Raw genomic sequence first — 104814 nt, 5'->3', positions numbered from 1 at the left:
CGGCTTTTTAAGAAATAACTTAAGTCTTTAAGAGAGAATTGATTGTGAATGGTGATGCTTCTTTTTAATGTAAACTTGGCAAATGCACACTGAAACCATACGATGGTCTTATAGAAGATGTGCTGCTCAGCTTACCCATTGAACACAACAGACAACTGTTTACAAAGAAAGTAAGCAATGACTTTCCAGTTGTTGGGTGGGTGTGTAGAAATAAACAGATTAATAAACGCAGCATTTTCCTGAGAAACGTGTCACTCGTGGTTGAATATAATATAGGGTGGATAAGAAGCACAGTTTGAAATGGGAACAGCATACACATAGACTTATAAATCAAAATCCACATTTGGAGAAGACAAAGCTTCACTGATAATAAAGATTTGGATTTTCCTTGAGGGCTTAATTAAACCCTTAGAATCAAAATGCTATTATCAGTCCCCAACCCTGCACTGCAATTGACAGCATGGCCACTTGTCTTATGAGTCACCAACCATTAGGGCCCTCTGATATTTGTTAGGTAACAATATATCAACATCGCTGCAACGTTGATGAGACATAAACGTGTTTCTCTGAGGGGCTATATGGCATGATACTCACCCAGTAGTTATGTCTAGCCTATATAGGGAATAGGGTGCCATTTGGGACGTAATATATGATTTAAAGTAGGTGGTTTACACACCAGTGCTCAGTCTGAAAGAAAAGGATCATGCTTCTGGACACTAGACAGAGTCAGACAGTGACCCATGCGGGTGATTCTTCCCACATAATGACATCTTTTGAGAATGCAGACTTCTAAATGATAAAAACAGGTGCTGAGCAGGTAGTTGCTATGCAACAATCGGGTGCGAAGCTTGCAGCAGCAGCCAGGTGGGCTTCAGCAGAAAGGAGTGAGCACACACAGAGGTGGTTATTAGAGACCTCGGAACACTGTGGGGAACTCTAAAAGGCTGCTGGAACCACAGGTAGGACGGAGACTTTTCCAGTTTAATAGGCAACCTGCAGCTTGGGCTTGTCTGGTGAAAGAGTGTCGAGCATAGTGGTTCTCTAAATTGTTTCAAATTCAGAGTTGTAGACTTGAGTCCAGAGCGCTATTGTAATGCACAATACTGTATTGATTGCTTCTTTTCACATCCATTGTGTCAAAGAATGAACATTCTGTCTGTCCAGGCAAAAAGAAAAATACACATTTTCTTATTGTAAAACATAAATATAAAGGAAAGAATGAGGCACAAAGATTAAATAGATTGGAGTTGATTGAACTGTTTCATGACAAATTGATGCTATTTGAGCATGCTGTTATAAATACATTTGAAAGTGAGATTGCCATCTATGACACCGGTTTATCTCTGAAATAATTCTATCCACAGATAATAAGAGCATATTCTCTCTTCGGTATTTGGAGTTGAGATTGGTTGAGCAAAGAGGGGAACAGTGGGCTGAAACAAATCTACCTCCCTCACCACCACAGTGGAGGCTGGTAAGGGAGGATGGAATGTAATGAATGGTACCCTTACCACCACCTTCCCTTAATCACCACCACTCCCTCCTCTCTATCCCCAATCCCTGGAGTTTAATTAGGCTCTCTAAGCTCTGTCTGAATAATGCAACACCTGAGCACACCTGAATGTCTCTGCTCAAACAGACAGAACGAGAGAAAGAGAGAGAGAGAAAGAAAGAGGGACAAAGAGAGAGGGGGTGGAGGGGGAGAGATGATTTGCATTTTGCGCAGTACTTCCTGGTAAGCCTGCCCTCCAAAGCTATGGCCTAGAAGAAAATAACATAGATATTTGTCCACAGATGGGAACATTATAGATTATGTCTACAATAATTTACATTCAATAACTGGGTTTAAGTCTTTTTTTCTTAAGTTTTATGACCATTTGAAATGTGCTTGAAATGCAATGACAAATACTTTACAAGACTACCATCTAGTGGTGTTTTTACCCGGTTTCGTAATATGCCACTACACGAGTTTGTATGCGTTATTTGTGGGCAACCTTGTTATTTACGAAGTTTTTGGATCAGTCTCCTGTTGGAACGTTCCAAAAATTATACCTACCAACATTGGAACATGTGCTGTGTGGGCAGTATGATAGGGAAGGAGAGAGACTGAGAATATGGGAGAATGGGATCCAGTAATTGAGTTTAAGTAGCATACTGAGTTGAACACAGGTAGATCAAATATATGACAACATATTTGTGATTGTAAGAGAAACGTAGCTGGCAGATAGGATTCAGTTCCTCCCAGTACAGTGGGTGGCACTAATGCACCATAACGTTGAATGCCAACTGCCGATAAACGCCAAAGAAGAAGAACAGCAGTACCGCGGATAAACCGAACAGAAGAGCGTCAGCTGTATTGACCACGTGACATTTGAAGATGGCTGCCTGCGTGGAGAAAAAAATAAATTCAGGTACGTGTCACTATCTCTGGATAACGCAAATAATTAACCCATATGACTCTATAAGAAGTATATATGAACGCAATTTCCTATTTAAGAAATACATAATTTAATACACGTTAACCCTTCAATATTGCTAAAGAAGTAGCCAGCTGTTCAACTTGTTAGCTAGTTGAGCTAGCTATACCTAACGTTACCTGTAAAATGCAATTCTGACAACTTATTTTTCCGGATTTACTCATACGGTATAATGACTTTCGTACAAATAAAGTAGCTAAGTAATGTGTATAATGTTTTGGAGTCAGTTATTCACAATGTGATATTGTGCTTGTACTCATTGGGGCCGATTCAGACTTAAGAACTTCAGCCACAAAATACAATATAATGCAAAAAATATATATAATCCTATGTGTAGCTCCTTTAAAAATAGTCTGATTTTGTAGATTATTTAGATTTAGTAAGTAACGTTATTTATGAATCAAAAGTTCTACAACCCATGTTGGAATATTCGCGTACATAGAATTATAATGGTGAGAAAAGTGTACAATAGTAGGCGATACCCTCATTTATTGCCGGCAGTAACCATGGAACTGTGTGATGACGGGCAAAGTATTGTGCCATGAGTCAGTCGGGTTCTGTTACGGTTTGGTCTGCGTTCCGCTCCATAACGATTTAAAAAGCCTACATGTCTTTCAAAAACATATATTATCAACTGTTACTAATCCCCAGCAACAACCACACGGCCGTGACGGTGTTTACAGAGGAAGCAAATTAAGGTAAACGAAACAATGTAATTAAATTGAATGATAATTTAGGTTATACCAACTGAAGGGAACTAAAAGTAAATTGACAGTTGAATGTGTGGTTATTAGGCCTACTGACGGTCGATACTGATAGTGGCTAATATTTAACATGATAGAAATGGTAAACCGCTAAGTCTGGGTAGCCTGAAATTAAGACATTCTAGGGTGCCCACCCTGCTAGTTAAAAGGCGGTACAATTTAAATTCTGCATAATGGTACAGCATTTCAAACTGTACTATGGTAAAGTTGATATGCTTCAGTTAGCCATATGACTGGTTTCACATTTGTCTCCAGCGATTTACAAGGTAAAATACATTTACATTTAAGTCATTTAGCAGACGCTCTTATCCAGAGCGACTTACAAATTGGATCTAAAACAAGTGTCATTTATATTTATTATTCCCTTATCCAGATGGATTACTTATTTAACTAGCTCTTATCAATAGCTCTTATCAAGTTGCACATTTAAAGTGCATGGAGAATGGTGGTGTTTTTATTGGGGGAAAATAAAGTAGATGCTTTATCCACTTGGAACCGGCAGGTTCGCTAGACCTTATTCGTGTTTTCTTTGCGCATAAATGTGGAATTATTAGGGAATTAAGTCAAGGTCAGAATACAGTGTATCTGTAGACACCACACCTTCATATATTCTATCTCCACCCCAAACGAATAGCAGGTGAATAGCATGCTGTTCTCATGCTTAAGTTCAAGATCTATATGCATAGAGGTGCATACAAAGTGAATTACATTCCATTTACGCGCACTTTTCTTTTTTTTTGTCATATTGCTTAGTTTTAATGCTCCATTTTTGAGAAGGGGTGAGAATCATATCAAGCGATGTTTAATAAGAGCATGTTTCACTCTCCCCTCAGATGAACAGGAGTGGATACTGGAGCCTCTGTGTTTCCCTGAGCAGCCTGCTACAGACATCGGCACCAACTCATCCTCTCATCATGACATGGAGGTGGTGACCTGTGTGCTCTGCTCTCACTCCGCCCCTTTGTCAGAGAAGGACCGCCTCCTAAAGCACCTAGTACTGGTGCACAAGCTGGTCATCGCTGATGTCAAACTCATCGCTGACTTTCCTAAGTATGTATCAGAGATGCTATATTTGAGTATACAAAACCATTATTTTCATGACAGACTGACCGGGTGAAAGCTATGATCCCTTATTGATGTAACTTGTTAAATCCACTTCAATCAGTGTAGATGAAGGGGCGGAGACAGGTTAAAGAAGGATTTTTAAGCCTTTAGACATTGAGCCATGGATTGTGTATGTGCCATTCAGAGGGTGAATGGGCAAGACAAAATATTTTAGTGCCTTTCAACTGGGTATGGTAGTAGGTTCCAGGTGTACCGATTTGTGTCAAGAACTGCAACGCTGCTTGGCTTTTCATACGCTCAACCGTTTCCCCATGTGTATCAAGAATGGTCCACCACCCATAGGACATCCAGCCAACCTTGCACAACTGTGGGAAATATTGGAGTCAACATGGGCCTGCATCCCTGTGGAACGCTTTCGGCAGCCATCGGTGCGCCTTGGAGGGCATAGCCATGTGTGGGCCTTGGAGGGCACTGGGGAGTCAGGTCCAGCCAATTAGAATTATTTTTTTCTCAAGAGAGCTTTATTAGACAGAAATCCCCCCCCCAGGTGATCCCGTTGGTGAAGAAGCCAAATGTGGAGGTCGTGGGCTGGTGTGGTTACAAGTGGTCTGCGGTTTTCTAAAATAACGTTGGAGGCGGATTATGGTAGAGAAATGAACATTCAATTATTTGTCAACAGCTCTGGTTGACATTCCTGCAGTCATTATGCCTATTGCATGATCCTTCAATTTGAGACATCTGTGGCATTGTGTTGTGACACAACTGCACATTTTAAAGTGGCCTTCTATTGTCCACAGCACAAGGTACACCTATGTAATGACCATGCTGTTTAATCAGCTTCTTGATATGCCACACCTGTCAGGTGGATGGATTATCTTGGCAAAGGATAAATGCTCACTAACAGGGATGTAAACAAATTTGTGCACAAAATGAGAGAAAATCTGGGACATTTCTGGGATTTTTTTATTTCAGCTCATGAAACATGGGATCAACACTATGTTGCGTTTTGTATTTTCAGTCCTGACCACAACTAGAATGCATCTATTTCTATGGTCCTAATTATCAAGTTCCCTATCACAATTGCGGCACAGGTTTGATGATGTTTGATCTATACAAACAGTTATAAAACAGTAATAGCTGTCATGAAAACTGGGATAAATCACATGGAGAGATTGTCAATCGTGGCTGGCTACTTTTTGTGTACAGTTCCCTCCCTCTTCTCCAGAGGAAATGTATCACATACATATCATCAAAATATTAATTGTGTTCTACTGTGTCCATTTCTTTCAGATACATGGAATACTGGAAGAACAGAATCTCTGAGCAACTCATCACAGATTTCTGCAGTGTGATCAAGACTAACTCGCAGGGCCCTGTTGGTAAGTAGTATTAATTTACTATAGATAGCCTTGAGGTTCACAATATCGCTGCTTCTACTTTACCCTGTTCTTGCATTATATTATTTAATATACCCTCTATGTGCTTTTCAGAAAAACAGGAGCACTACTTCCTTCTGTGCGATGTCCTGCCAGAGGACAGGGTCCTCAGAGAACATCTCCAACAGAAACGACTGGTGAGTTACATTTTAGTCATTTAGCAGAGGAAGTTACAGCATCAATTAGGGTTAAGTGCCTTGCTTGACAGATTTTTCACCTAGTCGGTGCTGGGGTTTGAACCAGCGACCTTTCAGTTACTGGCCCAACGATCTTAACCGCTATGTTATCTTTTCAGAACAAGCTCTATTTTATGTATACAATATACTGTATGTCCCTAGGCTAATATTCACAAAGCATCTTAGAGTAGGAGCTCTGAGCTTGGATCAGGTCTTCCCTGTCCGTAGAAACATTCTTATTATAATTTAAAAGACAAAACTGATCCTAAATCAGCACTTCTACCCTGAGACACTGACTTCCCACTGGGACTGCATAGTTTAATTTATGCTACTAACTCACACTGTGTTGGTCTACAGGAGGAGATCCTGGAGCAGCAGCAAAGGGAGAGGGATGACAACAGCTTCCATCGCATCTGCATGTTCTGCAATGACGAGTTCAATGGGAACAGGTCGTCACTGCTCAACCACATGGCCAGGGAGCACTCGTTCAGCGTGGGACTGCCTGACAACATAGTGTACTGCGTAGAGTTCCTTGACCACCTGCAGAGCAAACTGGATAAGTAAGTTAGTTTTTGGAATGGATATCCTTTTTATGTTAATGTTTGTTTATGCTATTTTTATCATTTGAAAATAAAATTGGTATCTGTAGCCATCTGTAATTCAATAATTGGTAACACTGTAGTAAAGTTTTCCAGTACTTTAGTTTTCACTGTGAATGAGTGCTGGTTGGTGTCATACATTAGCATTACTCAACCAAACACTGTTTCACAGAGCTTTGAGTGTTTCATTGTTTTTTTTGTTCCCAGTCTGCAGTGCCTGTATTGTGAGAGAACATTCAGAGACAAGACGACACTGAAGGATCACATGAGAAAGAAACAGCACCGCAGAATCAATGGCAACAACAGCGAGTATGACTGCTTCTACATTATCAACTACCTGGTACGCTCAGTGTTGTGTGAGAGTATAATTAATATAAATGCATATTGCCATATTTGACCTGAAAGTATATTATTTTCACATTTAATTAAGGGTCATCAAATAATGATAAAGTGATGAAGACTGGTCTATTTTCCCTGCGACAGGAGCTGGGGAAAACATGGGAAGAGGTCCAATCTGAGGATGATCGGGAGATGGAGGATGAAGATGAGTAAGGATTGTCCTAGTGACACAGTCATTGTTGTTTGAGATGGTCAAACAGTAGGTTAGATTTGTAATCAGTGTTCTCTAGGATTGAATGGTATGCACTTTTGCAGTGTTGTATTTAACATTGAGGAAATGTCTCTGTCTGTCCTCTCTTCAGTGATTGGTCAGACTGGCAGGCTCACCCAGTGTGTGCTGTGTGCCTGTTCTGTGAGCAGCAGTCAGAGAGCATGGAGAAGATCTACACACACATGGAGGTAACAGTCCCCTTATGCAGTTGTTGACAAATTCGGCCCATGGTTTGCCGGTTTGGGAGCAGCTACTTCAATATGGTTCATGGATCTGTTTTTCTTCACCATGCATTTCCAGGAAACCCACGGATTTGATCTGCACAAGTTGAAGACCGAACTCGGTAAGTAATATTGCACAACTGCTATGCTTTGTTGTACAAAACCCACCATTAAAAACAAACGCATGCACCCATCCAAATTAATGGGCATACCAGTCTTTCCCATACTAGGGCTACATTTACAGGCAGCTGACTTAAATCTTTCCACAAATTGGTCTTTAGACCAATCGGATCAGCTCCTTTGCCAATAATTAGGCAAATGACCAGAATTTGGTTGTGTGTGTATAAATGCAGCCTAAGTGGCCTGATAAGCATGTCTTCTCCCAGATCTGCGGTTCTACCAGCAGGTCAAACTGGTAAACTACATCAGACGAGAGATCCACCATTGCCGTTGCTATGGTTGCCAGGAAAAGTTTGGGTCCAAACCTGAGGTTATACGTCATGTAATGGAGGCAGGTCACGTGATGCAGCTACCAGAGACGTCAACCTGGGACCAACCACAGTAAGTTTGGAGCTCTCGTAAGTGATGTGCATGGAAAATGTATTGTTTACTGGTAATATTGTTAACTAAAACCATATTAGTAACACTACTATTGTTTTACTACAGTTTAAAAGTGATGTGTTATTGGCGTGCTGAATTTTACATTTACATTTAAGTCATTTAGCAGACGCTCTTATCCAGAGCGACTTACAAATTGGTACCACTGAATGAATGGTATTGTCAATTGCTCAGCTCTCCATCTGGTGGCTATTGTGACTGTTTCTGATGTCTAAATGCCAGTCATTACAGCTCATTCTCCAATCCAGGTATTACTTCCCCACCTATGAGAACGACGCCCTCCTCTGTGCCTTGTCGGACAGTGACAGTGAATCAGAACACACAGGCCCTTGGAGAGACGTCCCTGTCATAGCTGAGGACATCTCTAACCTGAAAGTCCTGAAGCAGACCAGCGTCCTCAGCCACCTTCTGAAGAACACAGACAGCTCTTGTTAAAAAGCTGGATGGATGGACCAATGATGTTATAAACTCAGTGGAGGAAGGCTCATAGAGGGACACAGTGCAACAACTTCTCGCTTCGCTGTATCTCCAACAAGAAGGCGATGCCCATCAGACACTGTGCACTTAGCAGACCAGCACACATGTGCAGAAATGAACATGGCCTGTTTCACAAGAATTGAGCCTGGACTACATTTATGTATTATGTTTATGTATTATGTCATCATACTTGGTACAAATCACAATGTACAACATACCTGCAGGTGGATTTGTTTCATATAGTATGACTGCTGACAAACGTGACCTCACTGCAGAGATGTGACAATTGCTAAATGTAAATAAACATTATGAATATACTATAACTGATGATTCCCTCTCGTTTAACTTGCTTATACAATAGTTGAAAGAATGGCAGGTAGCCTAGTGGTTAGTGTTGGACTAGTAACCGAAAGGTTGCAAGATCGAATCACCGAGCTGACATGGTAAAAATCCGTTCTGCCCCTGAACAAGGCAGTTAACCCACTGTTCCTAGGCAGTCATTGAAAATATGAATTTGTTCTGAACTTACTTGCCTAGTTAAATAAATAAAACACAACACTACATTTTCTAAAAACCCTGAGCTGCAGTAAAGTAAAAAACAGTAGATTTAAATTGGAATCTGTCTGTTACTTAATAGAGGGGATGGACTTCCATTTTCAAGTGCTTTTTGTCAACCTTGGTGGTCTTAACATGAATAATGTGTTGTGTGGCTTTGTCCAGAACCACCTGCCGTACAGTCGACCCCCAAACTGCAAAGTACTCAGTGTCTCCACCACGTCGTTCACATCAGGACTCTCATTCAAACACGTCACTGAAACAGACAAACGCAGAAGTAACACATTTTGGATAAGTAATACATTCAGTTAAAATCACATCAATCATAAGCAATTCATCCTGTCAAGACGTTTCAATATTCATATTTTGGAAATGTGGGTGTCAAATTATTTTCAGTATTTTAGAGGAAAACATTACCTTAGCATCTCTACTGATACATGGCTGAAGCAGGTGTGTAAGTTGAGTTTAAATGTCACATGCAGCGTGTTACATTTCAGGGCACTGAACCTAAGCACAGAGAATACCTTCTGTAAGTCATGGTCCTCTCAAATGCACAAAAAAATGTAAAACAATTGTCAAGAGTTCCAGAAGGCATGCCTAATCAAGCCAAGCTCAATGATTTTAAAGAAAAGATCTGCCCCCATCTCCTCACATCAGTGTGAGAGCTACCTGTCCCAGGGACGTCAAGGATTTGTTGATGTTTGGCTTCTGTCTTGGCGATGAGCTCGGACCCCGCCAAGTCACACAGGGTCAGGGTATTGTGAGACGACACACTGTACCCTCCAGTCAGCGTGAGCAACGGGTGGCCCGAGAGTTGAAGAGGGAGAGGCTCTTCCTAGCAATGGGTTCACAACCATACTGGTATTGACATGACTTGGTAGGCCTACCTTTTTTTTTGGTTGAGCCAATCTATTCTTTTCTCCATTTCCATCAAGTTCAGAATGCCGTCCCCGGTCTTCAACTCGACATGGGTCAGCCCAGACACAGAGATGGACTTCCCCTAGGTCCATATCTCTAATGAACTGGTGGGACTTTGACAGGAGATCATTTAGGTAAGGGTTTCCCAAATCCGGTCCTGGGGCCCCTCGGTACAGGTTTTGTTAATTGTTCTAGCGCTACACAGCTGATTTAAATAATCAAAGCTTGATTATGAGTTGGTTATTTGAATCACCTGTGTAGTGCTAGTGCAAAATCCTAAATGTGCACCCAGGGTGGGCCCCAGGACCGAGTTAGGGAATCGCTGATATAGGCTGTCATTATTGATTTCCAACATGTGTGTAAGTCGTCCTAGAGCTTGTCTGACCATAGGCTAGAATGCAGACTACTGTATATCCATCCGCACAAGACCTTACTTTGGCCAGGGTCCCTTCAAATACTTCCTCCTGCATGGAGAGACAAATTGAGAGAGCACACCGGCACAAAATCTAATGCCATAACAAAAACAAATGTTCCAATTACAAAAGGTTGGTGGCTCCTTAATTGGGGAAGGGCTCGTGGTAATGGCTGGAATGGTATCAAACATAAAAAAACATGGTTTAAATGTGTTTGCCATTCCATTTGCTCCGTTCCAGACATTATGAGCTGTCCTCCCCTCAGCAGCCTCCTGTGGTCCTAATCCATTGGGTTCTGTGTTTCAATTAAATTCACCTACCTGTGAGGTGCTGAAGGGTTAGACTTTATCAAAGAGGAACTTGTTCTTGGTTCCCTTGATGTTGACCAGATGCTCCTGGTCTGAGTATCCCCCTGGAGCTTCAGCAGCTTCTTGTCGAGGGCCTCCTTGTAGAGCAGGGATGGGTTGTGGGGGCCACAAAAAAAAATCTGAACTCATCATGGGGGGGGGGGACAAAACATTTTTAGCGCCCCCCTTTTAACTGTATGCTTAGGGTCATTGTCCTGCTGGAAGACTGAAACAAGTTTCCCTCAAGAATTTCCCTGTATTTAGCACCATCCATCAATTCTGAAGTTTCCCAGTCCCTGCTGATAAAAAACATCCCCACAGCATGATGCTGCCACCACCATGCTTCACTGTGGGGATTAGGTTCACTGGGTAATGAGAGGTGTTGGGTTTGCACCAGACATAGCATTTTCCTTGATGGCCAAAAAGCTCGATTTTATTCTCATCTGACCAGAATACCTTCTTCCATATGTTTGGGGAGTCTCCCTCATGCCCGTTGGCAAACACCAAAAGTGTTTGCTCATATTTTTCTTTAAGCAATGGCTTTTTTCTGGCCACTCTTCCGTAGAGCCCAGCTCTGGGGAGTGTATGGCTTAAAGTGACCCCATGGACAGATACTCCGATCTACGCTGTGGAGTTTTGCAAGTCCTTCAGGGTTAGTTTTGGTGGGTGGCCCTCTCTTGGCAGGTTTGCTGTGGTGCCATATTCTTTCCATTTATTCATAATGGATTTAATGGTGCTCCGTGGGAATTTCAAAATTTCAGATATTTTTTTTATAACCAAACCCCTGATCTGTACTTCTCCACAACTTTGTCCCTGACCTGAGAGCTCCTTGGTCTTTATGGTGCCCCTTGCTTAGTGGTGTTGCAGACTCTGGGGCATTTCAGAACAGGTGTACAGTCGTGGTCAAAGGTTTTGAGAATGACACAAATATTAATTTTCAAAGTTTGCTGCGTCAGTGTCTTTAGATATTTTTGTCAGATGTTGCTATGGAATAGTGACGTATAATTACAAGCGTTTCATAAGTGTCAAAGGCTTTTATTGACAATTACATGAAGTTGATGCACAGAGTCAATATTTGCAGTGTTGACCCTTTTTCAAGACTTCTGCAATCTGCCCTGGCATGCTGTCAATTAACTTCTGGGCCACATCCTGACTGATGGCAGCCCATTCTTGCATAATCAATGCTTGGAGTTTGTCAGAATGTGGGTTTTTGTTTTGTCCACCCGCCTCTTGAGGATTGACCACACGTTCTCAATGGGATTAAGGTCTGGGGAGTTTCCTGGCCATGGACCCAAAATATAGATGTTTTGTTCCCCGAACCACTTAGTTATCACTTTTGCCTTATGGGCAAGTTGCTCCATCATGCTGGAAAATACATTGTTCGTCACCAAACTGTTCTTGGACGGTTGGGAGATGTTGCTCTCGGGATGTGTTGGTACCATTCTTTATTCATGGCTGTGTTCTTAGGCAGAATTGTGAGTGAGCCCTCTCCCTTAGCTGTATATCCTTATGTACATATTCTTTATCCCCTTACACTGTGTATAAGACAGTAGTTTTGGAATTGTTAGTTAGATTACTTGTTGGTTATCACTGCATTGTCGGAACTAGAAGCACAAGCATTTCGCTACACTCACATTAACATCTGCTAACCATGTGTATGTGACAAATACAATTTGATTTGATTAGCTGAGAAGCAACCCCACGCATGAATGGTCTCAGGATGCTTTATTGTTGGCATGACACAGGACTGATGGTAGCGCTCACCTTGTCTTCTTCGGGACAAGCCTTTTTCTGGATGCCCCAAACAACCGGAAAGGAGATTCATCAGAAAAAAATGACTTTACCCCAGTCCTCAGCAGTCCAATCCCTGTACCTTTTGCAGAATATCAGTCTGTCCCTGATGTTTTTCCTGGAGAGAAGTGGCTTCTTTGCTGCCCTTCTTGACACCAGGCCGTCCTCCAAAAGTCTTCCCGTCACTGTGCGTGCAGATGCACTCACACCTGCCTACTGCCATTCCTGAGCAAGCTCTGTACTGGTGGGGCCCCGATCCAGCAGCTGAATCTTGCTGGACTTTCTTGGGCGTCCTGAAGCCTTCTTCACAACAATTGAACCGCTCTCCTTGAAGTTCTTGATGATCCGATAAATGGTTGATTTAGGTGCAATCTTACTGGCAGCAATATCCTTGCCTGTGAAGTCCTTTTTGTGCAAAGCAATGATGACATGTGTTTCCTTGTAGGTAACCATGGTTGACAGAGGAAGAACAATGATTCCAAGCACCACCCTCCTTTTGAAGCTTCCAGTCTGTTATTCGAACTCAATCAGCATGACAGAGTGATCTCCAGCCTTGTCCTCGTCAACACTCACACCTGTGTTAACGAGAGAATCAGCGACATGTCAGCTGGTCCTTTTGTGGCAGGGCTAAAATGCAGTGGAAATGTTTTTGGGGGATTCAGTTCATTTGCATGGCAAATAGGGACTTTGCAATTAATTGCAATTCATCTGATCACTCTTCATAACATTCTGGAGTATATGCAAAAAGAAACTGAGGCAGCAGGCTAAAAATAATTTTTGCGTCATTCTCAACTTTTGGCCACAACTGTATATACTGAGATCATGTAACAGATTAGGTGACAATTTGATTGCACACAGGTGGACTTTAACTAATTGTGACTTCTGAAGGTAATTGGTTGCACCGGATCTTATTTAGGGGCTTCCCAGCAAAGGGGGTGAATACATATGCGTGCACCACTCCTTTTTTTTATTTATTTTTAAACAAGTTATTTTTTTCACTTCACCAATTTGGACTATTTTGTGTATGTCCATTACATGAAATCCAAATAATATAAATTTAAACTACAGGTTGTAATGCAAGAAAATAGGAAAAACACCAAGGGGATGAACACTTTTGCAAGACACTGTATGTGAGGCCCCAGGACTAGGGGGTCCTGATTTGAAAAACACTGCATTAACATTAAGTTTGTTCCAAATCTGTAAACTCCGTCAATATCTAGCCTAATGTTCTTTGATAGCCTGAAAGGAGGTGGTTGGCAGCATTAGACTAATTTACACTTAATGACCTTATGAAGAGATTACAGCTAATTGGAATAGACAGGCACACCAGCAGAGCGCATAATTTGTCCATATATCAATTAAAAACACAAATCTCCATTTTTATTGCATAGTTGAGAATTCTGTCAATGCTTAAGATTAAAACATTTCCATTCACACAGTTGATTAGGCTAAGCTTGCATATCTAAATCACTGTATATGATAAACCCAGAATACAATCACGCATAAATGCAAGATCACATCCTACATTGGGTCCATATTCCTCCAGGTAGTGCAATCAGTATAGGTACAGTAACAACCCTCAGACTCCCTGAGGTAATTATGGTAGATACCAGACGTCCCAAAAGCAGTACAAACAAAGTTATTCATACAAAATAAATGAATAGCAGATGTGAAACAGCAGTGATGGGGAAAGGGGGATACCTAGTCAGTTGTACAACTGAATGCATTCAACTGAAATGTTTCTTCCGCATTTAACCCAACCCCTCTCAATCCGAGAGGTTTGGAGTGCTGCCTTAATCGACATCCACGTCTTCGGCGCCCGGGTAACAGTGGGTTAACTGCCTTGCTCAGTGGCAGAACGACAGATTTTTACCTTGTCAGCTCTGGGATTCGATCCAGCAACCTTTCAATACTTTTCAAAGCTTTGACATAAAGTAGTTAATTAAAAGCTGAATATACAAATAGGCCTAGATGTATGGAAACGCATGGATAGCAATCAAATATGAAAGTATGGAATTATAAATCTACATTCCACTCTTGAAAATAAATGAAATAACTATTATCGTAATACAATATCTTAGTAACCTGATATACTTTTTTGAACAGGGACAAAAGGCCATGTGAAAAATATCAGATTTACAAAGCTGGATGGGGACATGCATTGGTCATAATAGATGAATGGTGCAATCAGTGTAACCACTGCAACTTTTTGTTGTTTGAAAATCCAATCTGGGAGTGTGACAATATGATACTACTTCACTACAGCAGCAGGGCTTCTCAGCCTGAAATTGTGATAAACAGGGAAAAAGAGGTATACATTTCAATTAGAATTTTTTAGAGAGATTGAATTAAGAGAAAAGTTGTTTTTTTAAAGGTGGGAATAAGCCGGTACAACTGGAGTTCAGAGAACGGTACAACTACCCCAATAAACCCACCAAAAGACTAGAAATTAAATGATTTCAAACAAAACTCTAATCAAATAACCACCACTAATGAATCTATAGAATGACTTAAGGAATAGCCAAACAATAATTTGGGAAAGAAATATGTAGTACATATAAAGTACTACATCAAAATACCATAGTACATCAAAATCAGGAACCTCATATCAGTAACTTAGTACTTCAGCACACATAAGTAAAACATATAGCTCACACACACTATCTGTAACTGTCTAGTTAGTCATTAAAGGGAAACCTTGGGATTTCAGCATGCTAGCAGATACCCATAGACATCCACTCATTGTGCTAATGCCACTGACCTCTAACTTCCTTCATACTTGACACAGAGACATGATATCTACTAGTTCATCTGACTCTGGGGAAGTGGATAAAGAGCCTCATTGCCAAACTCCCGAAGTATCCTTTTAAGATGTCACAATCAACAGCTGCCTTCACTGAGGATCCTAAAAACTCAGCGATCAATATCACGCAACCAATCAATCAATTACAAAAACTGATTTAGAAAACATTTCTGTACGGTGAAAAACATGTAAATACAAAGTGAAGAAGCCTTAGACAGTATGATTCTTACAGAGGTGAATTTCTAAGATTTGACCAACTTGAATCCTTGGCCAGTGTCTAGTATGGCTGGGGGAAACCAGTTGAGTTTGACCCTTTTGAGGCACCGTAGGCAGACACTGCATAGCCAAAGCACGTTCAGCCCCCCACACCAGAGCGCTAACTGGACCACGGGGTAGGTCATCCTGGGGAAGTACATCCTCCAGTGTTGAGTGACATCACTTTCTGTGGGCAGGTGCAGTGTGTAATCACTCCAGTGCTTAGAGATGCCGTAGGCAGCGGTGACAGTCCTTCCCCTCTCTGACCACTGGACAGTGCTGTCTGCATTGCAGTTGTACTCCACCCACTGAGAGGTGAAGTCCCCAAGCTGGGGGGTGTCCTGGAGCTCAATATCCGTGGCTCGGGCTAGCTGGGCCCCCTGCACTGCCACATAAAGCCCCCCCACCTTCCTTACCTCCTTCACCCAGGGTAGGGAGTTCTCACTGTCCAAGACCAGGATGAGGCGGGAGCAGGAGTCATTGTTCTTTTCCCTCCACCATTCCAGGATCTTGTCCAGTTGAAGGGTGCCCCCTCCTGACAGACAACCACAGCACAGGGCAGAGTTAGAGAGAGAGCAGTGGAATGCTGTGGTGGACAGTACTTTATTTTGTGGTTTCAGTACCATAAAATAATGTGCTACAGAGAGTGAGTTAAAGTAACTGAGCTTCACAGAATGACAAAACTTCTAAGTGATTGGTACCTGCTAGTGCCCACTCCCCGCTGCGGTGGGTATGCCCACTGTAGAACACCACATAGGTGTCGTGGCGAGGCCCATCGGCTGTGCAGAGCTCCATGAAGGCTTTGAGCTTCACCTGTAGGGCTTCCAGAGTCACCCCGCTGGTGGAGTAGTCGCAGCCGAACGTCTCGATCATGTGGTGAGAGAAGAAATTCTGTATACTGTTCAACATGCCCGTGGAATGCATGTTCAACATATGTACCTGGTCCGGAGGTAACAGAGTGGGCTGCCCATCAGGACTGCAAGGGAGAGAGGAGGAGTGAGGATGATTGCAGTAAGGGTAAGTTATATTAAAGACTGTACAAAAGTATGTGCCCATGTGTTGAGTAAGTATAGTATAGTTTGTACTCTACAGTGCCTTCAGAAAGTATTCATACCCCTTGACTTGTTACACATTTTGTTGTGTTACAGCCTGAATTCAAAATGGATTAAATATTATTTTCCCCTTACCCATCTACACACAATACCCCATGACAAAGTGAAAAAAAATGTTTTTAAAGATTTTTGGGGAAAAAAAAGTATTGACAATTAAATACAATAGTATTTAGTATCTCATTTATATAAGTATTGACACACTTGAGTCAATACATGTTAGAATCACCTTTGGCAGTGATTACAGCTGTGAGTTTTTCTGGGTAAGTCTCTAAGAGCTTTGCACACCTGGATTCTACATTATTATTTTTTAAATTCTTCCAAGCTCTGTCAAGTTGGCTGTTGATCATTGCTAGAAAGCCATTTTCAATACGATTTAAGTCAAAACTGTAACTAGGTCACTCGGGAACATTTGATGTCGTCTTTGTAAAGCATCTCCAGCGTATATTTGGCCTTGTGTTTTAGGTTATTGTCTTGCTGAAAGGTGAATTGGTCTCTCCGTGTCTCATTGGAAAGCAGACTGAGCCAGGTTTTCCTCTAGAATTTTGCCTGTGCTTAGCTCTATTACGTTTATTTTTTATCCTGAAAAACTCCCCAGTCCTTAATGATTACAAGCATACCCATAACCAATGTGCCCTCTAATATGTGGTGTTCAATGCAGGCCTACATTGCATGAGACTTTTAGAAAACATTTTTAGATTATGATGGGCTTGATATGAATAAATTATATTTTACTAGATCTGTAACACCATGGGCCAAATAGGTGACTGTAAATTGCATTGTATTGTGAGATGCAAGAAACCACTTTACAAAATATAATGAATTATTATTACCATACAGAGAATTAGAACATGTAGTCTACCCCTCTACCTATTTGCATAATCAGGCCTGTCTCAAAATACAACACTGCCCTTGAATTAAAACATAAGCTTTTTTTTTCTCTCACCTGACTGGCTTTACAACAACAGCTTGAAATGTAGCCTACCCATTTTGTGCTCTTGTAGGAAACAGTAACTCCCCATTGCTGACCTATACTTATCTATAACTGGGCTAATAACTCACACCTAGCAAAGAATATCAACAAATGTGCACATGCGCAGCTCTGCACTCTGATCTGACGTGAATAGCGCATTCACTCGCTGATTAAAAGACCGCTTGTGGGCTACACCTGACGATAGAAGAATTCTCTGCCTCTGCCTACAACAAATTTGCAGACTTAATCCTGGAGGAAGTGTGCGGCTGCGCACACGCACAGTTTAGAGGGAATATATCCCAAAACATGATGCAGCCACTACTATGCTTGAAAATATTGAGTGGTACTCAGTAACATGTTGTATTGGATTTGCCCCAAACATAACACTTTGTATTCAGAACATAAAGTTAATTTATTTGCCACATTTCTTGCAGTATTACTTTAGTGCTTTGTTGCAAACAGGATGCATGTTTTGGAATATTTTTAATTCTGTACTGGCTTCCTTCTTTTCACTCTGTCATATAGGTTAGTATTGTGGAGTAACTACAATGTTGTTGATCCATCCTCAGTTCTCCTATCAGAGCCATTAAACTCTGTAACTGTAAGCTGAGTTAGGAAAGACACATGTATCTTCGTAGTGACTGGGTGTATTGATACACCAATTAATTACTTCACCATGCTCAAAAGGATATTCAATGTCTGCTTTTTCTTTTACCCATCTACCAATAGGTGTCCTTCTTTGCAAGGCATTGGAAAACCTCCCTGGTCTTTGTGGTTGAAATTCACTGCTCGACAGAGGGACCTTACAATTATGTGTTGGGTACATATATTGGGTAGTCAATTCAAAAGTAATGTTAAATACTATTATTGCACACAGAGTAAGTCCATGCAATTTATTATGTGATTTGTTAACAAATGTTTAACTCCTGGGCTTAAGGCTTGTCATAACAAAGGGGTTGAATACTTATTGACTCAAGACATTTCAGCTTTTCGTTTGTAATTAATATGTAAATATTTCAAATAAAACTTTGACATTATGACGGTATTGTGTACAGGCCAGTGACATAAAATCTCAATTTAATCCATTTTAAAGTCAGGCTGTAACATGAAAATGTGGAAAAGGTCAAGGGGTGTGAATACTTTCTGAAGGCACTGTATATATTTGGGTGTCCACTATCCATACATTCCTACCTGCAATAGTTGGTGGGGATGACCACTGCATAGCCCACACATGTGCCGCCTAGGCAGTTCCCCAGCTCATAGAAGAGGCCGTGGAACAGAGACTCCAGAGCCAGGACCAGCAGGAGCATACTCATAAAGACACTGCTGGAGGACTGAGACGCAGACAGACACAATGGGTCACATTCACACACTAACCAAATAAGGAGGACTATGAGGTTGAGAAGATGGCTCTGAATATCAATGACCTCAAAAACTATGGGAAAGTGTCCAATCTCAATTTATTTTACGCCAGTTAACATAGCTTATCAATAAAACAGACTAAGTTATATGAGCCATTAATGTATAACATTGCTGGTCTGGACTGAATAACAGTGCTATATCAATGACTGGAGACATACCTGCCATGATAAAGCAGCCAAGATGACAGTGGACACCAGACTGAAGAGCACCAGGCGTTCAGAGATGAGACAGAAGTGTCTGACTCCTTTAGAGGCCATAACCTTGTCTATGCAGCTGCTCCCGGCTCCCTGGGCCAGACACACCCTCTGGCAGTCACTAAGCTTGGTGTGGAAGCCCCACAGAGTGATGATGAACACCACGTGACAGATGGCCCAGAACACCCCACTCAGCACGAAGCCCGGGATCATCAGGTACCACCGGTCCAGGTCCACCAGCTTCAGGGCTGCCAGGATCCAGAAGCCCACCTGGGAACAAGGACCACAATGCAAGTAAGTCTCCTGTTGACTATGTGTTTTTATCCTCAATTATTTTTCGTGTGCATCATTGTACTCACATGGCTGGGGAAAATCTATATGCATTTTAAATGTGTCAAATAAAATGAATTCAAATCACCTCCGCCAGCAGCAAAGGCAGGAGGGACAACCTGCGCCACAGCCCCCTCCAGGCAAGGTAGGGCAGCCAGCGCTCGGTCACCGACAGCCCACTGAAGTACACGTCCAGCAAGGGGTCGCAGATCAGCTGGCTGAAGAAACATGCCAGGGCGAAGGGGTTGGTGGTGATGCCCAGAGCCTTGAAGAACAGCACCGCAGTGATGATGGAGAAGCAGACCAAGTTGGGCAGGGCCAGGAGAGCCTTCATGCGCAGGGCCACCATCAGAGTAGCCAGGGCCACCACCAGCACCACTACACTCATGGACTTCTGGATGAATAAGACAGTACTGGCGATGGCAAAGCCTGCCAGCTCCAGGGCCTCTGCTGAGGTGAGGAAGGCAGGGCGGTACCTGGTGCAGCCACACATCCTCTCCAGCAGAGCCCACAGCGTCCTCAAGACAACACTGGCCAGCAGGAGGTAGTTGGTAGCTTGCTCTTTGATGTTGCTCTCCAGAGTGGGGTTGTTGAGGAAACACAGGAGGCCAAGCAGGAAGCCAAACCACAGGTGGAGGAGGCTCAGGCTGACTTTTTCCATGCTGAAGTAATAGTACAGTATGCTTGCTATACCGAGGACAAACAGGGCCAGAACAAATATGATGAGGATCATGGGTTCCTCAGTCTTCTCCCATCGCACATAGAGCCCCAGGCAGAGTGCCACCAACAGGTTCAGACCAGACAGGTAGCCCAGACATCTGACAGAGGACCACATGTTGACCTCTCCGTTGACCTCCTCCAGTCTGGTCATCGCTGCATGCAGACAGTGACTGACACAGTACCGTAAGCGAAACATTTTGATATGGAAGAGCAGTTAACAGTTTGTTACAGCTGGTAACGTTATTAGTTAAGAGTTGAGGCAATTAAAACCTTTCCATGAAGCAAATTTAGCTAGCTAGATTGCAAGACCATGGCGAAAAATTTTTCACTCACTAGCTAGCCACCTTGAACTAAAAGAGCAGCAAACGTTGAGCTAGTGATAGGTCGTCTAAGCTAGCTACCGTTAGCTAGAAGTTACTAGCTAGTTAGCTAGTTTTTGGTAGTTAGATAGCTACATGGTTTTTGCTAGTTAGCTAGCTACATGATTTGCCGGTAGCTAGCTTGCAGTTGTACGACTGGCAGATGGTACGCTTGATTACATGGTCCGTTTGCTGTCTCTTCTTTCGTATGTAAATAGATACGTCTCATACAAACCTAGCTAGCCCAAATTAACTTATTTCACTTGAAGAAGCAGGAGACAAAAATACTTATTTTCCACTTCGAAAACTTTTCGGTCAAATGACTGCCGCCATCAAACTAGAACGTCCTCTCTACGTCACTACGGCAAGTCAGTAGTACAAACAGAGTGGCGGAAAGTCGAAGTTTGGAAATTCATAAAGTGTGATGACTAATCAATCAATCTAGACGTACTGTAAATGAGGCTCTTCCACTGAATATTACAAATACTTTATCAATATAGGTCAAAATATACTACACATTGATATACTTATGCCCTAACTAACATGATCAACACCTAGTAAGCAGATTGTAACGGGCTAATGTGATGCTCAATTAGCCGTTACAAGACAGGTAGTTTGGCGTTGCAGAGTTTGAGACCAACCTTGGCTATACTATCTTCTTTAGAGTCACCCAAACATGTATCTTCTAGAATGTTGGTGTCCAGTTGCAGGTGGTTCCCTTGAATTTAGAAAATGTACCATTATTAAAATAAATACAAATGTTATAATCCAACAATGCACTATCTTGTCGACTTCATATCTTCTCTCATTGATTGAGACAGTTGAGTACACCCGAAACTGCCGCTCGTCATGACACTCACTCACTGGTCTCGATCAATGAGAGAAGATTGGAAATAGAAACAATCGTAGCGTACCCATCATTGGATTACTTCATGAAGCAAAAACATTTTAATAACAGAGGGTTTTCTAAATTGAAACGAACCACCTGAAACTGGACATTTTAGAAGCACATGTTTGGCCGAATCGAGAACGAAGATGGTATCGCCAAATTAAGGTTGGTCGAAAAGTCTGCTACGCCAAACAGTACCTATCCTGTAGTGGCTAATGAAAGCATTACATTAGCCCGTTACAATCTACTAGCTCATCAATACCATGACTCAATTAGTTTACTTCAGTCCTATAGGGAAACAGTGAATGGAAGAGGACACAATAATCACACATGAACACTGCATTTCCATTCATTTATAAAAGAGAGAAGAAAAAAAATGCACACTGTCGAATTCCTTAATACTGAAAATGAAGCTATTCATGCAAGTAATGGACTTAAACTCTTGGAAGACAGATGAGATGTATCCCTAAATGCTAACTGGTACAATTGACAACGCTCAAGAAAATGAACTACAATGAGAAATGTATTTTGTATTTTCTGTTAAAGAGAAATAGTTTAAAGTACACCAAACATGAACTGACCAGAAAGTTAACAGATTTAGAGCATGTTGAACGCAAAGTAATTATTAATGAAAAATGACAAATTTAAACAAAATATATTGTTCTTAGGGTAAAAAAATTGAGCCAATGATACTTTGCAGTGGTAGATGGTAGTAGGTAGATCATTTGGGCAGTTGCACATGACAAACATTTGGCAAAAGAAGCCCGTTGTATGCCGCCAAGTGAAGTGTGAGTTTTCCAACACAGTATGGCATGAGAATCAGGATTGCAAAAACATTACTGGGGATAAGTAAGAAGGCACCTTTAGGATTACAGGTATCCTGACGTACATCATACTGTTTATACTAATAAGACTATGGTTGTTTGTGCAGCATCCCAAATGGCACCCTATTCCCCATATAGTGCACTAGTTTTGAGCAAGGCCCATAAAGAATAGGATGCCATTTGGGAGACCTAATCCTAAATCCCCCATGACAGGAATCACATGACTCATGGCAGCTGAGAGATTCATCTACTATTTATGAAGTAAAGTGCCACAAACAAGTACATTACAAACACATCCACACTAAGGCGAACATAAATACCATTTCCCATAAGATACAGTACTTTCAGGATACACCTGGCTATTGCTAAAATGCACTTTGATGGGATCAGAAGTTGCATGACCAATGATGAGACAGCAGGGTATTAGTGCAAAACCTCATTGAGGTGAATCATTTGGAATTGCTTGAGCGCTCATAACAAGATCATTTTAAATTGTTTGGAGTTCAAACTTAAGCAGAGTACACATTTAGTACTTTCATGTGTAAAGTGATAGTCAAAATGTACTTCCTGATGCAATGAATGACTCAGTATTTGTTGATACACCTATACTAGCAACCCATGAATGAAAAAATACAAAATCATAAAAACAAATAATATTTTTAATTCAGAAATGACGAATGCTAGTCCCATGTAGGATTACATGGTAGAGAGTGGCACTTGTAGCGCCAGGGTTATGGGTTTGATTCCCACGGGGGACCAGTATGAAAAAAGTATTAAAATGTATGAACTTACTACTACTGTAATGACAAAAATTTAAAAATGCTTAAGGCAAATGTTGCTGTCCTCAGATACGACGTAGAGTAAAGGAAGAGAGATGAACAGCAACTGACAGCTAGAGCTTTAGTCTCTTGGTCGACCTGTTTCACATCAGTGAACATAAGATGTTTTATCGCTACATACACCGGATAGGTGCAGGGAAACGTGTTGTTTTAAAAGGGTAAGCCATAATAGTACGGTGCCCCTGGAGTAAATTAGGGTTAAGTGCCTTGCTCAAAGACACGTCGACAGAGTGTAGGCAGTCTTTTTTGGAATATGTTACCAGTCCCCAAAGAGAAGCTACCAGCTACCTATAAAGAAGCAAATACATAAATACAGACATATTATTGATCTGATAATGTAGCCTAAGTATTGTTACAGAAAAGTGATTACAAACAAGGATGTAATGATAAAATGCTAAATCTTCTGGGTTACAACACTGAAGGTAAATTAACATGGATTAAAACCAGTTTCTTCACACCAGCACAGAAAAGAGAGCAATGACTATTTCACAACTCGTACCATGTTACACAATGAGAAAAACACAGTTAACAGTTTCACATTAGTAAAAGTAGTTACGTACACCTATCTTAAAGTTCTGAAAATGCTACAAATCTATTGTAAGAGTCATGAAATCAGCCAAACAAAATGCTGAATTAAAACGCCATTTTCACACACTTTTGGCTGAGAGTACAATGTATTTCTCTTCTTTTTCTTTTTTTAGAAAATGTAAATGCACACCAAGAATTAGAGAAATTCTAGCCTCACCTGACTAACATCTCAATCGCTCCACTCCAACCAAACTTGACAAACCTCTGTGGTATCAATCCATTTAAGAGGGATTTAAAGTCAGCGGCTTGCTGGCACTGAAGCACATTCACTGTCTAACTACTAAGAAAAAGCCTTTGAAGGAGTAAAGATTGCTTTTCTTCTGTTAGTAGAGTGAGATCAAAGATGTTTTTTTAAATCCAAGGGCAGACTTAATCTCAGTCTACCCTGAGGGTATTCAACGACCAAGTTTTTATTTTTAAAAACTACCTTATTTACTGACGTGTGTATTGTGTTGAGTGACTAACCATCAAAGATATTGAAAAAAATTAACTGACTTCTGTAAACATCTTTTTCTTTCACTCTGTGCAAACTGCATTGTTTAGTTAAGGAAGAGGAGGAGTGTGAGAAGAATGCAGCAGGTTCATTTGGTAGCGCAGCAGTTGTGTACAGACAGACTGTATCCCTCCCCCCTTGGGCCTAACCACTCGATGTTGCATGTCTGAAGGCTCTGGATAGGTATAAGTAGTGTGGCGTTAAAGAGTCACCCATATTGCTTCCACATTACAGATCTGCAAACATTGAAGGGTTATGGCCAAGAGGAGTGGTAGGGATCGAATTGGAACTGGTAAAAGAGAAGAGAGTAGCTAGTAGGGTTTTAGCTGGTCTAGCTCAGCTCTGCAGTAGAATGGGGTCCTCCAGCTCGTGTAGGAAGGGCACAGAGCTGCTCTGGCTCTCTCCGCTATCCGAGTCATATGGCGTGTCGGGCAGCTCCATGAAGCCCCACGCCAGCTGGTCGTCCTCGATGTCAGAGCGCACCTGAACTGGCACGTCGGTGTAGTCCTCCTCCTCGGGGGATTGGAAGTCCTGAGGAATGTAGAGCATCTCAGGGTAGTTACGGCTGACCAGGTCGCTGGTGGTGGCCAGGGACACCTTGCGGAAGGCGATGAGGTGCATGTGGGAGAACTTGATGTACTTGCAGCGCCTGAAGCCAAGCGACTCCACCGCCACGCGCCAGCTGCGCATCATGAGGGTGTGGCGGTTCTGGTGGGAGGAGTCTGGGGTGATGATGAGCAGCAGGCCATGCAGTTCCAGCAGCTCGTGGGCCTTCTTGCAGCAGATCCAGCGCTGGTAAGGCGAGGGGAAGTAGGACAGGAGCAGAGAGAAGACTACTACGTGGAAGAGCTGGGCGGGCAGGGAGTCGATGGGGCTACGCAGCTGTCTCAGGAAGGCTTCCACTGTGTCGCCAGCCAGTTGCAGAGGCTGCTGGAGCTGGAGGTTGAGGAAGTCACACTTGTATACACTCTGAGGGGAAAGGGTAGAAACAGATACTTTAGAGCAACACAAGCTGTTCTCATCATTCAGTGGCATTTTAGACCCATATCTAAGACGCACTGTTCTTAATCCATTTAGTTATTTAAATCACTGTCCCGGTAGCAAGTTAGTGAGTAAGACAGTAAGAGTCAGGACCTTCTAGCTGGGACCGAGGGAGTGATCACGGAGAGTAATAGTACATACCTCGACCGCAGGGACTATGTCAATACCGACTGTGAGGAACTCGTCAAACTTCAGGAAGGGGTTAAAACAGCTGCCAACGTCCAGCAGCCGCATTTTACCAAGCTGGGGGATGGATCTTCAACCAGAAGCTTTAAGTTAGCGTTAAGTATGACAGAGTAAGAATGCTTCATGAGAGCAGTAGCTAATATAGGTAAGATGTGTCAATATGAACACACAACAGAGTATGCTGAAACAGAACAAAATAGTCAGATAAAAATTGACATGTTTGATTTAACACTGTCACAATACAGTACCTGGGGATAGAGGAGCTATAGGGCTGATCACTCAGAGCTGTGGCCGACATGGCCATGGCAAGCCTGGCACTCTTCTCATCCTTCTCCAACATTCTTTTCATCCCACCATCCTGAAAATACTCCTGGCAAACACTGGAAAAATAGTCCCGAAACATCACACAATCGTATTAATGCCTTACTGTTAAAACAGTGATATGCTAAGAAATAAAATGGGGCAAATCCTAACTTTCCATTGGAATAAATGCATGACTAAGTGAAAATTCAATAAGCAGAAGTTAGGATTTACCCCACAGTGTTTATCGAAAGGGCTGGATGAGTCATCGGAGTAAGCATAGAGCAGTGGAGTTCTGAGCTAGTACAACACAGCCAGAGGGTTATTTACAAGGAATCCTTTTGTGGGGGACTATTTTACCTGCGACACCACTCGATGCGTCCCTCTCCCTCGCAGGTCTTGGCCCAGTGGTTGTCAGCCAGGTTCCTCATGGCCAGGGCGTATTCACTCAGAGTCTGTTCATCTTCACAGTGCTCTCGCCAGATTTTCTCAAAATCCCCCACTGTGGAAAGATAACAGGCAGCAGGAGGTTGAAACATAGTTAACAAAGGCAACCAAAATCACCTCACACCATACAGTATGACATACTGTATGACTACTAAGCACTGTAGGCTACATGAAAGTGGGCCAAACACTGATGCTTTGTTTTCCCATATCATCACATTGAAATTCTTCATTATAAAATGGCAGGAATTGAAATTGAAAGTTTGTCCTGTCAGTTTTGTTTCTAAAAATAACGCGCAACCGTAGTACGTACGTAGTGCACAATAAGCCAACATGAATGTACCTACTTATAAAGTGTGGCCATTCATTCAAGAGGAATCACAATCGTTCAGCCCTTCAGATGAAAACATCACAGGCTAACACCGCTGCTTCAACATTTTCAAAACAGTTACTCGTCATTATGTCTGGCATATCTGAAAACTGGATTTTCAATAGATGTCTTCACTTCTGTTCCTAGATCTAGATCTTCACAAATTTCCTGCAACTGGTCTTCCCAGACGCACAGCAGAATGTGTGTTTCGTGAGCAAACACGCTGATAAGGAAGAAATCCCATGACCACATGGGGAAAAAACCTATATCAGATTTGCAGAAATGAAACGACAACAAGACGGGCTGGAATAAACAGCAGTAGTACAAAACATGATTACTGTGGTAGCAATGCCAAGCAGACCAGATCATGCTTTACTTATTAACCAATCATGGTGTCAGCTGACAGGGTCTTTTCAAGAGCATCAGCTAGCCAGTCCTTCTGCTGAAGTGGAAAAGGACCTGTTGAATGCTACTTTTTTTACTTTGTGTAATTGCAATATATACCTACATACCAGTTGAAGTCTGAGGTTTACATACACCTTAGCCAATTACATTTCAACTCCATTTCACAATGACATTTAATCCTAGTAAAATGTCCCCTTTTTAGGTCAGTTAGGATCACCACTTTATTTTAAGAATGTCATGTCAGAATAATAGTAGAGAATGACTTATTTCAGCTTTAGTTCTTTCATCACATTTCCAGTGGGTCAGAAGTTCATACACTCAGTATTTGGTAGCATTGCATTTCATTTGTTCATTGTTTAACTTGGGTCAAAGGTGTCGGGTAGCCTTCCACAAGCTTCCCACAATAATTTGGGTGAATCTTTTTGCCCATTCCTCCTGACAGAGCTGGTGTAACAGTCAGGTTTATAGGCCTCCTTGCTTGCACACGCTTTTTCAGTTCTGCCCACAAATGTTCAATAGGATTGAGGTAAGGGCTTTGTGATGGCCACTCCAATACCATGACTTTGTTGTCCTTAAGCCATTTTGCCACAACTTTGGAAGAATGCTTGCGGTCATTGTCCATTTGGAAGACCCATTTGCGACCAAGCTTTAACTTCCTGACTGATGCCTTGAGTTGTTTCTTCAATATATCCACGTAATTTTCCTCCCTCATGACATGCCATCTATTTTGTGAAATGCACCAGTCCCTCCTGCAGCAAAGCACAACATGATGCTGCCACCCCTGTGCGTCACGGTTGAGATGGTGTTCTTCGGCTTGCAAGCCTCCCCCATTTTTCCTCCAAAACATAACGATGGTCATTATGGCCAAATGGTTCTATTTTTGTTTCATCAGACCAGAGGACATTTCTCCAAAAAGTACAATATTTGTCATCATGTGCAGTTGCAAACTGTAGTCTGGCTTTTTGTTTATTAATGACGAGTTTGGAGCAGTGGCTTCTTCCTTGCTGAGCGGCCTTCAGGTTGTGTCGATATAGGACTCATTTTACTGTGGATATAGATACTTTTGTACCCATTTCCTCCAGGATCTTCACAAGGTCCTTTACTGTTGTTCTGGGATTGATTTGCACTTTTCGCACCAAAGTACATTCATCTCTAGGAGACAGAACGAGTCACCTTCCTGAGCGGTATGACGGCTGCGTGGTTCCATGATGTTTATACTTACGTACTATTGTTTGTACAGATGAACGTGGTACCTTCAGGCGTTTGGAAATTGCGCCCAAGGATGAACTAGACTTGTGGAGGTTTACAATTGCTTTCTGATGTCTTGGCTGAGTTCTTTTGATTTTCCCATGATGTCAAGCAAAGAGGCATGGAGTTTGAAGGTAGGCCTTGAAATAAGTCCACAGGTACAGCTCCAATGGACTCAAATTATGTCAATTAACCTATCAGAAGCTTCTAAAGCCATGATATAATTTTCTGGAATTTTCCAAGCTGTTTAAAAGGCACAGTCAATTTAGTGTATGTAAACTTCTGACCTACTGGAATTGTGATAGTTCTAAGTGAAATAATCGGTTGAAACAATTGTTGGAAAAATGACTTCTGTCATGCACAAAGTAACAGACTTGCCAAAACAATAGTTTAACAAATTGTGGAGTGGTAGAAAAATGAGTTTTAAAATGACTCCGACCTTAGTCAGAAGTTTACATACACTTCAACTGTATACACATACATACCATTCAGCAATTTTTTTTTAGCTGCCCGGCATCTGAAAAAAACAGGCTGTAGAGCAAAAATACTAATAGGGCTGGATTCAAGCCGTAGCTCTGAAGTTCGATGTTACAGCGCAATTGAATTTTAAAAAGGTCATTTCCGATTGAGCCGACATATGCAGCGTTTACCTTTAATGCAGTCTCTGCTAACACGGGAACATTGCCTTTACATTTGATATCGCGTTGGTGCTTGCCTACGGAGCTGTGAGGGGAACGGCACCTCAGTACCTCCAGGCTCTGATCAGGCCCTACACCCAAACAAGGGCACTGCGTTCATCCACCTCTGGCCTGCTCGCCTCCCTACCACTGAGGAAGTACAGTTCCCGCTCAGCCCAGTCAAAACTGTTCGCTGCTCTGGCCCCCCAATGGTGGAACAAACTCCCTCACGACGCCAGGACAGCGGAGTCAATCACCACCTTCCGGAGACACCTGAAACCCCACCTCTTTAAGGAAAACCTAGGATAGGATAAGTAATCCTTCTCACCCCCCTAAAAGATTTAGATGCACTATTGTAAAGTGGCTGTTCCACTGGATGTCATAAGGTGAATGCACCAATTTGTAAGTCGCTCTGGATAAGAGCGTCTGCTAAATGACTTAAATGTAATGTAAATGTAATGTTCAGCGCTACAGACTGAATTTTGCCCTAGACGCTGCCCAGTTTGATAATCACAACATAAGAGCACAGGGCAATAACTTCACACAATCTAGACTTAAACTGTGGCACTGGATACTCTTTCAGTAAGATTAGCTAATTTGGGATCATGCATTGCTGCAACGCAACCAAAATATCTGCAGTTGAGAAGACTTGCCTCATGATAAACAGTCTGTTAGAAATGAGTGATGGGGGAGGGGACGATAAGTTACATGTCAGGATTTTTAAAATAAAATAATGTATGTACCTATTAAACAATATTAAACAGTATCCTATTAAACAATATGTTTCCTTCATAGCTTGTACTCTTTAAATAGAGAGCCAATTTGTTTTCAGCACTTTAATTTCCATGACTGATTAAAACTAGTTGCATGCTCTCTCGTCCCTCTGCAGCAGACAGTGCCTTCAGAAAGTGCTCACACCCCTCGACTTTTTCCACATTGTTGTGTTATAGCTGGAATTTAAAATTGATTAAATTAAGATTGTATGTGTCACTGGCTCACACACACAATATCCCATGATGTCAAAGTGGAATTATGTTTTTCAAAAATGTGAAGATGCTGGAGGAAACAGGTACAAAAGTATCTATATACACAGTAAAACGAGTCCTATATCGATATAACCTGAAAGGCCGCTCAGCAAGGAAGAAGCCACTGCTCCAAAACCGCCATGAAAAAGCCAGACTATGGTTTGCAACTGCACCTGGGGACAAAGACCGTACTTTTTGGAGAAATGTCCTCTGGTCTGGTGAAACAAAAATAGAACTGTTTGGCCATAATGACCATCGTTATGTTTTGGAGGAAAAAGGGTGATGCTTGCAAGCCGAAGAACACCATCTCAAACGTGACGCACAGGGCTGACAGCATCATGTTTTGGAAGGTGCTTTGCTGCAGGAGGGACTGGTGCACTTTACAAAATAGATGGCATCATGAGGCTGGAAAATTATGTGAATATATTCAAGCAACATCAAGACATCAGTCAGGAAGTTAAAGCTTGGTCACAAATGGGTCTTCCAAATGGTTAATGACCCCAAGCATACTTCCAAAGTTGTGGCAAAATGGCTTAAGAACAGCAAAGTCGAGGTATTGGAGTGGCCATCACAAAGCCCTGACTTCAATCCCATAGAAAATAGGTGGGTAGAACTGAAAAGGCATGTGCGTGCAAGGAGGCCTACAAAGGAGGCATACAAACCTGACTTAGTTACACCAGCTCTGTCAGGAGGAATGGGCCAAAATTCACCCAACTTATTGTGGGAAGCTTGTGGAAGGCTACCAAAAACATTTGACCCAAGTTAAACAATTTAAAGACAATGCTACCAAATACTAATTGAGTGTATGTAAACTTCTGACCTACTGGGAATGTGAAGAAAGAAAGAAATGGTGAAATAAATGTTAAAAAAAAAAAAAAAAAATTTAAACTACACTAATATTCTGACATTTCACATTCTTAAATTAGTGGTAATCCTATAAAACAGGGACTTATTACTAGTATTAAATGTCAGGAATAGTGAAAAACTGAGTTTAAATGTATTTGGCTAAGGTGTATGTACACTTCCGACTTCAACTGTAATTTTATGGTCCGTCAGTCAAGCAGTGAATTTCAAACATATTCAAACATGGAGGTTTTCCATTCCCTCGCAAAGGGCTCCTATTGGTAAAAATAAAAAAGCAGACATTGAATATCCTTTTTTAGCATGGTGGTTATTACATTTTGGATGGCGTATCAATATACCCAGACACTATAAAAATACAGGTGTCCTTCCTAACTCAGTTGCTGGAGAGGAAGGAAATTGCTCAGGGATTTCCCCACAATGCCAATGGTGACTTTAAATTAGTTACAGTTTAATGGCTGTGAAAGGAGAACTGAGGATGGATCAACAACATTGTAGTTACTCCACAATACTAACCTAATTTTTTAAAAAGAGTGAAAGGAAGCCTGTACAGATTAAAATATTCAAAAACATGCATCCTGTTTGCAACAAGGCACAAAAGTAATAATGCAAAGAAATGTGGCAAAGCAACTTTTTTTGTCCTGAATACAAAGTTATGTTTGGGGAAAATCTAATACAACACATTAGAGTACCTCTCCATATTTGCAAGCATAGTGGTGGCTGAATGTTATAGTTATGATAGTAATCGTTTTAAGGACTGGAGTTTTTCCAGGATAATTTTTTTTTTTAACGGAATGGAGCTAAGCACAGGCAAAATCCTAGAGGAGAACCTGGTTCAGTCTGCTTTCCACCAGACACCGGGAGATGAATTCACCTTTCAGCAGGACAAGTGTGGCCAAGTTACAGTTTTGACTTATATCTACAGCAAGACCTGAAATGGTTGTCTAGTAATTATCAACAACCAATTTGACAGAACTTGAAGAATTTTGAAAATGGGCAAATGCAAAAATCCCAGTGTGGAAACCTCTTAAGAGACTTACCCAGAAAGAGACACACAGCTGTAGTTGCTGCCAAAGGTGATTCTAGCATGCATTGACTCAGGGGGTTGAATACTTATCCAAATCAAGATGGTGGATTTTTTTTATACAGAATGTCAGAATTTTTCTTCCACTTTGATATAGTATTTTGTGTAGATCATTGACAAATAAAAGGACAATCAAATCAATTTTAAAATCGCCTTTTGTAACAAAATGTGGAAAAAGGTGAAAGAGTATGAATACTTTCTGAAGGCACTGTATGATGGTGAGCAATATTTTTGGAACATCCAATCGCAATAAAATCACAATACATATCGTATCAGCACCTAAATATCGTGATAATATCAAGTCGTACAGTTCCTGGCAATTCCCAGCCCCATTAGGAATACGTTTACTGGCAGATTCCTCCATTGGTTACGTCTGTACCGCCTGCCCTACATCTGAATGGAAGACAAATTCCTGCAAAGGCCAATAAAGTGAACTGAACCAGAAATGCCCATTCTTCTGACCTCTTTATGGTGTTTGGTTTGTGAACAATGATCTGTGAAGGGTCCAATAGTGAAAAGCATACCTTTGTTTTCGATGAAAGGACCTACATATTAGAGTTAATAACAAGGAGATAGGATTATGTCTCAATACTAGGCCTCAGACCTTTCAGAGTCCACTTTTTAAAAATGTAACTAGGCAAGTCAGTTAAGAACAAATTCTTATTTACAATGACAGCACACCCAGGCCAAACCCGGACGACGACTGCACTTTGAAGGACATGTTAGAAAATGTTTGTTCAAAACAGACAAGAATCTCAATTCAACAACTCTGGATGATATGTGCTCATACTATTGGCATAACATCACATAATGGATGCGCCTGAACTTGAGTTTACTTGTAGGGTCTTGTTCTTTTCAGTTTCAGAACAGGGGTGTATTCATTAGCTGGATTCCATTGCAAAACGTTTGCAAAATAAACTATAGGAACCAAACGGAGAGGGACCTGAATTTGTCCAACAGAAACTCGTTTTTGTTTCAAAACGTTTTCCGATTGGAGTAACCGGTTTCCGTTGCTAAACATTTTACAATAGATAAAACATTTTGCAACAGAGTCTGACTAATGAATATACCCCATGACGTCAAACAAAATGCCATACAACCCATGTTGATCTCTTTGCCAGTTCCCGTGATCCAGTATGTTACAATTGAACAACATTACCAAATCACTGGATGGCTGGCTATAAGAGACGCGATTATTATTATTTTTAAAATTCATGTCTGCCAAATCTAATGAGGGACAAACATTGCAAACAGCCTAGTTTAAAGTGCATACTGCAGATTGAAATGTTCACAGGCGGCCTTGATCGCCTTGATCTAGCTATAGTTTAATCGTATTTAAATTAAGTGAATGTAACGTTAGGCACATGTCCCATGATTGCATGACAATGTTTTTTTTTTGACAGTAGAGCAGCGAGACCCTGACATGTTGCCAGTCACTTGCAGTTTGTGCAAGGCCCCAAAAATAGGAAATAACGTTAGCTACCTAATCCGGGCCTTGTTTTCGATCAATTTAAATAGCCCGTTTGATGAGAGACGCCGTACTCCTGAATTGGGCAAAGCTAGCGTACCTTCTCTGTATTTTCTTCGCAGTTTTCTATGGACGTTCTTGACAACTCCGGACAGTTTTTCCTGCTCCTTCTTCTTGCACCGCGTTTCTTTCGGAATGAGAACGTAGCACGGCTCCAGTTCGGTTTCTGTCTCTCCTGTCTCAGCATTGTTCACCGGGTCCATAGTCCGACGACACTTCTGCTCCTCCTTCACGTCTAGCTACGAGCTAGCTACCGGTGTCGGCACCCGATCCACTAGCCAAATACGCGCGCGCTGATTGGTTCGCCTGGAAAGATATACTGTGGAGTTGACAACTGTATGACCAATCACAGAGCTGAAAACAGAAACGCCTTCTTATAGAATTTGTAGCGTCAGCATACAGTTGCATGTGCTGTTTGCTGTTTAAATTGAATTATACCAAATATTATGGACATACTGACAAGATACATGTCTCTCCGAGTCCGCCCACAATGGGAGTCGTTGTCCACAAAGTGGAACGGCGGGCTGTGTAGTTACCGGCTTTATTTTCTTTAGATTGGTGGAAACATCTCATTATTGTCATCTTCTTTTGAGTATAGCCCCATACCATGAATATGTGTAGCCATCTCGAGACAACTCCGATATCATTTTTTTTTATCGAAGTTGCCGTGATGTCACGTGTCGTGATGTCACTATTTATATCAGTACACTCATAACAATTTAATAATTACAAAACGTATATTTGATCACATAAACCTCACATAGCAAACAAGCCATTCATTTTTTATGTTGACCAAATTCGACACTCTCATTGACCTCCATACAAAAACTCCTTACTTGGTGGGCGAAACGACGAAGAAAAAAAACGCCACTTGCATTGAGGGAGACAGATTTTCTGCCGAGTTGGTAATCTCTCTTCCTCTTCCATGGCGTTGTTGAATATTTGTTTCTGATTGGTTTGAAGGGCATTCTAGAGCGTGGATTATTTAAGAAATAAGGCACGAGGGGGTGTGGTATATGGCCAATATACCACGGCTAAGGGCTGTTCAATATGTACGACCCATCTTGGAGTGCCTAGACACAGCCTTTAGCTGTTGTATATTGGCCATATACCACACACCCCTGAGGTGCCTTATTGCTATTATAAACTGGTTACCAACATATAATTAGAGCATTAAAAATAAATGTTTTGTGATACCTGTGTTATACGGTCTGAAATACCACGGCTGTCAGCCAATCAGCATTCAGGGCTCAAACCACCCAGTTTATAATTCCTTTTATAAACGGGGTGGTTCGAGCCCTGAATGCTGATGGCTGAAAGCCATGGTGTATCAGACTGTATACCATGGGTGTGATCAACAATTACTATTTACTGGTCTAATTACGTTGGTAACCAGTTTATAATAGCAATAATGCACCTCAGGGGTTTGTGGTATTTGGCCAATATACCATGGCTAAGTGCTGTATCCAGGCACTCTGCATTGCGTGGTGCCTAAGATCAGCCCTTAGCTGTGGTGTATTGGCCATATACCACACATCCTTAGACATAATTGCTTACATAACATACAGCATAATTCAATGGCTATAGTTCATTCTTACATTTTCTATTGAGCTGCTTTTGAAAGCAAAAGTCAAATTGAAAACATTATTGGTGTAACAGTATGGCTTCCATCCCTCTCCTCTCCCCTACCTGGGCTCGAACCAGGGACCCTACTTCAAGGTCTCAGAGCGAGTGATGTCACTGATTGAACCGCTATTAGCGCGCAGCCCGCTAACTAGCTAGCCATTTCACATCGGTTACACTCACCACCCTTTTGACCTCCTTTTCCGAAAAAAACAGTCACGGCACCAATGTAACAGTATAGCGTCCGTCCCTCTCCTCGCCCCTACCTGGGCTCGAACCAGGGACCCTCTGCAGGTGTGAGTGCATCTGCACGCACAGTAAGGCGAAGACTTTTGGAGGGTGGCCTGGTGTCCAGAAAGGCAGCAAAGAAACCACTTCACTCCAGGAAAAACATCAGGTACAGACTGCAAAAGGTACAGGGATTTGACTGCTGAGGACTGGGGTAAAGTCATTTTCTCTGATTAAACCTAAACACCTTTCTGATTGTTTGGGGCATCCGGATAAAAGCTTGTCCGGAGAAGACAAGGTGAGTGCTACAATCAGTCCTGTGTCATGCCAACAGTAAAGCATCCTGAGACCATTCATGTGTGGGGTTGCTTCTCAGCCAAGGGAGTGGGCTCACTCACAATTTTGCCTAAGAACACATCCATGAATAAAAAATGGTACCAACACATCCCCCGAGAGAAACTGCTCCCAACCATCCAGGAACAGTTTGGTGACAAACAATGCCTTTTCCAGGATGATGGAGAACCTTGCCATAAGGCAGAATTCATAACTAAGTGGCCCGGGCAACAAAACATAGATATTTTGGGTCCATGGCCAGGAAACTCCCTAGATCTTAAACCCATTGAGAACTTGTGGTCAATCCTCAAGAGGCGAGTGGACAAACAAAAACGCACAAATTCTAACAAACTCCATGCATTGATTATGCAAGAATGAGCTGCCATCAGTGTGGCCATCAATGTGGCCCAGAAGTTAATTGACAGCATGCCAGGGCGGATTGCAGAGGTCTTGAAAAAGAAGGGTCAACAATGCAAATATTGACTCTGTGCATCAACTTCATGTAATTGTCAATTGCCCTTGACAAATGCTTGTAATTATACTTCAGTATTCCATAGTAACATCTGACAAAAATATCTAAAGACACTGACGCAGCAAACTTTGTGAAAATTAATATTTGTGTCATTCTCAAAACCTTTGGCCACGACTGTACACCTGTTCTGAAATGCCCCAGAGTCTGCAACACCACTAAGCAAGGGGCACCACCAAGCAAGCGGCACCATAAAGACCAAGGAGCTCTCAGGTCAGGGACAAAGTTGTGGAGAAGTAGAGATCAGGGTTTGGTTATAAAAAAAAATCTGATATTTTGAAAATCCCACGGAGCACCATTAAATCCATTATTAATAAATGGAAAGAATATGGCACCACAGCAAACCTGCCAAGAGAGGGCCACCCACAAAAACTAAACCTGAAGGACTTGCAAAACTCCACAGCGTAGATCGGAGTATCTGTCCATGGGGTCACTTTAAGCCATACACTCCACAGAGCTGGGCTTTACGGAAGAGTGGCCAGAAAAAAAGCCATTGCTTAAAGAAAAATATAAGCAAACACTTTTGGTGTTTGCCAACGGGCATGAGTGAGACTCCCCAAACAAATGGAAGAAGGTATTCTGGTCAGATGAGAATAAAATTGAGCTTTTTGGCCTTCAAGGAAAATGCTATGTCTGGTGCAAACCCAAACACCTTTCATTACCCCGTGAACCTCATCCAGCATGGTGGTGGCAGCATCATGCTGTGGGGATGCTTTTCATCGGCAGGGACTGGGAAACTGTTCAGAATTGATGGAATGATGGATGGTGCTAAATACAGGGAAATTATTGAGGGAAACCTGTTTCAGTCTTCCAGAGATTTGAGAGTGGGACGGCGGTTCACCTTCCAGCAGGACAATGACCCTAAGCATTCTGCTAAAGCAACACTCGAGTGGTTTAAGGGGAACAAATTAAATGTCTTGGAATGGCCTAGTCAAAGCCCAAACCTCAATCCAATTGAGAATCTGTGGTATGACTTACAGATTGCTGTATACCATCGGAATCCATCCAACTTGAAGGAGCTGGAGCAGTTTTGCCTTGAAGAATGGGCAAAAATCCCAGTAGCTAGATGTGCCAAGCTTATAGAGACATACCCCAAGAGACTTGCAGCTGTAATTGTTGCAAAAGGTGGCTCTACAAAGTATTGACTTTGGGGGGTGAATAGTTATGCACGCTCAAGTTTTCAGTTTTTTTTGTCTTATTTGTTTGTTTCACAATAAAACATATTTTGCATCTTCATTGTGGTAAGTATGTTGTGTAAATCAAATGATACAACCCCCCCAGTCCCTTTTAATTCCAGGCTGTAAGGCAACAAAATAGGAAAAATGCCAAGGGGGGGAATACTTTCGCAAGCCACTGTATATTAGCTCCATTTAGAGGTGAATGCTTTATAATGTATTGCAGCCAATCTATAACGTGTATCCAAAGGTGGATGTAAGAGAACAGGTTGCTACGGTTTTAAAGTCTGGCCACAATGAGCTACTGGAGACATTTTTCCTGTGTGCATGTTGTTCCAGGGACAACAAAATAATGAGGTCCCTGGGCATGATGCTAAGAGCCTGGAACAACATATATTTAGGATGTTCCTGGGACAATATTTAGGCATAGAGATTCCATCCTCTCTGATTTTGCTTGATGTTCTTGAATTAAATTTCTGGCCTGGGAGCCTCTAGCAGCACTTGTAACGCTGGGTTACTTTGTCGCGACATACTGCCACCTAATGGTAGGTAATAATGAGACAGAATCCTCCTCAGACCTTCCAGAGTCCACTATGGAGGACATGTTAGAAAATCTTGTTCAGACAGGGATCTCAATTCAGCAACTTTGGATGAAACCATGTTCTCATACTATTGACATGAGGCCTGTGGCTCATTAAACTTTCCATTGTGGATGAGCCGTGTGAACTTTAGATTTGACTTGTAGGTTTGTGCTCTTTTTAGTTTCACAGGTAACAATGACATCACACAAAAGCCATTGGTGACTTTAACATTGACATGGAAACGTCCACAGACCCACTCCAAAAGGCTTTCGGAGCTATCATCGACTCAATGGGTTTTGTCCAACATGTCTCCGGACCTACTCACTGCCACAGTCATACTCTGAACCTAGTTTTGTCCCGTGGAATAAATGTTGTGAATCTAAATGTTTTTCATCAAAATCCTGGGCTATCGGACCACCATTTTATTACGTTTGCAATCGCAACAAATAATCTACTCAGACCCCAAACAAGAATCATCAAAAGCCATGCTAAAAATTCTCGGACGACCCAAAGATTCATGGATGCCCTTCCAGACTCCCTCCACCTAACCAAGGACGTCAGAGTACAAAAATGAGTTAACCAACCAACTGAGGAACTCAATTTAACCTTGCGTAATACCTTAGATGCAGTAACACCCCTAAAAACTAAAAACATTTGTCATAAGAAAATAGCTCCCTGGTATACAGAACATACCCGAGCTCTGAAGCAAGCTTCTTTGACGAAAAGATCATGATCATTAGAAAGCAAATTAGGGACTCCTCTTTAAACCTGTGTATTCCTCCATAGCTCAGTTGTCCTGAGTCTGCACAACACTGCCAGGACCTAGGATCAAGGGAGACACTCAAGTTTTTTAATACTATACTACCATGATTAAAATAATCATGGCCTCGAAACGTTCAAGCTACATACTGGACCCTATTCCAGCTAAACTACTGAAAGAGCTGCTTCCTATGCTTGGCCCTCCTATGTTGAACATAATAAACAACTCTCTATCCACCGGATGTGTACCAAACTCACTAAAAGTGGCAGTAATAAAGCCTCTCCTGAAAAAGCCAAACCTTGACCCAGAAAATATAAAAACTATCAACCAATATCGAATCTCCCATTCCTCTCAATTTTTTTTGAAAGAGCCATTGCGCAGCAACTCACTGCCTTCCTGAAGACAATGTATACGAAATGCGTCAGTCTGGTTTTAGACCCCATCATAGCACTGAGACTGCACTTGTGAAGGTGGTAAAATTACCTTTTAACGTCAGACCGAGGCTCTGCATCTGTCCTCGCGCTCCTAGACCTTAGTGCTGCTTTTGATACCATCGATCACCACATTCTTTTGGAGAGATCTGTCAGAAAGATATCAGTTTGTCTCTGTAGATGGTTTGTCCTCTGACAAATCAACTGTACATTTCGGTGTTCCTCAAGGCTCCGTTTTAGGACCACTATTGTTTTCACTATATATTTTACCTCTTGGTCATTTGGAAACATAATGTTAACTTTCACTGCTATGCGGATGACACACAGCTGTACATTTCGATGAAACATGGTGAAGCCCAAAAATTGCTCTCTCTGGAAGCCTGTGTTTCATACAAAAGGAAGTGGATGGCTGCAAATGTTCTACTTTTAAACTCGAACAAAACAGAGATGTTTGTTCTCGGTCCCAAGAAACAAAGAGATCTTCTGTTGAATCTGACAATTAATCTTAATGGTTGTACAGTCGTCTCAAATAAAACTGTGAAGGACCTCGGCATTACTCTGGACCCTGATCTCTCTTTTGACGAACATATCAATGACTGTTTCAAGGACAGCTTTTTTCCATCTACATAACATTGCAAAAACCAGAAACTTTCTGTCCAAAAATGACACAGACAAATGTATCCATGCTTTTGTCACTTCTAGGTTAGACTACTGCAGTGCCTTACTTTCCGGCTTCCCGGATAAAGCACTAAATAAACTGCAGTTAGTGCTAAACACGGCTGCTAGAATCTTGACTAGAACCAATATTTTTTATCATATTTCTCCAGTGCTAGCCTCTACACTGACTTCCTGTTAAGGCTAGGGCTGATTTCAAGGTTTTACTGCTAACCTACAAAGCATTACATGGGCTTGCTCCTACCTATCTTTCCGATTTGGTCCTGCCGTACATACCTACACGTATGCTACAGTCACAAGACGCAGGCTTTCTTTCTGTCCCTAGAATTTCTAAGCAAACAGCTGGAGGCAGGACTTTCTCCTATAGAGCGCCATTTTTATGGAATGGTCTGCCTATCCATGTGAGAGACGCAGACTCGGTCTTGACCTTTAAGTCTTTATTGAAGACTCATCTCTTCAGGAGGTCCTATGATTGGGTGTAGTCTGGCCCAGGAGTGTGAGAAGGTGAACAAAAGGCCACTGGAGCAACGAACCGCCCTTGCTGTCTCTGCCTGGCCGGTTCCCCTCTCTCCACTGGGATTCTCTGCCTCAAACCCTATTACAGGGGCTGAGTCACTAGCTTACTGGTGCTCTTCCAGGAGGGTTGCGCCACTTGAGTGGGTTGAGTCACTGACGTGATCTTCCTGTCCAGGTTGGCGTCCCCCCTGTGGGTTCGTGCCGTGGGGGAGATCTTCGTGGGCTATACTCGGCATTGTCTCAGAATAGTAAGTTGGTGGTTGAAGATATTTCTCAAGTGGTGTGGGTGCTGTGCTTTGGCAAAGTGGGTGTCCTGGGGTATCATCGGACGGGGCCACAGTGTCTCCTGACCCCTCCTGTCTCAACCTCCAGTATTTATGCTGCAACAGTTTATGTGTCGGAGGGCTATGGTCAGTCTTTTTTATCTGGAGTATTACTCCTGTCTTATCCGGTGTCCTGTGTGAATTTAAGTATGCTCTCTCTAATTCTCTCTTTCTCCCTCCCATCTCCTCGGAGGACCTGAGCCCTAGGACCACCTGGCCTGATGACTCCTTGCTGTCCCCAGTCCACCTGGTCGTGCTGCTGCTCCAGTTTCAACTGTTCTGCCTGTGGCTATGGAACCCTGACCTGTTCACCGGACATGCTACCTTGTCCCAGACCTGCTGTTTTCAACTCTCTAGAGACAGCAGGAGCGGTAGAGATACTCTGAATGATCGGCTATGAAAAGCCAACTGAAATTTACTCTTGAGGTGCTGACCTGTTGCTCCCTCGACAACTACTGTGATTATTATTATTTGACATTTGAACATCTTGGCCATGTTCTGTTATAATCTCAACCCGGCACAGCCATAAGTGGACTGGCCACCCCTCATATCCTGGTCCCACTCTAGGTTTTTTCCTAGGTTCCGGCCTTTCTAGGGAGTTTTTCCTAGCCACGGTGCTTCTACACCTGCATTGCTTGCTGTTTGGGGTTTTCGGCCGGGTTTCTGTACAGCACTTTGTGACATCAGCTGATGTAAGAAGGGCTTTATAAATACATTTGATTGATTGATTGATACAACCCAACCAGGTTATCCTGTCTGCCAGTGTCCATAATATAGGCCTGTGTGTGATTGAATAATTCATTTGTGATTAAAGTCAAATGAAAGTTACCACCCTGCTATCAGTTACCACCCTACAATTCAAACATATCAGACCTGATTTATTCCAGGAAAGAAGGGATGATTGCATTTAATTGAAATTTGTGGCATATTGGGAGAATTTATGAAGAGTCCTGTCACAATTGCCCTATGCTAACACTAATAATTGTAATACATTGGTTTTAAAGCGCCTGTTAAATATAAAATAACAAGGACACTATACAACAAAGTATAAGAGAATAAATCAAGGATAAAAACAAAATTGTGAGTAGCTTAATGTCTCTTGTGTTTGAGATCTAGCCAAGGCATTGGATCTAATGCTTAGTGTACACAGAAGGTCTGCTCTGTATGTGGCTGGTTCCCAGGAGTACTCTGAGGCCCCACAAACACATCCCCATTTCACCATAACAGGTACACTATAGTGTTAAGGTGAGAGGCTAAGGCTCAAAATAGTAAATATGTTTAAAAACAATAACTCTCGGAACTTGTCAAGATGTAACACATATTTGATGGGATTTCAAATGCAATGTTTTTTTCCCTCCAAATTGAAAATACATTTGTTGATCAAGTTTTTGGTCAAGGTAACTTTGAAAGTAACCAGTTGGTTCATACAATGTTGCATACAAATATACAAAATAATCCAGTCTCAGGTAAAAACAAAAAAAAAGTTAAGTCAAACCTTTACATTCATGCTTTCAGCCCTCAAGACAAGCCCTCAAGCTCAAGAAAAATAATTGAATTACATTCTGGTTTAAATGGAGAGGGAATTTCTTTGAAACCATTTCAAAACAATGCACATTTTCCTTTTTATTTTAAAATGTTTTGAGGATGGTCTTTTTCGTATTCCAAATATCTGTATGCACAAATTCGCCTCAAAGCTCTCATTCTCAAAAATTCGAACCATAACATTCGCACACATACTGTGTGCTAGAAGTCCTGCCAAACAAGGTAGTTGTAAAGTCTGGCTGGTTCATGTCACTTTGTATATGTAGGCGATGATGTCTAGCTGGTACTGCGTATCTTAAATGCTGGCTGTAGCTTGGATGGTAAACTCTTTGGCAGGATTCTGATTTTCACTTATTCGCTCTCCTTGTTTCCTACAAATAGAAACAGATTACTTATTTTTTATCCCCTGCTTTTCCCACACGAATACCACTTGTTGGACTTAGAAACAGTATAAAAGTAAACAGTAATCTTTGATTTCAAATGATGAAACCAGGGAGTGTGAGTGGGTGGTACGTTTAATGTGTCCAGTCTCTAGGGGCTCTGTGCCAGTAATATTAAATATCTTCTGGTTTCAAATGGCCTCTATTCCTTGGTTGGCATTCATTTTTCTATGTGAACCAGTTTTCACAACCCCGGATTGGGGGTTGTGTTTAAAACAGACAGGTGCTGTACACAGTGACTTTGTGACTGATCTCCTGCAGCAGCTCTTTCACAGCCTTCTCCAGATCCACCAACTGGTTGGCCTTGTCTTCCAGAGTCTTCTGGTTGTCCTCGTAGGACTTCTCTAAATCTGGATGGGAACCAAAAAGGAGAGATCCTACCGTCAAACTACTTGCTCATAATCACAGGATGTGTAGTATCCCTCCACACACCGGCTTTATAATCAGAACATGTAGAATGTCATGCAGTGAATACACACACTTGAGAAGAGAAAGTTAGAGGGCCTGCGTCATTTCATGTTCAACTCTTGATTGGGAAAAGTGAATCAACATGAAGATGGAGATCTCATAGGTATTACAAACGGATCATGTTTATATATCCACTAAGAAGACACCATTGAAAAGTAGAGTCTGTGTAGTGTAATGTTTGTGGTAATGCCTGCCTCAATGCGTTGTAAAGACATATCATGGTTGGACCCTAAGGGTGTGTGTTTTAGGTAGTGAGTTGTGATTGTACACTGAACAAAAATCTAAATGCAACATGCAACAATTTCAAAGGTTTTACTGAGTTACAGTTCATATAAGCAAATCAGTCAATTGAAATAAATTCATTAGGCCCTAATCTATGGATTTCACATGACTGGGAATACAGATATGCATCTGTTGGTCACAGATACCTTAAAAAAAAGGTGGGGGCGTGGATCAGAAAACCAGTCCGTATCTGGTGTGACCACCCTTTGCCCCATGCAACACATCTCCTTCACATACAGTTGATCAGGCTGTTGATTGTGGCCTGTAGAATGTTGTCCCACTCCTCTTCAATGGCTGTGCGAAGTTGCTGGATATTGGCGGGAACTGAAACAAGCTGTCCTACACGTCAATCCAGATCATCCCAAACATGCTCAATGGGTGACATGTCTGGTGAGTATGCAAGCCATGGAAGTACTGGGATATTTTCAGCTTCCAGGAATTGTGTACAGATCCTTGTGACATGGGGCCCTGCATTATCATGCTGAAACTTGAGGTGATGGCAGTGTATGAATGGCACAACAATGGGCCTCAGGATCTCGGCACGGTATCTCTGCATTCAAATTGTCATCGATAAAATTGTGAATTGTGTTTGTTGTCTGTAAATATCTAAATAAATGGTCTATTGATTCTCTATCCTCACAACAAAATCTGCAGAGCTTCGATGATTTGGTCTGCGGTTGTGAAGCCGGTTGGACATACTGCTAAATGATCTAAAACGACGTTGGAGGTGGCTAATGGTAGAGAAATTAACATTACATTCTCTGGCAACAGCTCTGGTGGACATTCCTGCACATTTTAGAGTGGTATTTTATTGTCCCCAGCACAAGGTGCACCTGTGTAATGCGCATGCTGTTTAATCAGCTTCTTGATATGCCACACCTGTCTGGTGGATAGGTTATATTGGCAACTGAGAAATGCTCACTAACATGGATGTAAACACATTTGTGCCCAACCTTTGAGAGAAATACGCTTTTTGTGCATATGGAACATTGCTGGGATCTTTTATTTCAGCTCATGAAACATGGGATCAATACTTTACATGTTGCGTTTATATTTTTGTTCAGTGTATTTTCATGCAAGGCGCTCCCCAAGCTGTTGTGGAAGATTTATGTGGTGCATGTCTATGTGTGTGTGTGTGAGAGTGTCAGTGTGTGTGGATAGAGACCTGTGTGCATATAGCCAGTGCAGGTATGTGTGTGTGTGTGTGTACTGTACCTTTCAGTAGCTGTAATTTGTCACTGGCCTGTAGCAGAAGGTCTGTGGCTTCCTGCTGTAGAAGCTCCGCCCTCTTCTTGGCGTCGGCCACACCCCCGGCCTCCTGTTTGATCAGGTCCTGCACGGTGCTGTACTTATCCTTCAGCTCCGACTCCAGGTCCTGCACGCACACACACACACACACACACACACACACACACACACACACACACACACACACACGCAATTTATTGTGAGAATGACAAGGATGAAAAATAAAACAAACTCTCACATAACCACAAACTCTCACATCCCAATTTAACACAAAGTAGCTCACAAACCTTTTTGACCTGCTCAGCCACTTTGTTGATGCTCTCTGCATCTCTCTCGGTTTGTTCAGAGCAAAGCGAGGTGTTCTGTGCCTTCTCTCTGAGCAGTGTGATGTCTTTCTCTAACCACAGCAGCCTCTGGGTGGCGTTGTTCAGCTTGAATTCTGAGTCTGCTGTCTCCGACTCCACCTTTTCAGACATAAAGACAAGCACCGGGTGTCTTAATGGTATACTTGTACATTTTAATGGGTCAAATACCTTAGCTGTGCTCGATTTAGTTTTCCCGGTACATGGAACCAATGGATTAGTCCCAAAAGTTCAAACTTGCTGTGTGTGATAAAATGGAGGATGTTGACTCACTGAGGACAGGAGGTCATTTGTGCCTTTAATGTCAGTGGTAGCCTGTTTGATGGCCTCGGCTGCTGCTTTCTGGGCACGCTCAGCCTCTTCCAGAGCCTGCTTCACCATCTCTGCTGTTTCCCTCACATCTGTGGCCTCTTTACTGTGGGACACACACAGAGGGAGAAAATAATAAGCCCACCAAGCACCAGAGTGTGTGTGGAGTGCCTGGCATTGCGCACATGCCTCATCATCTGTGCTCCATTCAAGGATAATCTTGACAAGTGTGTGTTAGTGTGTGTCACCTAGCTCTGCCTGCCTGCTTCAGTAGGTTCTCGGCTCTCTGCACATCGTCAGCACTCTGGTTGAGGATAGTCTCCACTTGGGCCAGGTCTCGCACCCTCTCCCTGATCTCGTCTGTCAGATTCTGGAGCTGGGCTGGCGTGCTGGGCATCTGCATGGCCAGCACCTCGTTGGCCACTGCCTCGATGCTCTCCATGTCTGCTGCATCCTCTAGGGGGTGCCACAGGAGAGACAAGGGTTGTACTAAGCTTGTGAAAGGGACAGTTGTACTAAGTTTATGAGATACAATCTTCTAGAATCTATGAGTGAAATTATTTATTTAATTGAAATTACAATTGAACAGCTAGATTGTACCTTTAAGCCACAGGTTAGTAAACATAAGTAGTTGATTGGAGGAGTAGACATACGTGTGAGGAAGTCTCTGATCTGTCGGATGAGGCTGCGCAGCTCCTCATTGCTCTGGTCCACGCGCTGCTTGGTCTGGTTTGTCTTCAGCAGCACGTCCTGGGCACTCAGCTTGGCCTCGTCTGCCTTCACCTTGGCCTCTGACACCTGGACACATGATCACAAACAAACAGGTTAGGAACCAAAGTGGGTGTATGTCTTGTCTAAAGAGAGTTGGTTAATTTTAATTCAAAGACAGGATCTCACCATCTTGGAGAGCTTGTCCACCTCCTCCATGGCCATGAGGATTTCCTGGTCAAAGTCCTTGGCCTTATGCCAGGCATTGTTGGCCAGGGTGACCAGACCGTTACACCCCTCACCCCCACACCTCCTGTTCCCCTCAGAGTCCACACAACTCAGACCCCCGCACGGAGAGTCTGCACACGCCTCACCAGCTGGGCTGCCGCACGTCTGCACGTCAGAGAGAGGCCCGGTAGAGTGAAAAGAGTTGCCAAGGTCAAATGTGATCTAAGCATATGCATCTTGACAAGTTCAAATGGGATCTAAGCATATGCTTCTCATTCAATCAAACCTATCATTCTTCCTGACCTACACATAAGCTTTGATTTAACAGCTCAAGAAAATGTCTTGTTTTCGATGGTTTTATCTTGCAAACTGGGATTTGATTGAGTCTGATCTCTGTCAAACTCAGATCAACATCAGCAAGCCAGTTTCAGGCCAGTTATGGCCTTAGATGGCCTTACCTTCTCGCTGAGTTCTGATAGATCCAATGTCTCCAGCTGATCCGCCAGGTCATCCAGTCTCTTGGAGTGTTCTTCCTGCCTCCTATGGAACTCGTCCCTGGTGTCGTTCATCTTGTCCTCCGTAGCTTGTCGTAGAACGAAAGAGCTCTCCACCGGGTTGCCTGGGTCGGTGGTGGAGGCGTTGGCCTGGGCCCCAGCAGCCAGAGACTGCTGGTAGTACTTTGTGACACTGTCTGTCGCTCCTGTCATTACAAAAACAATGTTCAATTTCACAGAGTTGACAAATGGAAGTATAATGAACATGAAATTGTATATCACAATCATCAACATGTCAAACAGCCTTGTCCCAGTCCCTTACCCCGAACATCAGAGTTCTTGATGAGCTCCACTTGGTCCAGCAGCTCCTTGACGGTGCGATCCAGTTTCTGGGCGTCCTCTTTGAGAGAGTCCAGTTTGGTGTTGGTGCTGTTGTCATCAGATGATACTTGGGCCAACGCCTCCTCAGTAAGGTTCAGCTTGTTGCTCATCTCTTCCATTAGATCTCTAAAGAACAGAAATGGATCATACAGAAATAATTAGTATATTATTGCTCTTGATGTGTCTACTACTGTTTTTGCTATTGATAAATATTGTCAATGACCCATTTTGACCCCACTTACGTGGCTTGCTCCAGTAGCTGCTGTATCTCTGACAGTGGCTGTGTAGCTAGGTTCTGGGCCAGGATAGTTCTTATGGACCTGGCGCTCTGCTCCATGTTATCTATGGCGTGTTTGTATGGTCCGGTGATGCCGCTGGCCTTGATGGTGTTCACCTTGTTGACCAGCCTGTGGGTCTGGTTGGTCAGCTGACCTACGATCACATCCCAGTCGGCGAAGCACTGGTGGCAGCGTTCGCAGTAGGGGAAGGTGCCAGAGGAGCCCCGGGCGCAGAGATTACAGCGGGGACCAGACACGCCCTCCAAGCACACACAGTGACCGTTGGCCTTGTTGCACTGCTGCTCGGCAATGCCTTGTGGGTCACAGTCGCATGCTGCAAGGCAATAGGAAACATAGGTTTTACTACTAGTATAGCCTTTTTTTCATTCAACTCTAAACTATTTCAGCATGACTCAAAAAACCACACTTTTTCTACAACTCATTTTGTTCCATCCTGATCCTGACTGGTCAGTCACCCTCCAGGGATCCTAAATGGGAGGGAGACATTTCAAACAGGTAGATGATGTCCCATAACAATGGACAAGAGCCTATAAAGCAGTCTTACAAAGCCAGGGAAGTGCTTTTAAGTAGCCCGCCTCACTCTCGCTAGACATCTTGACCTCAAAGGACATGTCTGTCTCGTCAGGTCAACTTACACACTCATTCAGTTTATTGGCATCCTCCTAAAGTCATTTCAAAGTGCTCCACTGTGGAGATGGGAAAGGAGCTCCTGTTGCTTTATGGGTCGTAACCTTTATAGGTTTGTAATCACATGTTAATGTGTCAAGCACAGTTGGCACCTTGTTGTAAGCACCTCTGAAATGTGGACTAGCAAGCCTAACCTTTGAATCTAATAATAGTTTTGACTTAATTTTCATTATAATTCAAGTTCTTTAATGAGAGCCATATTGCATTTTAAATATACTGATAAGCCCACATGTATTTCTGGGTGAGTGTCCATTGGGAGAGTTAAGAGTGGACAGCTGATGTATTGACTGGTGGATAAAAATGTTTTTTCGGTGGAGTTTCAACTAGTAAAGATGATGTCAGCTGAAATTCTGGTGAGCCAAAGATCAATGAACCACAGCCATCCACATTAACCCAGTGACCTTAGGGGGGCTGGTTGAGTGAATAGGATGGGATGGAGAGAAGGGGAGTGGAGGAGGAGGAATGGAGAAAGAGGAGGATGTTTGCCCACTTCAAAGCCTCGTTACGGGAAGTGTGTAGAGTGTGTGGAGAACAAAGGGGCCACCATGGGCCCCTACAGACTCTGCAAACAACCCCCCAGGAACCATCGATGACAACCATATATCTAACTGTGGTACCTCCTGTGTTTACTCTTACACACAAATTTGAAGAATCTATGGTGAAGTGTACATACTTTCTTGGATACACCACACACTTGTAGAACCACAAACCTTTACAAATATGTAGATGTACACACACACTGAAAAAGTACTTTTAGTCACCTCAGGGTGCTAAAGCAACAAAAGAGGAGGGGAAATGGGGGCTTAGATGTGTGGCGTAATCCTCCTATAGTTTTGTAAGGCATGAGGGTGAGGGGCCTGGGCTCAGTGGAAATATGTAATGAATGTGACCTGTCCTATTGTCCCCCGTCTCTCTTCCTCTGTGCGTTAACTGGCTGTGTGGGGAGTCAGTCACCAGTCTCCATTATCAGCAGACAGGGGGGACAAAAGGAAAGGTCACATTCATGACCCCATACGCCACACTACAGCACCACCCCTGAAGGTCCCCATTCACACAGCCCCACCCCCCACTGCAGATTAAAGCACAGCCTCTGTTTACACCGGGTGATGGCTTTGACACACAAAATGGCCACATAGGCCAGGTACGGAAGGGAGGTAAATATTGACCCTCACCCCCTACCTGTCAAAATTAACAATGGCCCTCATTGCAGATTGAACACACTACAAGCAATATGTAGAGGGAACTGGAATCCATGGCACAATAAGACATGGCTGATTAACGCAGGCTTTCTGCTGTTTCTAACAAAATTACACACATTTTTAATAAAGGCCTTTTATAGAAGATAGCTGGACCTCTTTTCTTTCTTTTCTACACAGCATCTGTTGTATGTTACAGATCAGATAAGATGATTGCGAGCAGGAAGGGTAGGGAAATTCCAGCTGTTTTTGTGACATGGATCCCAACATGGCTTCTATTCCTCTGTGTTGGGGGATGATGGGGGCACATCAGTAAACTACAGCTTTAATGGTCTGCAGCTGGAGCAGTCTTTCACCAAGTGCCAACACAGAAACACACATGCACACACACACCCCCAAAGGCTTTGATGAACAAGAAACAGTAGACATGGCTCCCATAGACAGAAAACTGTCTTCAAATAGTAAACTGATGTGATTAAAAGGGTCAAATCACTGCAAAAGCCACAAAAAATGGCTGGAGGTGCACAAGAAAGTAAACTGTGATATCAATTAATGTGACCACAAATTGAGCAGTTGACCATTCCCTCCCTTCATTGAATTGTTCGAAATGTACAACATTACTATGTTTCCAGAGAAACTAACATACCACAAACTAACAGGGATCTGTACCATTTGAAGCTAGTTTTAGTGTAATGTTTGGCTGTTGGACTGACCCAGATTAGGGGTATGTCAACATTAGTTGCGGTAAATGAGGTAATCCGATATCAGGGAACCAGAGCAGACTTCCTTCTCCAAACAAACAGTCAGGACTGTCAACACAGATCCTTCTCCGCAGAGCGAAGAAACACAAACCTTTCCGGCATGCAACACTCCCTGCTAGTAGCAGCAAACCACAAGCCTGAGAAAACTGCACTGTGACGGGACAGCAAGGACTTTTATGACGCAATTGACATGGTGCAGCCTGCCTGGAAGGAGTTCGATGTTTAAACAGCTGTCAAAGTGACCTCTGCATTTTTAGTTTGATCACAATCATTTTCTAATTTCATTGGTAACAATGTATACAGAAGTTTAAAGTAGATTCAACTACCACAGTGGGCCATTTGTAGCCACTGCACGTTTCCACTCAAGGGACTAGCCTACATCAGAAGCCAATTCATGTGTCCTTCAGTAGATAATTAAGCAGGCTGCTCTGCTCCAGTGACGCTACCCTGGGACAAAGGGTCCTTTCTGTCAGCAGCAAGCACTGTGTTGGACAGCTGTCCCTCCAAAAGGACACCCCATCAGAACAAAGGTGCATTGTGGGGGACGGCGGGATATTGGGAGGCTCGGACAGATCCCCCGCCTGTTCGTCATAGAAACACAGACGTCGGGTGAGAGAGCACATCTGGCCTTAATATTGGCTCCCACAGTAAGGAGAGGATGCTGTGAGTTTCTCCACCACAGCTGAAACTCCTACACATTCCCATGATAAGAGGCTAGAGGAATGAGGCTGCTTGTAATATCTCAGTGATTAACACTAAAGGCCTGCTTTGTGTGTGTTGCAATTTAAAATAGTTGGGTTTGAGCTTTCTCACACACACACACGCCTGGCACGCAAGTGCTGCTGCTGATTGAGATGTGGAACTCACCATTGCATTTGACTTCAGGGTCTCCCCAGAACAGCTCTCTGCACTCCTGACACATTTTACCCCCAAAGCCAGGTTTACAGGAGCACTGGCCACTCAGCTGTGGACAAAACACATAAATATTAGTAATGTGACATTAGGATAGGATTAAAGAGACAGGATTATTAAGACCCAACAGAAGAAGGGTGTGGCCTTGTGAGAACTCACCTCATTGCAGGACGTTCCAAATGAGTGGTTGGGGTCACAGTCGCAAGATTCACAGCCCCTCTTGCTGGCCATGTTCCAGGTGTCGGGGGCACACTGGTCACAGTGCTGACCCACCACATTTGGTAGACACTGGCACTGCCCGCTGCCCAGATCACAGTGGCAGTCGCCCACCGCCGGGCACGTGGCTGGGTTGGTACCCAGGTGGTTACACACACACTCTGAGGGAGAGAAGAGACGTCGCTAGCAGGTTAGCAATTGGACAATGACAACCACTCACATTGACACATAAAGAGTTGCAAGTTCACTTTTTTTACTCACTTCTGCAATTTTGTGTGAGGGCATCTCCATAGTAACCCAGCTTGCAGCTGTGGCAGCCTCGACCCTCGGTGTGGTAGAGACATTTGAGACATTCACCCGTCCTGGCATCACAGGACTCCTGGTCCAGCATGTCAATGTTGTTGTTGCACTGGCATGGTTGGCACTGCCCGCCGTTCTCATGGGGATTTCCATAGTAACCTGGGGCACACTCCTCACATCTGGCACCTGTAGGGGAGAGGAAAACATAGAGGAAGAGAGAAGAAACGAGAGGTAAAAAGGGGGAGGAGAGAGAGCAACGTGCTTAATTAACCCTTCACCAAAAACAGTGTCATCCCTCACCTCTACAACAACACATCTTTTCAAGCCATATATCAAACTGTAAGTGTACATGGCCGGCAGCTACACATCATGGAAAGTCACCAAGCTTCCACACTGTAACATGAATGCATACAAATCTACTGCTTCCTAGGAAACAGGTCTGAACAGAAGCACTTTGACATGAGTAATCCTGCCATGCGCCGCTAGACTGCAAACTCTCCTTCCAGACTCACATCAAACATCTCCAATCAAAAATCAAATCCAGAGTCGGCTTTCTATTCCGCAACAAAGCCTCCTTCACTCACGCTGCCAAGCTTACCCTAGTAAAACTGACTATCCTACCGATCCTCGACTTCGGCGATGTCATCTACAAAATGGCTTCCAACACTCTACTCAGCAAACTGGATGCAGTCTATCACAGTGCCATCCGTTTTGTCACTAAAGCACCTTATACCACCCACCACTGCGACTTGTATGCTCTAGTCGGCTGGCCCTCACTACATATTCGTCGCCAGACCCACTGGCTCCAGGTCATCTACAAGTCCATGCTAGGTAAAGCTCCGCCTTATCTCAGTTCACTGGTCACGATGGCAACACCCATCCGTAGCACGCGCTCCAGCAGGTGTATCTCACTGATCATCCCTAAAGCCAACACCTCATTTGGCCGCCTTTCGTTCCAGTACTCTGCTGCCTGTGACTGGAACGAATTGCAAAAATCGCTGAAGTTGGAGACTTTTATCTCCCTCACCAACTTCAAACATCAGCTATCCGAGCAGCTAACCGATCGCTGCAGCTGTACATAGTCTATTGGTAAATAGCTCACCCTTTTTCACCTACCTCATTCCCATACTGTTTTTATACTGTTTTTATTTATTTACTTTTCTGCTCTTTTGCACACCAATATCTCTACCTGTACATGCCCATCTGATCATTTATCACCAGTGTTAATCTGCAAAATTGTATTATTCGCCTACCTCCTCATGCCTTTTGCACACATTGTATATAGACTGCCCATTTTTTTCTACTGTGTTATTGACTTGCTAAATTGTTTACTCCATGTGTAACTCTGTGTTGTCTGTTCACACTGCTATGCTTTATCTTGGCCAGGTCGCAGTTGCAAATGAGAACTTGTTCTCAACTAGCCTACCTGGTTAAATAAAGGTGAAATAAAAATAAAATAAAATAGTTTACAGGGTGCTCTATACATCTTGGCAAGTGGTTGTTATTGGCTGCCTACCTCTGTATCCAGGGTTGCAGATACAAAACACCTGGTAGTGAGAGTCCAGACCGTGGTAACATCCACCGGCATACTGCCGCCCGCTACCTGGCCCGTCCGGACACATGCAAGGACGACAGTGGTCCCCTGAACCCAGGACAGGGTCGCCGTAGTAACCTTCCAGACACCTGTAGAGAAAAGGCATACGGTGGTTGGTCATAATCACTCTATCATTCACATGCATGCCTATAATATCTAAGTTATCTATGTTTTAGGAGACTGATTGACTATCTATTCTAATGCCGACCCATCCAGCACATACACTAATGAGCCTCCTTGACCCCTGACTCCTCAACCAAGACTAACACTTGTCTGACCTCTCACAGTTGTGCCCGGTGGTCTGTTCTCGGCAGTCCAGGCATTCTCCAGAGTAGGGGTCACACTGCTCAGTGTGGCCATTGCAGGTGCAGGGGCGACAGTTGGGGAAGCCCCAGTGTCCCGGCAAACAGTGGTCACACTGACGGCCGTACACCCCGTGGATACAAGCACACTGGCCAGTAGCCTCATGGCAGAATACATGCTCCGATCCCTGGGGATTGCAATCACAGGCTGGGGGGAGAGAGCGCCAAAGAAAGTGATGAGTGTCAGATTCAGTGCCTGTATTGTGCAATACAAAACACATGCACTCAGTCACTTTTCATTCAGTCAAACTCACATCTGCAGCCACTGGGTCCAAACAGGTAGGTGGCAGGAGAACATTTGTCACAGTTCCTGCCTACTACATTGGGGCGACACTGGCATTGCCCGCCGCTGGCATCACACACCGTGCTGAGAGAGCCCTGCGGGTCACACTGGCATGCTGGGAAAACAAATACAGGAGGAAATATTAAAGAGAGCGTGAGAGAGGGAGGGGATGGAATTAAAATTTAGTTGAACACATAATCTGGAATGATATGTTCAAATGGGGGCAATAGTTGCTGCTGGATACATGAGTAAAGTATTTCACCCAAGCTGTTTTGAATATGGTATAAGTACTAACTGTACATAGAACTCTGGTTAACCCTTTGTCTCAATACATCTTGCTTCTGACATACTAATAAAGGTTTGTTTTATTAATTAAGGCGACTGGGGTATTTAATCAACATCACTTTTTATATATATTACCCTTACAGGCTGACAGGGCCTGTAACCTTCTCAATAGACGAGTGGAAAGAAAGAGAAAGCCAGGGACCAGACATTCCATAGAAGACATTGAGTCCATGTAGAGGAGAAAGACAAGTGAACTGGTATTCACTGGGTCACATCATGGGAGTGGGATTTTAGGCTAGCATGGGCGTGTGTGTGGTGTGTGTGTGTTCAAGCTTACGTACATGCAACCTTACAGAGTGTAAGTGTTGTGTCCCTATATCCACTAAACATCCCCCCAAGCGGGTACTGACATGCTCTAAGCCAGACTCTGCCCAAACCTAGACTCCTTCAACACTATCCTCTGAAGTCTCTGCTGCCCTCATAAATCTGAAACTCCTCTAAACCACTATTGTTTAAGGGGACACCACAGCAATGTGGGAACCTTCAGATCTAGGATAGGCAAATTATTTATGGGACTAGATTATTGCACGCAGAACTTGAAGACTGTGGTTAAGACTCTCTGATCGTTACCAACTGCTAAGACTGGGGTAAGACTTAAAAGGGGCGGCAGGGTAGCCTAGTGTTTAGAGCGTTTGACTAGTAACCGGAATGGTTGCAAGTTCAAACCCCCGAGCTGGCAAGGTACAAATCTGTCGTTCTGCCCCTGAACAGGCAGTTAACCCACTGTTCCTAGGCCGTCATTGAAAATAAGAATTTGTTCTTAACTGACTTCCCCACTAGTTAAATAAAGGTAAAAAAATATAAAAAAAATATAAAAAAAATTTAAAAAGGGACCTGCGAAACCACATGATTTGTAAAGACCTGCAGCAATGTGTAGATGAGGGACCTACATCTGTGCAGGAGACCTCAAAAAACCTGCTAAGTGAGACAAGATTATGTGACTTTCACAGCTGGGAGGATTTGAACTCATACTGACTGCATTCCCAAGAAGAAAATGTATACAATAAAATCATATCATATTTCAATAACAATTCATTCTCATTTAACTACATGTTGCAATTTAAGTGCCATGATATAAATGCTATGTTTAGTTTTCCTTGATGCTTGCATGTGTAAGAAAAGTTTTCCTCAAGATAATAGAGTATTATATTTGACTTCATCTTTTACATTATGTTATACTCTTGTAATCTAATCAGACCACCGACATGAATAAATCCATGAAATCTGTCCTACGATAGCATGGACCCGTATATACTACTAGACTGGCAGCAGAGACATGTTCTCACTCTGTCTGGCAGGGTAAGAGATTTAGTGCTGTGGCGGGCTGAGAAAGTTCCTCTGTGGTCTTTTCAGTGTGTCAAGATCCGAGAGGGCTTATAATCAAGCTTAGGGCCCCAGGGTCCAATACAAGTCCACACATGAGGAGAGTAGACAGACATAGTGTAACTGTTGATGAGGGACATTGGTTGGAAACTGAAGACAACAGTAATATGCCAGAGGCACAGGAAGGGATAAGGTACGGAATGAAAGGAAAGGAAATAAAGAGAGAAGAAAAGAACGGGATTGAAACAGCTGATGTATAGAGGAGAGAAAATATAATTTTAGTGTAGGGAGTGTACGAGGAGATGGACTGAGGATGATTGTCAGACGGAGGTCAACATTGGAATGAAATCCTGTCATTTCCAAACAATGCCGACCAGGGTCAATTGTATGTGATTGACACACAAACTTTATGACAATGACCTTTAGTTAAGAAACCTTCTTTAGTTAAAGTGGAACTGGCAGCGTTTTAACTACTTTGCAGATATGAAACAAATAGGCAATCATAATATCAGTGAACATGTTTAAAATCCCAGTTTATGCTACAAAACCAACTACATAAAAATAGGTTATATTTGAGTCAAAATTCCATGACGTTGAGTAAGCTATTGTTGTCAGAATAGATGGATGCAGTTCAATGCATAATTAATATAGCTAATTCACCAATACATTTCTTGGTAGTCCAGCAAATATTGCAATCAGGTTGTAAATCACAGCTGGCCTGGTACATTGTTTGCTGCCTCCAGCAATTCAGGTTCACTGTTTCATTGACTGAATAATTTGGACAAAAACAGACAACTGTAAATAAGGCTGGGAATGTCAATACAATCAAACTAGCAAGGGCAATGACCAGATAACATGGCTAATAGGCTAGCTTATCCATTTATGTAGCAAGCTAAAAACACAGAGCCTAACGTTAGCTAGCCAACTCGCTAGCTGCTGGGAGGATGTCTTGTTATTTGATGAGTGGACGAGTTTTTCGGTGGCTACAGCTAGAGATATAGGTGTCATTTGGTTAGCTAGCAAGACATGCAAAATTTCTAGCTATGCTGAACTTGAACGACAATCCACAGTTAGCATATCTCTTAGTTGTCAATCAAATCTATCTTGGCCAGGTCGCAGTTGCAAATGAGAACTTGTTCTCAGCTAGCTTACCTGGTTAAATAAAGGTGAAATTATTATTTTTTAAATGCAGTTAGCATTAATCAAATGGGCGGACGGGCAGGCAGGCAGGCAAGTTCCCATTCAGTTGTCAAAACGTGGGTTGAGAAATCAGTTGTTGTAAATTCAATTGATTGGACATGATTTGGAAAGGCACACACCTGTCCATATAAATAAAAATACAACTTTGATTTAGGCCCCACAGTTGACAGTGCATGTCAGAGAAAAAACCAAGCCATGAGGTCGAAGGAACTGTCCGTAGAGCTCAGAGACAGGATTGTGTCGAAGCACAGATCTGGGGAAGGGTACCAAAAAATGTCTGCAGCATTGAAGGTCCCCAAGAACAAGGTGGCCTCCATCATTCTTAAATGGAAGAATATTGGAACAACCAAGACTATTCCTAGAGCTGGCCTCATGGCTAAATTGAGCCATTGAAAAGGGCTTTGGTCAGGGAAGTGAACAAGAACCTGATGGTCACTCTGACAGAGCTCCAGAGTTCCTCTGTGGAGATGGGAGAAACTTCCAAGGACAACTATCTCTGCAGCACTCCACCAATCAGCCCTTTATGGTAGAGTGGCCCGATGGAAGCCACTCCTCAGTAATAGGTACATGGCAGCCCGCCTGGAGTTTGCCAAAAGGCACCTAAAGACTCTCAGCCCATGAGAAACAATATTCTCTGGTCTGATGAAACCAAGATTGAACTCTTTGGCCTGAATGCCAAGCGTCACATCTGGAGAAACCTGGCAACATCCCTATGGGGAAGCATGGTGGTGGCAGCATCATGCTATCAGAATGTCCTTCAGTGGCAGGGACTGGGAGACTAGTCAGGATTGAGGCAAAGATGAATGGACAAAGCACAGAGAGATCCTTGATGAAAACATGCTCCAGAGTGCTCAGGGCCTCTGACTGGGGTGAAGGTTAACCTTCCAACAGGACAATGACCCTAAGCACACAGCCAAGACAACACAGGAGTGGTTTTGGGACAAGTCTCCGAAAGTCCTTGAGTGGCCCAGCCAGAGCCTGGACTTGAACCCGATCTAACATCTCTGGAGAGACCTGAAAATAGCTGTGCAGCAACGCTGGCCATCCAACCTGACAGAGCTTGAGAGGATCTGCAGAGAAAGAATGGGAGAACCTCTCCAAATATATACCTTTAGTTAAGATACCCTTTTAGACCCTTAGTTGAGAAACACATACATGAGCAAATGGTGCCATACCTTTAGCTCCCTGGTGCAGCAGAGCAGATACGCTGAAGATAAAGTTGCGGCAGATGTCTGTGGACGGGGTCTTCACTACGCTCTGACTGTTCTCCAGACAGCGGTAGCGCTGGAAGGTATTCCAGGCACTGCTGGTGGCCAAGTCACCGCCCTCAGAGCCAGTGAAGATCTCCAGGTTCTTACAGTGGGGCATCAGGACAATCTACAGACGGGGAAGAAAGTTACAGGAGATGGAATGAGATTTAGTATGGAGTCAGTAAGGGCCCAATCCTAATATGAAATCCTAGTAACTGAAATTTCTGCCTAAGTCTCGAATAGACATCGATGGATATTTCAAGCAAAAGTCAGAGTTGTGTCGATGTGTTTGACAGTGTGTGTGTGTGGGAACTAACCGAGTCGATGAGTGTATATGGGGACTGGACGTCACTGAGTGCGGAGTAGAGGGGCAGACTCAGACGAACAGTGTAGTTCATCCCTGCCTCGAAACACACTGGTCTGGGGAGCACTGCATATCTGAAGAGACAAGAGAGAGATGGATGTCAGAAAACACATGTTTAAAAATACACACACTAAATCAGTGTTTTCAAAGGGGAACCCTCAGGGCCCTCAGGGTGCATTCAAGGTAACAGTTCATTTTAAGACTACACAGACTCAGAGAATACCTAATATCTCACACCCACCCACCAGTTACCAAACAGTCCTCCTTCCGCAACACTGACAGAGGAGGCGGTGTGTGTTTACCGTGATCCGGGGTGGAGGGATATCATCTGGTTGTCGTCGTCAGGCATGGTGTTGGCACAGCGACTGTCAGCTGAAATCACACTGGGCCGCATCACCGTCATCAACACCTCCTCCCACTGGTCTGGTAACTATGGCAACGTAACAGGTACATTGGTAAACAGGTAAACAAAAGGGATGACAGGACCATGACAAGCAGCGACATTACCTAACATAATCAATTAAGTAAAGAAAGAAATGAAAACCCTCTGACACTCATGTGCCCTGGAGTTTACGTCCATTGGGAAGGCAGTATGTTCTGGGACTGACCTGAGGCTCGTAGCGGATGAGGATGTCGTACTCCATGGAGTGGGGGATGTTGTCGATGAAGAACTCCAGGTAGGCCCCCTCTGGAACATTGACGAAACCTATCCCTGTCCAGGTGGGGCTACGGTCCTGAGGGTGGGGTCTCTGCACGACTGTCACACCCTGGAGATAGAGAGGGAGAAAAGAGTCACGGATTAGTAGGGAACACCCATGATCCCAGAAGAACTTAGAAGAAGAAAGACACATCAGGGTCATTGGCCAAAGGTAGAAAGGTAACTCACAGGTCCAAATTTGGCGTCCTCTGCCTCGTAGGTGTAGTGGTCCAGGGCAATGAAGTAGAAGCCTGACTCCACCTGGTCACAGCGCCGGCCAAACATGTGTTCTCGACACACACATTGACCAGTCTCCTGGGAACAACTGGAGTGAGAGAGGGGACAGGGAGGGAATGTCAGGGAGTTTAATCAGAGTTAAAAAAGTGTTCATCTTAGTGTTGCATTCAAGGTAACAGTTCATTTTAAGACTTCTGTGGCTGTATGAAAAGAGGCAACTATGAAGAATCGTTTAGAAATGATATATTTTTTAAGTGAGGCATTTAGATTAACAAATTAGCCGGGTGAACTTTGAGCTCACTCGTTATTGATGGCTCCACCCAGGTCACAGTCACATGGTCTGCAGCCATCCATGTCATTGCTTAGCCCCCAGTGCTGAGGCTGTAGGACACACAAATACACACACACACGCACATTGTTAAAAACAACCCTTTAATGACACCCATCTATACACAATACCCCACAATGACAAAGTGAAAACATGTTTTAAGACATTTTTGCATATGTATAGAAAATCTTATGCATAAATATCTAATTTACATAAGTATTCACACTCCTGGGTCAATACTTGGTAGAAGCTCCATTGGCAGCGATTACAGTCTTTCTGGGTAAGTCTCTAAGAGCTTTCCACACATGGATTGTGCAACATTTGGTCATTATTCTTTTTTAAATTCTTCAAGTAGACAGAGCCAGGTTTTACTCTACAGTACGTTTAGCTCCATTTTGTTAAAAAAAATGTATCCTGAAAAAAATCCCCAGTCCTTAACGATTACAAGCATACCCATAACATGAAGCAGCCACCATTATACTTGAAAATATGGACAGTGGTATTCAGTAATGTGTGGTTTTGGATTTGTCCCAAACATAACACTTTGTATTCAGGACAAAAAGTAAATTGCTTTGCAACATGTTTTGCAGTAAAACTTTAGTGCCTTCTTGTAAACAGGATGCATATTTTGGAATATTTTTATTCTGTAAAGGCTTCCTTCATTTGAATCTCTCAAATAAGTTAGTATTGTGGAGTAACTACATTTTTGTTTATCCATCCTCAGTCTTCTCCTAGCACAGCCATTCAACTCTGTAACTGTTTTAAAGTCACCATTGGCCTGATGGTAAAACCTCTGAGTGGTTTCCTTCCTCTCCGGCAACTGAGTTAGGAAGGATGACTGCATCTTTGTAGTGACTGTATTGATACACCATCCAAAGTGTTATAATAACTTCACCATGCTCAAAGTGATATTCAATGTCTGCTTGAAAAAAAAAATCAAACTACCAATAAGTGCCCTTCTTTGCCAGGCATTGAAAAACCTCCCTGGTCTTTGTGGTTGAATCTGTGTTTGTAATTCACTACTCGAATGAGGGACCTTACAGATAGTTGTATGTGTGGGGTACAGAGATGAGGTAGTCATTCAAAAATCATGTTAAACACTATTATTGCGCACAGAGTCCATGCAAATTATTATGTGACTTGTTAAGCACATTTTCACTCCTGAAATATTTAGGTTTGCCTTAACAAAGGGGATGAATACCTATTGACTCAAGACATTTCAATTTCTCATTTTAATTTATTTGTAAAAAAGACGTATATATAAAAAAATATATAATATTAATAACGTTGAAAAACATAACATCACTATGACATTATGGGGTATTGTGTGTAGGCCAGTGACTCCAACAAATATTCCATTCAGGCTGTAACACAACAAAAGTCAAGGGGTGTGAAAACTTTCTGAAGCCGTGTATGTAGTAGATGTGTGTAGCAGATGTGTAACTAGTGGCCATTGGTGACGTCAAATGCCATGAGATCATAAGTCAACTGTCTCTCACAGAGTGAAAGCGTTAACCTTTTGGTCCATCAGACAGCAATGTGCACTTTGATTAGCGACTCTTGCGTACAAAGTATATAAATCAGAAGAATAAGGTTCCTTACCATACATTGGTCACAGTCCCTCCCGGTGACCAGGCGTTTGCAGTAACAGACTCCTGAGTCTGTATCACATGGGCTCCCTCCAGGAACTGTCCCCAGGGCATTACAGGTGCAGGCTGGGAAAAACAACAATTTATAGGTATTCAAATAAAATGTAGACATCTTACTGCTTGAAAAAGCTACAGACTCCAATAACACATGAGTAAATGTGTGTGTGTGCCTTTACCCATGCAGCCCAGAAGGTGGTCTCCCAAGCCGTAATGGGCCTGTTTGCACTGGTCACATTGCTCTCCCTCCACATTGGGCTTGCAGCGACACTGGCCAGCGATCAATCCAGACGACACATCAGTCATCCTGTCACAGATCCCACCGTTCAGAGAGCCCACCGGATCACAGTTACACGCTACAGAGATGGGGAAACATCAGGAATATTGAGTTAGGCATTATGATGTAAAATTGAGTATTGTGAGTGGAACTGGGGGAGTAGAAAGCTGTAATGGTGACAAGCTAACAGGACGAAGAAACATTTGTGAAGTCCACATTCATGGAATGGAAGTCAGACTTAACAAGCAAAAGAAAATGGTCAAGCTCAGTATCGATGGGAGGTATTTGATCTTTCATAAGGAAGGTACATCCTCTTCAAGAAAGGTACACATTGTAATCTCTGAAGGTTATTTGAAAATCCCTTAAAAATGTTCTTACATCTGCTTGAAGAATTTAGTAGCTACTGTAGCTACCTGCAGGCTAACAATAATATCAAACTGAATACCAAAGGGGAGAAAAGGCTTACAAAGGGTGTTACAGCATTATCGGGAAAGAGCAAGCAAGAAAGACATTTCACTGTACTTGTGCAAGTGACAATAAAAAACTTGAAACTTGAATGGACGTTCTCTCTCACACACCACAAACACAAAGACTCAAAACACTGGTGAGACAAGTGTGAAAAGCCTAACAAGTCCATCATTCACACATCAAAGCAGAGTAGGATGAAGTTCTCCCAGATGCTAATCTGAGGTCAGCATCCCCTGAGGCCTGAGGTCAATTTCTACCTAGAGCCATGAAAGCCTAGGGGGGAGGTGACACATGAGAAGGGTCTCTCTCCACCCTACAGTGGTTTGGAGTTAAAAGGAGACCACTGGTTTGGCTGATAAAGCTTCAAAAACCCAGGTGTTCCCTCTCAGATCCAGACCACAGGCAGGATCAAAGAGCCAGATGGGAGGAGGAGAAAATATACAAATATATTTCTGAAGCGAGACAGACAGAGTCACGGATGAGATGAGGGAGAGCGGGAGTGGAAGAGTGGAACAAACAGTAGAGGGTAAGAGGTGGAGAAGTAATGGGGAGAAAATAACAGGATGCATAGATGGAAAGATGGATGGAGATAGAAAAGACTGGGTTTGGATGGTGGGGTGTGGAAGAGTTGAGGGGGTTGGAGTTTGAAGTTCAATGTTCAACCTACGTTCACAGATACTGGGGTGACGGATGTCCCTCTCTGGGTGCTGGAAGTAGAAGGGTTTGCACTGTTCACAGTTGTGTCCCATAGTGTTGTGCTGGCACTCATTACACACACCACCGCTCACGTTACCCGTGGAGACGTATACTGCCATGTCGAAGTGACACGAGTCTGAGTGCTGGTTACAGTTACATTCTGCAGAGAGAGAGACAGATTGGGGGAAGGGAGGGGGGCAAAGACAACATGTTGATTCACAGTGTTTATAAAAAAGGCAGTTGGATGGTTGTAAACGGTCTGAGCAGACACTGCAGCCTGTCATCACAAATTATCAATTGAAAGGGGACACAAACTATAATATTCCCCTTTGGGAACTCTTTATTAAGACAGTTTGTTAGCTTAAGGTGGCTTACTTTTACAGGCGTTGGTATTGCGTCCCTCGGCTGGTCTCCAGGGCAGGTCATGGTAGAAGTCCTGACACTTCTCACAGTTCAGCCCCATGGTGTTGTGGTTGCACATACAGTGGCCATGGACCTTAGGGAAAAAATACAGAGACAGAGGTGAGAAACTAGCATTAATAAGCACTTACAAGCAGTGAATAAGCCATTACCTCATTGCTATGCATGTACATGAACGATTTATTGATATCCACCTTAAAATGATTTCACAGGCCATATTCAGGGTTTAATAGTGCAGTTCAGGGACCTATCAACTACTGTGCAGAGACTGAGGCCTCAGTGATATTTGACTGTGCTCCCCTTGACCATCATGGTCAATTACATCTGAGATATCAGTGCAAAAGCAAAGGGAAACTACAGACGAAAGGCGGTATTCCTATTCCAGATGGCTGCAGGACATGTTTACAGTGTTGACTAGCTCTCATCTGTTCTGCATTAAACTGAATGGACAAATGCCAATTTGCTGAAAGATAGACAGACTCAAACTAACAATTCAATATTAAAACCTTCAACAAAATGTCACACACAGTCTTCCAAGCACACACAGATGGAGAAACACATTCTCACAAACTCACAGACTTCACAGTAAATGCAGTAAATGCACAGACTTCGTGAATCGTGAATCTTTTTTAAGTTATAATTTTTTTGATAAAACGATATTAAACATATTCACGTCACCAAAATAATTATTAAAACACACTGTTTTGCAATGAAGGTCTACAGTAGCCTCAACAGCACTCTGTAGGGTAGCACCATGGTGTAGCCGGAGGACAGCTAGTTTCCGTCCTCCTCTGGGTATATTGACTTCAATACAAAACCTACGAGGTTCATGGTTCTCACCCCCTTCCATAGACTTACACAGAAATTATGACAATTTCCGGAGAACGTCCTCCAAACTAGCATAGCTCTTGCAGCATGAACTGACATGTTGTCCAACCAATCAAAGGATCAGAGAATGAATCTAGTACTGAAAGCATATGCTACAGCTAGCTAGCACTGCAGTGCATAAAATGTGGTGAGTAGATGACTCAAAGAGAGACAAAGACAATAGTTGAACAGTTTTGAACAAATTAATTTCTTTAAAATTGAAAGAGAAGCAAGAGAGAGAGAGAGATAGCTATATTTAGTTGTATTTCTTTCACTTTCACTTAGCAAGAAAATGCTGCTAGCTAGATTAGCCTACTCAAACAACCGACTAAAATAGTGAAGGATGCTATGTTAGCTAGCTGGCTATGGCTATCCAACACTGAAACTTTTCCAAGTCAAGTTAAGATTTTGGTTTGATACATTTATTGCCACTGGGGCCCACTGGTGTAACTGCTAAACTGCTTGCTAACTGTACACCGTACTGCATGAAGCGGGATTACTAACGTGTTAGTTCTAGTAGCTATGTTGACTGATGTTAGCTAATATGGTGACAACAATGTTGGCTGTGTGTAGTGGTTATGATATGAAGATTTAGCTGGGAAATGTTTTTTCGCATGGTCAGACAGCTGATTTGGTGTGCACTGAAGCCCACAAGCAAAGGAAAAGATGAGAGGAGGAGCACACTTAGATGCGAGAAGGAATTAACGACCAAACTAATCATGCTGTTTGTATGTGGCTGCTTTGAAAGTGAACTGTGTTTGCATGTGATCAGGTGTGTATTCATTCTGCCGATTGTGCTGAAAAATGTTTCTTAAACAGAAGTAACAGGGATAAACATACCTGAATAGAAACTCTTGTTTGCAACTGTTGGACTAATGATTACATCCAAGATCAGCCAGATCATTCCACAGAGGGCCGTATCTGCGGGTTTTTGCTCCAACCTTGTACTTGATAGATTAATTAAGGTCACTAATTAGTAGGGAACTCCCCTCAAGTGGTTGTCTAGGTCTTAATTGAAAGAAAAAACTAAAAACCCTCCGACACTTGGCCCTCCGTGGAAGGAGTTTGTTACAGCTGAGCTAGAGGCAGGCAAACATATGCAAGGCAGTATTGAATGTGCCACTGTCTGTCTCCTTGATTACTCAAAATGTTTCTCTTGACCTGTGTAACTACGCTGTAAACTGTCATTCATAGGCTAGGTTGTAGCAACCTCATGGTCTGTATAGGGAAAATTTGAGAATCATGTAGTAGCCTAAAACTATCAATGTTACATTGAGCTGGGTGAATGGAATATAAATGATAGTCATCCAATATGCTGTAATAGAAATAAAGCCATGCTCTTAAAAAAATGTGCATCCTCTCTCATCTTAAACGGCACCGACTGCCACTGACCTAAGGAGACCTGGTGTACTACAGAAAACAAAACAGGCAATCAACTGGGTGATGGCAGGTTTGTGGGACTATGTAGTAAGTGATGAAAAGTAGGATAATCTTATCATCAAGAACTCACCATTCCCTCAACAACATCCCCAGCCCCATCGACGGGCGCGCACTCGGAGGCATGTCCGTAGCAGAAGCAGTTACCCCGTACCACCAAGTCGTAGACGGCGTAGTAGTACTTCTCCTTGATCTCCATGCGGGAGTCCAACAGGTTGTCTCCCAGTGTGTGCAGCTTGGTGAACTTCACCCTTAGGTTGGTGATCTTCAACATGTCTAAAGGAGAAAGAGACATGTGTTAGCCATTAGCTTGTAGCCCTGAGGTCATTGTGTGTAAACATTTATTTTGCAGTTACAGTATAGTTGGTTAATAAGCAACACATAGCTGGTATTTGTCCAAAAATGGGAAGGATAATAATAATAACTTATTAGCAAACATTAATCATTAAGTACACATATTATAGCTGGAACTTACTTTGGATTCTGGGGCTGTAGGGATCTTCAATACGGAAAACTGGATCCAAAACTCGGAAGATGACCTACAGAGACAGATGGGTTTATGGTCAGTGGGATTACACTATTTTTTCAAATGGCTTCTTTTCTCTCAATACTTCCAGAATATTGTGTCATATGTAATTAGTTATTACTTCGTTATTACTCAGTCATAAAAAACACACACCTCTCCCTCTGTCGATGGTTCGATGTCGGAGTAATGTGAATCGCAGATGACGTCATCCACTTTCTGCATGGGCCCCGAGGATATGGCAGGGAATGCTGACTCACAGTCGTAGGCGAAGTAGCGGTACACCTGCCAGTTCTTCCCAAAGTCGGCCGACCGCTCAATCACCATGGCAGCAGGCCGGAAGGTCTGTCATAGAGGAAAAACCATACTTATGCATCTTGGTGATATGCACTGAGGTTACAAACAGCAATTTGACCATGAGTGATCTGGGAAATGGCCCACTTTTTCTAAACGTACATCATCCGCTATAATCAAAGATGACGTGAGTACCATAGCCAGGAGAGAAATGTATTATGATTTATTGGGATCGTCTAATATGGCAACGGCTAGTCGGCTATGGCGACGGCTAGTCTTATTGGGGTCCGACATATAACGAAAAAGACATTACAGACTAAATACTTTACAATTGACATACATTTAAAAACATTAACATGTAGTAAATGTGTGCATCTATCAGTTACACATACCTGTCAGTACATACACACAACAAGTAGGTCACATGGGGGAGAGGCTTTGGGCCTTGAGATTTTGCTTTATTTGTTTTTTGAAACCAGGTCTGGCCTGTATTGCTTTACTCACATTTGCAGCTCATTTATGCTGTGTAACAGGAATTTTGAGTTTAGGAAAGACTGCGTCACTTCTTGTTTTTATAAGAAACATTAATGTGTTGGAAATTCCAAATTGTTTGCATAGTCAACTTACACACACACTTACCCCACCAGACATGTCACCAGGGGTCTTTTCACAGTCCCCAGGTCCAGAACAAATTTAAGGAAACGTACAGTATTATACAGAGCCATGAGTGCATGGAACTCCCTTCCATCTTATATAATGCAAGTGAATTTCCAACACATGAATGTTTCTTATAAAAACAAGAAGTGCCGCAGTCAGTCTTTCCTCAACTCTTAGCCAGGAGAGACTGCCATGCATAGTATCAATATTAGGTGTGAACTGATCGGAAAAGATTATAGACTATAATGCCATAATTACAATGTCAATTGGGTTATGCTACGGGAACATCTTTATGTTGAAATATCTATGGATATTAGGGACATAAGATATGTTTCTTCACATCCTTCCTATCATAAGCTGCTATCCATTGGGTATGTCTGTCACAGTACATTTATTCATAACTTGAAATTAATCTCAAATTGTTATTTCAGCTGTATTTGTCACACAAAATTGATGTCACAGTTTAGTTCAATATTGGCTGTATTACAAAATTCCTGTTACACAGCATAAATGAGCTGCAATTGTGAGTAAAGTGATACAGGCCAGATCTGTGTGGAGCGAACAACCCCAGACTGGTGGGCGTTCTGTTCTCCATTCCTCAGGCTCACACAGCTGTGTGTGTGTGTGTGTGTTTGTGTGTATGGTAGACCTCCCACGAGGCCAAGCTTTCTGATAATCTGCAGAGTAGACAGTCCAGCCAGCATCCCCTTACACACTACCCACGCTCCCCCACATTGAGCCCTCTGATCCGGCCTCCCCATTGGTTACCTTGAAGGTCATGATGAGGTGGGTGAAATGAAACTCTGCCTCCAAGTTCAGCTGGATGGTCACTTTCTCAAGACCTGGGGAAAGAAGGAAGAAGCGGGGGGAAAGAGACAAGGATGGAAAGGACAGGGGGAAAGAGACAAGGATGGAAAGGACAGGGGGAAAGAGACAAGGATGGAAAGGACAGGGGGAAAGAGACAAGGATGGAAAGGACAGGGGGAAAGAGACAAGGATGGAAAGGACAGGGGGAAAGAGACAAGGATGGAAAGGACAGGGGGAAAGAGACAAGGACGGAAAGGACAGGGGGAAAGAGACAAGGACGGAAAGGACAGGGGGAAAGAGACAAGGATGGAAAGGACAGGGGGAAAGAGACAAGGACGGAAAGGACAGGGGGAAAGAGACAAGGATGGAAAGGACAGGGGGAAAGAGACAAGGATGGAAAGGACAGGGGGAAAGAGACAAGGACGGAAAGGACAGGGGGAAAGAGACAAGGACGGAAAGGACAGGGGGAAAGAGACAAGGATGGAAAGGACAGGGGGAAAGAGACAAGGATGGAAAGGACAGGGGGAAAGAGACAAGGATGGAAAGGACAGGGGGAAAGAGACAAGGATGGAAAGGACAGGGGGAAAGAGACAAGGATGGAAAGGACAGGGGGAAAGAGACAAGGATGGAAAGGACAGGGGGAAAGAGACAAGGATGGAAAGGACAGGGGGAAAGAGACAAGGACGGAAAGGACAGGGGGAAAGAGACAAGGACGGAAAGGATAGGGGGAAAGAGACAAGGATGGAAAGGACAGGGGGAAAGAGACAAGGACGGAAAGGACAGGGGGAAAGAGACAAGGACGGAAAGGACAGGGGGAAAGAGACAAGGACAGAAAGGATAGGGGGAAAGAGACAAGGATGGAAAGGACAGGGGGAAAGAGACAAGGACGGAAAGGACAGGGGGAAAGAGACAAGGATGGAAAGGACAGGGGGAAAGAGACAAGGATGGAAAGGACAGGGGGAAAGAGACAAGGATGGAAAGGACAGGGGGAAAGAGACAAGGATGGAAAGGACAGGGGGAAAGAGACAAGGACGGAAAGGACAGGGGGAAAGAGACAAGGACGGAAAGGACAGGGGGAAAGAGACAAGGATGGAAAGGACAGGGGGAAAGAGACAAGGATGGAAAGGACAGGGGGAAAGAGACAAGGATGGAAAGGACAGGGGGAAAGAGACAAGGATGGAAAGGACAGGGAAAGAGACAAGGACGGAAAGGACAGGGGGAAAGAGACAAGGACGGAAAGGACAGGGGGAAAGAGACAAGGATGGAAAGGACAGGGGGAAAGAGACAAGGACGGAAAGGACAGGGGGAAAGAGACAAGGATGGAAAGAACAGGGGGAAAGAGACAAGGATGGAAAGGACAGGGGGAAAGAGACAAGGATGGAAAGGACAGGGGGAAAGAGACAAGGACGGAAAGGACAGGGGGAAAGAGACAAGGATGGAAAGGACAGGGGGAAAGAGACAAGGACGGAAAGGATAGGGGGAAAGAGACAAGGATGGAAAGGACAGGGGGAAAGAGACAAGGACGGAAAGGACAGGGGGAAAGAGACAAGGACGGAAAGGACAGGGGGAAAGAGACAAGGACGGAAAGGATAGGGGGAAAGAGACAAGGACGGAAAGGACAGGGGGAAAGAGACAAGGATGGAAAGGACAGGGGGAAAGAGACAAGGACGGAAAGGACAGGGGGAAAGAGACAAGGACGGAAAGGATAGGGGGAAAGAGACAAGAATGGAAAGGACAGGGGGAAAGAGACAAGGATGGAAAGGACAGGGGGAAAGAGACAAGGACGGAAAGGACAGGGGGAAAGAGACAAGGACGGAAAGGATAGGGGGAAAGAGACAAGGACGGAAAGGACAGGGGGAAAGAGACAAGGATGGAAAGGACAGGGGAAAGAGACAAGGACGGAAAGGACAGGGGGAAAGAGACAAGGACGGAAAGGATAGGGGGAAAGAGACAAGGATGGAAAGGACAGGGGGAAAGAGACAAGGACGGAAAGGATAGGGGGAAAGAGACAAGGATGGAAAGGACAGGGGGAAAGAGACAAGGACGGAAAGGACAGGGGAAAGAGACAAGGATGGAAAGGACAGGGGAAAGAGAGACGGAAAGAATAGGGGGAAAGAGACAAGGATGGAAAGGACAGGGGGAAAGAGACAAGGACGGAAAGGATAGGGGGAAAGAGACAAGGACGGAAAGGACAGGGGGAAAGAGACAAGGATGGAAAGGACAGGGGGAAAGAGACAAGGATGGAAAGGACAGGGGGAAAGAGACAAGGATGGAAAGGACAGGGGGAAAGAGACAAGGATGGAAAGGACAGGGGGAAAGAGACAAGGAAGGAAAGGATAGGGGGAAAGAGACAAGGATGGAAAGGACAGGGGGAAAGAGACAAGGATGGAAAGGACAGGGGGAAAGAGACAAGGATGGAAAGGACAGGGGGAAAGAGACAAGGATGGAAAGGATAGGGGGAAAGAGACAAGGATGGAAAGGACAGGGGGAAAGAGACAAGGACAGAAAGGATAGGGGGAAAGAGACAAGGATGGAAAGGACAGGGGAAAGAGACAAGGACGGAAAGGACAGGGGGAAAGAGACAAGGATGGAAAGGACAGGGGGAAAGAGACAAGGATGGAAAGGACAGGGGGAAAGAGACAAGGATGGAAAGGACAGGGGAAAGAGACAAGGACGGAAAGGACAGGGGGAAAGAGACAAGGATGGAAAGGACAGGGGGAAAGAGACAAGGATGGAAAGGACAGGGGGAAAGAGACAAGGATGGAAAGGACAGGGGGAAAGAGACAAGGACGGAAAGGATAGGGGGAAAGAGACAAGGATGGAAAGGACAGGGGGAAAGAGACAAGGATGGAAAGGACAGGGGGAAAGAGACAAGGACGGAAAGGATAGGGGGAAAGAGACAAGGATGGAAAGGACAGGGGGAAAGAGACAAGGATGGAAAGGACAGGGGGAAAGAGACAAGGATGGAAAGGACAGGGGGAAAGAGACAAGGACGGAAAGGACAGGGGGAAAGAGACAAGGATGGAAAGGACAGGGGAAAAGAGACAAGGACCGAAAGGATAGGGGGAAAGAGACAAGGATGGAAAGGACAGGGGGAAAGAGACAAGGATGGAAAGGACAGGGGGAAAGAGACAAGGATGGAAAGGACAGGGGGAAAGAGACAAGGACGGAAAGGACAGGGGGAAAGAGACAAGGATGGAAAGGACAGGGGGAAAGAGACAAGGACGGAAAGGATAGGGGGAAAGAGACAAGGATGGAAAGGACAGGGGGAAAGAGACAAGGATGGAAAGGACAGGGGGAAAGAGACAAGGACGGAAAGGATAGGGGGAAAGAGACAAGGATGGAAAGGACAGGGGGAAAGAGACAAGGATGGAAAGGACAGGGGGAAAGAGACAAGGATGGAAAGGACAGGGGAAAGAGACAAGGACGGAAAGGACAGGGGGAAAGAGACAAGGATGGAAAGGACAGGGGGAAAGAGACAAGGACGGAAAGGATAGGGGGAAAGAGACAAGGATGGAAAGGACAGGGGGAAAGAGACAAGGACGGAAAGGACAGGGGGAAAGAGACAAGGATGGAAAGGACAGGGGGAAAGAGACAAGGACGGAAAGGACAGGGGGAAAGAGACAAGGATGGAAAGGACAGGGGGAAAGAGACAAGGACGGAAAGGATAGGGGGAAAGAGACAAGGAAGGAAAGGACAGGGGGAAAGAGACAAGGATGGAAAGGACAGGGGGAAAGAGACAAGGATGGAAAGGACAGGGGAAAGAGACAAGGATGGAAAGGACAGGGGGAAAGAGACAAGGATGGAAAGGACAGGGGGAAAGAGACAAGGACGGAAAGGATAGGGGGAAAGAGACAAGGATGGAAAGGACAGGGGGAAAGAGACAAGGACGGAAAGGACAGGGGAAAGAGACAAGGATGGAAAGGACAGGGGAAAGAGACAAGGATGGAAAGGACAGGGGAAAGAGACAAGGACGGAAAGGACAGGGGGAAAGAGACAAGGATGGAAAGGACAGGGGGAAAGAGACAAGGATGGAAAGGACAGGGGGAAAGAGACAAGGACGGAAAGGACAGGGGGAAAGAGACAAGGATGGAAAGGACAGGGGGAAAGAGACAAGGATGGAAAGGACAGGGGGAAAGAGACAAGGACGGAAAGGACAGGGGGAAAGAGACAAGGACGGAAAGGACAGGGGGAAAGAGACAAGGACAGAAAGGACAGGGGGAAAGAGACAAGGACAGAAAGGACAGGGGGAAAGAGACAAGGATGGAAAGGACAGGGGAAAAGAGACATGGATGGAAAGGACAGGGGGAAAGAGACAAGGACAGAAAGGACAGGGGGAAAGAGACAAGGATGGAAAGGACAGGGGGAAAGAGACAAGGACAGAACGGATAGGGGGAAAGAGACAAGGATGGAAAGGACAGGGGGAAAGAGACAAGGACAGAAAGGATAGGGGGAAAGAGACAAGGATGGAAAGGATAGGGGGAAAGAGACAAGGATGGAAAGGACAGGGGGAAAGAGAAAAAAGAGGTGGCCAAAAAATGTTAAAAGGGAGGGAGAGATAGAGGGGACAGAGAAAAAATAGAGGGTCAAACGGCAAGGGAAGGATAGAATTTAAAAACGCGATGAAGTCAGAGAGGGTGGAGAGTGGAAGGAGAGACAGAAACATAAACATGAGTGTACATACAGGTTTCCAATTGAGCCAAGCATAACACAAGCTGGAATGGTTAACTATACATGACACTTATCCACTCTTCACAGTGCATCTTCTGGACCAAAAAACGTTAACATTAACTCTTCACCTCTCCCTTCATAGTATTTTCATGTTTGGTTCTGTTCTATGATATAAAGCTCATGGCTGCCCTTCTGATTCCTGACATTCTTCTTTGCCACAAAATGGGGCCGTGGGTTTTACACATAGCTGCTGGGTAGTTTAAGCAGCAAATAACAACTTAACCATTTCAAATATCTCTATTTCTTTAGTGAAACTATTATTAATTGGTTATGTTTATTGTTTAGCAATAAGAGCAAGAACAAGCCACCACTTATCAATATGCAACAATGTATAACAGGAGAAATGCGTTACTTTAGCAACAACACAGAGTTCATGAACTAAGCACTAATGCGCCCCCATCTTATATTGTAGAATGGGACTATTGAGTGTCAGTTTTACATTCGTTGTAGGGGAACCTCACCTGTGCTTGTAATAATTATAATTGTAATAATAATAATACATGTATTTTATATAGCGCATTTCATTTCAAGTAGAATCTCAAAGTCACTTTAAAAACAAAACAAACAAAATACAACTTAACAAAACAAATGTAGTAGGATCTGTGTGTTCTTGGGCAATGGTCTTGCACAGCTTTTGAGGAGAAGACAGTTGAAAAAGCTAGTAAGAGGGTTGTGCTTTGAGCTGGGGCCTACTGGGACAGTGTTGTAATAGAGTGGATCTAGTACAGTAATGTCTGGATTATGAATGAAAATTCCCTGTCTCTTTTGCCAGGCCCATCTGTGTAGTTGGCCGCTCCACTAGTGAGTATTAACCTCCTTCCTGTTCTTCCGGAGAAATATTCCCACCGCTTTATCCTCAGCCAAACCTCCCCTAACTCCTATCAGATTACTTTCTGAACCTTATATCCTTCTAGCACTTTTTTGTGAGTTAACTCTTCAAGGCAAGATGCACTTGGGATAGCTGAATTTGTATCTAAGTTGTGGACGATTTCAATGCTTTTGGCCTCCTAATAATCATTAACAATGCTTCAAAACCAGGGGTCTTTAACTTGTTCTTTCCGAGGGACACTCTCCCAGGCAAACCGTGGCCCAGAGACATGCGCCAGCAGAAAAATGTTTTGCACATGTTTTGTCATTTCATCAGGTGAATGATAATGGCAAGGAGAAGTAATCAACATTTTAAAACTAATAGATTTGGTACATAGTTTTTTAAAATAATTTTGACCTCCCCACATTATAATTGGAAGAGGAAGTGCAAACTCTAACATAGCCTATTAGCTAGAAAGGTAACTCCAAACACATGGAGTGTAACCCCGCCTCATCTAACAGCCACCTAGGTAATCATTCCCCACGGGTTAATCCTGTCATTCCAAAGTTTATAAACTGGTCATCAAGCAGCCATTGCTGCTTTCTCTTTGATGTTTCCCCTCACATTGATTAAAGGGGTTAGGTAAGGGATTGGAGGGTGAAAATATACTGAGGGGGGAAAGAAGACAGAGTCGCCTTTAATTGAACTCATCTACCTACTAGCTATCCACCATGTTTTCCCCCACGAGAACTCACCATTCTCGGACTGCCACCAGGTTTTCAGGCGGTTGGGGGCGAATGTGGTCACGACATTCTCCACCCGGTGGCCGGTGGTGGTGTTCACCATGCTTTTGACATAGACGTCGGTGGAGTCACACACAAAGCATTTCTTCTCTTCCTGAAGAGACCGTGAAGATTGGGAGAAAGAGAGATAAAAATGTCAGTGGGATTCTTGGGATGCCAAGCCGATTTCTCCCAATCAGGTGAGGGTACAGATAATGAACATCTTTGAAGAGCCCATTCATACAGAATTCATTGAAATTGGGTATTTTATCAAGAGCAGATATAGATGCTGAAATAAGTGATTGAGCTAAATAGGGCCTTAATAACTACTTGAAAATTAGGAGTCTGTCTTGTCCTGGTCTCACTCATCAGTGAAGGCTTACCTTACTTAGGCTGCTGACAATGCAGGTTTCATTTGGCCACCAGATGTTCAGAAAACAGACTGTGTGTGTGTGTGTGTGTGTGTGTGTGTGTGTGTGTGTGTGTGTGTGTGTGTGTGTGTGTGTGTGTGTGTGTGTGTGTGTGTGTGTGTGTGTGTGTGTGTGTGTGTGTGTGCGTGCGTGCGTGCGCGTATATACACATGCTCAAGGGTTCAAATTCAGCACCATCTGGATTTCCTTCCATCTTTTCACCACTTGACAAGAAAACAACTTTACAAGATTGTAAACCTTCTATACATCCAGACCATGCAACAGAACAGTGTGTCCACAGCCACACACATTTGTTTGAATTCCAGCACCGATATGTGTTTGATAAGAAATGTAACCCTGTTGGATCACGTCTTTCACTGACACGATCTGGTTTCTCTCTCCTTCAGTGGTGACATAAATGTAATTAATTTAATTATATTAGATTTCCATCTTAAATTCTTTGCATGCTCAGGGCACACCATACTTTAAATCACAAGTATCAAGCCGAGTGTGCCTGTGGGTTTTCGCTCCTACCATGTACTTGAGGGATGAATTAAGGTCACTGATTAGTAAGGAACTTCCCACACCTGGTTGTCTAGGGCTTAATTGAAAGGAAAAAACTAAAACCTGCAGACACTAGGCCCTCTATTAAATGAATGTGACACCCCTGCTTTAAAAATATGCTGAACACATCATAGAAGTGTTCACAAATACTCTACAGTTAAGGTGGTGGAGAACAAGAATCAGCCATTTCTCATACATTTGATTTCGGTGGATACTGATCAAATAGGATGATGCCTAAAGCAAGGCAACCATTTATTTTCATGTAAGTGTACGGCAAAATTATTTGATGTTGGCTCCTCAAGTGATGGTTGTTTGATGGTTTGGATATCTCTAACCATGGAATGTCTGTGCCAATACAATGAGCCTCCATGCATCCAAGCTGCTGGCACAGACACGTCCAAGTCATTGTTGTTCTGAACCTCAATAATGCTTCTAGAATGATTGTATGATCCAGGAAGCAGTCTAGGCAACTCAGAGGGTCGTGCAACTCCTAAACCAATCATTCCCAAATCCTAAACATCTTTCCCACTCCTACGCTCATATTGAGAAAGCAGGAGTTTAAGAAAAAATATGTGAAAGGAAGTCCTTGTATTGACAATAAAAGCCCAAGGGATATTTGGAATATATCCCATTTATATATTCCACCCCCAACAGACAAGAGATTGACTGTAAACCTTACAGTAGTTATTATGAAATCTGAACGACACATTGCCCACTGCAAGATAATTTTAATTTTGAGCATGCATTTATTCCCCATTAAAATAATTAGGAAGGCTTTACTTACTGAGGAAATGAAACAATGTTGTAATTTAATATGTTATACTGTAATTAATGTTTAATTTTGAGTTAGCGACATAGCCTGTTTTGTGCCTCATTGCACTTTGTTTAGTAGTAGCCTAGATTACTTAGGAAAGGAATCCCCCTCCAGGCATGCAAGACAATGAATATAGCACCAATTTATTCTCAACACAAATTTTCACAAGGTCAAAACAATCTTTCCCATTTCCAAGAGCAAACACCCTCAGGTTAGCAATTACAGGAATGCTTTATTATGGAGCATATCTATGTATTGCTTATCTCCCTCGCTACTACAGGCATGAATGAGAGACTCCAAATGCTGCCCAGGGGCACAACAAATCAGAGCTTGCTTTTCGTGAATATTGAATATCGCTACTTTGACGCGCTCGTGCCATTGAAATAATAACGAATCCTATTGATTGAACTGTTGTCAACTTGGCATAACAATATTTGTGTGATAGTTAATGAAGTATATAGGCCTATAATAACACCTGGGGCCTAGTCCAAATAGTCTCTGTACTTGTGCCAGAAGCATTTACCTGTAAATGACTGACGATACAGAACGGCTCGGGCCGGTGGAGGCCGCATGTGGAGTTGGAGGAGAGTTGGTGGGCTCTGCCGATGAGAAGGTCTCCCGTGGCGGGGTAGCAGCTCCCCTCTGTGCACACATCGCTGAACTCCGGTACCTGGGCAAGGACGCACGCCCCTGCGGCTACACAAAGAAGAGGAAAATATTGAACAATGGGATTTATTCAATACAGGTTGTGGAGTGACGTTTTATTGTACAAAAATGTCGAAGACAAGTGGGCTATTAGATAAAATAGCCGAAGTATTAGAATAAAATACTAACGAAAAGTGCTCAGAGCTTTGGTCTCCCTGTTCATAAAACTTTTGAAACTCCATAATACAAATGCACGTTTTAGTCGAAAACACAATCTGAAAAACAGCATATAAACCTTCAATTTCAATGGGTTTTTGATTTATATTCATGCCACATGTTCTTTAATTGTTTCATTCCGAGTTTATAACAAGAACAATATGTGTCATAGTCAAACAAAAAATACAAACAATTCCACATATGAGGAATGAAATTAGCCTACGAAACGTTGACTATTTAAACTTTTAGAACTAATATCCATTTAAATATGCTTAACTGTATTTTCTTCATTAGGCTACATGCAACGTTAATCATTATGCACTTTCAGTTGACTCAATGTTGGACATGCGTTCTACAGAAAACATTTCAAAATGATAAAAATAATAAACTTACATAGCAGGGTCGCAATTTGAATTATCAACATTTTTGGTGTGCTTCCTCTCCCTGAGACTGTGTGTGGTTCCTTATGGTAGGGGTTTGCCCTCACGCCTTTCTTGTCCCGCTACTCCTCAAATCACCACTGAGAAAATTGAGTCATTTTTCTGTCCGCCTCGCCTCAAGCATGCGCACAGGGTGTAACTCGCCAAAGCCTCTATTCGATAAATCCAGTGAAGTCCTATAACCAGCAGCTACAAATGCTCATCAACTAACTTGTATAGCTTGACGACCAATTACATAATAGATAAATCATTACCTGTGGGCTATCTGAAATGTGGATCATTTGGAGCAGAAGGATCATGTTGACAGGTTCTCATTATGTTCACATTGAGAGAAAGTTCAAACTTACACATCTAATAGGATTGTAAATGTCTTCTCTCTCAGATACCAACCCCCACCTAGACCTACTCATCTAGAACAAAGGACATTCCTCCACTAAGGCAGGAAGCTGCCCTATTATGTCCCTAGGCTCAGGTAAAGCTGTGATAATATAGGTACTGAAGCCATACTACTAATTTACTGTACTGAAGAGAAATTAGGTTAAGGTTAAGAGCTTAAAACTTTCCTGTACAGTTGTTGGTAATGACAGATTACCAGACTAAACTATCACCTACAACCCTTAATTATGTGTCACAGGGTGTCTGGGTGTGTTTGTGTGTGTGTGTGTGTGTGTGTGTGTGTGTGTGTGTGTGTGTGTGTGTGTGTGTGTGTGTGTGTGTGTGTGTGTGTGTGTGTGTGTGTGTGTGTGTGTGTGTGTGTGTGTGTGTGTGTGTGTGTGTGTGTAAAAAGGGGGACTGTAGGAACAGATTCAATTAGCTTTTGAGTCTGAGAAACTAGACTATGTTCACAGTCACTGAGAATATTGAAGAAAGAAAGACATTACTTGTGGTATTCATGAACCATTCCTTGGTTTACTGCTGAAAATAACATCCAAATTTAGGCTCCGTCCAGGGACAAATGACTAGTCCTAAAACACAGAAAAGTGGTCTCACTTCCAAAAATAAAGTCTTCATTAAATTAGGATAATACAGTGGCATTACAATCTCATTCTGAACGAATACAACCAACACACAAAAAATACTACAATCTGTCCATTCAAGAACAGAAAAATGCAACCAAAAACCACCAAGGTTAAAAAAGGTTCTCAAATAATAGCTCCCTCTTTTGTAATTAGCAGCATCACTGCTGATATTTCCTCTAATCTTCAATGCAGTGGATCAGTGGCAACCTGCAATTAGGTAGAGCCATTAGTGCTCTGTGAATTCCTCACGTCTAAAAACATGACCAGGGGGCAGGGAGGGAATGCAGACCCCAGTCTAAGACACATTCTCAGGAGTGAGTGGACTAACTCTCCCCTGGGGGGTATGAGATGGAACTCACCCCCAAGAGTCACTATAGGATTAGAGCAAACAATAGACCTGGCAATTGTTCAATCTACATGTATATCCATATATTTAGAACATACACTACCATTCCAAAGTTTGGGGTCACTTAGAAATGTCCTTGTTTTTGAAAGAAAAGCACATTTTATGTCCATTAAAATGACATCAAATTGATCAGAAATACAGTGTAGACCTTGTTAATGTTGTAAATGACTATTGTAGCTGGAAATGGCTGCTATTTAATGGAATATCTACATAGGCGTACAGAGCCAATTTGTAAGTCGCTCTGGATAAGAGCGTCTGCTAAATGACTTAAATGTAAATGTAAATGTGAGGCCCATTATCAGCAACCATCACTCCTGTGTTCCAATGGCACGTTGTGTTAGCTAATCCAAGTTTATCATTTAAAAAGGCTAATTGATCATTACAAAACACTTTTGCAATTATATTAGCACAGCTGAAAACTGCTGGGTGAATTAAAGAAGCAATAAAATTGGCCTTCTTAAAACTAGTTGAGTATCTGGAGCATCAGCATTTGTGAGTTCGAAATTGCCAAGAAACTGAAGATCTCGTACAACGCCGTGCACTTCTCCCTTCACAGAACAGCACAAACTGTCCCTAACCAGAATAAAAAGAGCAGAGTTTGAGAAACAGGCACCTCACAAGTCCTCATCTAGCAGCTACATTAAATGGCCCCTGCAAAACACCAGCCTTAACATCAACAGTGAAGAGGTGACTCCGGGATATCTCAGACTGGCCAATTAAAAGAAAATATTAAGATGGCCAAAAGAACACAGACACTGGACAGAGGAACTCTGCCGAGAAGGCCAGCATCCCGGAGAAGCCTCTTCACGGTTGATGTTAAGACGGGTGTTTTGCGGGTACTATTTAATGTAGCTGTCAGTTGAGGACTTGTGAGGCATCTGTTTCTCAAACTAGACACTCTAATGTACTTGGTCCTCTTGCTCAGTTGTGCACCGGGGCCTCCCACTCCTCTTTCTATTCTGGTTAGGGCCAGTTTGCGATGTTCTGTGAAGGGGGGAATAGTACACAGCATTGTACGAGATCTTCAGTTTTTGTCAATTTCATGCATGGAGTAGCCCTCATTTCTGAGAACAAGAATAGACTGATGAGTTTCAGAAGAAAGTTCTTTGTTTCTAGCCATTTTGAGCCTGTAAGTTGAACTCACAAATGCTGATGTTCCAGATACTCAACGAGTCTAAAGAAGGACAGTTTTATTGCTTTTTTAATCAGACCAACAGTTTTCATCTGTGCTAATATAATTGCAAAAGGGTTTTCTAATGAGCCTTTTAAATGATACATTTGGATTAGCTAACACAACGTGTCATTGGAACACATGGTTGCTGATAATGGGCCTCTGTACACCTATGTAGATATTCCATAAAAAATCTGCCATTTCCAGCTACAATAGACATTTACAACATTAACAATGTCTACACTGTATTTCTGATAAATTTGATGTAATTTTAATGGACAAAAAAAATGATTTTCTTTAATAAACAAGGACATTTCTAAGTGACCCCAAACTTTTGGGATGGAATGTTAACATTAATGGCTGGATGGAACAGTTGGATGGAACGTTAACATTAACGGCTGGGTGGAACGTTAACATTAACGGTTGGATGGAACGTTAACATTAACGGCTGGGTGGAACGTTAACGGTTGGATGGATGGAATGTTAACATTAGCGGCTGGGTGGAACGTCAACATTAACGGTTGGATGGATGGAACATTAACATTAACGGTTGGAAGGAACGTTAACATTAACGGCTGGGTGGGAACGTTAACATTAACGGCTGGGTGGAATGTTAACATTAACGGTTGGGTGGAACGTTAACATTAACGGCTGGGTGGAACGTTAACATTAACGGTTGGATGGAACGTTAACATTAACGGCTGGGTGGAACGTTAACATTAACGGCTGGGTGGAACGTTAACATTAACGGTTGGATGGAACGTTAACATTAACGGTTGGATGGAACGTTAACATTAACGGTTGGATGGAACGTTAACATTAACGGTTGGATGGAACGTTAACATTAACGGCTGGGTGGAACGTTAACATTAACGGTTGGTTGGATGGAACGTTAACATTAACGGCTGGGTGGAACGTTAACATTAACGGCTGGGTGGAACGTTAACATTAACGGCTGGGTGGAACGTTAACATTAACGGTTGGATGGAACGTTAACATTAACGGTTGGGTGGAACGTTAACATTAACGGTTGGATGGAACGTTAACATTAACGGTTGGGTGGAACGTTAACATTAACGGTTGGATGGAACGTTAACATTAACGGCTGGGTGGAACGTTAACATTAACGGTTGGATGGAACGTTAACATTAACGGTTGGATGGATGGAATGTTAACATTAACGGTTGGATGGATGGAATGTTAACATTAACGGCTGGGTGGAATGTTAACATTAACGGTTGGATGGAACGTTAACATTAACGGCTGGTGGAACGTTAACATTAACGGTTGGATGGAACGTTAACATTAACGGCTGTGGAACGTTAACATTAACGGTTGGATGGAATGTTAACATTAACGGTTGGATGGATGGAATGTTAACATTAACGGTTGGATGGATGGAACGTTAACATTAACGGTTGGGTGGAACGTTAACATTAACGGCTGGGTGGAACGTTAACATTAACGGCTGGGTGGAATGTTAACATTAACGGTTGGGTGGAACGTTAACATTAACGGTTGGATGGAACATTAACATTAAGGGTTGGATGGAACGTTAACATTAACGGTTGGATGGAACATTAACATTAACGGTTGGATGGAACGTTAACATTAACGGTTGGATGGAACGTTAACATTAACGGTTGGATGGAACGTTAACATTAACGGTTGGATGGAACGTTAACATTAACGGTTGGATGGAACGTTAACATTAACGGCTGGGTGGAACGTTAACATTAACGGTTGGGTGGAACGTTAACATTAACGGCTGGGTGGAACGTTAACATTAACGGTTGGGTGGAACGTTAACATTAACGGTTGGGTGGAACGTTAACATTAACGGTTGGGTGGAACGTTAACATTAACGGTTGGATGGAACATTAACATTAAGGGTTGGATGGAACGTTAACATTAACGGTTGGATGGAACATTAACATTAAGGGTTGGATGGAATGTTAACATTAACGGTTGGATGGAACATTAACATTAACGGTTGGATGGATGGAATGTTAACATTAACGGCTGGGTGGAACGTTAACATTAACGGTTGGATGGAACATTAACATTAAGGGTTGGATGGAACGTAACATTAACGGTTGGATGGAACGTTAACATTAACGGTTGGGTGGAACGTTAACATTAACGGTTGGATGGAACATTAACATTAAGGGTTGGATGGAACGTAACATTAACGGCTGGATGGAACGTTAACATTAACGGTTGGATGGAACATTAACGGTTGGATGGAACATTAACATTAACGGTTGGATGGATGGAATGTTAACATTAACGGTTGGGTGGAACGTTAACATTAATGGTTGGGTGGAACGTTAACATTAACGGTTGGATGGAACATTAACATTAAGGGTTGGATGGAACGTAACATTAACGGCTGGATGGAACGTTAACATTAACGGTTGGATGGAACATTAACGGTTGGGTTGGAACGTTAACATTAACGGTTGGATGGAACATTAATATTAACGGTTGGATGGAACATTAACATTAAGGGTTGGATGGAACGTTAACATTAACGGTTGGATGGAACGTTAATATTAACGGCTGAATGGAACGTTAACATTAACGGCTGGGTGGAACGTTAACACTAATGGCTGGGTGGAACGTTAACGGTTGGTTGGATGGAACATTAACATTAATGGTTGGATGGAACGTTAACATTAACGGTTGGATGGAACGTTAATATTAACGGCTGAATGGAACGTTAACATTAACGGCTGGGTGGAACGTTAACATTAACGGTTAGACGGAACGTTAACATTAAGAAGTAAGTACATGAGAAGTAAGTTTTGCGTGTTCTCCCCACAACTAGAATGAGCAGTGACCTGGAAAGAGAGCTAGTGAGGTAGAGAGAAAGAGAGAGAGAGTGAGAGAGGTAGAAAGGTAGAGAGGAAGAAAGACAGAGAGAGAAATCATTTCAATGTAATTGAAGAATCCATCCACTTTTGTGAAAATTGGAAAACTCTAAACAAACAACAATACGAATAGTTATATATCCAAAACAGAGATGTATGGATAAACCACTTCTCCAATCTTTTTGTCTCTATAACAAAGAACAAACAGTGAAAACATATACTGTACATGACCAACTACAAATCTTAGAATCAACTATTAAAGACTACCAGAACTCACTGGATTCTCCAATAACATTGAATGATCATCAAGGACATCAACCACCTGAGCCACTGCCTGTTCACACTGCTACAATCCAAGAAGGTGAGGTCAGTACAGGTGCATCAAAGCTGTCAGAACTATAAGCACGAACTATAAGCACAAGAATTTAGCTAAACTCGCATTAACATCTGCTAACCATGTGTATGTGACCAATAACATGTGATTTGAATTTGATTTGATGAACTACAGGACAAAATACAAACCCTCCAACCCAAAAAGGCCTGTGGGGTTGATGGTATCCTAAATTAAATGATAAAATATACAGACCATGAATTCCAATTGACTATACATAAACACTTTAACATCATTCTCAGCTCTGGCATCTTCCCCAATATTTGGAGGACTGATCAGCCCAATCCACAAAAGTGGAGACAATTTTGACCCAAATAACTAACGTGGGATATGCGTCAACAGCAACCTTGGGAAAATCCTATGCATTATCATTAACAGCAGACTCACACATTTCCTCAGTGTAATGAGCAAATGTCAAATGTCAAATTGGCTTTTTACCAAATTACAATACGACAGACCATGTATTCAACCTATGCACCATAATTGACAAACAAACAAACAAACCAAAACGAAGGCAAAGTCTTCTCATGCTTTGTTGATTTCAAAAAAGCTCTCGACTCAATTTGACATGAAGGTCTGCTATACAAATTGATGGAAAGCGGTGTTGGGAGAAAAACATAAGACATTATAAAATCCATGTACACACACAACAAGTGTGCAGTTAAAATTGGCACAAAAAAAACACAGATTTCATTCCACAGAGCCGGGAGGTGAGATAGGCCCCACCCCCTTCAACATACAATACCAGTCAAAAGTTTGGACACACCAACTCATTCAAGGGTTTTTCTTCTGCAGCATTTTGCTGCAGAATGCTGTGGTAGCATTGAACTCTAAATAAATCATTGACAGTGTCACCAGCAAAGCACCCCCACACCATCACACTGTCACGTTCTGACCTTTATTCCTTTGTTTAGTCTTTATTTAGTATGGTCAGGGTGTGAGTTGGGGTGGGCAGTCTGTTAGTTTTTCTATATTTTCTATTTCTGTGTTTGGCCTGATATGGTTCTCAAACAGAGGCAGCTGTCTATCGTTGTCCCTGATTGAGAACCATATTTAGGTAGCCTGTTTTCCTTTGTGTTTTGTGGGTGGTTGTTTTCAGTCTTTGTGTGTCTGCACCAGATAGAACTGTTTCGGTTGTCACTTTGTTGTTTTGTATTTTTGAAGTGTTCAGTTTCTAATTAAAAAGATGAACACTAGCCTCCCGGGTGGCGCAGTGGTTAAAGGTGCTGTACTGCAGCACCAGCTGTGCCACCAGAGACTCTGGGTTTGCGCCCAGGCTCTGTCGTGACCGGGAGGTCCGTGGGGCAACGCACAATTGGCCTAGCTTTGTCCGGGTTAGGGAGGGGTTGGCCGGTAGGGATATCCTTGTCTCATCGCGCACCAGCGACTCCTGTGGCGGGCCGGGCGCAGTGCGCGCTAACCAAGGTTGCCAGGTTCACTGTGTTTCCTCCGACACATTGGTGAGGCTGGCTTCCAGGTTGGATGCGAGCTGTGTTAAGAAGCATTAAGAAGCAGTGCGGTTGGATTGTGTATCGGGGGACACATGGCCTTCGTCTCTCCCGAGCCCGTATGGGAGTTGTAGCGATGAGATAAGATAGGAGCTACGAAAAACAATTTGATTACCATAAACGGGGTAAAAAGAACACTAACCACGCTGCGCTTTGGTCCTCTCCTTCTTCCACAGACAACAGCCGTTACAGAACCACCCACCAAAAAAGGACTTCTTGGGGGGGACACGGGGAGTGGAGGAGACCTGCGCCAACGGGCAGGCACCGTGTTATGTACATTCCATGGTTCTCAATCAGAGGCAGCGGTCTATCGTTGTCCCTGATTGAGAACCATATTTAGGTAGCCTGTATTCCTTTGTGTTTTGTGGGTGGTTATTTTCAGTCTTCGTGTGTCTGCACCAGATAGAACTGTTTCGGTTGTTTTGTAGTTTTGAAGTGGTCAGTTTCTTATTAAAAATATTAACTTTAACCACACTGTGCTTTGGTCCGATCCTTCTTCCACAGACGACAGCCATTACACACACCTCCCCCTACATGCTTCACGGTGGGAACCACACATGCGGGATCATCCATTCACCTACTCTGTGTCTCAAAGACAAGGCGTTGGGAACCAAAAATCTCAAATTTGGACTCATTCAGACCAAAGGACAGATTTCCGCTGGTCTCATGTCCATTGCTTGTGTTTCTTGACCCAAGCAAGTGTCTTTTTGTTATTCGTGTCCTTTAGTAGTGGTTTCTTTGCAGCAATTCGACCATTGATGTTGAGATGTGTCTGTTACTTGAAGTCTGTGAAGCATTTATTTGGGCTGCAATTTCTGAGGCTGATAACTCTAATGAACGTATCCTCTGCAGCAGAGCTAACTCTGGATCTTCCTTTCCTGTGGTGGTCCTCATGAGACCCAGTTTCATCATAGCGCTTGATGGATTTTGCGACTGCACTTGAAGAAAGTTTCAAAGTTCTTGAAATGCTCTGTATTGACTGACCTTCATGACTTAAAATAATGATGAACTAATTTCCTTTTGCTTATTTGAGCTGTTCTTGCCATAATATGGACTTTGGTCTTTTACCAACTAGGGCTATCTTCTGTATACCACCCCTACCTTGTCACAACACAACTGATTGGCTCAAATGCATTAAGAAGGATAGAATTTCGACAAATTAACTTTTAACAAGGCACACCTGTTAATTGTAATGCACTCCAGGTGACTACCTCATGAAGCTGGTTGAGAGAATGCCAAGAGTGTGCAACGCTGTCAAGGCAATGGGTGGCTACTTTGAAGAATCTCAAATATAAAATCTATTTTGATTTCTTTAACACCTTTTTGGTTACCACATGGTTCCATATGTGTTATTTCATAGTTTTAATGTCTTCACTATTATTCTACAATGTAGAAAATTGAAAAAGAAAGAAAAATCCTGGAATGAGTAGGTGTGTACATTTTTTGGAGACTTGTACATATGCACTGTACATATCAACGACTTGGCAAGGGCACTAGAACAGTCTGCAGCACCAAGCCTCACCCTACAAAAATCTGAAGTCAAATGTCTACTGATGATCTGGTGCTTCATTCTCCAACCAAGGGGGGCCTACAGCAGCACCTAGATCTTCTGCACAGATTCTGCCAGACCTGGGGCCTGACAGTAAATCTCAGTAAGACAAAAAATAATAGTGTTCCAAAAAAGGTCCAGTTGCCAGGACCATGAATACAACTTACATCGAGACACCGTTGCCGTAGAGCACACAAAAAAACTATACATACTTCGGCCTAAACATCAGCGCCACAGGTCACTTACACAAAGCTGTGAACGATCTGAGAGACAAGGCAAGAAGGGCCTTGTATTCCATCAAAAGGAACATACAATTCATACCATTTAGGATCTGGCTAAAAATTATTGAATCAGTTTTAGAACCCAATGCGTTTTATGGTTGTGAGGTCTGGGGTCTGCTTATAAACTAATAATTCACAAAATGGGACAAACACCAAATTGAGTCTGCATGCAGAATTCTGCATTAATATCCGTGTACAACTTAAATCACAAAATAATGCATGCAGAGCAGAATTAGGCCGATACCTGCTATTTATCAAAATCCAGAAAAAAGCTGTTAAATTCTACCTCCATCTAAAAGGAATCAATTCCCAAACCTTCCACAACAAAGCCATCAAATACGGAGAAATGAACCTCGAGAAGAGCCCCCTTAGTAAGCTGGTCCTGGGGCTCTGTTCACAAACTCAAACAGACCCAACAGAGCCCCAGGACAGCAACACAATTAGACCCAACCAAATAATTTGAAAATGAAAGATAATTCCTTGACACATTGGAAAGAATTTACAAAACAAAGTGAGTGAACTAGAATGCTATTTGGCCCTATATAGAGACTACTCAGTGGCAGAATAACTGACCACTGTGACTGACCCAAACTTAAGGAAAGCTTTGACTATGTACAGACACAGTGAGAATAGCCTTGCTATTGAGAAAGGCTGCCAAAGGCAGACCTGGCTCTCAAGAGAAGACAGGCTAGGCTATGTGCACACTGCCAACAAAATGGAAACTGAGCTGCTCTTCCTAACATCCTGCCAAATGTATGACCATATTAGAGACACATTGTCACACCCTGGTCATAGAGAGGCTTTAATTCTCTATTTTGTTTAGGCCAGGGTGTGACAAGGGTGGGCATACTATGTTCATTTTCTATTTTTTGTATTTCTTTGTTGTTTGGCCTGTGGTTCTCAATCAGAGGCAGCTGTCTATCGTTGTCTCTGATTGAGAACCATACTTAGGTAGCTTTTCCCCACAGGGGTTTTGTGGGTAGTTGATTTCTGTTTAGTGTTTTTCACCTTTCAGGACTGTTTCGGTTATTCCCTCTGTTATTTTTGTATTTAGTGTTCAGTGTCAAACAAACATGAACACGTACCACGCTGCGCTTTGGTCCTCACCTTCTTCCATCAACAGCTTTTCACACATATTTCCCTCAGATTACACAGACCCACAAAGAATTCGAAAACAAATCCAATTTTGATAAAAGCTCATATCTATTGGGTGAAATACCACAGTGTGAAATCACAGCAGCAAGATTTGTGACCTGTTGCCACAAGAAAAGGGCAACCAGTGAAGAAAAACATCATTGTGAATACAAACTATATATATTTGTTTATTTATTTTCCCTTTTGTACTTTAACTATTTGCACATCATTACAATACTGTATATAGACATATGACAATGTGTCTTTATTTTGGAACTTTTGTGCGTGTAATGTTTACTGTACATTTTTTTATTTCACTTGCTTTGGCAATGTAAACATGTTTCCCATGTCAATAAAGCCCTTGCAATTGAGAGAGTGAGCAAGAGAGAAAGTGTATGCTGGAGCTTATTAAAGCAACAGAACTCTAGGATTTTACAAGTAAAAAAAAAATGGGCAATGTGCATTAAATGAGAGAGAGAACATTCCGCTGTGAAAAATGGCTGCATTCCAGACTCAGCAGGGACCCATTCCAAACCTGATAGTGTGTTAAATATCATCACATCCCCAGCTAGGCTGGGGGGAAACATTGTTTCAGGCTGGCAACAAGCTCTGTATAGACCAGGCCAATTCAGTATACACAGTTTCACAAAATATCAGTCAAAACTTACAAAGAGATCTACTTCCACCAGAAACCAGGGTAGAAATTGGAGAGAAAAAGTTAGAGAGGTAGAATAACTTGAAACCTGAAAACAGTAGGAATAAAATCTTTCCCCCCTTTTTTAACATCAAAGATCATGTAAGCAGATAATTAGGTCAGCTTGAAACGTAATAATACCGATCACAACTCTCTCAACTGTCAGTTTTATGATCACCACACGCCCCCACGTGGATAATTAGGAGAACTACACTATTAAATTCAGTTGCAAAACTCGAAGTGGAGAGGAAAGGGTAGTGAACAGTATGCAATGAACAGTATGTGAGGAAATTCCTTTTACACAATACAACCTAGAACCTGAGAGAACCTAGAACCTGAGAGAACCTATCTTTGACATGACATCAGAGTAGAAACAGGTTCCAGACACAGACCATTTTGAGCATGTAAATATAAACAGTAAATAAACAGAATAAACTAAATAAAAGTTTAATGTGTAAAAATAATATATATCCATGCCATTTGGCACACGCAAGATCAGATAATTATTATAGCAATGAACTTATTTGACTACTACTGGTCACAGTTTAGGGTCAATTCCATTACACATATCTTTGATCTATGCATGAAAGTAATTTAAATCTCTTGAACTGACAGAGTTGATGATAATTATTACACAGGCATTATAAAACGTTGTTAGTGCTGCCTATGGCATCTGCCATGACATGCTTATGAATGTGTAAAGTCAGCATTATAATAAGTGCTAGAAGTCTGTGACCCTGTATACCGTCTTGAAGATAGAACCCTGAATCCTCCTCTATTGATCCACCTAGGGTGTTAGGAGTTACTGTTAATGTACCCATCCACACGGGAGGCAATCTCCCTTCGGAGGGATTGCACCATCTCCAGCAAGATAGCAACCTCCATGGCTTTGTCCTCTTTGTTGTTGATGAAGTCTTGGATCTGTTTATCCAAGTCCGAAACAACAAAGACAAAGATTAGAGGATCCTTTAAAACATTTGTTACTGCTGTGGTGGAATAAAATGCTGCACACCAAGTGGCTCTCCAGGAAAGGAGTTGGACACCTCTGTTTAAAAGGGGGAAATCTGCCGTTCAAATCTGCAGTTCAAACAACAATAAAGCAAGATATGTGGTCAGTAGTGGTCAGTGGCAAACAGCTGAGGAATGTGGCTGGAGAAATGTAACTACACTCAAAATTCATAGGCAGAGCAATGGATGGAATGACTGACCATCCATGAGATCAAAATGCCAGTTTTAATCATGTTTTAAGGCTATACGTTTGTTAACATTACAGTGTTTACAAACAAGCTTACCTTTTCAGATATGATGCGGTATGACAGTTGAATTAAGCTCATGAGGCATTTATATGTTATACTCTTCAAGAATTTAGAAGAATCAGTCATTTAAAAGTTTTAAAAGTATGTACCAATTGTAGATTTCCCCTTCAAGGTCTTGAGACTTACCACCAAATTTGTTGATTTTCTCTGCCTCCATAGTAATATTCTTTAGGTGTTTGATAACCACTTAATTGCTGTCCTGGTTTGTGTTCCCCTCCTTTAGCTTATCAAACAGAGCTGTCACCTTTTCGAGCTCCTGGCAAATAACAAGTTTTAAAAAAACATAGTTTTATACTCACCACTTAGTACCAAGGTGAGATTGAAAATAAGTAAGTGGGAAGAACTGGCTGGTGAGTAATTAGTAGAGGTCAATGATTGGTGAGTAGTTAGTAGAGGTCCGAGGTTGGTGAGTAATTAGTAGAGGTCAATGATTGGTGAGTAGTTAGTAGAGGTCCGAGGTTGGTGAGTAATTAGTAGAGGTCAATGATTGGTGAGTAGTTAGTAGAGGTCCGAGGTTGGTGAGTAATTAGTAGAGGTCAATGATTGGTGAGTAGTTAGTAGAGGTCCGAGGTTGGTGAGTAATTAGTAGAGGTCAATGATTGGTGAGTAGTTAGTAGAGGTCCGAGGTTGGTGAGTAATTAGTAGAGGTCAATGATTGGTGAGTAGTTAGTAGAGGTCCGAGGTTGGTGAGTAATTAGTAGTGGTCAGTGGTTGGTGAGTAGTTAGTATGGGTCTGTGGTTGGTGAGAAGTTAGTAGGGGTCAGTGGTTGGTGAGTAGTTAGTAGTGGTTGGTGGTTGGTGAGTAGTTAGTAGGGGTCAGTGATCAGTGGTTGGTGAGTAGTTAGAAGTGGTCAGTGGTCAGTGGTTGGTGAGTAGTTAGTAGAGGTCAGTGGTTGGTGAGTATTTAGTAGTTAGTCGTGGTCAAAGGTTGGTTAGTAGTTAGTAGTGGTCAGTGGTTGGTGAGTAGTTAGTAGGGGTCAGTAGTTGGTAGTTGGTGAGTAGTTAGTAGGGGTCAGTGGTTGGTGAGTAGTTAGTATGGGTCAGTGGTTGGTGAGTAGTTAGAAGTGGTCAGTGGTTGGTGAGTAGTTAGTATGGGTCAGTGGTTGGTGAGTAGTTAGTAGGGGTCAGTAGTTGGTAGTTGGTGAGTAGTTAGTAGGGGTCAGTGGTTGGTGAGTAGTTAGTATGGGTCAGTGGATGGTGAGTAGTTAGAAGTGGTCAGTGGTTGGTGAGTAGTTAGTATGGGTCAGTGGTTGGTGAGTAGTTAGAAGTGGTCAGTGGTCAGAGGTTGGTGAGTAGTTAGAAGTGGTCAGTGGTCAGTGGTTGGTGAGTAGTTAGAAGTGGTCAGTCGTCAGTGGTTGGTGAGTAGTTAGTAGTTAGTAGTGGTCAAAGGTTGGTGAGTAGTTAGTAGTGGTCAGTGGTTGGTGAGTAGTTAGTATGGGTCAGTGGTTGGTGAGTAGTTCGTAAGGGTCAGTGGTTGGTGAGTAGTTAGAAGTGGTCAGTGGTTGGTGAGTAGTTAGTAGTTAGTAGTGGTCAGAGGTTGGTGAGTAGTTAGTAGTGGTCAGTGGTTGGTTGGTGAGTAGTTAGTAGTGGTCAGTGGTTGGTGAGTAGTTAGTAGTGGTCTGTGGTCAGTGGTTGGTGAGTAGTTAGTATGGGTCAGTGGTTGGTGAGTAGTTAGAAGTGGTCAGTGGTTGGTGAGTAGTTAGTAGTTAGTAGTGGTCAGAGGTTGGTGAGTAGTTAGTAGTGGTCAGAGGTTGGTGAGTAGTTAGTAGTGGTCAGTGGTCAGAGGTTGGTGAGTAGTTAGTAGTGGTCAGTGGTTGCTGGTTGGTGAGTAGTTAGTAGTTAGTAGTGGTCAGAGGTTGGTGAGTAGTTATATGGGGTCAATGTTTGCTGGTTGGTGAGTAGTTAGTAGTGGTCAGTGGTTGCTGGTTGGTGAGTAGTTAGTAGTTAGTAGTGGTCAGAGGTTGGTGAGTAGTTATTTGGGGTCAATGTTTGCTGGTTGGTGAGTAGTTAGTAGTGGTCAGTGGTTGCTGGTTGGTGAGTAATTATAAGTGGTCAGTGGTTGATGAGTAGTGAGTAGTGGTCAGCGGCTGGTGAGTAGTTAGTGGTGGTTAGTGGTTGCTGGTTGGCGAGTAGTTAGTAGTGGTCAGTGGTTGCTGGTTAGTGAGTAGTGGTTAGTACAGTGCCTTGCGAAAGTATTCGGCCCCCTTGAACTTTGCGACCTTTTGCCACATTTCAGGCTTCAAACATAAAGATATAAAACTGTATTTTTTTGTGAAGAATCAACAACAAGTGGGACACAATCATGAAGTGGAACGACATTTATTGGATATTTAAAAACTTTTTTAACAACTCAAAAACTGAAAAATTGGGCGTGCAAAATTATTCAGCCCCCTTAAGTTAATACTTTGTAGCGCCACCTTTTGCTGCGATTACAGCTGTAAGTCGATTGGGGTATGTCTCTATCAGTTTTGCACATCGAGAGACTGAATTTTTTTCCCATTCCTCCTTGTAAAACAGCTCGAGCTCAGTGAGGTTGGATGGAGAGCATTTGTGAACAGCAGTTTTCAGTTCTTTCCACAGATTCTCAATTGGATTCAGGTCTGGACTTTGACTTGGCCATTCTAACACCTGGATATGTTTATTTTTGAACCATTCCATTATAGATTTTGCTTTATGTTTTGGATCATTGTCTTGTTGGAAGACAAATCTCCGTCCCAGTCTCAGGTCTTTTGCAGACTCCATCAGGTTTTCTTCCAGAATGGTCCTGTATTTGGCTCCATCCATCTTCCCATCAATTTTAACCATCTTCCCTGTCCCTGCTGGAGAAAAGCAGGCCCAAACCATGATGCTGCCACCACCATGTTTGACAGTGGGGATGGTGTGTTCAGGGTGATGAGCTGTGTTGCTTTTACGCCAAACATAACGTTGCATTGTTGCCAAAAAGTTCAATTTTGGTTTCATCTGACCAGAGCACCTTCTTCCACATGTTTGGTGTGTCTCCCAGGTGGCTTGTGGCAAACTTTAAACGACACTTTTTATGGATATCTTTATGAAATGGCTTTCTTCTTGCCACTCTTCCATAAAGTCCAGATTTGTGCAATATACAACTGATTGTTGTCCTATGGACAGAGTCTTCCACCTCAGCTGTAGATCTCTGCAGTTCATCCAGAGTGATCATGGGCCTCTTGGCTGCATCTCTGATCATTCTCCTTGTATGAGCTGAAAGTTTAGAGGGACGGCCAGGTCTTGGTAGATTTTCAGTGGTCTGATACTCCTTCCATTTCAATATTATCGCTTGCACAGTGCTCCTTGGGATGTTTAAAGCTTGGGAAATCTTTTTGTATCCAAATCCGGCTTTAAACTTCTTCACAACAGTATATCGGACCTGCCTGGTGTGTTCCTTGTTCTTCATGATGCTCTCTGCGCTTTTAACGGACCTCTGTGACTATCACAGTGCAGGTGCATTTATACGGAGACTTGATTACACACAGGTGGATTGTATTTATCATCATTAGTCATTTAGGTCAACATTGGATCATTCAGAGATCCTCACTGAACTTCTGGAGAGAGTTTGCTGCACTGAAAGTAAAGGGGCTGAATAATTTTGCACGCCCAATTTTTCAGTTTTTGATTTGTTAAAAAAGTTTGAAATATCCAATAAATGTTGTTCCACTTCATGATTGTGTCCCACTTGTTGTTGATTCTTCACAAAAAAATATAGTTTTATATCTTTATGTTTGAAGCCTGAAATGTGGCAAAAACGTCGCAAAGTTCAAGGGGGCCGAATACTTTCGCAAGGCACTGTAAGTGGACACACACAACGTACCTCCTTTGTGTTAGTAGAGCTACCCAGGGCTGTGATAACATCCGCTTTGGCCTGCTCCGCCTGCTCTGTTCATCTCTGTCTTCTTCTTCAGAGCCTCAATCTCCTCCAGCATCTCTGGAGGTCTGGTGGAGTTAAAGTTAGTCTATGTGTTATTCAGTTTATTCTCAATCTGGGGTCATGACAGATATATACAGTTATGAGAAAGAACATACTTTCTTCTGAGAGCTGAAGTGTCTGAATATCTGATGGATGTTGAGACTAATACAAATACGCACAAGCAGGAATAGGTAGTGTCACGGCTCCTCCTCTGCAGTGCAGGGGTGGTTCCTCCTGCAGGCAGAAGAGGGTCGTTAGTGATTGGAGTCACATGGGCTCAGGGTATTTAAACTGCTGCTTCTCTAATCTCTCGTCTCTCTCTCTCTGTGCTCCTCCAGGTATGATCCTGTTTTGTTTGTTCCTTTGTGGTTTTGCATAGTTTTCACTCAGTCATTCACACACACAGATTCATGCATCCCTGCACTTTACATACACCCTACATTATGATACTTTCACACCTCATTCCTTTTTCTTTGTTTAAAGTTAATAGTTTTGGTTTACAATAAAGAACCTTTTTGATTGGCCTATAACTGTTCGCGTCCCCTCATTTTTGCCACAGGCTATGACCCGGCCTGTGACAGTAGAGAGAGAGGGAAAGTTGGAGAAAGAGTGTGACAGTGAGAGAATTACCTCTTTAATCATCTCGTCCGCAATGTCATTGCTTTCCTTAGCCTTCTCCAGGTCTTGCTCAACCTCGTCCTGTGATTTCTGTGGCCACTGGCTTTCTTGATATCCGTAACATCAATACCCCTGGTTCTGTCCCTAATACATTGACAACCATGGTACAAATATGATAATTTAGCAGAAAAGTTTATAGAAAGTGACAGTCACTCGTATTCAGTATATGTGGTACTGGCTAACCTGATATCCAGAGCATTCTCCAGTAGGTCCTGGGCTGTCTTGGCTTAGTCCTCCAGTTTTTTCAGATCCTCCTTGAACTCAGTGAAGTTGGCCAGCATGCCCCACATGTTCTGGATCATAGAGCAGGTGTCGTCTAGAGAGCCCGGCAGCTGGATAGCCAGAACACCCTTGGCCAACCTTTCTATGTCCTCTGGTGCCACCATCTCAGATACGTTGGACCAACAAGTACATTCAACAAATCAAGTTTTTTAAGGGATCATTGCATGGAAATGTCAAGCTTATTTCCAGCTAGCCTCCACACTGACCTGTGAGAAGGTCTTATTTCCAGCTAGCCTCCACACTGACCTGTGAGAAGGTCTTATTTCCAGCTAGCCTCCACACTGACCTGTGAGAAGGTCTTATTTCCAGCTAGCCTCCATACTGACCTGTGAGGTAGGGTTATTTCCAGTTGGCCTCCACACTGACCTGTGAGGTAGTGTTATTTCCAGCTAGCCTCCACACTGACCTGTGAGGTAGTGTTATTTCCAGCTGGCCTCCACACTGACCTGTGAGGTAGTGTTATTTCTAGCTAGCCTCCACACTGACCTGTGAGGTAGTGTTATTTCCAGCTGGCCTCCACACTGACCTGTGAGGTAGTGTTATTTCCAGCTAGCCTCCACACTGACCTGTGAGGTAGTGTTATTTCCAGCTAGCCTCCACACTGACCTGTGAGGTAGTGTTTTTTTCCAGCTAGCCTCCACACTGACCTGTGAGGTAGTGTTATTTCCAGCTGGCCTCCACACTGACCTGTGAGGTAGTGTTATTTCCAGCTAGCCTCCACACTGACCTGTGAGGTAGTGTTTTTTTCCAGCTAGCCTCTACACTGACCTGTGAGGTAGTGTTATTTCCAGCTAGCCTCCACACTGACCTGTGAGGTAGTGTTTTTTTCCAGCTAGCCTCCACACTGACCTGTGAGGTAGTGTTATTTCCAGCTGGCCTCCACACTGACCTGTGAGGTAGTGTTATTTCCAGCTAGCCTCCACACTGACCTGTGAGGTAGTGTTTTTTTCCAGCTAGCCTCCACACTGACCTGTGAGGTAGTGTTATTTCCAGCTAGCCTCCACACTGACCTGTGAGGTAGTGTTATTTCCAGCTAGCCTCCACACTGACCTGTGAGGTAGTGTTATTTCCAGCTAGCCTCCACACTGACCTGTGAGGTAGTGTTTTTTTCCAGCTAGCCTCCACACTGACCTGTGAGGTAGTGTTATTTCCAGCTAGCCTCCACACTGACCTGTGAGGTAGTGTTTTTTTCCAGCTAGCCTCCACACTGACCTGTGAGGTAGTGTTATTTCCAGCTGGCCTCCACACTGACCTGTGAGGTAGTGTTATTTCCAGCTAGCCTCCACACTGACCTGTGAGGTAGTGTTTTTTTCCAGCTAGCCTCCACACTGACCTGTGAGGTAGTGTTTTTTTCCAGCTAGCCTCCACACTGACCTGTGAGGTAGTGTTATTTCCAGCTAGCCTCCACACTGACCTGTGAGGTAGTGTTATTTCCAGCTAGCCTCCACACTGACCTGTGAGGTAGTGTTATTTCCAGCTAGCCTCCACACTGACCTGTGAGGTAGTGTTTTTTTCCAGCTGGCCTCCACACTGACCTGTGAGGTAGTGTTATTTCCAGCTAGCCTCCACACTGACCTGTGAGGTAGTGTTTTTTCCAGCTAGCCTCCACACTGACCTGTGAGGTAGTGTTATTTTCCAGCTAGCCTCCACACTGACCTGTGAGGTAGTGTTTTTTTCCAGCTAGCCTCCACACTGACCTGTGAGGTAGTGTTTTATTCCAGATAGCCTCCACACTGACCTGTGAGGTAGTGTTATTTCCAGCTGGCCTCCACACTGACCTGTGAGGTAGTGTTATTTCCAGCTAGCCTCCATACTGACCTGTGAGGTAGTGTTTTTTTCCAGCTGGCCTCCACACTGACCTGTGAGGTAGTGTTATTTCCAGCTAGCCTCCACACTGACCTGTGAGGTAGTGTTATTTCCAGCTAGCCTCCACACTGACCTGTGAGGTAGTGTTATTTCCAGCTGGCCTCCACACTGACCTGTGAGGTAGTGTTATTTCCAGCTAGCCTCCATACTGACCTGTGAGGTAGTGTTTTTTTCCAGCTGGCCTCCACACTGACCTGTGAGGTAGTGTTATTTCCAGCTAGCCTCCACACTGACCTGTGAGGTAGTGTTATTTCCAGCTAGCCTCCACACTGACCTGTGAGGTAGTGTTATTTCCAGCTAGCCTCCACACTGACCTGTGAGGTAGTGTTTTTTTCCAGCTAGCCTCCACACTGACCTGTGAGGTAGTGTTATTTCCAGCTAGCCTCCACACTGACCTGTGAGGTAGTGTTTTTTTCCAGCTAGCCTCCACACTGACCTGTGAGGTAGTGTTATTTCCAGCTGGCCTCCACACTGACCTGTGAGGTAGTGTTATTTCCAGCTAGCCTCCACACTGACCTGTGAGGTAGTGTTTTTTTCCAGCTAGCCTCCACACTGACCTGTGAGGTAGTGTTATTTTCCAGCTAGCCTCCACACTGACCTGTGAGGTAGTGTTTTTTTCCAGCTAGCCTCCACACTGACCTGTGAGGTAGTGTTTTATTCCAGCTAGCCTCCACACTGACCTGTGAGGTAGTGTTTTTTTCCAGCTAGCCTCCACACTGACCTGTGAGGTAGTGTTTTTTTCCAGCTAGCCTCCACACTGACCTGTGAGGTAGTGTTTTTTTCCAGCTAGCCTCCACACTGACCTGTGAGGTAGTGTTTTTTTCCAGCTAGCCTCCACACTGACCTGTGAGGTAGTGTTTTTTTCCAGTTAGCCTCCACACTGACCTGTGAGGTAGTGTTTTTTTCCAGCTAGCCTCCACACTGACCTGTGAGGTAGTGTTTTTTTCCAGCTAGCCTCCACACTGACCTGTGAGGTAGTGTTATTTCCAGCTAGCCTCCACACTGACCTGTGAGGTAGTGTTTTTTTCCAGCTAGCCTCCACACTGACCTGTGAGGTAGTCTTTGACCCTCTTAATGAGGTCCTTGGTGTCTTTCTTCTCCCTGTCAAACTTGTCCTTGCTGTCAGTGATTTTCTTCTGTATCTCCTTCAATTCGTGATGGGTGTCCTTGGTCTTCTGTTTGGCCCCATTGATCTGAACAGGATAGATTGAGACTTGTGTCACACACTATTGTGTATTAAACAGATATTTTCATTTTAAATCAAAAGGAAAAAATAAATACATCTGTAGAGTTTTTGGGGGGAATATGCCTTGATCTTGGAGTCCTGTAGTTTGTGGAGCAAGTCTACAATGCAATTGTCTAGTTGATCTGCTGTTTTTGTGTGGTGTTGTGGCTCACAGGGACACTGCCCTTGCATGTAGGACCCCCACATTCTCTCTGTACCAGGATGTCACGACACAGCGCACCCCCACACTCCGACTTGGAGCATTCCTCATCGCCTGGCGCTCCACAGATCTAAGAGCCTCACAGTGTAAGATGGTTTAAAGGTTCAATATAGACGTGTTTAATTATTATCTCAAAATCAAATCATTTCTGGGTAACATTTAAGTACATTTCTGTGGTTGTTTTCAATTAAAATTGTCAAAAATAAACAAATAGCTTAGCAAAGAGCAATTTATCAAGCAAGAATTTGACCAGGACTGTCCGGGAGTGGTCTGAGTGGGGAGGGGAAAACTGAAAATTATGTTATTGGCAGAGAGGTTTGGAACTCTTACTGTTTCTTATTGGTCTATTAACTAATTTACCACCTGGTGATGTCACCAGGCAGGCCAAAACTCCACCCCACCAAAACAGGCAGAAATTTCAGGCGGTCTTTCAAACAGTTTTTACAATAAAAGGGAATGATCATCGTTTTCACAGTATTATTCTAATCTCATAGTGTGGAAATATATATGTAAATCACATTTTTGACTGCACTGGGCCTTTAAATCTGAATATTTCCATGGCTGACTATGAACATAGGGTTGCCGATCATTGAAACAGACTGACATTCACGCTAACACATCACTATTTTGATGCATGCAGTACAAGCACTACTATGAGGGACACTCACATTATAATTGAGTTTGGCCACACTCAGAGCCTTGACATTCTTCTCCAGCGCCTCCATGTCTCCCAAGCGACTATAGCTGGAAAGAGGGTCTTTGACCTCCTGCCGTGTGTCCATGGAGTTCTCCAGGGCCCTATTGGCCTCCTTTACATCAGCCATGAAGTCCGCATGCTGCTCCCTCATTTCCTCCAGGGCCTCTGGATCAGCATCAAAATTAAAGTCCCCACTTTTGGGTTCTGATTTCTTGACTTATGAAATATACTTATTCCTCTCACTGAGGGAGAGAAGGTCATTTATAACGTTTACATTGTGTCAAGATATGTTATTGTTCGCCGCCAGGGATTGATTGGGGGTCAGCCTTGGGGTCATGATAGGGGTTGCACCAAATTATTGATGTATTATAATAATTTATAATGCTTATGTTGTATTAATGGAAGGGGAAGGGGTATAAGACCCCCTCACTACATTTACAGGATCCTGGACTACAGATTAGCAATATATATATACATTATAAGGTGTAATATTGTTCCACAGTTATTTTCTAGTCTCTGCTTCTTATAAGAAATGGTCTGAGAGATATGTGCGTTATTGCAGTCAAAACAGGGTGTCTGTGAGGAAGCGCCTCAAGGCTAAAAGAGATTCATAGACACAGAACCCTGCAGGGGGGTGAAAGAGATAAGAGACTAGTCAGACATAGCACTATAAAGCAACTTGGGGAGTGGAAAATTACTGCTGAGCCCTTAGAAAACACTGGAACTATTGTCTCTCCTGCAGGTTTGTATAACTGTATATGCATGGGCTTGGTCTCATGAGTAGAAGGTGTTGACGTAGGCAGTTACATCACTAGGGGTTGACAGCAAGCATATTAACTTCTTTGGGACTGGGGGGCAGTATTGAGTAGCTTGGATGAATAAGGTGCCCAGAGTAAACTGCCTGCTACTTAGGCCCAAAAGCCTGAGTAGAATATGCATATAATTAGTAGATTTGGATAGAAAACACTCTGAAGTTTCTAAAACTGTTTGAATTATGTATAACATAAGTATAACATAACTCATACGGCAGGCAAAAACCAGAAAAAAAATCCAACCAGGAAGTGGGAAATCTGAGTTTTGTAGTTTTTCAAGTCTTTGCCTATCCAATATACAGTGTCTATGGGGTCATAATGCATTTCCTAAGGCTTCCACTAGATGTCAACAGTCTTTAGAACCTTGTTTCAGGCTTCTACTATGAAGGGGGAGCTAATAAGAGCTGTTTGACTAAGAGGTCTGGCAGAATGCCATGAGCGAAGTCAGGCACGTGGCCGTGAGAGTGAGCTGTGTTTCTTTTCATTTCTAAAGACAAAGGAATTGTCCGGTTGAAACATTATTGAAGATTTATGATAAAAACATCCTAAAAATTGATTCTATACAACATTTGACATGTTTCTACGAACTGTAATATAACTTTTTTGACTTTTCGTCTGAACTAATTGCTCGTGCATTGTGCATTTGGATTACTGGGCTAAACGTGCAAACAAAAAGGAGCTATTTGGACATAAATTATGGACTTTATGGAACTTTATGGAACAAATCAGTCATTTATTGTCGAACTGGGATTCCTTGGAGTGCATTCTAATGAAGGCATCAAAGGTAAGTGAATATTTATAACGCTATTTCTGAATAGCCTTCAGCGTTCAGTTCACTCTGGGAACGCTATTCATCCAAAAGTGAAAATGCTGCCTCTTATCCCAAAATCGTTAAGGAGATGTTTATCTTTAATTGTGTGTTTAACACTTGTATCTTTTATCAATGTTTATGATTAATATTTCTGTAATTTGATGTGGCTCTCTGCACTTACAATGGATGTTTGTTTGAGACAATGCATTTCTGAACATAACACACCAATTTCAAATAAGTTTTTTGGACATGAAGATGAACTTTATCAAACAAAACACACATTTATTGTCTAACATGGAGTACTGGGAGTGCCATCCGGTGAAGATCATCAAAGGTTAGTGATTCATTTTAACGCTATTTCTGTCTTTTGTGACACCTCTCCTTCTTTGGAAAATGGCTGTATGTTTTTCTGTGACTAGGTGCTGATCTAACATAATCGCAAGGTGTGCTTTCGCCGTAAAGCCTTTTTGAAATCAGACACTGTGGCTGGATTAATGAGAAGTTTATCTTTAAAATAGTGTATAATACATGTATTTATGAGGAATTTTAATTATGAGATTTCTGTTGTTTTGAATTTGGCGCCCTGCAATTTCACTGGCTGTTGGCGAGGTGGCACGCTAGCACATATCCTAGTTAAAGCAACTTGGACCCTTTCCGATTTGGCAGAACTTACTCAGAAACATGCGTGCTATGTTCCCGTTGTCAACTTCTGTCTGCAATTGCATTAATAATGGTTTTTGATTGATTTACTTAAAGATATTGTCTGAATGTTGATTTCACCAATAAGCAAATGATTGACAAGGAACAAGAACCTACCCCAACAGGATCCTATGGGAAGAGGAAAGACACCATCTGGTACGAGTCAACATGACAGCCGTGAGTTGGGGAGGAGTGAGCATTTTGGGCCATAGGTCACGTCAGATGAAGTGAGGAAGAGCAGGTATCACTACGGTTCTGTCTAGCAACAGAGATGTATTGGCTGTTCAGGAGGAGTAGGTGTAGGAGGAGACTCAGCATAGGAGAAAGGGTTAAATATCAGTGCTTGTGTGAATATGTATTTTGTCGGTTCAGCTGTTCGATCCTTAGGGTAGAATAAAATAGGTTTAAGCTTTCATGGTGTCCGTCGAGTTCTTACTCTAATAATTAGAACCTAACACCACCAATCAGATACTCACACCTTACATTTGATCAAAGTTGCTCTACATACACAGTGAAATTCCAGTGAATTTCAAATGATAAAAAAAAAATATATGGCCATATGTACCTTCCAGTTTCACTGTATCTACTGTTGGCTCCTCGCTGATTTTGTCCTTTAAGTTATCCAATGGTATCTTGAACTTCAGATGTTCAGAATAGACGTTAGGTCCATGATGATGCCATTGGAAGGAAGGACAAAGGAAGGAAGGACAAAGAGCAAAGGAAAATGTGTACAGCTCCAAGATAACTGTCAAAGTATAGTATAAATCACTTCAACTCATGGTTTAAGAGTATGTTGAATAATAATATTCAGAAATTAAAAAAGACGAGAGACTGTTATTTACATATGAGATTCTGACACAGAACTTCTCCACATCCTTCACCCGGGGTAGAAATCTCCCAGTCAGGTTCACCAGATAGTCCAACTTGGAGTGCATCTCCAGCATGCGTTGCCACCGACGACTGTATCCTGGCTCCAGTTGCTCGCCATCGCAAGGCATAAAGGTTCACATCCTCTGGGCGGCACGGTGGACATGGGTGACGTTGTCCACCCACAGGACAGCACAGGGTTGGCACGGGGTGCAGGCAGGAAAGACTTGGTCATACCCAGGGGTACACTCGTCACAGAAGATGCCCTTCACACCAATGCGGCACAGGCACTCACCCGTCAATGGGTCGCAGGCAGGCCGGTCGGTACCCTTCATTTGCAGTCACAGGGGTCATTGTCTTGCTGGAAGATCCCTTGTGGCAAAGTTTCAGCCTCCTACCAGAGGCAACCAGGTTTTGGCAAAAATGTCCTGTTACTTGGTAGAGTTCATGATGCCGTTGACCTTAACAAGGGCCCCAGGACCAGTGGAACCAAAACAGCCCCATAACATCAAATATATTTTACGGTAGGTATTCTTTTTTGCACATGCATCCTTCTTTCGACGCCAAACCCACCACTGGTTTGAGGGGCCAAAGAGCTGTATTTTCCTATTATCTGAAGATAGCATCCGGTTCCACTCCAAGTGCCAATGCCATTAACAAACTCCAAGCAGTTACATTTGTTGGTTGCTCTTAAAAAAATGTTTTTTTTTTTCAGGAAACCCTTCCAAAGAGCCTATTGGCATGGAGGTGGCATTGAATTGGAGATTTGGAGATTTGGACTCCAACTTCTGTAAAACTCTGGCCTTTCAATTTTTCTTTGCCTCCCAAATCATTTTCCTCGCTGTGTGTGTGTAACGGCGTTCTTCGTTTGTTGAAAGAGAGTCGGACCGAAATGCAGCGTGGTGGTTACTCATGTCTTTAATGAATGAATCGCGGTACATGAAATAACTGATACAAATACAAAACAACAAAACGGAACGTGAAACCTAATTACAGCCTATCTGGTGAAACTACACAGAGACAGGAACAATCACCCACGAAATACAAAGTGAAACCCAGGCTACCTAAATACGGTTCCCCATCAGAGACAACAAGAATCACCTGACTCTGATTGAGAACCGCCTCAGGCAGCCAAGCCTATACTAGACACACCCCTAATCAACCACAATCCCAATGCCTACAAAAACCCCAATACGACAATACAATAACCCCATGTCACACCCTGGCCTGAACAAATAATTAAAGAAAACACAAAATACTAAGACCAAGGCGTGACAGTGTGGGAACAAGATAAACTTTCATCCTCTACAATTGTTCCAATGGTTATTTCCAGTGGTGTAAAGTACTTAAGTAAAAATACTTTAAAGTACAAAGTTGTTTTTTGGGGTATCTGTACTATTTATATTTTTGACAACAAAATAAAGTACTTTTTACTCCATACATTTTCCCTGACAACCCAAAGTACTCATTACATTTTGAATGCTTAGCAGGACAGGAAAATGTTGAAATTCACACACTTATCAAGAGAACACATGGTCATCCTTACTGCCTATGGTCTGGCGGACTCACTAAACACAAATGCATATTTTTGTAAATAAGTGCTGGAGTGTGCCCTTTCTATCTGTACATTTTTTGAACAATAAAATGGTGCTGTCTGGTTTCCTTAATATTAGGAATTTGAAATTATTTATACTTTTACTTTTGATACTTAAGTATATTTGAGCACTTCCATTTACTTTTTAAGTATATTTAAACAAAATACTTTTCGACTTTTACTCAAATAACATTTTACTGGGTGACTTTCACTTTTACTTGAGTGACTTTCTATTAAGGTCTCTATACTTTTACTCCAGTATGATAATTGGGTACTTTTCACCACTGGTTATTTCCCTAATAGTGGAAAGTGGTATATTTAAAAAAAATACATCCACAGGTACACCTCCAATTGACTAAAATGATGTCAATTAGACTATCAGAAGCTTCTAAAGCCATGACATAATTTTCTGGAATTTTCCAAGCTCTTTAAAGGCACAGTCAACTTAGTGTATGTTAGCTTCTTACACACTGGAATTGTGAAACAGTGAATCACAAGTGAAATGATCTGTTTGTAAACAATTGTTGGAAAAATGACTTGTGTCATGCACAAAGTAGATGTCCTAACCGACTTGCCAAAACTATAGTTTGTTAACAAGACATTTGTGGAGTAGTTTAAAAACGAGTTTTAATGACTCCAACCTAAGTGTATGTAAACTTCCAACTTCAACTGTACGTCTATGATAGGTTCAGATTTGTTAGAGTTTGGTCCATCTGTAGACGTTAACATCAAGGTCACAGTGAACTGACCAAATTGTAATGACTTTTCAACGTCCATGGACTTCTGTTGTCAGTCGGCGCTCAGTGGGTGAGGATGCTGGTTACAGTAAATGGAAAGAGAGGGGGCTCATGGGTAGGTATGACATTATCTGGAGGTGACATTAACTGGAGTTGGCCAATTTGGTAACGGAATTACGAGTTTGAATGACTTAATAATTCCTAAATAAAATTTCTAACAGTAAAATCACGATAACTAAACTTGTAGGCCTACCATTACTTGTTACTTCTGTGAACATTCATTATCCTCCCTCCTCAAGAGGGAGAGAAAACAGAAAATAAAGATGTGTTTTTTTATAAAGGATTTACAAGGCAATATTTCCTATATTTACAGAATATAAACTATTTTTAAAAAGTGTTGTTGACCAACTGGCTGGAGTGTTTAAGGACATATTCAATCTCTCTCTATCCCAGTCTGCTGTCCCAACATGCTTCAATATGTCCAGCATTGTTCCTGTACCCAAGAGAGCAAAAGGTTATTCTGTCATCATGAAGTGCTTTGAGTCAAGGAGCATATCAAATCAAATCAAATCAAATGTATTTATATAGCCCTTCGTACATCTGCTGATATCTCAAAGTGCTGTACAGAAACCCAGCCTAAAACCCCAAACAGCAAGCATCAGAGAAAATTACTTTACCCCAGTCCTCAGCAGTCCAATCCCTGTACCTTTTGCAGAATATCAGTCTGTCCCTGATGTTTTTCCTGGAGAGAAGTGGCTTCTTTGCTGCCCTACTTGACACCAGGCCATCCTCCAAAAGTCTTTGCCTCACTGTGCGTGCAGATGCACTCACACCTGCCTGCTGCCATTCCTGAGCAAGCTCTGTACTGGTGCTGCCCCGATCCCGCAGCTGAATCAACTTTAGGAGACGGTCCAGGTGCTTGCTGGACTTTCAATTGAACCGCCCTCCAAGAAATTCTTGATGATCTGATAAATGGTTGATATAGGTGCAATCTTTCTGGCAGCAATATCCTTGCCTGTGAAGACCTTTTTGTGCAATGCAATGATGCCGGCACGTGTTTGCTTCCAGGTAAACATGGTTGACAGAGGAAGAACAATGATTCCAAGCACCACCCTCCTTTTGAAGCTTCCAGTCTG

At 42.8% G+C, this 104814-nt stretch overlaps 4 protein-coding genes across 7 annotated transcripts; 1 reads left to right on the top strand and 3 right to left on the bottom strand.

Annotated features, from left to right (window-relative positions):
- Positions 1–945: 945 nt before the first annotated feature.
- Positions 946–8770, top strand: znf277 (zinc finger protein 277). 2 transcript variants are annotated; one of them, XM_035789997.2, is made up of 11 exons: positions 946–2411; positions 4075–4291; positions 5597–5685; positions 5797–5879; positions 6276–6478; positions 6725–6857; positions 7001–7065; positions 7219–7315; positions 7428–7470; positions 7735–7909; positions 8215–8770. In XM_035789997.2, the coding sequence occupies exons 1-11, from the start codon at positions 2378–2380 to the stop codon at positions 8399–8401; spliced, it is 1326 nt and encodes a 441-aa protein (XP_035645890.1). In that variant the 5' UTR covers positions 946–2377; the 3' UTR covers positions 8402–8770. The 2 variants fall into 2 exon arrangements, with proteins under 2 accessions (XP_035645890.1, XP_035645891.1); XM_035789998.2 differs by lacking the exon at positions 946–2411 and adding an exon at positions 3015–3175.
- A 5051-nt stretch (positions 8771–13821) lies between these two features.
- tmem168b (transmembrane protein 168b) lies at positions 13822–21760 on the bottom strand. Of its 2 annotated transcripts, XM_035789994.2 has the most exons (6): positions 21274–21760; positions 19642–20443; positions 19188–19493; positions 18799–18941; positions 16227–16501; positions 13822–16060 (listed from the first exon to the last, which is right to left on the bottom strand). In XM_035789994.2, exons 2-6 carry the CDS (start codon positions 20422–20424, stop codon positions 15513–15515), a joined length of 2055 nt encoding a protein of 684 aa, XP_035645887.1. In that variant the 5' UTR covers positions 20425–20443; positions 21274–21760; the 3' UTR covers positions 13822–15512. The 2 variants fall into 2 exon arrangements, with proteins under 2 accessions (XP_035645887.1, XP_035645886.1); XM_035789993.2 differs by lacking the exon at positions 21274–21760 and having other exon boundaries at positions 19642–21027.
- A 99-nt stretch (positions 21761–21859) lies between these two features.
- bmt2 (base methyltransferase of 25S rRNA 2 homolog) lies at positions 21860–33733 on the bottom strand. Of its 2 annotated transcripts, none has more exons than XM_035789995.2 (5): positions 33475–33733; positions 26153–26294; positions 25741–25872; positions 25448–25562; positions 21860–25234 (listed from the first exon to the last, which is right to left on the bottom strand). In XM_035789995.2, exons 1-5 carry the CDS (start codon positions 33635–33637, stop codon positions 24602–24604), a joined length of 1185 nt encoding a protein of 394 aa, XP_035645888.1. In that variant the 5' UTR covers positions 33638–33733; the 3' UTR covers positions 21860–24601. The 2 variants fall into 2 exon arrangements, with proteins under 2 accessions (XP_035645888.1, XP_035645889.1); XM_035789996.2 differs by lacking the exon at positions 33475–33733 and adding an exon at positions 26584–26794.
- A 7764-nt stretch (positions 33734–41497) lies between these two features.
- LOC118395910 (laminin subunit beta-1-like) lies at positions 41498–77181 on the bottom strand. The gene is made up of 33 exons (XM_035789992.2): positions 76880–77181; positions 76149–76321; positions 73811–73952; positions 67478–67551; positions 65915–66103; positions 65711–65774; positions 65309–65511; positions 62887–63007; positions 62483–62671; positions 61250–61426; positions 61027–61139; positions 59398–59477; positions 59049–59184; positions 58771–58929; positions 58465–58592; positions 58116–58236; positions 57724–57925; positions 53652–53795; positions 53314–53545; positions 52958–53124; positions 51403–51627; positions 51085–51302; positions 50881–50977; positions 47313–47682; positions 47012–47196; positions 46654–46895; positions 46157–46360; positions 45913–46057; positions 45508–45715; positions 45224–45365; positions 44876–45052; positions 44556–44715; positions 41498–42940 (listed from the first exon to the last, which is right to left on the bottom strand). Exons 1-33 carry the CDS (start codon positions 76908–76910, stop codon positions 42801–42803), a joined length of 5358 nt encoding a protein of 1785 aa, XP_035645885.1. The 5' UTR covers positions 76911–77181; the 3' UTR covers positions 41498–42800.
- Between the last annotated feature and the right edge of the window lie 27633 nt (positions 77182–104814).

This window comes from Oncorhynchus keta, chromosome 17 (genome assembly GCF_023373465.1).
Source record: "Oncorhynchus keta strain PuntledgeMale-10-30-2019 chromosome 17, Oket_V2, whole genome shotgun sequence".
In the NCBI taxonomy this organism is placed as follows: Eukaryota; Metazoa; Chordata; class Actinopteri; order Salmoniformes; family Salmonidae; genus Oncorhynchus; species Oncorhynchus keta.
This window is presented reverse-complemented; position numbering and strand designations above follow the sequence as displayed.

Bases quoted from the DNA above. Each gene is read 5' to 3' on its own strand.
- tmem168b (XM_035789993.2), bottom strand. From the start codon at position 20,469: ATGTTTCGCTTACGGTACTGTGTCAGTCACTGTCTGCATGCAGCGATG. The intron at 18,942-19,187 runs GTATGTCTCCAG...TCTGCGTCTCAG, and splicing joins TGGCTGCTTTATCATGGCAG to TCCTCCAGCAGTGTCTTTAT. The intron at 16,061-16,226 runs GTACCAATCACT...GTTGTCTGTCAG, and splicing joins CGGGGAGTGGGCACTAGCAG to GAGGGGGCACCCTTCAACTG.
- znf277 (XM_035789997.2), top strand. From the start codon at position 2,378: ATGGCTGCCTGCGTGGAGAAAAAAATAAATTCAG. The intron at 6,858-7,000 runs GTACGCTCAGTG...TCCCTGCGACAG, and splicing joins TCTACATTATCAACTACCTG to GAGCTGGGGAAAACATGGGA. The intron at 7,910-8,214 runs GTAAGTTTGGAG...TCTCCAATCCAG, and splicing joins TCAACCTGGGACCAACCACA to GTATTACTTCCCCACCTATG.
- LOC118395910 (XM_035789992.2), bottom strand. From the start codon at position 76,910: ATGTTGATAATTCAAATTGCGACCCTGCTAT. The intron at 59,478-61,026 runs GTAAGGAACCTT...TGTGTCCTACAG, and splicing joins GGGACTGTGACCAATGTATG to CCTCAGCACTGGGGGCTAAG. The intron at 46,361-46,653 runs GTAAGGCCATCT...TCTGACGTGCAG, and splicing joins TATCAGAACTCAGCGAGAAG to ACGTGCGGCAGCCCAGCTGG.
- bmt2 (XM_035789995.2), bottom strand. From the start codon at position 33,637: ATGGACCCGGTGAACAATGCTGAGACAGGAGAGACAGAAACCGAACTG. The intron at 26,295-33,474 runs GTACGCTAGCTT...ATCTTTCCACAG, and splicing joins GCGAAGAAAATACAGAGAAG to TGGGGGATTTTGAGAAAATC. The intron at 25,235-25,447 runs GTATGTACTATT...CTTTCCCCTCAG, and splicing joins ACATAGTCCCTGCGGTCGAG to AGTGTATACAAGTGTGACTT.